This window comes from Megascapheus bottae, chromosome 32 (assembly GCF_031878675.1).
Source record: "Megascapheus bottae isolate mThoBot1 chromosome 32, mThoBot2.hap1, whole genome shotgun sequence".
Classification (NCBI taxonomy): domain Eukaryota; kingdom Metazoa; phylum Chordata; class Mammalia; order Rodentia; family Geomyidae; genus Megascapheus; species Megascapheus bottae.
The window spans coordinates 10432238-10576416 of record NC_143540.1 but is presented as its reverse complement, the minus strand read 5'-3'; the positions used below and the strand labels follow the sequence as shown (position 1 = coordinate 10576416).

At 43.2% G+C, this 144179-nt stretch overlaps 1 protein-coding gene, 1 long non-coding RNA gene and 1 other non-coding gene across 3 annotated transcripts; 2 read left to right on the top strand and 1 right to left on the bottom strand.

Annotated features, from left to right (window-relative positions):
• Positions 1-60148: 60148 nt before the first annotated feature.
• Positions 60149-130095, bottom strand: Setd2 (SET domain containing 2, histone lysine methyltransferase). Its single transcript, XM_090323449.1, has 21 exons — positions 129749-130095; positions 116851-116866; positions 108357-112672; positions 104390-104521; positions 102369-102497; positions 100606-100729; positions 97482-97559; positions 94470-94567; positions 93116-93242; positions 91018-91152; positions 89539-89658; positions 86953-87594; positions 72047-72095; positions 69088-69271; positions 67116-67779; positions 64831-64965; positions 63787-63926; positions 62894-63008; positions 61584-61664; positions 61045-61146; positions 60149-60940 (listed from the first exon to the last, which is right to left on the bottom strand). Exons 1-21 carry the CDS (start codon positions 129817-129819, stop codon positions 60779-60781), a joined length of 7620 nt encoding a protein of 2539 aa, XP_090179575.1. The 5' UTR covers positions 129820-130095; the 3' UTR covers positions 60149-60778.
• Positions 124789-124895, top strand: LOC150043327 (U6 spliceosomal RNA). The gene has a single exon (XR_016533512.1). It is a non-coding gene; the product is annotated as a U6 spliceosomal RNA (small nuclear RNA).
• Positions 130096-130437: 342 nt separating the features above from the next.
• On the top strand, positions 130438-135263 carry LOC150043325 (uncharacterized). Its single transcript, XR_016533452.1, has 3 exons — positions 130438-130514; positions 130952-131069; positions 134691-135263. It is a non-coding gene; the product is annotated as an uncharacterized LOC150043325 (long non-coding RNA).
• The last annotated feature ends 8916 nt before the right edge of the window (positions 135264-144179 follow it).

Sequence of the window (144179 nt, the reverse complement as noted above, 5' to 3'; positions counted from 1 at the left end):
CAAATCAAAACAAGTCTAAGATTCCACCTCACTCCAGCTAGAATGGCCAGGATCAGGAAAATGAATGACAACAGATGCTGGAGGGGATGTGGCCAGGAGGGATCACTACTACACTGTTGGTGGGAGTGCAAACTCATTCAACCACTATGGAAAGCAGTGTGGCAGTGCCTCAAAAGGCTAAACATAGAACTCCCCTATGACCCAGCAATTCCACTACTTGGCATTTACCCAACCACCAAGAAACAAGGACATACTAAACCCACTAGCACAACAGTGTTCATTGCAGCACTATTTATCATAGCAAAGCTATGGAACCAACCTAGATGTCCCTCAGTTGATGAGTGGATCAACAAGTTGTGGTATTTGTACACAATGGAATTCTATGCTGCTGTCAGAAAGAATGACATCACCCCATTTGTTAGGAAATGGAAAGACTTAAAAAAATCATATTAAGTGAAGTAAGCCAGACTCAAAGGAACTTAGGCTCAATGGTTTCCCTCATTTGTCATAATCAGTAGAAACCTTGGGCTCTACTAGCAGAGATTTGCAATGGAGCAAAACCTTGATACATAAGGACATATAATGTGAAGCTAATTGAAAGGACCTCCAGGATAGTGAACCAAAGCCATATAATGAATGATTGTTGTCCTTAATGTAGTATGTTGTCTCTCATCTCCTTTGCTGTCCCTTGGTTATCTCATATTGGTATAGTATCTCACTTTGTTATCTGATATATTGAATTTATATGTATTTGGATATTTGAAATTTGATAGGGAAGGGGGGAAAACCAAGACGGGTGGGGGGGGAGGGAAACGGGTACCAAGATATGTGAAAGGGTCTCAATGTATGTGAATTAATGCACCTTCTATCTGGCAAATATCATGTAACCCTTTTACTAATTACAATAAAAAAATTATATAATAACAAAAAAAAGAATGTAAAGGACCTTTTTGACGAAAACTTTAAAACCCTCAAAAAGGAAATTAAAGCAGAACTAAGGAAATGGAAAAACCTCCCATGCTCCTGGATTGGAAGAATCAACATTGTGAAAATGACAATCTTGCCAAGAGCTATCTACAAATTCAATGCAATACCCATCAATATCCCAATGGCATTCTTTAAAGAAATAGAAGTGGCAATTCAAAATTTCATATGGAATAATAAAAGACCCCGTATAGCAAAAACACTTCTTAGCAGAAAGAACAGCGCTGGAGGAATTTCAATTCCAAACTTTAGGCTCTATTACAGAGCTATAATTCTCAAAACAGCTTAGTACTGGCACAGGAACAGGCCTGAAGACCAATGGAATAGAACTGAGGACCCAGATATTAAACCACAGACCTATGGCCACCTAATCTTTGACAAGGGAGCCGAAAAAATAGAATGGAAGAAAGACAGCCTCTTCAACAAGTTGTGCTGGCAGAACTGGTTAAGCACCTGCAGAAAACTAAAGGTGGATCCTTCTTTGTCACCTTGTACTAGAATTAACTCCAAATGGATCAAAGACCTGGAGGTAAAAGCTGACACACTGAAAACTTTACAGGAAGGAATAGGAGATACACTAGGCCTCCTTGGCACAGGTCGCAACTTTCTTAATAAGGACCAAGAATCACAACAAATCAGAGAAAGGCTGGATAAGTGGGACTGCATTAAACTGCAGAGCTTTTGTATGGCAAAGGACATAGCTAGTAAACTAATCAGGAAGCCTACAGAGTGGGAGAAGATCTTCACCAACCAAACAACGGACAAAGGCCTCATATCTAAAATATATCAACAACTCAAAAAATTGAATCACTGCAAAACTAACCTCCAAAGTAACAACCATCCCATTAAAAAATGAGCCAAAGACTTAAAGAGAGTCTTCTCTGAGAAGAAACAAAAATGGCCTATAGACACATGAAGAAATGCTCAACATCTCTGGCCATAAAAGAAATGCAAATCAAAACAACTCTAAGATTCCACCTCACTCCCGTTAGAATGGCCAGGATCAGGAAAACGAATGACAACAGATGCTGGAGGGGATGTGGCCAGGAGGGATCACTACTATACTGTTGGTGGGAGTGCACACTCGTTCAACCACTATGGAAAGCAGTGTGGCAGTGCCTCAAAAGGCTAAACATAGAACTCCCCTATGACCCAGCAATTCCACTACTTGGCATTTACCCAACCACCAGAAACAAGGGCATACTAAACCCACTAGCACAACAATGTTCATTGCAGCACTATTCACCATAGCAAAGATATGGAACCAACCTAGATGTCCCTCAGTTGATGAGTGGATCAACAAGTTGTGGTATTTGTACACAATGGAATTCTATGCTGCTGTCAGAAAGAATGACATCGCCCCATTTGTTAGGAAATGGAAAGACTTAAAAAAATCATATTAAGTGAAGTAAGCCAGACTCAAAGGAACTTAGGCTCAATGGTTTCCCTCATTCGTCATAATCAGTAGAAACCTTGGGCTCTACTAGCAGAAATTTGCAATAGAGCAAACTCTTGATGCATAAGGACACATAATGTGAAGCTAATTGAAAGGACCTCCAGGATAGTGAATCAAAAGCTATATAATGAATGATTGTTGTCCTTAATGTACTATGTTGTCTCTCATCTCCTTTGCTGTCCCTTGGTTATCTCATATTGGTATAGTATCTCACTTTGTTATCTGATATATTGAACTTATTCGTATTTGGATATTTGAAATTTGATAGGGAAGGGGGGAAAACCAAGACGGGTGGGGGTGTGTGGGGGGGAGGGAAATGGGTACCAAGACATGTGAAAGGATATCTATGTATGTGAATTAATGCACCTTCTATATGTCAAATATCATGTAACCCTTTTACTAATTACAATGAAAAAAGAAAGTTTTGACCTGTGCCAAGGGGGCCTAGTCTATCTCCTATTCCTTCTTGTAAAGTTTTCAGTGTTTCGGCTTTTACCTCGAGGTCTTTGATCCATTTGAGTTAATTCAAGTGCAGGGTGAAAAATACAGATCCAACTTTAGTTTTCTGCAGGTGCTTAACCAGTTCTACCAGCACCATTTGTTGAACAGGCCGTCTTTCTTCCATTCTAGAAAAAAATAGGAATAGTAGGTACTTCTTTAAAACAAAGCCATATATGACAAACTTACAGCCAATATCATACGAAATGGAGAAAGACTAGAACCATTTACCTTAAAATCAGGAACTAGACAGGGATGCCCACTCTCCCCACTTAACTTCAACATAGTACTGGGAGTCTTAGCAAGAGTAATAAGGCAAGAGAAGGATATCAAACGGATCCACATAGGGAAAGAGGAAATGAAACTACCCCTAGTCCCAGATGATATGTTCCTATACCTGAACGACCAAATAAACTCCACTCGAAAACTCCTAAATCTAATAAACCACTTTAGCAAAGTGGCAGGATACAAAATTAACCTGCATAAGTCAGTGACTTTTCTGTACACCAACAATATGCAAATAGAAGGCAAAATCAAGAAAATGGTCCCATTAGCCATAGCCCCCAAAAGAAAAAATATTTAAGAAGTTACTTAATCAAAGATGTGAAGAAATTATTTAATGAAAACTATAAAAGCCTAACAAAAGAAATTAAAGAGGACACCAGGAAATGGAAAGGCATCCCATGCTCATGGGTAGGGAGAACCAATATAGTAAAAATGGCCATCCTGCCAAAATTGATATACAAATTGAGTGCGATCCCCATCAGTAAAGACATTCTTTACTGAAATAGAAGGTGTAATCCAAAGATTCATATGGAACAAGAAAAGACCTAGAATAGCCAAAATAATTCTAGGCAAAAAGAGCAATGCAAGTGGTATTACAATATCAGACTTCAAACTCTACTAGAGAGCCAAAATAACAAAAGCATCATGGTATTGGCACAAAAAGAGACCAGAAGATCAGTGGAACAGAATACAAGATCCAGAAATAGAACCACATACCTATAGTCAACTTGTATTTGACAAAGGAGCCAAAGATATACAGTGGAACAAACAGCCTATTCAATTATTGTTGCTTGCAAAACTGGCCAGCCACATGCAGAAAACTAAAAATTGACTGTAGCCTTTCGCCATGCACAAGCATTAACTCAAAATGGATCAAAGACCTCAACGTCAGACCGGAAACCTTGGAAACTGCCACATGATAGTGTAGGAGAGACACTGGCACTCATAGGCACAGACAAAAGATTCCTGAACAGAATCCCAGGGTCACAACAGATTGGAGAGAGACTTGATAAATGGGACTACCTAAAAATAAAAAGTTTCTGCACACATAAAAGCATAGCTACTAAAGTAGAAAGACAGCCAAGCAACTGGGAAAAGATATTTACCAATAATACATATGACAAACGCTTAATATCCAGTATCTACCGGGAACTCAAGAAACTGATCCCCCCCCCAAAACCCAACAAACTATTCACTAAATAGGAAACGGAACTAAAGAGAGAGTTATCAGAAGAAGAGATTAAAATGGCAGAAAAGCATATGAGAAAATGTTCATCATCCATGGTCATAAAGGAAATGCAAATAAAAACAACCTTAAGATACCACCTTACCCCAACAAGAATGGCCAAGATTTTGAACTCAGACAATGACAGATGCTGGCAGGGTTGTGGAGAAAAAGGAACCCTACTGCACTGCTGGTGGGATTGTAAACTAGTTCAGCCACTCTGGAAAACAGTATGGAGGTATCTTAAAGAACTGAAAATAGATCTTCCCTACAATCCCACCATACCACTTCTGGGCATCTACCCTGAACATCATAACCCAAGATATGATAAGGACACCTGCTCAGCTGTGTTTATCTCTGCACAATTCACAATGGCCAGGCGATGGAAGTCTCTGTCTAGTTCCTGATTTTAAGGTAAATGGTTCCAGCCTTTCACCATTTAGTATAATACTGGCTGTAGGTTTTTCATATATGGCTCTAATTATTTTAAGGAAAGTAGCTCTTATTCCTATTTTTTCTAGTGCTTTCAACATGAATGGATGTATTATTTTGTCAAATTCCTTCTCCGTGTCCAGAGAAATTATCATATAATTCTTATTCTTATCTCTATTGATGTGATGTATTACATGGATTTGAGAATGTTAAACCAGCCTTGCATGTGTGGGATGAAGTCTACTTGATTGCAGTGTATAATTTTTTAAATTTATTTCTGGATTCTGTTGGCTAATATTTTACTGAGGAGTTTTGCATCTGTGTTCATTAGAGAGGTCTGTAGTTTTCTTTTTTTGTTGGGTCTTTCCCTGGTTTGGGGATGAGAGTAATATTAGCTTCATAAAATAAGTTTGGTATTGCTCCTTCTGCTTCTACTTCTTGGAAGAGTTTCAAGAGTATAGGTGTTACTTCATATTTAAACGTCTTGTAGAATTCTGCAGTGAAACCATTTGGACATGGGCTCTTTTTGGTTGGCATTTCCCTGATTGCTTCGACAATTTCATTGTAAGACATTGGTTTGTTCAATTTGTTTATCTCTTCGTTGTTCAGTGTGGGTAGCCTATATTTATTTAAGAAATCATCCATTTCTACTAGATTTTCTTCTTTCTTTGAATATAGGCCCTGGTAGTACTTATTCCATATGGACTGAATTTCTTGGATATCAGTTGTGATTGTTCCCGTGTTGTCTGTAATCTTGTTTATTTGAGTCTCCCCTCTCCTTGTTTTGGTTAATCTTGCCAGGGGTCTGTCTATTTTGTTGACTCCTTCAAAGAATCAACTTTTTGATTTATTAATTTTGTGTATAGTAGATCTTATTTCAGTCTATGATAGTTCTGATTTTATTTTTGTTATTTCTGTCCTTCTAGTTGTTTTAGAATTAACTTTTTCTTGCTCCTCTAGGTGCTTCAATTTCTTCTTTAGGTTATTTACATGCTCTTCTTCTGTCTTTTTAATATGAGCTCCTAGTATGATAAATTTGCCCCTTAGAACTGCCTTTGTTGTGTCCTGTAAGTTCCTTTGTGATGTCTCTTGGTTGTCAACACATTCGAGGAAGTTTTGAAATTCTTTTCTGATCTGTTCTGTAACCCAGGAGTTATTCAGAAGTGTGTTGTTCAGCTTCCAAGTGTTTGAATGTTTTTTGACTGCATTGTTCAGAATTAATCTGCCTCTACTGTGGTCAGATAGAATGCATGGGATTATATCAGTCCTCTTGTATCGGCTTAAGTTTTCTGCATGAATTATTATACGATCTATTTTCCATGTGCTGCTGAGAAAAATGTAAAAAGTTTTGCCACTGAATGGAACACCCTGTGTATATCTGTTAAGCCCAGCTGGGCTATGGTGTTTAAGTCGATGGTGTCTTTGCTTAATTTTTGTTGAGTTGACCTGTCATTTGTTGAGAGTGGTGTAATGAGGTCTCTCACTATGATTTTGTTTGATTCTATCTTGGTCTGTAATTCTAAGAGAGTTTGTTTGATGAATTTGGGTGCTCCCGTGTTGGGGAAGTAAATGTTTATAACGGTAATATTGCGGGTATGGATTGAACCCTTTACTAATATGTAGTGGCCATCTGTATCTTTATGTACTGGTTTTACTGAGAAGTTAATTTTGTTGGAGATTAAGATTGCTACTCCTGCTTTTTTGCACTGTGGGTTGGAGTGGAAAATTCGTCTCCATCCCTTCAGTTGAAGTTTGTTTCTGTCTTTGGCAGTGAGGTGGGTCTTTTGGAGGCAACATATGGATGGGTGGTGTTTCTTAATCCAGTCTGCTCCTCTGTGTCTTTTGATTGGATTGCTCAGCCCGTTCCAATTTAGGGAAATGAGGGAGAAGTGGTTAGTGTCCATTGTCATTATTTAGTTTTACTTCTAAGTTTTTTCTCTTTTTTCCCCTTTTGTGTTTAGTGAATTATAGGTAATTGCTTCTTGATGGGGGTTCTTAATGTTCTACAGTTTGTTCTCAATTAATTAATATTTTTTGTAATGCCGGTTTAGTGTGCACGTATTCATATAGCTTCTCTTTGGAGTGAAATATCCTTGTTTCTCCCTCAAATGTAAATGCTAGTTTTGCTGGATATATCAGTCTGGGTTGGCAGTTGTTGGTCTTCAGGATATGAATGATGTCTTTCCAAGCTTTTCTTGCATTTAGGGTTTGAGTGGAGAAGTCTGTTGTAATTCTTAGTTTTTCCCATTGTAGCATAGCTCTTTCTTTGTTTTTGTAGCATTTAAGATCAATTCCTTGGTATTCGGGTCTAGTGTCTTTACTATGATGTGTGTAGACAAGTTCCTTCTAGGATCTTGCCTGTCTGGAGTCCTGAAACCTTCAATAATGTGAATAGTTTCCCTTTTGAGGTTGGGGCAGTTCTCTGTTATGATTTTGGTGAATAAGGGTTGCATTCCTTTGTCCTGGAACTCGACCCCCTTATCAATCCCTATTATACAAAGATTAGATTTCTTGGCTGCATCTTCCAGGTCCTGGAGTTCTCTCTGGTGGATTCTGACTGATCTTTCCAGGCTGATGATTCTCTGTTCCAGCTCTTGTGTTTTATCTTCCATTTCTGATGTCCTGTTCTCCATCTCAGTCAATCTGCTGCTTAATGCCTCCATTTTTGCTTGAATTGTGGACACTGAGCTGATCATGTCTGCTGAGAGGGTATTAAACTTTTCTTCCACTTCTTTTTTTTAAAATTTTTATTTATTTTTTTGCCAGTCCTGGGCCTGAGCACTGTTCTTGGACTTTCTCAAGGCTAGAGCTCTACCACTTGAGCCTCAGCACCACTTCCAGCTTTTTTCTATGTATGTGGCACCAAGGAATTGAACCCTGGTCTTCATGCGTGCTAGGCAATCACTCTACCACTAGGCCAAACTCCCAGCCCCATCCACTTCTCCTTTGAATTCGAAGAGCTCCTTGGTAATTTCCTGCTTTTGTTTTTGGAATTCTGCTTTAATTTCATTGGTCATTTCCCAAAACATCTCCTTGAATACAGTCATATTTCGTGTCTCTTCAGGTGTCATTTCTTGGGATGGTGACAGCTCTCTCGTCCCTTCACTCTTATTTCCTTTTGGGCTTTGTGTGGGACTTTGATTATTTAGATCATATAGGCCATCACCTAGTAATAGCTGCTCAATATTTCTAAGTATTTGCAGAAAACAAATTCTTTTTCCCTAATTTATTTTATTTTATTTTTTTAATTTTTATTGCCAGTCCTGGGGCTTGAATTCAGGGCCTGGGTACTGTACTTGTGCTTCTTCTGCTCAAGACTAACAATCTACCACTTGACACACAACACCACTTCTGGCATTTTCTGTGTATGTGGTACTGAGAAATGGAACCCAGAGCTTCATGCATGCTAGGCAAGCAGTCTTACCACTATGCACATTCCCTTTCCTCCAGGCTGTGGATTTCCTGCTTTTGTTTCAGGAAGTTTGCATCTATATTTTCAGCTTTCTGTTGGCACTCACCTGCACTTCAGACAGAATCTAGGCTTGGATCACAGACCATGTGCATGCATGATTGTCAGGTCCCCTTATCTTGTTATGTATTTACCGGATATATGTTCACAATCACATATTAAAGCAGTGATAAAAGTATGAAGAATGACTGGGCACAGTGGCTTATACCTGTAATCCTGACTTCTCAGGTGGCAGAAATTGGAGGACTTGGTTTGAAGCCAACACAAGCCCAAACTTAGCAAGACCCCATGTCAGTAAGCCAGTCACTGCAGAGCAGGCCTGTGATTTCAGCTTCTCAAGAGGTCTTAGGTAGGAGGATTATAATTTGAGACCAGCCTATACAAAACCATGAGCCCCTATCTGAATAAAGGGAAACAAGGACTAAAAGAGTGGCTCAAGAGGGAGAGCAGAGCTTCCTTAGGGTTTAAAAAATAGTAGGCTGTGCCTGGAGTGTAGCCTAGTGGTAGAGTGCTCCCCTAGCATGCATGAAGATGCCGATTTGATTCCTAGGTGCCACATACATAGAAAAAAGCCACAAGTGTTGCTGTGGCTTGAGTGGCAGAGCACTGGCCTTGAGCAAAATGTGTCCAAGGCCCTGTCAGTGCCTGTGCCCCGAGTTCACACCCAGGACTGGCAATAAATAAATAAATCAATAAAATACATGGATGGAAAGTAGTTCAGGGGTGGAAATTGTGCTTGGCATACACAGGGGTCCTGGGGTCCATCCACCAAGATGGATGGATGGATGAATGAACAAACAAGCCTTTTCTCTCTTTGCAGTTCCTTCCTCCTTTCTCCTTTAGGGAACTTTTAGTCATGTATATTATCTTCAAAGCTTTATTTCATCTCTGACTTTCAGAGATCTCCCTTTGGCCAGGTACAGGCTTTCTAAACCCTAGCTTCTTTATTTATGGTTTAGATGTTTTAGGGTCTTCGACCAGATGTAGTTTATGTTTCTTTTATTCTAGAAAGCTTCATGAAATGATATTATTTCATCAATTTATTTTATTTTGTTTTATTTTGCCAGGCCTCATTGCTGTCCCTCATCCTTGTTGTGCTCAAGGTCTGTAATCTATCCCTTGAGCCACAGAACAGCTTTCAACCTTTCCAGATGAATTTGTTTATTGGGGATAAATATCTCCTTTCCTGAATGGGCTGACTCTGTACCATGATCCTCAGATCTCACCCTCCTAAGTAGCAGCTAGGATTATAATGTTGCCGCACTCCGTTTTTTTTTTTTCAACCCCAGATTGGACCTTCATGTGTAGCCTAGGCTGGTCTTTAAAATTCTCTACCGTGGGCATGGAAGGATTACAGGCATTTCATGTTCTCTTACGTCTGGCTTCCTATTTTTTTTCAGAGGGTTCTTTTTATTTGACCTCGACATTTGACGTTCTAGTCATACATTCCCTACTTTTCTTTTCCTATTCTCTTGATCCTCCTTGCTTCTGTTTGTGTGTTCTTTCCTCTGTGATAATGGAACATTTGCTCCATCTTTCCCAATATTACTGTTACTTGGGGAAATATTTGGAAATGTGATGAAAAATAATTTTTTGACATACAACATTTGATAGATGTTATCTTGGTTTTGTCGGATATAGCTGTGATGACAGAACAGGTGGTCCAGAGACCTAGTGGTAAAGTACTCACCTAGCATGCATGAAGCCCTGGGATTGAATCCTTGGTATCACATACACAGAAAAGGCTGCAAGTGGCTCTGTGGCTCAAGTGGTAGAGCACTAGCCTTCAGCAAAAAGTGTCCAAGGGATGTAGTTGTCTGGGTCTCCAAGTTTGTCTGGAAAAAATAATACTAAAGTTAGAAATAGTATGAGTAATAGTACTACTCCTAGAACATTTTTGGTTGTGTAGTAGGGGTGAAGTGGGATTTTTGCAGCAGTCTGAGGTTGTTTGATCCTGTTTCATGTAAGACTAGAGCTGCAATGATGAATGGAAAAAATGAAGTGAAATGAAAAAGATCGTGTTAGGGTTGCTTTATCTACTAAAAACCCACCCCAAATTCATTTGACTAAGTCTTGTCCAACATATGGGATAGCTGATAGTAAATTGGCAATAACGGGTGGCTCCCCAAAATGATCCTTGACCTCATGGTAGAACGTACCCTATGGATGAAGTTGCTATGGTTATAAGTAGGAGTAGAATTCCAGTGTTTCAGGTTTCTATGTATAGATAGGATCCATAGTAGGTTCCTCGTCCGAAGTGGATATAAAGACCAATAAAGAATAATGAGGCTCCGTTAGCATTTATATATTGAATCAGTCAGCCATAATTGACATCGCGGCAAATGTGTGCTACTGATGAAAAAGCAGTTAGAGTAGCTGATGTGTGGTGTATTGCTAGGAACCGGTCTGGTTGAGATCTGGAGGATTTAAGCACAGGCCTAATCGAGAGCCAAAGTTTCATCAGCCTGAAATATTAGGTGATGCGGGTAGATCAATGAAGGCGTAGGATTGTCATTTGTTTCTATAGTTGAAGAAACGATGGTGATTTTTTTCATGTCATTAGTCATGGGTAAAGTCCATGTAGAAATTATGATGTATTTAAATTGTTTACTTCTAATAGCCATGGTTTTAGGTTTTATTGGGGTGGAGGCTAAGCCATCTCCCATTTATGCTGGGTTTGGGTTGATTATGAATGAGTGTTGGGTGTGGAATTATGTTGTATTATGGGTGTTCTTATATAGGATTCATGGAATTTTTAATTTGTTTAGGTGGAATGCGTGTAGTGTTTGGTTATACCACTGTGTGAACTACTGAAGAGTATCCTGAGGGTTCGGTTCTAATGTTTGGTTATGGTTTTTCTTATGGCCGGGCATTATTTTGGAGATTATTTTGATTGTTTTATTTATGGATCATTGTGGGTTGGAGTGGTTATCTGCTTCTTATGTTGCTGTTATTTGATGGGTCATGGTAGTGAGGAAACATTATTGGCTCATGAGGTTTCTATTGGAGTGGGTAGCGTATATAGTTATGGCAGTCGGCTTATGATTATTTCTGGTTGATTATTGTTTTCATCCATCGTGATTATGTTAGTGAACCGTGGTGCTAGAAAAAAACAAAGTAAATTATTCATGTACTGTAGGCTGCTGTTATGGATGTTGCGATTAGTGTCATAATGAAGGCTCAGGAATTACTGATTTGATGATTAGGTCTTTGGAATAAAATCCTGATAAGAAGGGTATTCCAATTAGGGCTAGGTTACTGGTTATCATGGCAGAGGTAGTAATAGGTATGTTTTTTTCCAATTCCTTCTATTTTACGAATATCTTGTATGAACAAGATATTGCTGTCTAGCCCCTGAGGCTCCAGGTTTTCCCTAAGGCGTGTGAGTGTGCCAGCAGAGACTGCTCATGTTCCCTCCCCCCACCAAGAGCCTCGACAGCACGTGCTGCAGCGACAGACATCCATCACACAGACCATTCGCAGGTATCATAGCCCTGGCTACTCCACCGCCAGGGGGGTGGGGTTCACGGGGACAGAGGTGCAGGGTGGGCACCCCTTGGGTATTGGGGCTAGGAATGACTCCGGAGCCCTTGCCTCAGTTTTCTCTTCCATCTTGGTCCTCACATTTCGCTCTCCTTTTCCAGTTCTTGGGACTTAACTACCCTGCCATCCTTTCCCTGCCTCGAACTCACTCCGTCTCCTCACAGCTGATAGGTACGCTTTGGGCGTGTCCACACACTGCCCCTCTTGAGCCCCAGGGCTGCCCACAGGGTCCCCCCACAGCATCGTCTCTCTTAGTCCCTGCTCAGGGGATGTGCTTAGGCAGATCACCAGTGTGTTGGTACTTTATTTACTGGCATGGGCATGTAATGCAACATGAATGGTTGGCATTTTCTGGGGTTCCTAATGGCAGATGAGGTCAATATTTTTGCTTGCATGTCCAAAGACTGTGGGCAGCTTACCTGACCCTGCTACTCCTGTGGTCTGTGCTCTGTGGTGTCCTTGGTTATGGCTGCTGTCAGGCTGACTTCTCTCTCTCTCTGGTCTCAGGGAGGGATGGGAGCCTGTGTGAAACACCACTGGGCAAGACCTTCGGATGATCTGGTAGGGCTGGACTTTGTAATTATGCCCTCTCTGTAGACTCTGGTCCTACACTGAATGGAGACCTGGAGACAGAAATGCTGAAGTGGGGCAATCTAACAGCCCCTTGCTAAGTTCCTCCCTTGTCAGGGGGACAGCTGAGTGGTTTGGAGTGAGCAAGGACAGTGACAGTACCCAGAAGTGGCAGCACAAGAGCATCTGTCACTGTAGCCAGCAGTATGGGAAGCTTAAGCCCCAGGTCATCCAGGAACTGGATCGACCTAGTCAAGACAATATGTAGCTGAAGAGCACAGAGACACCCCCCCACTGTATGTCGGCCCATGCCAGCTGGGCATGCAGAAGATGTGCTTGCTCCCGTTGCTCCCGAAAGCTCTGCATCACACTCCCTGGGGTGGGGGCCCTGCCAGCCTGAGCGGAAATTGGCTTTGTGGAGTGGGGATTGTTGGGAAGGAAGGTAACTAGACTCCTAGGAGAGGAGCCTGAGAGGAGAAAACGGATCTGGGTCTGTACCAGGGTGAACTGGAAGGAGAATGAACATCTCACATATGTAGCTCAGCAGTGAAAAAGGAGAGGGAGAGGAATCCTTCTCAGTGTCCTGGGTAAGAGGAACCCCCACGTAGCTGTCCAAGGCCTGTGAGGAGTAAGAGAGCCACTCAGAGACACTTGGCACTGACCCATTCACCAGATCATCGACCCTTTGGCCCGAGGCTGGGTCTTCCGCATGACAGATGACACTGTGGATGGCCTGAGTGACCACACACTCCCATCACACCTGGAGCTGTTGCCTCCCACTGTTCCTTCTCCAGTTCCTGCTCAGGTTACAATCATTTCCCCCACCTGTACAAGCATGAGTCTGTGGCCAAGATGACCTTCTGGGCAGCTGCAGCACTGGTGAAGGTTGGTGTGGGAGGGTTCAAAGAATGAAGCTGGGGGTGGATACAGCGTCTAGGTCTTATGGTGACCTCCTCTGCCCTCAGGGCCACTCGCTTAGAGATGTCACACTGTGCCAGGCACAGCATTGCAGCTTTACTCCAGCCAGATTCCTGGAGGAGGACACAGCGGATTTTCCTGATGAGCTGGACACATCTTTCTTTGCCCAGGTAAGAATTGCTGGTGGCATTTATCACTCACCTCCTGTTGCCTCTGGCTCTATCCTGGGTTTGCTCAGGAAGGGGTCCTTCATGAAGAGCTGTCCACATACCCTGATGAGGTGTTTGAGTCACCTTCAGAGGCAGCACTTAAGGACTGGGAAGTGCAAGTAGACCTCACCCGAGGCCATACTGAGCTTGAGCAAAGCTATTTGATGCTGTGAGTGCCACAGGTGGGTCATGTGATGGGTATAGAAGGTGACTCCTTTTTTGGGGGGCGGGGGTGAGGTGGTCATGGGATACTTTGATACTGAGTGCTGTCCCTGAGCTCTTCAATTCAAGGCTACTGCCCTCCCCCTAGAGCCACAGCACCACCTCTGATTTTCTAGTGGTTACCTGGAGAGACGAGTCTCATCACAGGCTGGCTTTGAACCTTGATCCTCAGCTCTCAGCCTCCTGAGTAGCTAAGATTACAGGTGTGAGCCACTATGCCCAGCGTTTTCTTTTCTTTTATTCAATATGTCTATCTTGAGGCTTGAATTCTGGGACTGGGTGCTCTCCCTGAGCTCTTTTTGCTCAAGGCTAGTACTTGGAGCCATGGAGCCGCTTCTGGTTACTGGTGGTTAATTGGAGATAAGATTGTCACACTTTCCTGACTTTTCCTGAACCCTGGCCTTGTGGTATTGGTGAGCAGTATGAGAGGAGGAATTTCCAGCACTATATGAGCTATAACTGCAGTGTCAGCAGGAACTAGCACTGACTCCCAGGGTTTCCTCTCAGGTGTAATGATGATTAGAATAAAGTCAGACATTTTTTTTACTCCTATTGACCTTTTGTCTTAAGCTATCATATTAACTCACTCAATAGTTGGCTTTGAACTCCATCATTGAAGATACAATTTCTTTGATTTTTCTACTTCATCAGGAATGCCCGTACTGGGGCCTCAGATGAATAAACCACTGGAATTTTATTTTCTCTTCTATTGGGGGAGTTTATATTCTATTCGCTAAGCAAAATTACGGGGTTTCTTGAGAAAAAAACGCACTGATTTTGTTTACTGATCCCTCCCTAGTTATAAAACAGGATGGATTAAATACTATTCAATGAGCTAACTAGTTTAAATGTGGAAAAAATAAGAGCAAAAGGACTAATAAAATGACACGTTCATAAAAACTACCATGTAGCTTAAATAGTCTGTGTAAATGGTGTTTCCCTGAGCTGCCCAGGGCACTTTCATTGTATGTGATCCCTCATTTTGATTCCATGGCCTTCTTATTTTAGGCACCACTGGTATGACCAAAGCCACAACTGTCACCCCTGGAATTGCCAGCACAGGTAGGTTAGCCAGCTGGGAAGTGAGTGCCTAGTCTAGGTAAGATCATAAAGACAACTTCCACATTGCTCTCCTCATGTAAAAGCACATTTAATTATTCCTTCCATGTCTTTATCCTTTAATCCCCTGTTGCTGCTTCTCTCTCCATCTCAGAAGCCACAACTTCCACAACAGTCAGAACAACTATAGCAAGAAAGGAAACTGGTGAGGATTTGCAAGAGAGACAGACCGACTGAGTGAGTTTCGGGTGATGCTAAATTACAATTCCACATTGACTCTCAGTAGGACAGTTTCATGGAGAGTTTCTTAGAACTCTCATCTAAGATCAACCTCATTTTCTTGAGTCACTTGATTCTGAGTCCATTCAGGTAAATAAAAATCCTTCCAGAAATGGCCCAACCTCTCATGTGTTGATCTCTGCAAATGAGAGAAAGGAGAACTGGATTCTCCTTTTTCCAGTCCCCATTGATGGTGTCAATACAATATCAGCTGGGGGAAGATGGGCTCAGATTATTTCATGTAAGTGAAAGGTAAAAAAGAACTTTCCTGTTCTTCTCATACTTCTATGACATACATTTCTTCCCTGAGCAGAGAAATGATTGCAATATGGAATAGTTGGCCCAGTGGAGCCCATCTCTCGACCTCAAAGTTTTCCTACATTCTGCTTTTCAGGTGATACTCTTGGGGCATCAGCAAACCCAGAATCTGGAAGCACAATAGGTAAATATTGCCAGAAAGGAGGAGGGGTACTTTTCTTACTTACATTGAATTCCAGAAAGGAGAGTGATCCTCATTCTCATTTTTGTTTTGTGAGAACAGTACCCATCACTTTTCTTCTTGTGGCAGATACAACTAGGATAGATTTAAGCAGTGCACTTGAACCTGGGAGGACAAACACAGGTGAGCCAATCAACTGCTGACCTCTAGCCACCTTAGGAGCTTTCAAGGGATGTACTTCTTTAACTTGGCCTGAGTGTTGTATTTCCTGGGCGTATCACATTTTTTGACCTTTCTTCTCAGAAGCCACATCATCCTCTGATGGCAGCAGGACCACTGGAAACAGGATGAACACGGGTGAGCACTCATGTTTCCCAACCCTGCCACTTCCTACTCACAAAAACAGTGATTCACAATAACACTTTTTAGCACAGTGTGTATAGCCATCACCTTCTGCTTTTTTACATATATTTTCATTGTGATTGATAGAAGAGTTACATTATATTCGCCATTATATTGTACATTACTTCACAAACATTGATACCCTTTCTCATGTCTTGGTCCCCATTTCCCTCCTCCACCCACCCATCTTGTTTTTCCCCCCTTTTGTATCCTATTTCAAATAACCAAATAAGCATATATACAATATATCAGATAACCAGGTGAAATACTGTAACAATATGAGATCTAACAATATGTATCTAAGTTTTGCTCTATTGTAAACCTCTGCTAACACAGCCCAAGGTTTCTACCGATTATGACAAATGAGGGAAACCATTGAGCCTATGTTCCTTTCAGTCTGGCTTACTTCACTTAATATGATTTTTTCTAAGTACTTCCATTTCCTTACCACCTTTTGAAGTCTATCCAAACTGTAAAAAAAATTGTTTTGTCCCATTTTATAGGCGAGCAAACCTCTGGCTCCAGAGGTACAAAGTAAATTGTCCAAGCTCACACAGCAAGTGAATAGCAAATTTCAACTCCGAATCCCAGAGCTATATATATTGCTAGATTCATGTCACATGTCTAAACTTTTCTAGGACAGTGATTTTTTCTATTATATCGATGTAGTTGGGCATCTGTGGCTGAGACTGAGACCTGAGGATTAAGGTTCAAAGCCAGCACAAACTTTCATGAATCACTAAAAAGCTGAAAGTGAGGCTGCAATTTGAGTGGTAGAGTATTATTAGCCTTGAATGCAGAAAAAGCTCAGGGACAGTGCTCAGGCCCTGAATTTAAGCCCTGACATGTATACGTGCACACATGCACACTCACATGCTAACAGGTAACCAATCTTTTGTTTCTTTTCAGCCATCTGGTAACTAAATCAACCACATAAATAAAAACATTCCTCTTCCCAAGCATTGAGCTCAGGGAAGGGGACATTGTCAACAGAGCCACCACCATTCTCTCCTGTGTGCAAACCCACAGAACCAACTCTGAGACAAAATATTACATACCCTGGACGTGATATTGTCCTATAATAAACATCTCTCTGGAGGCCATCTTCCATTATTGGACAGATTCTGCTTATAGGAATAAAATTAACCTAACAGCATCCTTCTGTTTTACCTTCAGCTAAAGTTGGTATTATTTCTGGCAGCAGTAGCTCTCCTGGAAGTCTCCACACAGATGAGTCCAACAGGACCAGATGCCATGGTTTCTTTTGTGAGGCTACCATGGAGGAGAATATTACTTTTTACCACTTTTAGTTTTCACTGCTTTACTCTGAAGCTGTAACGGACAGAAGGAAGCATTACCAATGAAAGCTAAGGTGTGTGTGCGTGTGTGTGTGTGTGTGTGTGTGTGTGTGTGTGTGTGTGTGTGTGTGTGTGTGTGTTGTGCCAGTTCTGGGAGTTGAACTCAGGGCCTCACACAGTTGCTTGGTTTTTCTGCCCAATGCTGGCTCTTTACCACTTGAGGTACAGCGCCATTTCCTGCTTTTTGCTGGTTCATTGGAGATAAGAATCTCAGACTTTGCTTCCCAAGCTTGGCTTCAAACCATGATCTCCTAAGTAGCTAAGAATTACAGGCATGTAATTCTAACTCCAAGTGCCTGGCTTGAAGTTAGCAAGTTCTGGGTTCCTGCTGACTGACATTTCATCTTGGCCCTTGCATAGAGACATTTGTTATATAGAGCACATACTTATAAAGACATGACATCCTTTGGGGGAGCAAATCTTATACTGTTTTTCTTAAGAGGCTCAGGATCCAATTTTTTTTCTTTTGCCATTGAAGCTGTTACCCTAGTATGATAAATATCCATTTAATTCTACTTTGAAGAACAGAGAAAATAGAATTGACTCCAGAGGTTGAACTCTATCACATGTTGGGATGCAGATGTTGGGATCTATTGCATGTCATCAATTTATTCCATGAATACAGTTGTCATTAGGAGCCACCACTGGCACGGCTGAGAGGCCAAGCTCTGGAAGAGAAACAGGTAAACATGAGAAAATCACCCAAGATCTCTGGCATCTAACACCAGAGAAGTAAAATGTTGAGGCTGGACCATGTGCTAGTATATATAATGTGCCTTTGAATTAAAAATGGAGAATGTGTGTCATGACAGGCTATCCCAAGAATGGCTCTCTGCTGCTTTCTAGCCACAAATGTTGTTGGCCCTTCTCCTAGAATACACCCTCTCCCTTCTTCAGGTAACACTGGCTCAGTCTTTAGCACAACAATTTCACATGAGAGGTCCAGCACAGGTAAATTCAAGACCTAAGAGGGAAGAGAAGTATCAGCAATGAGCCCTTATTCCCTGCTACATTCTCTCCTCATATATGTATTTCTAGTAGGTGATATCAAACTTTCCTCAGGAAGAGCTTTGAATTTAATTACTACTCCTTTCATTTGGAAGCCATAACTTCTGTAGGAGGCAGGAGGACCATGGAGACTGAAGTTAAAACAGAGGAGCATTGGGCCGGGAGTTTTGCCTAGAGGTAGAGTGCTTGCCTACCATGCACGAAGACCCGGGTTCAATTCCTTGGTACCACATACATAGAAAAAAAACCTGGAAGTGGTGCTGAGGCTCAAGTGGTAGAGATCTAGCTTTGAGAAAGTCCAAGGACAGTGCTCAGGCCCTGAGCTCAAGCCCAGGACTGGCAACCCCCCCCCAGCATCATTAAAAGTCATTTTACTGTCTACATCCTAAGTTATAGCCAAATGCTGGGGGCTCATACCTGTCTAATCCTATCTACTCAGAAAGCTGAGATCTGAGGATCACAGTTTGAAGCCAGCTTTGGGCAGACACATCCTTAACACTCTCTCCAACTGACCACCACAAAGTCAGAAATGGAGCTGTGGCTCAAGAGGAGTAGCACAAGCCTTGAGCAAGAAAAAAAAGCCAGGCAAAAAAGCTGAAGGTCCTGAGGTTATGCTGCAGTTCCAATATCACAAATAAATAAGTAAAATAAAAATAAATATTAGCCACAGTGGACTTAGCAGAAATGTTACTCAATTGCTCTTTGAATATATGACCGAATGTCAACACATGCCTCCAGGTACTTGTCCTTTCTGTCTTCAAAAGAGCATCCTATTTTATTGGAAACCCAGTGCTAGTTCAAGGTACATGAAAATTTACAAATTAACTCTATGCTATTGTAATTTCAGCAACCAGGATTACCAGTGCCACCACCGTTGTCCCTGGGCACTCCAGCACAGGTGAGCAGTGGAATGGACGGATCTTCCTGTGACCCTCCATAGTTCAGTACTGACAGCAGCACTGTTCTGCACTGTGTCCAAGTGTACTCATTCCATCTCATTTTCTCATTTCTTTTCAGAGGCTGCAACTCTTGCAGATGTCAGGGTGATTATTGCTACAGCTAATGAGTGACTTGTTTATGTCCTCAGCCATGTCCTTGGGTCATGGTGGGTGATGAATGAAAGAAGAGGGTTTAAATAGGTTTGCATATTTCATTTGAAGGGATAAAATGTCAAGTAGGTTGAGGCCTTGATTTTAACATTGGTTTTCTATATACCAAACTTTTACATGCGATTTGATGGAGGTAGGAATGATCTGTGACTGTTAATACTTTAACCATCGTGTGTGTGTTTGTGTGTGTGTGTGTGTGTGTGTGTGTGTGTGTGTGTGTGTGTGTGCTGGTTTGGGAGCTTGAACCCAGGGCCTGGGCACTGTTTTTTGAGTTTTCTGGCTCACAACTAGTGCTCTATTATTTAAGCCACAAATCAACTTCTGGCCTTTTGGGGTGGTAATTAGAAATCAGATCTCATGGACTTTGGTGCCTAATCTGGCTTTGAACTGCCATCTTCTGCTCTCAGTTTCCTCAGTAACTAGGATTACAGGTGTGAGCTACCAGTACCATCTTAGTTTTGTTGGTACTATTTCAGGTTTAACTGAATGTCCAGGCATCCAGGACATACCAGTCCTGATGAGTGGAGATAGTTCACCCATTTAGATTTCTGGAATATAAAAATCCATTGTCTTAATTCTTATGAATAAAGGTCAGGAAGTAAATCAGGTGACCCAGAACAAAGCACTTCCTCCCATAAATGTTCTATCCTAGCTCAGTCTGCCAATAAGAGCCTCACTAAATATTGATAGTAGTATTCAAGGAGCAATTTCTTTAAAGCTCTAATAAACATGTATTTTCTGTGTGCCAGTGGTTTATGCCTGTACTCCTAGCTACTCAGGAGGCTGAGATCCAAGGATCTTGGTTCAAAGCCAGCCTGGGCAGGAAAGTTTGAGATTCTCATTGCCAATTAAACACCACAGGCTCAAAAGGGTAGAGCAATACCTGTTAACAAAAGAGCTAGGGATAGAACTCAGGCCTGAGTTCAAGCGCCACAACCAACAGCAAAAAAGAGTAGATTTGTTCAAATTTATTCTTTGAGGAAAATCATTTTTGTCACTTCTCAATTTCTGGATCCCTATCCTTCTTTCCATTTTAAATTTACCCTTGAGCGTAATTTCTATTACACCAATTTGTAGAATTCTAATGGCTATTGAAGAAAGCTCTTTATTAATATGTCAAACTCTATCTTAAGAATTAAAAATATTGTCTAGATTTCACACCTATTTTTTTGTGGGTCATGGGGCTTCAACTCTGAGCCTGGGTGCTATCCCTGAGCTCCTCAGCTCAAGGCTACCATTCTACTCCTGAAACCATAGACCCACTTCCTGTTTTCTAGTGATTAATTGAAGATAAGAGTTTTATGGTCTTTTGTGACCCGGATGGCTTTGAACCATGATCCTTAGATCTCAGGCTCTTGAGTAGCTGGGATTACAGGCGTGAGCCACTGCATACATCTTAGATTTCACACCTATTTACAATTATTTTGTTTTTCTTGTATATTTCAGGTGTTTCCACTTCAGTGCCAAGCAGGAATCCCACTGGAAGCAGAGTACACATAGGTCAGTGATTGCTTTGATATTTGGGGAGTTTCACTGATTACTAGTGTGACTTTATTTCTGATGGGAAATAATAAAACTTTGGGCAGTCAATTGGAAAAATTGGAAGCCAATTGAGGTTGGTTGTATTAATGTTTTAGAATTTCCTGGACTGAAGATTTAATTAGCTGCATCTTTATTTTTTTTGCCAGTCCTGGGCTTGGGCTCAGGGCTTGAGCACTGTCCTTGGACTTTTCTCAAGGCTAGAACTCTACCACTTGAGCCTCAGCACCACTTCCAGCTTTTTGCTATGTATGTGGGGTACCGAGGAATTGAACCCGGGTTTTCATGCATGCTAGGCAAGCACTCTACCACTAGGCCAAACTCCCGGCCCTAGCTGCATCTTTAGACATAGCTTACTAAACATAAATATCTCTATAGAGAAAGTAACTACTTACTAGGTTCTCCCTTGACTTTTTCACTCAAGGTTAGCACTGTACCTGTAGATCCAAACTTCCAGTCCCAGAATGTTTTTAGATTTCCATACTTGCCTGGACAGATACTACACTTATTTCAACTGAAGTCACCAGTCACCAAGAAGTTTCTAAACCAAGTAATTTTTAAGATTAATGTAAGATTCCCCTTCCACAAATACTCAAAGGTTTAATCAAGGATTCTTTAATTACTCAATGAAAATGATCAAGGAAAAGCTTATTTTCATTATTGTATTGAAAATATTGGGGCCGGACACTAGTAGCTTATGTTTGCTATCCTAGCTACTCAGAAGGCTGAGATCTGAGGATCTCAGTGAGAAGTCAGCCCAGGCAGACAGATCTGCAAGAATCTTCACTCCAATTAAATAGCAAAAGAGCCAGGAAGTGGAGGCATGACTCACATGTATGAGCAGCAGCCTTGAGCAATGAGAACGCAAGGCCTTGAGTTTAGCCCTGGTACCAATACAGAAGACAAAGAAGAAGCATTATTTAGAGAACCTAGTTTCATAGCTATGAAACACTGAAAGTAAAAGGGGTAATGGTAACTACCTTTAATGAATTGCAATGTTCTTTGTATTATTTAAATATCACAAGTCACCAGCATGACTATAAACGAGACAGTAGAGTTCAACTAGGTTAGCACAGGGAACTGAAGATGAAACTGGGAAAGACCTGCTTGTCATAACACTTGAACATGGGTTGGAGGTGTGGCTCAGTTGGTTTAGCATCAGCCAACAAGCAAAAGCAACAGGTACTGAGTTTGCATCCTGATCTTACATATATATATATATATATATATATTTACAGAAAGGAATAGAACAGAAAAGAAAAATTTCAAGAAAGCAAGTACCATTCCCACTGCTGCACACTTTCTTCATTCTCCCGCTCTAGATTCCCCTGGGACAAGCCCTGGGACTACAGCCTCACCCACAACTATCCAAACAGGCAAGTTAAGTAAGAAACTCAACTTTCTTTCAAATGCCTCTGACAACATTATCACTCTATCATATCATTTTCATGTGGAAAAACCTCTATTCTTTGCTGGGTATTAGGGGCTCACACTTAATAAACCTATTCAAGAGGACTGAATGACGTCTGATGACCAAGTTAGCCTAAGCAAGAAAGTCTCTGATACTTCAGAGGCCAGCAAAAGGCTGGATGTGGAACTGTAGCTGAAGTGATAGAGTGCTAGCCTTGATTATTAATGCTAAAGGATAGCATGGAGCCCTAAATTCAAGCTCCGATAGAAGAAGGTATATTGAAAGAAGAAAAACAGCTGGGCTCAGGCCTGTAATTCTAGCTATTCAGGAGGCTATGATCGGAGGATCGCAGTTCAAAGCCAGACTGGGCACAGAAATAACTTGAGACTATTACATTCAAATGAACCAGATGGGCTCATATGACTGAGTGCCAGGCTCATGTGAAAAAATCAAGGGAAAGTGTGTGGGGGCCCAAGTTCAGACTCCAGCAGGGATACACACCCAAATACACACTTACAGAAATGACAAACCTTTCTCTTTTCTCAATTTGTCACCTATTGCTCTCACAGAGACCCCAACTATTGAAATTATTGGAAGCACAAGAGCGGTTATTTCATCAGGTTAGTCTTGTCAGATTTTAGATTATCAGTAGGATTGACTAGTAGAAGGGATGGGGAAAAACACACCCCAATGAGTCCAAGCCACAAGAGAAAAGGGCCCACTGTCCTCCCGCACTCAGCCTTCTTTCTCTGGAGCACGAACAGAAATGCCACGCAGATTCATCAAGGCAGGAAAATCTCTCTCTCCAATAACCCCCCCTCTCTAAAATCCCTCCTCCTGAGGAAGTCCCTCCAGCTAATACACCCTCACTGTAGGTCCCAGCAGAGAGTGATAAACAATAACACATTTGTAACCAATGGTAATCAAGTCTTGCGTCCTGCCTCTTGCACCTCGCCTTGTTTCAGCAGAAAGTTATTAGACATGGCGTTACTCAACCCCCAACAACTATGTATAGAAAATGAATGCAAATATATGTGGAGGAGAGGTAACTATTTGAGTACTGGTCATAATCTCCAAATTGACTAATATGTTCCTCAGCTAATTAGTTAACTTCCAAGAGGACACATAATAGATATAATTTTCTAGATTCACTCTGACTTGCCTTCTTTGACCAGCCATTTCTCCAGAACCAGTGTCCATAATAAAATGCAAGCCATTTTACAAACAAAGTCTTTAAGATACCTAACTCTGTTCAAGACACTGAGATCAAAGGATGGCAGTTAAAGTCAGCCTGGAACATGAACACTTGAAACTCTTATCTCAAAGTAAAAAGCCAGAACCAGAGGAATGGCTCAAGTGATAGAACATCAGCCTTGAGCAAAAGAGCCAAGCAAGAGCACAAGGTGCTGAGTTCAAGTTCCAGAGTACTGGCACACACGTACACACAAAAGGGCCTAACCTTATATCATACGTTTAGACACAGTCTGTCCTCTGAGCTGGAGTAGCAAGTGAAGTTCTTGAGAGTAATGTATATACATCTAAGGCAAAGTCATTTAGTAATCAGATTTTGTAAGATTCTGGTTCTGGAGAAATGAGAACTCTGTGGCTGTTAGGGGACTTCTCCCTCACTTCCTGTTTCCTTTGATCCCACCTTCCTGAGGCAGACCATTGGAAAATACCCCAGGTTTCATGAACACCTCATGTGAGGACAATTTTTGCTTTCACATTGCTATGAACTGGACCCCATTTTAGGCTGAGAAAGACTGTGAGACTCACTGTCTTATTACAGGCACCTCTGAGGCACCCTCTGGCACAAAAATTATTTTGCAAGTTCTAACATAGGTAATTAAATAATTTATAAGTAACCCTAAGTATCTCAGCTGAGAAAAGAACTTCTCTGGAACTAAGTACATAGTATTAACATGGTAGTATCTAACTCATACTACATTTTGCCAGTGGTGTAAGTCTGTTGGCTTCTCCTTAATGACTTCTAGACTTCGCTTGAACATAGGAGGAATATTGAAGATAAAGGCTCAGAAACCAGAGTGGAATCTAATTGGGATATTTTTTCAGCAACCTAATATTCTCTTACTATGCATTTCTGGAGCTCAGACTAATATCCCAGGAAGGTAGTGAAGGTTTGCAGGTACATTGAAATAATAGTAGAGAACAGAAGTTGCCATCTGAATGCCATTGCCAAAGATAGAAATCTCTGAGGCTCCATCTTCTCAGAAATGAATTCTTAGGTTCTATTTCAGTGGACTAACTGAAACAATGGCTCAAATTTGATGTCTGACTTCTATAATATGTGTATGTTCTGGTACTGAGGCTTGGATCCATCATAACCTTATCCACTTCCTTAGCTTTTGTACTCAAGATGGTTTCTCTACCACTTGAGCCACATCTCTAGTTCTGGCTTTTTGGTGGTTAATTACATATAAGGATCTCAGCTATTTTTCTCCTTAATCAAGCCTCAAATGGTGATCCTCAGATCTCAGCCTCATGAGTAGCTAGGATTACAGGCATGAGCACTATCAAGCTTACTACTCCTTTTGACCTTTTCCTCTGAAGCGAAGCCAGTGTCTGTGCAGGAACTACAGTGTTATCACACAGAATAACTGGAATCTCAGCTAATTCTAATCCAGGTGATAGAAACGACAAAGTTGTCAGGCTCAAGCTGCTTCCCTGAAAAGGGAGGCCAGCCAGGGAGGATCCTGTATCAAGCTGAACTCAGTAGCTCTTTTCTCATTGCCTCAGTTGTAACTTGTTTATTTGCCCAATTAGTATAGGAGAACCATAAAAAGCAAAGGTGAAAAGCTTACTGCTTGAAAGAGGCAATTTAGAAGTGAAAAACTCACCAGAGTCATTAACGCACATTGTATGTACTCCAGGATCCTCCTCTGCTCATTTTAGGTACCTCCAAGGATGCCCACCAAACCACCATGGCAACCGGAAGTCCCACAACAGGTAGGTCACACAAAGAGCAGGCTGATGGGCCAGGAAGAAGGATGTTCCATCATTTGTAGAGAAATGGATGGTCCTAGAAAAATTTAACCGAAGTGAAGTCCAGAGAGACAAACACATATGATTTCTCTCATATTAGAGTTACGACTAATTTATAAATATATGTGTGTATACACATATGCAGGTCGTATGCTTATACATATATTCAAATAATAGAGTATATTCAGGCGGAGCGTGCCAATGGTGTAAGTCCTTTGAATTACTTACAAAATAAACACCAGGGAACTAGAATGTATGTGAGGTGATGGGGTGGTAAGTGGTGAGACCAAGGGAAGGGAAGCAGATGAATGGAGAAAAGACGGGTGGAGAGGTGAATAAAACTACGATAGTCAATGTACAGATACGATCATGGAAGTGGGAAAATTGAGGGGATGAGTGGAGTTGGGAGAGATGGGGAGAAGGATGTAAGAAGTACAACCATTGATCAAGAAGCATTGTAGGGATGAGGGGAGCGAGGGGGGAAGAGGGAGAGAAAGAGGAGAGGTTAACAATGGTAGGCAAGAAATGTACTTTTTACTTATGCATACATTCCCTTGCAATTGAATTATTTTTTAAGATTGTACTCCTGAGTTGAAATCTCTTTGTACAACTTAATGATAAGCCATTCTATTTTTTTGCCAGTCCTGTGGCTTGAACTCAGGGCCTGACCATTATCTTGGGCTTTCTCAAAGCTAGAGCTCTACCAGTTGAGCCACAGCATGACTTCCAGCTTTTTCTACGGAAGGGTCTTCGTGCATGCTAGGCAAGCACTGTACTTTTAAGCTACATTTCCAGCCCACTCTCCTATCTTAATAGCTGAAGTTTCCCTATTTTTCCAGTCCTCTACACTCACCATGTTTATTCCACAAGGGTAGAAGAAACCTCAGGAATTCAAGTATAAACAGGTGAATGCTGCCAACGCAAACCTCTTCAGTGCTCCCAGTGGCATGGTTGTAATCAGATGAGTGTTAGGAGGAAGGGTGGTTAGAAAGAGGAAAGAAAGAGGCAGGAAGCCTGGATAAAGCTCCCTTTGAAACAACTTGCAAAACAGCTTTTGCCAGGGCCTCCTCTGCTGTGGACTGAACTCTTGTAGTTTGGGATTTTCCAGGAGGTCAGGGAGGATGCTACTCCTGAAATCTTTATGTATTCCCTTTGGCAGGTTCTACTTCAGGGACAGCCCCTGACATCACGACAGGCCCCCAAGAATCCCAGCCAGGTAAAAGGAAGAGACCCAAATAAAGTAGAATGAATTATGCGTTCCATATGAGGGACTCCACTGTACTATTTAGCCCAGTATACATAGACTATGTATTTATTTTTATTGTTGTGTGTGTTAGACCTTTGGCTTAAATTCTGCTTCAGGCATTTTGTGGTTCATTGGAGGCCACATTCTCATGGACTTTCCTGCACAGGCCAGCTTAGAACCATGATGTTCAAGTCTCAGCCTTCTTAGTAGCTAAGGTGACAGGCATGAGCCACTGGCACCTGGTTCAATATGCACTCTTGTTATTTTGATTTAAAAATCCCAGGCTGGCTGGGCACTGGTGGCTCACACCTGTAACTACTCAAAAGGCTGAGCTCTGAAGATTTCCATTCAAAGAAAACCCAGGCAGAAATGTCCCTGTGACTTATTTTCCATTAAGCTGAAAAGGCTGGAAAATGAGAAGTGGCTCAAGTGATAGAGCAGGAAAAAGTAAAAATCAGTACAAGGCCCTGAGTTTAAGCCCTAGTCCTCAGTCCTCTCTCTCTCTCTCTCTCTCTCTCTCTCTCTCTCTCTCTCTCTCTCTCTCACACACACACACACACACACACACACACACACACACACAAACACACAATCACAATGGTTTCATGTTACTATGCCCTCAAAATCCACTGTAGTATCCACAAGGAATACAGAAGCTGAAAATGTAACAGGTTAGTATGGGCAAAACTCTTAAACTGTCTCATTACCAATTCAATGAGAATTTTAAATATTAATGCTGTAGAGTATTACTCTACAGCATATATTAAAAGCAAAACCATTAGGAAGATACAACTCTTAGATTTAATAATTATGAAAATGGTGCTACTGCTAAGCAGAGTGGGGTGTCATTTCTGTTTTAGTTGGTAGTTTTCTGTGAAAGGAGCAGAACATAACTGGGTTTAATACTGACTGAGGAGAGTAAACATTTGTACTAAATAGCCCATAGAAATATGAGACATGTAGTGTGCCCACGGCGAGGTCTGGAAATCATCTGATGTTAGTTGGCCATGACTATATGAAGTTTCAGGAGGAAAGGAAATTGTCAAGAGAGTTTTATGGAGGATTTTAGTTCCAAACTTAAGGCTTTATCCCAATAGGAATGAGCTCTCATCTGCTAACAGTTATAGTTAAAAGCTACCTTGCTGTCTGTCTCAAGTGATAATGTATGAAGAAGCCCTGAGTTCCAATCTCAGTATTGCCCTAAAAAATTACTTCAGCATATCATAACTAAATCATATTTAGTCCTGTGCAAATTCTAAGGTAATTGTTAAGTATTCTATTACTGCTAGCCATCTTTTTTGTAGTTTTAATTGAATTTATTTTTTCCTGTGATAATTTAATATATTTTATTGTAATTAATAGAAGGGTTACATTATATTCGCCAGATAGAAGGTGCATTACTTCACAAACATTGCTACCCTTTTTCAAGTGTTTGTCCCCATTTCCCTCCTCTCACCCCCGCCCCTCTTTTTTTAAGCAAGCAGAATCACAATAGTAATTTGATTTTTTAAGCATCTATTAAATAGAAAAAAATGGTACTAGTTCTGGGCTTGACCTCAGCATCTGGGTGCTGTGCCTGAGCTCTTTTCACTTAGGCTAGTACTCTACCACATGAGAAAGATACAGCTACATTTCCAGCTTTTTTGATGGTTAACTAGGGTAAGAGTCTCATGGGCTTTCTTGCCCTAACTGGCTTCAAACCAAGATTTTCAGATCTCAACCTTGTGATGGAGGTCTTAATTCACTTCTTTTTTTTAAGTGGTCTGAAGATGATTGAATAATCCTCCCTGCCTCCATCTTTCAAGTAGCAAGAATTATAGCCATGTACCACCACACACACACCCTGAATGAGATTTATGAGTGGACTATTAGATTGATCCAGATCTGTCATGAGTGGATTGTCAAAGGATACATTTTTGTGAGAAGTTTGAAAGGCATTTGAATGATAGAGAACAAGAAGACAATAGGCCAAATGGAGTGATGTGCACCTGTAATATCAGCACTCAGGTAGTAGAACAGAAAAGAGAATCGAGGTGAGCAAAGTTAGAGCCAACCTTTTCAGCAGTAGTAGAATGAATGAGGTCATTCATTATACCTTCCCCAACCCTGTCACACTAGTTCAGTAGTGTTTGAGACTAACACCTTTTCTATGTCACACAGGGTGTCCGGCCACTCTTCCACCAGTTCCAAGTAAGAAAACCTCCATTCTAGAATCACTCTGTCCTAATGCTTCTTCTCATGAGTGACATTTCAGAGGTTACTCCCACAAGAGTCACATGGCCAGAAAAAAATGTTAGTCATAACCTTTGAACTTCATCTATCAACCTTTCTTTCACCAAATCTTTTTCTTTTTACAATGAATAAAGTCAATTAATCATACTTTAATGTAGTCAAATAAACCATACAAGGAATATAGTCAATTAACCATACTTTAATGTAGTCAAACCATATTTAGGTTTTTGTTTTTTCCCCTGGGGAAAAAAAACAATCTGCTAGTTCTTTTGTATCTTTAGGTATGTGTGTGCACTCATTGGTCTGGGTTGTCCCTGAGGTTTTGTTTTTTGGGTGTTTTTTTTTCTTTTTTTTTGAGGAAGGGCTGTCAAGTGGCACTCTACAACTTGAGCCACAGCTCCACAACTGGTTTTTCAATTGGACATTCCTGTCAGGGCCTGCTTCAGGCCTAGATACTCAGATTTCAGTCTCCTGAGTACCTAGTATTAAAGATATGAGCCCCTCCACCTAACTGATCAAATGCTAAGAATTAAGTTATTGGGAACATTGTTTTACCTATGATACAGAGAATTGCTAGGGTTACAAGTAATCTGTCAGGTGAATTGCTCTATCAGAGCTAATCAGTGGTAGAGTATGCAGCAAACAGCGCAAGGAAAACAGGGTTTAAAGTGAGAAACAGAGATTGGAAACTGCTTTGTGGGTCAAGATGAGACAGACTATAGATTCTGCATGCTGGAGTTCTTGTGACTCTGTGTAGTGCTCTCACTTGCGAACAAACCAAATTGTAGCTCAGGACAGTGGTCTGAACTAGAAGACAGAAAACCTTTTACTTCATATTCCAGTGGCCGTCGATGGAGGAGGCTAAGGACTACGAGAAGACTAGACCCAAACTGACAGGAAACAGGAAGAGATGACAGGTTCTTTTGTAAAGACTTTTTCTCAGTGTTAAACTTGAGGATCATATTTAAGAAGAGGTGTATTAAGTTCCTTACCATAGCTGACATTACTAATGCTGAGAAGCTGGGCACCAGTAGCTCACACTTGAAATCCTAGCTATTCAGGAGGCTGAAAGCTGAGGATCATGATTCAAAGCCAGTGTAAGAAGGAAAGCTTGTGAGACTCTCATCTCCAGTTAATCACTAAAAAAAAATGACAGAAGTGGAGCTGTGGTTCACGTGTTAGGGCACTATCCTTACTAAGAAAGGGCTTTTGAGTGTTAAAATTTTACTGCCTTACTGATTCTTAGGGTTTTATAAACTGATTTATGCCTCTATGATGCTGTCAGTCAGCTAAAGGATTGTATTGACTACTTTCAAGAGAAATTAAGAATCATCTTTTTCCTGGTGATTATAAAAAATAACATAAGCTTCTTAAGGACTGTTTGCTTAAAGTAGGTAGATACAATTTATTCACCTTAAGGCACCATAAAATCCTCCATAATTCTGTAACTCTAGAATCCCCATGACAATTACAATATTGGCCATCTGCCTGTTATCTATAAATAACAGATGGCTGTAGTTTGCCAAATTTAATTAGCATTTATCATTTCTTGGAAACAGTTTGTCTACTGGAAGAAGAGAAATAAATAAGTACACAGTTCTATCCCACTTGAATCCAAATTGTTTTCGGTTGCTGTGTGTGAAGAAAAGTCTAAACATGCTTTGTACCTGTAGCCTGGAGACACCTGGATGGCTAATTACCACCAATGCACTTGCATGGAAGCGCAGGCCATAGACTGCAAACGGAAAGCGTGTCCTTCCCCACCCACCTGTGGGACTGGAGAGAAACTTATTCTGCTAAATCCAATGATTCCTGCTGTGAACTTGGACACTGTTTTATGGACTCACAATGTGCTCTTCAAATTGAAGCGATCCATTATGTATTCACATTCAAGAAAGGTTTCTGAGTTGCTGTGTGTCATATGGGATGATACATTCTCACATAAATCCAGAATATGTATTTACTTCTTAAAATTTACCAGCTGTGGGAGGAGGGAACCACAGAATGAACCATTAGGAATAGAATCTATAGTTTAAAAGAAACCTGTGGTATTAGAAACATGATTGTTTCATAGTTTTGTTAAAAATATACATGATTTTAAATTAAAGTTGTGCATTTATTTTTCAGAATCAAGGACATGTTTATTTAACAATACTGACTATGAGATAAGATTTTTTTCTCAAGTACTGATATAATTATGTAAAGAAATGCAATACTAAATAATGTACCAAGGAAGAAATGCAATACTAAACTATGTACCAGAGGTCTTCCAGCCTATAAAATATGGAAAAACACCACTGATAATGGAGTATAATAAGTTTAACATTCAGTTCTAAAGAAATATCAATTGCAGCCCTCACCATAGTTTCAAAGGAGGAGAATGTGTGATCGCCAGCAGGGGAGACTCTGAACAGGATTTCCTAGGGTCTTGCCGACAAAGCATCTTTAAGATTCAAGTCAATGAGCAGAGTAAACTGTAATTATAATCCAAAGTATCAGATCCAATAAGGAAACTTCAAAGGTCAGGTACTTGGCTTATGCCTATAACCCTAGCTACTCAGGAAGCTGACGTTGTAGGATCGTGGGTTGAAGCTGGCTGGGGCAGGAAAGTCTGTGAGACCCCTGTCTCCAGTGAAACTCAAAAAGCTGGAAGTGGAGCTGTGGCTCAAGTGGCAGAGCACCTGCCTTGAGAACAAAAAAATAACCTCAGGGACAGTGTCCAGGCCCTTAGTTCAAGCCCCAGAATTCGGGGGGAGGGAACCCAAAGGACTGAAATTCCATCTCTAAATTTAAATATAATATATACAAGGCTGATCCAAATGTGAAGTTAACCTCTAAGGTGCTGTAAAACCCACATAAGTCAAGTTAACAATATGCAAAATATGCTTTATTAGTCTGGCAATTAAATATACTACTATGTCCTATACATTTAAAATAAAGACGTAAAAAACCACTCAGGAGAATTTTTGTTTTCATAAGCCCCATTCAGCTTTCCATGTGGGGCTTCCAAATTTTTAGTAAGATCCTATAATAGGTTTCAAATACAAAGCAGGGTGATGTTTAAAGAGCAGCACAAAAATGTCACAACTAGTGCATGTTACATACGGAGGACTGCAGTGTTGGAATGCCTTTCAACCAATTTCAGTTTGACAAAGTGAAGGCCAAGAAGCTAGAATTAGAAGTGTGGGGTAGGGGAGCTCACAGGGAGGTGGGTAGAAAAATGAAGGGAGGCAGGGTGGAAGGGTGTGGTTTCAGTGTTCAGTGGAAAATAATTGTGAAAATGGAACAAGGCAACTTGAGAGGAAGCTTGGGGTTAGGTGAAATGGGGGAGAATGGTGAAAGGAGTAACAGTCATTAGGATGCAGTGGACTCATTGAATTGAAATCCCTTTGCACACCCACTTAATAAAATTAGAAAAATATGTAAAAATACAAAAGGAGCAAGTTTTCCAGTAATAAGCCAGGTGCTGGTGGCTCATGTCTATAATCCTAGCTACTCAAAAGGCTGAGATCTGAGGATCCTGGTTTAAAGCCAACCCCAGAAAGAAAGTCCTTGAGACTGTTATCTTCAATAAACCACCAAAAAACTGGAAGCGGTAGAGCCTTGTGAAAAGAGCTCAGGGACAATGCCCAGGCCCCAAGTTCTAGAGCCACAACCAACCACGAAAAGACAAAGATGAAATGGAATTAGAGATAAGAGGCCACAGGGAGGAGATCGGGAGAGGATGGCGGCAGTTCAGAGTGTGTCTTTCTGAGCTCTCGCCAAGATACCAGTTCTGGCATCATAGGGGAAAGTTCATACCCAAAGATCGATCCTAAATAAGCTTTAGCACCACAGAGATCTCAGCGAGGAAAAAGGCAGAAAACCGGTGAAAGAAGACAGCGTGGAGCAGCGCAAGCTGCTCGGTGAGGCCGGAGACCTGAGTAGACAATGCTTCATGGGAGCTCAGACCCACTGGTTCCAGACAGAGCCAGACAGAGCCTGCGCAAGCCCAGAGCTGTCACCCAGCCTGTGGAGCAGACCTGCCAGCTTCAAGGAACTGGAGAATCCAGCAATTTGTGAGTACCTCTGAAGAGACGTTTCTACCTCTGCTCACAGAACAGCATTGGGAAGAAATGCCCTCCCCCACCAGCTGAGAGCAGCGCCATGTTGACTGCTGGCAAAGGCCCGGCCAAACCAACTGGAACCTGAGAAGTTGTGCTGGTAGCGCCATCATTCAAAAGGGCAAAGGTTTTCCCAGAGGGAGCCGAGCTGGAAGTCTGCCCCCGATGCTAGCTGAAGTCCCTACCCTGTGCTGGGCCACAGTCTTGGTAAACAAAGCTGCTTGTGACTCTTCCAGTTTCTTTTTTTTTCTGCCCAATCAAACAAACTGATCCAAAAAACTGCAAAGCCAAATCACAAGAGAAAAAGACTTTTTGAAGTGTTTGGATCCCGAATTTAGTGGAGACACAAATTCCCTATCCTGCCTTCCTCCAAAAAACCTGAAGACTACCCCTTTTTTTCTACCCTTTTTCATTTGCATTTTTATGTGTTCTTTTTTTCTTTGCCATTTTACCTGCACCCTTTTTTTTGCCAGTCCTGGGCTTGAGCTCAGGGCCTGAGCACTGTCCTTGGACTTTCTCAAGGCTAGACTTCTACCACTGAGCCTCAGCACCACTTCCAGCTTTTTGCTATATATGTGGTACCGAAGAATCAAACCCGGGTCTTTGTGCATGCTGGGCAAGCACTCTACCTACCACTAGGCCAAACTCCCGGCCCAACCTACACCTTTTTTTTAATGTTATGATTCTTTCTTTCTTTCTTTCTTTCTTTCTTATCCTGGATTGCTTCTGTCATTGTGGTCATTCCTAGAAACTGGTTACAGTCTGATAAAAATGATATTTTATTGATCTAGTCACCTGCTTTTTAATCTGTTGGTTCTTAACCCTAGTATTTCTTGTCTAAGAACTCACAATAGTGTGGGATCTCCCCCCACCTTTTTTCTTTTTCTTTGTTTTTTTTTGCTCTGTTTTTATTTTTATTTTTAAAATCTTGTCATTGAACTCTCCTACATATACCTCCCTCTTTTCTCTATATAATCTTATTACTCTTATTTTCATAAGTTTTATCTTAATTTTTCTAAACATTGTACTATTTTACCTTAGGTCAGTTATCCTTATGCTATCCCTTTTCTTCATTACTATATTAATCTTACACTCCTACATTACTCTTTTCTTACCTCCCCTGTTGTCTTTCATACTATTTTTCTATCTCTGGTCTTCTGTTCATCCTTCAACTCTTATAATGCATGGATCTACAGTTGATGGTTGTTGAGCAATAATGCATATCTATGTGTTCAATTATACTCTAGGTCCAGAGGGACTTAAACAGTAGAGATTGGATTGAAGGGTTTTGTGTTTTGGTCATAAAACAGTGATTAGTGGTGGTATTAGATTTGTAAGTGCACAAAAAGAAAGAGAGAGTGATAATACCAATCTAAAATTGTGAACATCTATTGTCTGGCCAGCTAAAAATTGTAATCTTGTTTAGTATGAATCTTGCTCCCGTTTTCAAATGGGCAGAACAAGAAACTCAAGAAAAATGTTAAATCAAGGAATAGCATCTCCCACCCAATATAAACAGGCAATGGAGCAGTCAATGGCAAAATTAGAGGAGAGTCCTCTAAATGCTATACAAATGCAATTGGTAAACATGATTAATGAAAAGTTTGAAAACATACAGAAAAAGATACAGAGGGAAGCCATATCTAAATGAGATGAAACCATAAACAAGGTGATACGTGAGAAAGAGGAAGCCATAAAGGAGGCCATAATATTGGTTTTTCAAAGAAAACTGGACGAATTCATAGAATCCACAAATAAAAATGTGACCAAACTCCAACAAATGTCCAATGAGAATAAAGCTGCTGAGTTAACCACTCAAATGGAAATCAAGGAGTTAAAGAAATCCATACATGATCTAAAATAAGAGATGCAAGGCATCAAAAATGAGCAATTGGAAGGGAGATGAAGAATAAAGTAGAAAGCTTTGATAGCAGGTTAGACAATGCAGAAGAGAGAATTTCTGGGGTTGAAGATAATTTCGTTGTTATAGAGAAAGAGCAGAAATGAGTCAATCAAAATCCAGGAAATATGAGAGAATGCTTCAGGAGGTCCAAGATACAATTAGGAAGCCTAATTTAAGGCTAATTGGTATTGAGGAGGGTCTGGAGAAAGAGGTAAAAGGTATTGGAAATATACTTTGGGGAATCATCTCAGAGAACTTCCCAAATATCCAGAAGGGCAGGCCCATCCAGATACAGGAAGCTTTTAGAACCCAAACAGACCTGACCAGAAAAGGACATCCACTGCCACATTATAATCCATACAGGATCAATAGAGACCAAAGAAAGGATCCTAAAAGCAGCCAGGGAGAAGAGAACAATCACCTGCAAAGGAAAACTAATCAGAATAACCCCAGATTTCTAAGCAGAGACCATGCAAGCAAGAAGAGATTGGAAGGATATATGTTAGGCCCTTAAGACAAATAACTACCAACCAAAAATACTGTACCCAGCTAAGCTCTCATTCATAACTGAAGGCACAATAAAAACCTTCCATTCCATGGAAAATTTGCAACAGTATGTAACAACCAAACCAGCATTGCAAAAAAATCTCAAATTGTTCTACACATTGAACACCAACACAATGAAATGACACCTAAAACTGATAAGATCTAAGTACCACAAGAACTGTCAAGCAACAGGCCCTAATCAAAGCTTTTAAAAATGGCAGGAACTAGTAGACATTTTTCAATCTTAACTCTCAATATCAATGGACTTAACTCTCCAATTAAATGGCATAGACTGTCTAGTTGGATCAAAAAGCAAGAGCCATCATTCTGCTGTCTTCAAGAGACACATCTTGCCCCCCAAAACAAACGTTTTTTGAAAGTGAGAGGTTGGAATAAAGTTTATCAAGCTAAAGCCCCCCATAAACAGGCTGGAGTTGTCATCCTCATATCAGATAAAATAGACTTCAAACTAAACAGTGAGAAAAGACAAAGAAGGCTACTACATACTAATAAAGGGCTCTCTTCTCCAGGACGAGATAACCATCCTAAATATCTACACACCTAATCCTGGAGCAACGAACTTCATCAATCAAATTTACTTTCACTGAAACCATACATACATTGAAACACAGTGATGGTTGGTGACTCTTAACACACCACTTTCACCTATGGACAGATCAATCAGGCAAAAACTCAACAGAGAAATCTCAGAATTGAACAACTGTATAGACCAACTAGATCTAACAGACATCTGCAGATTATTTCACCCAGCAACAACAAAATGTATCTTTTTTTTTCAGCAGCACATGGAACATTTCCCAAAATAGACCACATCTTAGGGCATAAAACAAACCTGTGCAAATTCAGAAACACTGAAATTGTTCCCTGCATCTTTTTGGACCACAATGGCATCAAATTGGAACTGAACACCAATCTCCACCAATGAAAACCCTGTAACTCATGGAGATTGAACAGCACGTTGTTGAATCACCAATGGGTCATCAAAGAGATCAGAACAGAAATCCAACAGTTTATGAAAGTAAACAAAAAGGAGCACACAAAATACCAGCTCCTTTGGGACATAGTAAAGGCAGTACTCAGAGGAAAATTTATAGCTCTGAGTGCCTACAATAACAAACTGGAAAAATCACAAATGAACAAATTAATGTGTCACCTTAAGCTCCTGGAAGAAGAGAAACAAACCAACCCTAACCCCAGTAGAAGAAAGCAAATTATGAAAATCAAAGCAGAATTAAATGATTTGGAATCCAAAAAACTATAGAAAGAATCAACAAAACAAGGAGTTGGTTCTTTGAAAGAATTAACAAAATTGACAAACCCTTAGCAAATCGTACCAAAAAAAAGAAGAGAGCATATCGAAATAAACAAAATCACAGACGAATATGGTAATATCACGACAGAAATTACCAAGATCCAGAATATCATGAGGGAATACTTCTCAAACCTTTATGCCAACAAATTTGAGAATCTAGAAGAAATGGATGAATTCCTAGCCAATATTAACATACGCACACTGAACCAAGAAGAGCTAACCCAACTCAGCAGGCCTATTTCAAGCTCTGAAATAGAAATGGCAATTAGAGAACTTCCACCTAAGAAAAGCCCAGGGCCAGATGGATTCACAGCTGAATTCTATAAGGTCTTCAAAGCAGAGCTCACACCAATACTCCTCAAGCTCTTCAATGAAATTGAAAATGAAGGTTCTTTACCAAACTCATTCTATGAAGCCAGTATAACCCTCATCCCCAAACCAGACAGAGATTCATCAAAGAAAGAGAACTATAGACCTATTTCTTTGATGAACATCGATGCAAAACTTCTCAACAAAATACTGGCCAACCATCTACAACAACTCATCAAAAAAATTATACACTATGATCAAACTGGATTCATCACGGGGAGGCAAAGCTGGTTCAACATACGCAAATCAATTAATATAATTCAACACATCAACAGGAGCAAGGAGAAAAATCACATGATTGTCTCAATAGACATGGAAATGGCATTTGACAAGATCCAACACCCCTTTATGTTACAAGCTCTGGAGAAACTAGGAATCCATGGAACATTCCTCAATGTAATAAAGGCTGTGTATGAGAAACCTACTGCTAGTATTACACTTAATGGTGAAAATCTAAAGCCATTCCCTCTAAAATCAGAAATGAGACAAGGATGCCCACTCTCTCCACTCCTCTTTAACATAGTACTAGAATTCCTAGCCAGTGCAATAAGGCAAGAAGCAAGCATAAAGGGAATCCAAGTAGGGAAAGAGGAAATAAAACTATCCCTCTTTGCAGATGACATGATTCTGTATTTAAAGAATCCTATAGACTCTACTCCCAGGCTTCTTGAGCTGATTCAAATCTTTGGAAGAGTAGCAGGCTAAAAAATCAACCCTCAAAAATCAACTGCCTTCCTTTAGGCCAACAGTGAGAGGAACGAGGCAATAATCAGGAAAGCAACTCCTTTCACAATAGCCTCAAAGAAAATAAAGTACCTAGGAATTAGCTTAACTAAGAATGTAAAGGACCTTTTTGATGAAAACTTTAAAACCCTAAAAAAGGAAATTAAAGCAGAACTAAGGAAATGGAAAAACCTCCCATGCTCCTGGATTGGAAGAATCAACATTGTGAAAATGACAATCTTGCCAAGGGCTATCTACAAATTCAACGCAATACCCATCAATATCCCAATGGCATTCTTTAAAGAAATAGAAGAGGCAATTCAAAATTTCATATGGAATAATAAAAGACCCCGTATAGCAAAAACACTTCTTAGCAGAAAGAACAGCGCTAGAGGAATTTCAATTCCAAACTTTAGACTCTATTACAGAGCTATAATTCTCAAAACAGCTTGGTACTGGCACAAGAACAGGCCTGAAGACCAATGGAATAGAACTGAGAACCCAGATATTAAACCACAGACCTATGGCCATCTAATCTTTGACAAGGGAGCCAAAAAAATAGAATGGAAGAAAGACAGCCTCTTCAACAAGTTGTGCTGGCAGAACTGGTTAAGCACCTGCAGAAAACTAAAGTTGGATCCTTCTTTGTCACCTTGCACTAGAATTAACTCCAAATGGATCAAAGACCTGGAGGTAAAAGCTGACACACTGAAAACTTTACAGGAAGGAATAGGAGATACACTAGGCCTCCTTGGCACAGGTTGAAACTTTCTTAATAAGGACCAAGAATCACAACAAATCAGAGAAAGGCTGGATAAGTGGGACTGCATTAGACTGCAGAGCTTTTGTATGGCAAAGGACCTAGCTAGTAAACTAATCAGGAAGCCTACAGAGTGGGAGAAGATCTTCACCAACCAAACAACAGACAAAGGCCTCATATCTAAAATATATCAACAACTCAAAAAATTGAATCACTCCCAAACTATTCTCCAAAGTAACAACCATCCCATTAAAAAAATGGGCCAGACTTAAAGAGAGTCTTCTCTGAAGAAGAAACAAAAATGGCCTATAGACGGGCCGGGAGTTTGGCCTAGTGGTTAAAGTGCTTGCCTAGCATGCACGAAGACCCAGGTTCGATTCCTTGGTACCACATACATACAAAAAAGCCGGAAGTGGTGCTGAGGCTCAAGTGGCAGAGCTCTAGCCTTGAGAAAGTCCAAGGACAGTGCTCAGGCCCTGATCTCAAGCCCAGGACTGGCAAAAAATATGGCCTATAGACACATGAAGAAATGCTCAACATCTCTGGTCATAAAAGAAATGCAAATCAAAACAACTCTAAGATTCCACCTCACTCCAGTTAGAATGGCCAGGATCAGGAAAACGAATAATAACAGATGCTGGAGGGGATGTGGCCAGGAGGGATCACTACTACACTGTTGGTGGGAGTGCAAACTCGTTCAATCACTATGGAAAGCAGTGTGGCAGTGCCTCAAAAGGCTAAACATAGAGCTCCCCTATGACCCAGCAATTCCACTACTTGGCATTTACCGAACCATCCAGAAACAAGGACATACTAAATCCACTAGCACAACAATGTTCATTGCAGCACTATTCACCATAGCAAAAATATGGAACCAACCTAGATGTCCCTCAGTTGATGAGTGGATCAACAAGTTGTGGTATTTGTACACAATGGAATTCTATGCTGCTGTCAGAAAGAATGACATTGCCCCATTTGTTAGGAAATGGAAAGACTTAGAAAAAATCATATTAAGTGAAGTAAGCCAGACTCAAAGGAACTTAGGCTCAATGGTTTCCCTCATTTGTCATAATCAGTAGAAACCTTGGGCTCTACTAGCAGAGATCTGCAATAGAGCAAAATCTTGATACATAAGGCCATATAGTAGGACGCTAAATGAAAGGATCACTAGGATATAGAAACATAAGCCATATAATGAGTGATTGTTGTCCTTAATGTACTATGTTGTCTCTCACCTCCTTTGCTGTCCCTTGGCTATCTCATATTGTTACAGTATCTCACTTTGTTATCTCATATATTGAATTTATTTGTACTTGGTTATTTGAAATTTGATAGGGAAGGGGGGAAAACCAAGACGGGTGGGGGGTGTGGGGGGGAGGGTAATGGGTACCAAGACATGTGAAAGGGTATCAATGTATGTGAATTAATGCACCTTCTATCTGGCAAATATCATGTAACCCTTTTATTAATTACAATAAAAAATTAAAAAAAGAAAAATATAACTGCATAGAAAAATTACAAACTAAAAAAAAGAATCAACAAAAAAATTAACAAAATTCACAGACCCTTAGCAAATCTTACCAAAAAAAGAAGGGAGCATACCCAAATAAACAAAATCACAGACAAGAATGGTAATATTACAACAGAAATTACCAAGATCCAGAGCATCATGAGGGAATACTTTTCAAACCTTTATGCCAACAAATCTGAGAATCTAGAAGAAATGGATGAATTCCTAGCCAATATTAACATACCCACACTGAATGAAGAAGACCTAATGCAACTAAACAGACCTGTTTCAAGCACTGAAATAGAAATGGCAATAAGAGACCTTCCATCGAAGAAAAGTTCAGGGCCAGATGGATTCACAGCTGAATTCTGTAAGGTCTTCAAGCAGAGCTCATACCAATACTCCTCAAGCTCTTCAATGAAACTGAAAATGAAAGATCTTTGCCAAATTCATTCTATGAAGCCAGTATAACCCTCATCCCCAAACCAGACAGAGATTCATCAAAGAAAGAGAACTGTAGACCCATTTCTTTGATGAACATTGATGCAAAACTTCTCAACAAATTACTGGCCAACCGTCTTCAGCAATTCATCAAAAAAAATCATACACTATGATCAAACAGGATTCAAGACAGGGATGCAAAGCTGGTTCAACACATCAACAGAACAAGGACAAGAATCACATGATTGTCTCTATAGATGCAAAAAAGCCATTTGACAAGATCCAACACCCCTTTATGCTAAAAGCTCTGGAAAAACTAGGAATCCATGGAACATTTCTCAGTATAATAAAGCTGTATATGACAAACCCACAGCTAGCATTATACTTAATGGAGAATAGCTAAAGCCATTCCCTTTAAATTCAGGAATGAGAAAAGGATGCTGACTCTCTCCACTCCTCTTTGGCATAGTATTAGAATTCCTAGCCAGAGCAACAAAGGAAGAAGCAAGCATAAAGGGGATCCAAATACGGAAAGAGGAAGTGAAACTTTCCCTCTTTGCAGATGATATGATTCTGTATTTAGAGAACCCTATAGACTCCACTCCCAAGCTCCTTGAGCTGATTTACAACTTTGGAAAGGTAGCAGGGTGTAAAAATTAACCCCACAAAATCAACTGCCTTTCTATAATGCCAACAGTGAGAGGAACAAGGCAACAATCAGGAAAGCAACTCCTTCTGCAATAGCCTCAAAAAAATAAATTACATAGGAATTAACTAAGAATGTAAAGGACCTTTTTATTTTTTTATTTTTTTTAATTATTTTTAGAGGACCTTTTTAATGAAAACTTTAAAACCCTGAAAAAGGAAATCAAAGCAGAACTGAGGAAATGGAAAAAACCTCCCATGCTCCTGGATTGGAAGAATCAACATTCTGAAAATGGCAATCTTGCCAAGGGCTATCTACAAATTCAACGCAATACGCATCAACATCCCAATGTCATTCTTCAAAGAAATAGAAGAGGCAATCCAAAATTTCATATGGAATATTGAAAGACCCCATATAGCAAAAACACTTCTTAGCAGAAAGAACAGTGCAGGAGGAATTTCAATACCAAACTTTAAACTCGATTGTAGAGCTCTAGTGACCAAAACAGCTTGGTACTGGCACAAGAGCAGGCCTGAAAACCAATGGAATAGAACTGAGGACCCAGATATTAAACCACAGATCTATGGCCACCTAATCTTTTATAAGGGAGAAAAAACAAATAGAATGGAAGAAAGCCTCTTCAACAAGTTGTGCTGGCAGAATTGGTTAAGCACCTGCAGAAAACTAAAGTTGGATCCTTCTTTGTCACCATGCACTAGAATTAACTCCAAATGGATTAAAGACCTTGGGGTAAAAGCCGATACACTAAAAACTTTACAAGAAGGAATAGGAGATACACTAGGCATCCTTGACACAGGTCGAAACTTTCTTAATGAGGACCAAGAATGCCTGTCAGATTTGCCTGGTATACCACAGGTAGCAAGGTCTATTTACCTTGTCAATGCAAAATGTAGGAGTCAATTATGGCCAGAACTCCTTGCTGGAGTGGAGAATACAGCTTTAATTTCAGCTGCTGTAGAAGTAGGCTAAAAAGCTTTTAATAGTTATTTATTTCGTATTATTTTTATAGGTCGTGGGGCTTGAGCTCAGCCTGGGCACTGTCCCTAAGCTCTTCAGCTCAAAGCTACCACTCTACCCTTGAGCCAAGCCCCACTTTCTTTTTATTAGAGGTTATTATGGACCCCTGCCAACCACTTCCCTCCCCTGCTTTTCTAAGTGTTAGGGACCCCTGAGAACCACTCCAACTCCCCCGCCCCTGCATGCCTTTCTACGTCCTTAGGGACCTTGTTGACCTCTCCCCCACAGTTCTTTGTCCTTAGGGACCCCTACCAACCACTTTCCCCACCAATCTTTGTTCTTATGGACCACTGCTGCCCTCTACCCCCTGTCTTTCTACGTCTTTAGGGACCCCTGCAGACCCCTCCCCCTCCCCCCTGCCATTCTTTGTCCTTAGGGGCATCTGCCAAACACTCCCCCCCACCCAGCCTTTCTAAGTCCTTAGAGGTGTTTGCAGACCACTCCCCATGTCGATCTAGGTCCTTATGGATCCCTGTCGACCACTAACTCCGCAGTTCAACGCTCCTTAGGGACACCTACCTACCACTCCCCTGCCGGTCTACATACTTAAAGACCCCTGCGGACCACTGCCACCCCCCCCACCTTTCTCTGTCCTTAGGGACCCCCCGTCATTCTCCGCCTTTTAGGGACCCCTGTCAATGAGTCCCCAGCCATACTGTGTCCTTAAGAACCTCTGTGACCACTTCACCTGCCATTCTACGTCCTTAGGGACCCCTGCCTACCACTCCCCTCACCTTTCTACATCCTTAGGGACCAGTGCTGGACATTCTTCCAGGAGTTTGGCCTAGTGGTAAAGTGCTCACCTAGCCCTGGGTTCAATAACTCGGTAACACATACACAAACAAAGCCAGAAGTGGCACTGTGGCTCAAGTGGCAGGGCACTAGCCTTGAGAAAAAAAGTATCCAAGGGCAGTATACAGGCCCTGAGATCAAACCCCAGAACTGGCGACAAAAAAAATTTTTAAAAATTAAAAAAAATTCATGCAGGCTTACTGTAAACCCATAGAAGCTTTGAGCACATACTACCATCAGCACACCTGGTTGAGAACCAAGCACCTGCCCTCCTGAACCTTACAGGAGACATTTGGAGTTTACATAACATTAACCCCTATAGAAGTACATGCATGCTCTATGGGGTAGAAAGAAAGAACGGCAAATTAAATTGTCTAGGTGGGGTCTAGTGCAGTTCAAAGTCAGCCAGGAAACCAAAGTCTGCGAGACTCATCTCCAAATAACAATCAGGAAACCAGAAGTGGTGCTGTGGGTCAAATAGTAGAGTGTTTGTCATAAGGAAAAGTAGCACAAGCACAGTACCCAGGCCCTGAATTCAAGACTCACAAATGGCAAAAAGGGGGGAGGAATTTGTTTTCCATAAATACTTAGAAATATTGAGCAACTATCACTAGGTGATGGCCTATATGGCCTAATCTGGAATGTGATCTGCTAGCAGTCTCAAAAAGGACTCATTTAGCTGGGTCTACTGGTACTTGCCTGTAATTTCAGCTACTGAAACTCTGGATAGAGGTACTAGGGTTTGAACGATGGGCCTCTTATTGGAAAAGAGTTACACTACTACCTGAACCAGTCTGCCAGCCCCACTCCAGGCATTCATTCAAAACAATAGGAAGATCACAGGCCAGTCACACCAAAAAAAAAAAAAAAAAAACTAGCAAGGTCGTACTTCAAAAGAGCAAGCAGGTTATAGTGGTACATGCTCTTGTTCCTAAGCTACACAGGAGAAGGGTAGGAAGAACACAGTCTGGAGATAGCTTTGAGCAAAAACATAAGGCCTTGTATGAAAAACACTAAAACCAATGACACCGGGGGCACTGTTGGAGGAAGAGGGCCCACCTAGCCAAGGCAAGGCCCCAAGTATAAGCCTCAGAGCCACCAGAGAAAGGTTACTTTTTTGAAGCCTATTGACAAAACAACAGACCCTTTCCTAAGGCATCACAGGCAAGCTGGTAAATATATAGAAACAGGATCAAAGTGAAAATATGAAATAATTCATAAATCTTCTGAGGGCTGGAACTATAATTCAGTGGCCAAATACTTGCCTAGCACAGTACAAAGTTCTGGGTTCAACTATAAAGAGAAAAGAAATCGGGCCGGGAGTTGGGCCTAGTGGGAGAGTGCTTGCCTGGCATGCACCAAGACCCAGGTCCATTCCTCGGTACCACATATATAGAAAAGCCAGAACTGGTGCTGTGGCTCAAGGGGTAAAGCACTAACCCCGGTGAAGGCCCAAGGACAGTGCTCTGGCCCTGAGTTCAGTCCCTAGCACTGGTAAAGAAAAAAAAGAAATCTTTTTGGGCTTCACACCCATTAAAAGGGACTACTACATTGTTCTGCCACACCTCACTCAAGAGAAAATCCTTTCTTTTTTTACATAGGAAAGAAAACATTGACTTAAGACTGTCCTTGAGCTAAATAATACATACAAAAATAATAAACTGGATTGTCTTCTTTTCGGGTCAGTCCTGGGGCTTGAACTCAGGGCCCAAGCACTGACCTTGGACACTTTTTGCTGAAGGCTAGTGCTCTACCACTTGAGCCACAGAGCCACTTGCAGCCTTTTCTGTGTATGTGATACCAAGGATTCAATTCCAGGGCTTCATGCATGCTAGGTGAGTACTTTACCACTAGGTCTCTGGACCACCTGTTCTGTCATCACAGCTATATCCGACAAAACCAAGATAACATCTATCAAATGTTGTATGTCAAAAAATTATTTTTCATCACATTTCCAAATATTTCCCCAAGTAACAGTAATATTGGGAAAGATGGAGCAAACGTTCCATTATCACAGAGGAAAGAACACACAAACAGAAGCAAGGAGGATCAAGAGAATAGGAAAAGAAAAGCAGGGAATGTGTGACTAGAACGTCAAATGTCAAGGTCAAATAAAAAGAATCCTCTGAAAAAAAATAGGAAGCCAGACGTAATAGAACATGAAATGCCTGTAATCCTTCCATGCCCACGGTAGAGAATTTTAAAGACCAGCCTAGGCTACACATGAAGGTCCAGTCTGGGGTTAAAAAAAAAAAAACAATGGGCCGGGAGTTTGGCCTAGTGGTTAAAGTGCTTGCCTAGCATGCATGAAGACCCGGGTTCGATTCCTCAGTACCACATACATAGAAAAGCCGGAAGTGGTGCTGAGGCTCAAGTGGTAGAGCTCTAGCCTTGAGAAAGTCCAAGGACAGGGCTCAGGCCCTGAGCTCAAGCCCAGGACTGGCAAGAAAAAAAAAACGGAGTGGGGCAACACTATAATCCTAGCTGCTACTCAGGAGGGTGAGATCTGAGGATCATGGTACAGAGTCAGCCCATTCAGGAAAGGAGATATTTATCCCCAATAAACAAATTCATCTGGAAAGGTTGAAAGCTGTTCTGTGGCTCAAGGGATAGATTACAGACCTTGAGCACAACAAGGATGAGGGACAGCAATGAGGCCTGGCAAAATAAAACAAAATAAAATAAATTGATGAAATAATATCATTTCATGAAGCTTTCTAGAATAAAAGAAACATAAACTACATCTGGTCGAAGACCCTAAGACATCTAAACCATAAATAAAGAAGCTATGGTTTAGAAAGCCTGTACCTGGCCAAAGGGAGATCTCTGAAAGTCAGAGATGAAATAAAGCTTTGAAGATAATATACATGACTAAAAGTTCCCTAAAGGAGAAAGGAGGAAGGAACTGCAAAGAGAGAGAAGGCTTGTTTGTTCATTCATCCATCCATCCATCTTGGTGGATGGACCCCAGGACCCCTGTGTATGCCAAGCACAATTTCCACCCCTGAACTACTTTCCATCCATGTATTTTATTGATTTATTTATTTATTGCCAGTCCTGGGTGTGAACTCGGGGCACAGGCACTGACAGGGCCTTGGACACATTTTGCTCAAGGCCAGTGCTTTGCCACTCAAGCCACAGCAACACTTCTGGCTTTTTTCTATGTATGTGGCACCTAGGAATCAAATCGGCATCTTCATGCATGCTAGGGGAGCACTCTACCACTAGGCTACACACCAGGCACAGCCTACTATTTTTTTAAACCCTAAGGAAGCTCTGCTCTCCCTCTTGAGCCACTCTTTTAGTCCTTGTTTCCCTTTATTCAGATAGGGGCTCATGGTTTTGTATAGGCTGGTCTCAAATTATAATCCTCCTACCTAAGACCTCTTGAGAAGCTGAAATCACAGGCCTGCTCTGCAGTGACTGGCTTACTGACATGGGGTCTTGCTAAGTTTGGGCTTGTGTTGGCTTCAAACCAAGTCCTCCAATTTCTGCCACCTGAGAAGTCAGGATTACTGGCCACTGTGCCCAGTCATTCTTCATACTTTTATCACTGCTTTAATATGTGATTGTGAACATATATCCGGTAAATACATAACAAGATAAGGGGATCTGACAATCATGCATGCACATGGTCTGTAATCCAAGCCTAGATTCTGTCTGAAGTGCAGGTGAGTGCCAACAGAAAGCTGAAAATATAGATGCAAACTTCATGAAACAGACCAAAGCAGGAAATCCACAGCCTGGAGGAAAGGGAATGTGCATAGTGGTAAGACTGCTTGCCTAGCATGCATGAAGCTCTGGGTTCCATTTCTCAGTACCACATACACAGAAAATGCCAGAAGTGGTGTTGTGTGTCAAGTGGTAAATTGTTAGTCTTGAGCAGAAGAAGCACAAGTACAGTACCCAGGCCCTGAATTCAAGCCCCAGGACTGGCAAGAAAATTAAAAAAATAAAATAAAATAAATTAGGGAAAAAGAATTTGTTTTCTGCAAATACTTAGAAATATTGAGCAGCTATTACTAGGTGATGGCCTATATGACCTAAATAATCAAAGTCCCACACAAAGCCCAAAAGGAAATAAGAGTGAAGGGACGAGAGAGCTGTCACCATCCCAAGAAATGACACCTGAAGAGACACGAAATATGACTCTATTCAAGGAGATGTTTTGGGAAATGAACAATGAAATTAAAGCAGAATTCCAAAAACAAAAGCAGGAAATTACCAAGGAGCTCTTCAAATTCAAAGGAGAAGTGGATGGGGCCAGGAGTTTGGCCTAGTGGTAGAGTGATTGCCTAGCACGCATGAAGACCCGGGTTCAATTCCTTGGTGCCACATACATAGAAAAAAGCTGGAAGTGGGGCTGAGGCTCAAGTGGTAGAGCTCTAGCCTTGAGAAAGTCCAAGAACAGTGCTCAGGCCCAGGACTGGCAAAAAAAATAAAAATTTAAATTTAAAAAAAAAGAAGTGGAAGAAAAGTTTAATACCCTCTCAGCAGACATGATCAGCTCAGTGTCCACAATTCAAGCAAAAATGGAGGCATTAAGCAGCAGATTGACTGAGATGGAGAACAGGACATCAGAAATGGAAGATAAAACAAAAGAGCTGGACAGAGAATCATCAGCCTGGAAAGATCAGTCAGAATCCACCAGAGAGAACTCCAGGACCTGGAAGATGCAGCCAAGAAATCTAATCTTCGTATAATAGGGATTGATAAGGGGGTCGAGTTCCAGGACAAAGGAATGCAACCCTTATTCACCAAAATCATAGCAGAGAACTGCCCCAACTTCAAAAGGGAAACTATTCACATTATTGAAGGTTTCAGGACTTCAATCAGGCAAGATCCTAGAAGGAACTTGTCTACACACATCATAGTAAAGACACTAGACAAGGAATTGATCTTAAATGCTGCAAAAACAAAGAAAGAGCTATGCTACAATGGGAAAAACTAAGAATTACAACAGACTTCTCCACTCAAACCCTAAATGCAAGAAAAGCTTGGAAAGACATCATTCACGTCCTGAAGACCAACAACTGCCAACCCAGACTGATATATCCAGCAAAACTAGCATTTACATTTGAGGGAGAAACAAGGATATTTCACTCCAAAGAGAAGCTATATGAATACGTGCACACTAAACCGGCATTACAAAAAATATTAATTAATTGAGAACAAACTGTAGAACATTAAGAACCCCCATCAAGAAGCAATTACCTATAATTCACTAAACACAAAAGGGGGAAAAAGAGAAAAAACTTAGAAGTAAAACTAAATAATGACAATGGACACTGACCACTTCTCCATCATTCCCTAAATTGGAACGGGCTGAGCAATCCAATCAAAAGACACAGAGGAGCAGACTGGATTAAGAAACACCACCCATCCATATGTTGCCTCCAAGAGACCCACCTCACTGCCAAAGACAGAAACAAACTTCAACTGAAGGGATGGAGATGAATTTTCCACTCCAACGCACAGTGAAAAAGAGCAGGAGTAGCAATCTTAATCTCCGACAAAATTAACTTCTCAGTAAAACCAGTACATAAAGATACAGATGGCCACTACATATTAGTAAAGGGTACAATCCATACCCGCAATATTACAGTTATAAACATTTACTTCCCCAACACGGGAGCACCCAAATTCATCAAACAAACTCTCTTAGAATTACAGAACAAGATAGAATCAAACAAAATCATAGTTAGAGACCTCATTACACCACTCTCAACAAATGACAGGTCAACTCAACAAAAATTAAGCAAAGACACCATTGACTTAAACACCATAGCCCAGCTGGGCTTAACAGATATACACAGAGTCTTCCACTCAATGGCGAAACTTTTTACATTTTTCTCAGCAGCACATGGAAAATAGGTCATATAATAATTCATACAGAAAACTTAAGCCGATACAAGAGGACTGATATAATCCCATGCATTCTATCTGACCACAGTAGAGGCAGATTAATTCTGAACAATGCAGTCAAAAAACATTCAAACACTTGGAAGCTGAACAACACACTTCTGAATAACTCCTGGGTTACAGAACAGATCAGAAAAGAATTTCAAAACTTCCTCGAATGTGTTGACAACCAAGAGACATCACAAAGGAACTTACAGGACACAACAAAGGCAGTTCTAAGGGGCACATTTATCATACTAGGAGCTCATATTAAAAAGACAGAAGAAGAGCATGTAAATAACCTAAAGAAGAAATTGAAGCACCTAGAGGAGCAAGAAAAAGTTAATTCTAAAACAACTAGAAGGACAGAAATAACAAAAATAAAATCAGAACTATCATAGACTGAAATAAGATCTACTATACACAAAATTAATAAATCAAAAAGTTGGTTCTTTGAAAGAGTCAACAAAATAGACAGACCCCTGGCAAGATTAACCAAAACAAGGAAAGGGGAGACTCAAATAAACAAGATTACAGACAACACGGGAACAATCACAACTGATATCCAAGAAATTCAGTCCATATGGAATAAGTACTACCAGGGCCTATATTCAAAGAAAGAAGAAAATCTAGTAGAAATGGATGATTTCTTAAATAAATATAGGCTACCCACACTGAACAACGAAGAGATAAACAAATTGAACAAACCAATGTCTTACAATGAAATTGTCGAAGCAATCAGGGAAATGCCAACCAAAAAGAGCCCATGTCCAAATGGTTTCACTGCAGAATTCTACAAGACGTTTAAATATGAAGTAACACCTATACTCTTGAAACTCTTCCAAGAAATAGAAGCAGAAGGAGCAATACCAAACTTATTTTATGAAGCTAATATTACTCTCATCCCCAAACCAGGGAAAGACCCAACAAAAAAAGAAAACTACAGACCTCTTTAATGAACACAGATGCAAAACTCCTCAGTAAAATATTAGCCAACAGAATCTAGAAATAAATTTAAAAAATTATACACTACAATCAAGTAGACTTCATCCCACACATGCAAGGCTGGTTTAACATTCTCAAATCCATGTAATACATCACATCAATAGAGATAAGAATAAGAATTATATGATAATTTCTCTGGACACGGAGAAGGAATTTGACAAAATAATACATCCATTCATGTTGAAAGCACTAGAAAAAATAGGAATAAGAGCTACTTTCCTTAAAATAATTAGAGCCATATATGAAAAACCTACAGCCAGTATTATACTAAATGGTGAAAGGCTGGAACCATTTACCTTAAAATCAGGAACTAGACAGAGACTTCCATCGCCTGGCCATTGTGAATTGTGCAGAGATAAACACAGCTGAGCAGGTGTCCTTATCATATCTTGGGTTATGATGTTCAGGGTAGATGCCCAGAAGTGGTATGGTGGGATTGTAGGGAAGATCTATTTTCAGTTCTTTAAGATACCTCCATACTGCTTTCCAGAGTGGCTGAACTAGTCTACATTCCCACCAGCAGTGCAGTAGGGTTCCTTTTTCTCCACAACCCTGCCAGCATCTGTCATTGTCTGAGTTCAAAATCTTGGCCATTCTTGTTGGGGTAAGGTGGTATCTTAAGGTTGTTTTTATTTGCATTTCCTTTATGACCATGGATGATGAACATTTTCTCATATGCTTTTCTGCCATTTTAATCTCTTCTTCTGATAACTCTCTCTTTAGTTCCGTTTCCCATTTAGTGAATAGTTTGTTGGGTTTTGGGGGGGGGATCAGTTTCTTGAGTTCCCGGTAGATACTGGATATTAAGCGTTTGTCATATGTATTATTGGTAAATATCTTTTCCCAGTTGCTTGGCTGTCTTTCTACTTTAGTAGCTATGCTTTTATCTGTGCAGAAACTTTTTATTTTTAGGTAGTCCCATTTATCAAGTCTCTCTCCAATCTGTTGTGACCCTGGGATTCTGTTCAGGAATCTTTTGCCTGTGCCTATGAGTGCCAGTGTCTCTCCTACACTATCATGTGGCAGTTTCCAAGGTTTCCGGTCTGACGTTGAGGTCTTTGATCCATTTTGAGTTAATGCTTGTGCATGGCGAAAGGCTACAGTCAATTTTTAGTTTTCTGCATGTGGCTGGCCAGTTTTGCAAGCAACAATAATTGAATAGGCTGTTTGTTCCACTGTATATCTTTGGCTCCTTTGTCAAATACAAGTTGACTATAGGTATGTGGCTCTATTTCTGGATCTTGTATTCTGTTCCACTGATCTTCTGGTCTCTTTTTGTGCCAATACCATGATGCTTTTGTTATTTTGGCTCTCTAGTAGAGTTTGAAGTCTGATATTGTAATACCACTTGCATTGCTCTTTTTGCCTAGAATTATTTTGGCTACTCTAGGTCTTTTCTTGTTTCATATGAACCTTTGGATTACACCTTCTATTTCAGTAAAGAATGTCTTTAGGATTTTGATGGGGATTGCACTCAATTTGTATATCAATTTTGGCAGGATGGCCATTTTTACTATATTGGTTCTCCCTACCCATGAGCATGGGATGTCTTTCCATTTCCTGGTGTCCTCTTTAATTTCTTTTGTTAGGCTTTTATAGTTTTCATTAAATAATTTCTTCACATCTTTGATTAAGTAACTTCTTAAATATTTTTTCTTTTGGGGGCTATGGCTAATGGGACCATTTTCTTGATTTTGCCTTCTATTTGCATATTGTTGGTGTACAGAAAAGTCACTGACTTATGCAGGTTAATTTTGTATCCTGCCACTTTGCTAAAGTGGTTTATTAGTTTTAGGAGTTTTCGAGTGGAGTTTATTTGGTCGTTCAGGTATAGGAACATATCATCTGGGAATAGGGGTAGTTTCATTTCCCCTTTCCCTATGTGGATCCCTTTGATATCCTTCTCTTGCCTTATTGCTCTTTGTAAGACTCCCAGTACCATCTTGAAGATAAGTGGGGAGAGTGGGCATCCCTGTCTAGTTCCTGATTTTAAGATAAATGTTTCTAGTCTTTCTCCATTTAGTATGATATTGGCTGTAAGTTTGTCATATATGGCTTTATTTTAAAGAAGTACCTACTATTCCTATTTTTTTCTAGAATGGAAGAAAGACAGCCTGTTCAACAAATGGTGCTGGTAGAACTGGTTAAGCACCTGCAGAAAACTAAAGTTGGATCTGTATTTGTCACCCTGCACTTGAATTAACTCCAAATAGATCAAAGACCTCGAGGTAAAAGCCGACACACTGAAAACTTTACAGGAAGGAATAGGAGATACACTAGGCCTCCTTGGCGCAGGTCAAAACTTTCTTAATAAGGACCAAGAATCACAACAAATCAGAGAAAAGCTGGATAAGTGGGACTGCATTAAACTGCAGAGCTTTTGCATGGCAAAGGATACAGCTAGTAAATTAATTAAGAAGCCTACAGAATGGGAGAAGATCTTCACCAACCAAACAACGGACAAAGGCCTCATATCTAAAATATATCAACAACTCAAAAAATTGAATCACTCCAAAACTAACCTCCAAAGTAACAACCATCCCATTAAAAAATGGGCCAAAGACCTAAAGAGAGTCTTCTCTGAAGAAGAAACAAAAATGGCCTATAGACACAGGAAGAAATGCTCAACATCTCTGGTCATAAAAGAAATGCAAATCAAAACAACTCTAAGATTCCACCTCACTCCAGTTACAATGGCCAGGATTAAGAAAACTAATAACAACAGATGCTGGAGGGGATGTGGCCAGGAGGGTCACTACTATACTGTTGGTGGGAGTGCAAACTCGTTCAACCACTATGGAAAGCGGTGTGGCAGTGCCTCAAAAGACTAAACATAGAGCTCCCCTATGACCCAGCAATTCCAGTACTAGGCATTTACCCAATTGTCCAGAAACAAGGACATACTAAACCCACTAGCACAACGATGTTCATTGCAGCACTATTTACCATAGCAAAGATATGGAACCAACCCAGATGTCCCTCAGTTGATGAGTGGATCAACAAGTTGAGGTATTTGTACACAATGGAATTCTATGCTGCTGTCAGAAAGAATGACATCGCCCCATTTGTTAGGAAATGGAAAGACTTAGAAAAAATCATATTAAGTGAAGCCAGACTCAAAGGAACATAGGTCTCCCTCATTCGTCATAATCAGTAGAAACCTTGTGCTCTCCTGGCAGAGATTTGCAATAGAGCAAAACCTAGATACATAAGGCCATATAGTATGATGTTAAATGAAAGGACCTCTAGGATATAGAAACAAAAGCCGTATAATGAGTGATTGTTGTGCTTAATGCACTATGTTATCTCTCATCTCTTTTGCTGTGCCTTGGTTATCTCATATTGTTACAGTATCTCACTTGGTTATCTGATATATTGGGTATGTTTGTATTTGGTTATTTGTAATTGGATAGGAAAGGGGGGAAAACAAGATGAGGGGTGGGGGTGGGAGGGAGGGAAATAGGGACTAAGACATGAGAAAGGGTATCAATGTATGTGAATTAATGCACCTTCTATCTGGCTAATATAATGTAACCCTTCTATTAGTTACAATTAAAAAAGTCAAAAAAAAGAGTTCCAGTACTATGTTGAAGAGAAGTGGAGAGAGTGGGCATCCTTGTCTAGTTCCTGATTTTAAGGCAAATGTTTCTAGTCTTTCTCCATTTAGTTTGATATTGGCTGTAAGTTTGTCATATATGGCTTTATTTTAAGGAAGTACCTACTATTCCTATTTTTTCTAATGCTTTCAACATGAATGGATGTTGTATTTTGTCAAATGCCTTCTCCACGTCCAGAGAAATTATCATATGATTCTTATCCTTAGCTCTATTTATATGATATATTACATTGATTGATTTGCGAATGTTAAACCAGCCTTGTATCTGTGGGATGAAGCCTACTTGATCATAGTGTATAATTTTGTAATTTGTTTCTGGATTCTGTTGGCTAGTATTTTATTGAGGAGTTTTGTGTCTGTGTTCATTAGAGAGACAGGTATGTACTTCTTTTGGGGATGAGTGTAGTAATATTAGCTTCATAAAATGAGTTTTGTATGGCTCTTTATGCTTCCACTTCCCAGAAGAGTTTCAAGAGTATAGATATTAATTCATCTTTAAACATCTTGTAAAATACCGCAGTGAAAACGTCTGACCTGGGCACTTTTTGGCTGGCATTTTTCTGATTGCTTCCACTCTTTCATTGTAGGATATTAGTTTGTTCTGTTTGCTTATCTGTTCTTGGTTCCATTTGGGTACCCTATATTTATTTAAGAAATCATCCATTTCTACTAAATTTTCCTGCTTCTTTTAATATTGGCCCTAGAAGTACTTATTCATAATGGACTGAATTTCTTGAATATCAGTCATGATTGTTCCCATAAGATCTCTTACCTTTTTTATTTGAGTCTCTCCTATCCTTTTTTTTTTATTAATCTTACCAAGGCTCTGTCAATTTTGTTGTCTCTTTCAAGGTCCATCTTTTTAATTTATTAATTTTATGTATATTACATCTTATTTCAATCTCTGATATTTCTGATTTTTTGTTATTTCTGTCCGTCTAGTTGTTTTAGAATTAACGTTTTCTTGCTCTTCTAGGTGCTCCAATTTCTTCTTTAGGTTATTTACATGAGCTTCTTCTGACTTTTTAATATGGGCTCATAGTGTGATAAATTTGCCCCTTCAAACTACTTTTCCTGTCTCCCTTAAGTTCATGGTGATGTATCTTGATTGCCATTATATTCAAAAAAAATTTGAATTCCTTCTTTGATTTGTTCTGTAATGCAGGAGTTATTCAGAAGTGTGTTGTTCAGCTTCAAAGTGTTTGAATGTTTTTTTATCCTTTACTATGTTGTTTAGAACTAGCCTGATTCCACTGTGATCAGACAGAATGCATGGGATTATATCAATCCTCTTGTATCTGCTTAAGTTTTCTGTATGAATTATTATATGATCTATTTTGGAGTATGTTCCATATGCTGCTGAGAAAAATGTATAAAGTTTTGCCGTTGGATGGAAGACTTTATATCTGTTAAGCCCAGGTGGGCTACATTGTCATTTAAGTCAGAGGTGTCTTTGCTTATCTTTTGTTGAGTTGATCTTTTGGTGAGAGTGGCGTATTGAAGTCTCCCACTATGACCATGTTTGACTCTGTCTTGTTCTGTAATTCTGAGTTTGCTTGACGAACTTAGGTGCTTCCATGTTGGGGGAGTAAATGTTTATAACTGTTCTGCAATTTGTTCTTGATTATTTAATATTCTTTGTAATGCTGGTTTAGTGTGCATATATTCATATAGCTTCTCCTTGGAATGAAATATTCTTGTTTCTTCCTCAAATGCAAATGCTAATATCACTGGACATATCAGTCTGAGTTGGCAGTTGTTGGTCTTCAGGCCATGCATGATATATTTCCAAGCTTTTCTTACATTTAGGGTTTGCGTGGAGCGATCGGCAGTGATTCTAATTTTCTTTTCCATTGTAGTATTGCTCTTTCTTTGTTTTTTTGTGGCATTTAAGAACACCTCCTTACTATTCAGATCTAATGTTTTGGCTGTGATATGTATGGAGTAGTTCCTTCTGAGATCTTGCTTGCTTGGAGTCCCGCAAGCTTGAGTAATGTGAGTGAGACTTTCCCTTTTGAGATTGGGGAAGTTCTCTGCTATAATCTTGGTGAATAAATGTTGCATTCCCTTTGCCTGAAACTCCTCCCCTTCATCAATTGCTATCATAAAAAGATTAGATTTCTTGGCTGCTTCTGCCAATTCTTGGACTTCTCTATGGTGGATTCTGACTGATTTCTCCAGACTGATGACTCTCTGTTCCAGCTCTTTTGTTTTATCTTCCATTCTTGATGTCCTATTCTCCATCTCAGTCAGTATGTTGCTTAGTGCTTCCATTTTACTTTGTATTGTGGACATTGAGCCCATCATGCGTGTTCTGAGGGTATTCATTTTTCCATCTAGGGAACTATAAGCTTTGTCTATTTTTGTTTCCACAACTCTTTTGAAATCTAGGAACTCCGTAGTGATTTCCTACTTATATTCCTGGAATTGTTTTTGGAGTTATGCTTTGTTTATTCAAGTCCACAATCATCTCCTTGAATGGAGTCATGTCTCAAGTCTCTTCAGGTGTCATTTCTTTGGATGGTGACTTCTCTCTCTTCTCTTCACTCTTGTTTCCTTTGGGGGTTTGTGTGGGACTTTGATGACTTATATATTCCGTGATTTGCCACTGTGATTTCCTCCGCATTGTAGGAGTTTGCTCTGTGGTCGGTTTTGCTCTGTGGTCGGTAGGGGACAGTTTTTACTTGGTTTGGGACTGGTGGTTCTAAGAATCTGTGTATATGTGTGGTTCTCGCCAAGTTAATTCCGTTGCTGACTGGGTCTGAGATTACAGCTTTTGCTGGTGTGTCCACAAGTTCCTAAAGTCTGTGTGCAGCTGTGCACCTAGGTCTCAGGTAGCCCAACTGCTGCCTTGCCAGCCTGATCCCAGGGGCGGGGCCCAGCTGAGGACATGGGCTCTGAGGGCAGAACCGCGCCTTTCTGGTTCTCAGAACAGGAGCTCGGCCCTTGCTGGTTTGCCCTCCAGTTTCCTGCTGTATTTCCCTGCTCTTTCTGTTTTCCATACTAGGGAAGAACGCACCCCTAATGTCCGCCAGAAGTACAGGCCTGTTTTGGGCTTTGAATCTTTCTGTGACTCGGTTGGGAAGCCCCCTGGTGCTGGCTTGCCAGAGGCTCCCAGCAGGAGGATGCCCCACTGAGTTTTGGCTCACTCAGGTGCAGACATGCATGCACATGCACACATGCACACACATCCCCAACCCACTGTTAGAAGGCAGGGTTTCAGCACCCCTCAGTCTCCAGTTTCAGTGGCCTGGGAGGCTGTTGGGCAGGTGGGAGCAGAGTCACCTCCACACCCTTTGGTGGGGTGCTGGGTCTTAGTGCCTGCCGGCCTGTCAGTCTCCAGTCAATGGCCTGGGGGAGAGGGCTGTTGGGGGAAGGGACAGGATTCTGAATTCCTTGCCCCCCTCTGCACTTGCCAGTCTTTCTTGGGCAGGGTGGAGAGGTCTAGGTTAAGTTCTGTATCTCGCCACCGGCTCTGCTTTCCCGATGGGTTTGGGGGAACCCGCTGGACTACTTACTCGTCGGGGTTTGGCTGTGAGCTGCTCCGCAGTGTTGGAGGGTCGTATGCTTCCTGTCTGGTCTCCGCCGCTGTCTGTGCTGTCCACGGCTGGTCTGTGTGGGATTCCTGTGTGAGATCCCGGGAGACTCTTCCATGACAAGGCCAGAAGTGAAGGAAGGTCTGCCAACAGACCAGTTTGGAGCAAAAAAGACAAGCAGAAGCACATCGCACCGAGATCGAGCCCTCCTACTGGCATATATGAAAACGGGCCCGAACCTGGCCTCGGAGCTGGGTGTGCCCAGCAGAGCTTCCACGCTCACAGACCCAGGCCCAGAACGGGAGTGTCTCAGATCGGCGTGGAACCATTGTTGGTGTCACTAGTGGGCAACAGTTCTACTCCCTCCCATCCTCCCCTCCCTTCTCCTCTGCTGAGGGTCTCCCACTCCAGGGCCTTCTGAAACCACAGATGGCATAACTTGCTGCTGCTGCTTCTCCTCTCCCTCCTCCTCCTCCTCCCCCTCTTCCTCCCCCTCTTCCTCCTTTTATGCCAGTCCTGGGGTTTGAACTCAGGGCCTGGTGCACTGTCACTGAATACTTTCGCTCAAGGCTAGCACCCTACCACTCAAACCAAAGCACCACTTCCGGCTTTTTCTGTGTATGTGGTACTGAGGAATTGAACCCAGGGTTTTGTGAATGCAGGATGTGATCTCTACTGCTAGTCCACATTCCCTGAATGCCTGACTTCTATATGGACCCCTGCCATAAAAGAATGCTTTCCTCGTGCAATGGTCTCTAGGCCTTTGCAGCTCTGGGGGTATGCCAGGCATGTGGGGGGGCAGGCAGTGCCAGTATAGTCTGGATGAAGAAAGCCTATTCCTTCAGCCTGCCCCAGGTTCTGGGCATAAATGTTGGTGTCACTGAGGCACAGGGTGAGAAAGTAGGGCATGGCTTATTGTGATGACTTAACGGGGTGGGGATAAAAAAGGAAGAGAAATTGTGTGTGGGAAGGAAAATGCAGGGACTAGTGAGGAAAAAACAATGGGTCTTCTCTCTGCTCAACCCCGTGAGAGTTCACAGTGAGAGTGGCCCGGATGGAAGAGCGACGGGGAAAGCTGATGATGAGTTTGCTACCCATGAAGCTGTGGCAGTGATGCCAAAAGACGGCCAACGTGAAGCACAGATACATAGAACTCTTTCTGAATTCAGTAACAGGGACCCGCCGTGGAGTTTATAGCAGTCAGGTGATGTGGGAAATGGGGGTGTCTGCTGCCCAGGCCACCTACAATGACCTAGAGAGCCAGTCAGCAAGCAGCTGCGATGGGTCCAGCTGTAGCAGTCAGGATGACACGGGAGGGTATGACCGGTTTTGTAGGAGCATTTGAGTTAATCGAATTTTCACAGGAAGCCAGTGAAAAGCAGTTTAGACTAGAGGAAGCCACTGGGCCTATTTTACACCATGAGTTTGTGAAATATAGATTTAAAAATTACATAGTATGGGGCCGGGAGTTTGGCCTAGTGGTAGAGTGCTTGCCTAACATGCACAACAACTCAGGTTCGATTCCTTGGTACCACATACATAGAAAAAAAAATCTGGAAGTGGTGCTGAGGCTCAATCGGTAGAGCTCTAGCCTTGAGAAAGTCCAAGGACAGTGCTCAGGCCTTGAGCTCAAGCCCAGGACTGGCAAGAAAAAAAAAAAAATTACAGTGTTTTCTCATGCAAACTTTTCTTCTAGCAGGTGACTATGGAATCAACTGAAACTTTTTTCATCCATTTTTCTTAACATTTTTTGCTAGTGTACTGCAGAGTGCTGTCATCCGAGTTCTAGTAGATGAAGTGTGTTCAGGTGGTTCTTCAACACCCCATGAACACACTGGAGACGTGTGCTTTTTGGAGATCTCGAAGGTGCTAGATCCCTAATCAAAGAGAAGCAGTGCCCATGTTTGTTCATTCTAGTTTATATTGCATTTTACTACCTTTTAGGTTAAGTTTTAAGTTTTTTTTAAAGTTAGTTTTGCAAATTGAGATACAATACTAATACTGTAGGAATTGGTGAGTGTTGGGGCCTGACCTCCATCTCTGAGGCCTGATTCTGGCTCAGCGGCCACTAAAGGGCTTTGACCAGGCATTCGGTCCTTTGCATACCTCTTTAAGCATCTCTGTGTACTGACTCGATTGAACCCCCCCCCCCCCCCGCAGCTTCACGGGTCTCGCAGCAGCTCAGGTCTCTCGCGCTTTCCTGCACTTGTCCTGCCCAGTACCTGAAAGCCCCACCCAGACCCTTAGTGGTAGCACAGAGGCCCTCTTCCTATTGGCTAGCTTCCCAGTTCCCACCTTCTCTTAACCCAACAGTATATAACTAATTGCCTGATGCAATAAAGAGAAGAGAGAACAGCAGATCAGATCAGCAGAGAGATGTGATGCGTTTTCATGGTTAACACTGCTTCTGACTCAGCGTGGTTTTTTCTTCCCTGGTAATTGGGGGAGGGCTGGGTCATTGATACCATCTCGCTGGGCTCCCGGGGGACTACAGGCTGGCCCTGTGTGTCCCTCCCCGTCCCCATGTTGCTGCCCCAGAGAGAAGCAACAGGTGAGGCCTTGATTTAAGGCTTTCTTTGTACTATGATTTCCTTTTGGGTGTGTTTGGCTAAATGAAACTTGTTCAATGTTTTGTTAACTGTTTTTTCTTAAAATAAAAAATCGTCCACGAAAACGAAAATAAAACAAAAAACGAGTAGGAGGGAGGAGAGCAAGAGGCAAGCTATGGGCAGGGAGTGTGGTCTAGCAGTAGAGTGCTCACCTACCATACACAAAGCCCTGGGTTGGACTCCTTGGTACCATGTGTACAGAAGCTGAAAGTGGGGCTGTGGCTTGAGCGTGAGAGTGCTAGCCTCGAGCAAAAAGAATCTCAGAGGCAATGCCCAGGACCTGAGTTCAAGCCCCAGGACTAGCATAAAACCAAAACCAAAACCCCTCATTCTGTTCAGGAGCGTGGCAGCACACGTCCTCTCCCTGTTCCTCCATACACAAGTACAGAAGGGCTTCGTGAACTCTCAGGGAACACACAGACCAAGTTCTTGAATTGATTTTATTTTTTACATAAAAAGTTCAGTAAAAATTGGATAAAGTAAAGTGATTTGAAGCAAGTAAATCAATCTTATCAACATAGCACAAGGCTGGCCAAAACCACAAGGCAGCCTGCTTTGGAATATTTACATGATAACAAATTAAACCTTGCAGGAGAACTGAAAACCGTCCTTACAAAGTTTTCCTGTGATCCTAGCACATAGAGGCTAAAAGCAACACACACACAAAAAAAAGAAAACCAAACAAAAACTAGGGGCGGAGGGGAGGGAGAAAACAAATTATGTTCAATATATTCACATATACATTAAAATATAATACAGACGGTCAGGGTCAGGGGCGTTGGGTGGGGACACGCACAAGTTTGTGCGCCGACAGCACCGCCGAGGAGACCCGGGTCCTGGGCCAGGGGTCGGGTCAGGCCAGGGCGTCCCCTAAAGGGGGGTCATCTCCAGTGGCCTCTGACTGCTCCTCTCCTTGTCACGTCCCACTCACGACTGGGGGGCGATCTGGATCTGGAGCTCAGGTGTTGTGGGTTCAGGCCACCGGAGCAAGGCAGAGGCAAAAGCATGTTCTCCACCCTGGAATCCGGGCCTCCAGCCCGGGCTTCTGCGATCACTCGAACTCCGTGTCCTCTTTGGGTTTGTAAACGGCCCCAAACTTCTGCATGTACTTCTTGATGTACTCCTTGGTTTTGTGTTTCACGTTCTCGTTGCACTCCAGGTCCTCGGGGTTCTTACAATACTTCAGCTCCTTGTTCATCACACCATGAGTCAGCTGCGCAGAAGACACAGAAGAGGGATTAGGAGGTGTGCGGGGGATCCCCTGGCCCCTCTCAGCCACACCGGGCTTGGTGTCCCCCGCCCCGTTCCTCGAGGTACCTTGCGAGCCAGGTGCTTGAAGTCCTCGGTGGTGGTGATCCTGCCCGCTTTGCAGTCGGGCTTCCGGTAGGGGTTCAGGCACTGGACGATGAACTGAGACATCTGTGGGCAGAGGCAAGAGTGGGCGCCGCTCAACCTGAATCTGGAGCAGGGAGCCCGGAGCCACCCGGCCTCACCCCCCCCCAACCCCCCGTGCTGCTGCCGGTGAGATGGCGGAGACAAGGATCCCGCCTCAGTCCCAAGAGGGAATCGGGGCTGAGGGTGGTGAGGGCAGAGTGGGGGGCAGAGAGGGGCAGAGGAGACGCTGCCGCTTCAGGAACCTGAGCTAGCCATGCAGCCTGCAGAAATGATTTCCTCCTGGCCGGGTACCGGCGGCTCACACCTGTCATCCTAGCAACTCAGGAGGCTGAGATCTGAGGATCACGGTTCAAAGCCAGCCCAGGAAAGAAAGACTCCTCACTCCAAGGGACTGCCCGAAAACCAGAAGCCGGAGAGCTCAGAGACGGCGCCCGGCCCGGAGTTCAAGCCCCACAACCCACCTCTTTGCGGAACACTTCTTTGCTCTTCTTAGCTAGCTCGCTGGAGGTGTCCGCTTCTGCTGTCTTGGGCTTTTTCGATGTCTACGAAAGGAAAGAACATGGATGCTCACGGAAAAGTCAGGTTAGCCACGTCCACCTGTCCCATGCCTTTTTTCCCCTGCTGGCCAAGTTCTGGGTCTTTAAAAACAAAACAACAAAAGATAACGAGAATCCACTAGGAAGCCCTGACTCAAAGAACAGGGCCTGGAACGGAGCTGATGCTCCAGAACCCACTTCCGTGCTCCGTACTGCACATTCCCAGTACTGGATCCCCTTTCCCTCCCAGCCCGAGCCACGCGGACTGGAGAAGACGGTGCGCGCACACCCGAGACACGCCCACCCGAGAGGGTGACCTCTAGTTCAGGAAGGAGGGCTGAGGGCCCTGGAGGGGAGGGAGAAGTCGACCGGAGGCACAGAAGATGGAAAGATGACAGCCAGACGCCTGAGAAAACGGCTTCCTTGGTTGGATAAGGAAGAGGGAGACTCCACCTGACTGCCTTTCCTCGCTCGCCTTCCATCCTCTCAGCCACCTCCACCCACATCCCATGTCAGATGGAGCAAGAATTGTCTCAGGTGGATGACGGGCGCCACTTACCGGACATTGCGGGAATAGCAGCATCGGAGAAGATACATGCCTGCTTGTACCAAAACCATATAGGCTGGCTAGGGTGAGCTTAGGAGGTGGGTCAAGCCTGCCACCTCGTGGATGGTGACAGAATAGCAGCGCTCGAGCATTTCAAAATGCTCCTAAGGCTTTTTGGGTTTTGGTTTTTTTTTTTGGCACTCTTGGTGAGGCCAGTGGCTCTCGACTATAAATTCAGCTACACGGGAGGATGTGTCCAGGGGATCCTCCTTCAAAAGAAGGCCAGCCCGGGGAATAAAAGTCTATGAGATGTCATCTCCAAAAGAGTCAGCCAAAAACTGGGTTGGAAGTATGGATCAAGTAGTAGAGTTGCAGCCAAGTGTCAGCCTGAGTTCAAGTCTCAATCATGGCAAACTCCCCCAAATTTCCAAACTTTTCCTCAAACTCATAGTCCAAATATGACTTTCATTCGAGTTTCTCGGTGTAGATGTGCCCGGCATCCTTCGTGAAAACTATAAAACAGGGCCGGGAGTGTGGCCCAGTGGTCGAGTGCGCCTGTCTAGAGAAAGCTCAAGCCGGGTAAAAAAAAAAAAAAACAGAAAAAGAAAAGAATCCCAAGACTGTCATGACTGCCAATCTTACAAAATGGCAGTCTTTGGGGCGACCGTGAAGGGTGAGTCACACTCACCTTCGTGGGGTTTTCATCGTACGTGGGGGTTCCCAGGTCCATCTCAGCCTCGTGTTCAAGGCTGGCATCATCGCCGGGGCTTTCCCAGGAAGGAGGAGGATCCCACTGAGTCTGCCTAGAAGAAGGTGAGAGATGGCAAGCTGTCACGGGGAGGAAAGAGCCCCAGCCCACCTGGGTCCAAGAGTACAGCACGCAAGGGGCAGAAAATGGGTTGACGCTGTGAGGTGAAGACGCACCGCCGTGACTGACCCCTGACCCTTGGTTTTCTTGCTGTCATGGGGCTTGAACTCTGGGCCTGGACACTGTATCTGAGCTCTTCAGCTAGGGGCTACCGCTTTACCCCTTGAGCCACAGCCCCACTTCGCATTTTCTAGTGATGAACCGGAGATAAGAGTGTCACAGACTTTAGTGCCAGGGCTGGCTTTGAACCATGGTCTCAGATCTCAGCCTTCCGAGTAGCTGTGTTTCTGTGAGCGGTGACAGCGGTCACATTGGCCAGGTAGGGAAAACGGCAAGAAAGCCAAACAGCCCACCAGGCACGGGGTGGTTCATGCCTGTAGTCCCAGCTGCTCAGGAGGCTGAGATCTGAGGACCTCGGTTCAAAACCACCCCGAGCAGGAAAGGCTGTCAGACTCATCTAATAAACTACTCAGAAAAAGTAGGAAGCGGCACTGTGGCTCAAGTGGCAGAGTGCCAGCCTTGAGTAGAAGCTCAGAGACGGCGGCTGGGTCCCGAGTTCGAGCCCGAGACGGAACGAAAACAACACAAAACAAAAACATCTTTGTCTGCCCATTGCTGATGCAACGTCCCAGACACAGGATGGAGCAAAGAAGGACAGAGTCGCCTCTGTGGGTGCAGGGAGGGGGGGGGACATGGCCACACGGCCCTCTTACCTCGTGATCACATGGTAGTAGTAAATCTTCCCTTCGGGATCTCGAGCCGTCTTCCAGTTGGGAGGTAACACAATCGTTTTCGGTTTGGGAGGAGAGGGAGGTGGCAGATCCAGGAGGTTATTCGTCACAACTGTTTCGGGCTAAAACACACACGCACACACAGAGAAAACCCGCGTGCCTTGTAAATCGGCACTCAAGTAAATGTGAAATACTTCAGTGGTCTTAAAGTCGTAAGTCCATCTGGTTATTTTTAAAAAGGTAAAGTATCACCTGAGCATAGCTGACAGGACAGAACATGTAGAGAGGCCTCGGGAATGATTAGAAAACAGACAGCTGTCGGGACGGAGGCATGGCCCAGCGGTAGAACACACTCGCCTATCACACACAAGGCCCCCGGTCAGATTCTTCACGTTGCACACACACAAAAAAGGCTGGAAGTGCTGTCGTGGCTTAAGCGGTAGAACTCTTCTAGCCTTGCAAAAAAGTGCTCAAGGGCAATGCCCAGGCCCTGAGGTCAAACCCCAGGCCTGGCAATGAAGTAAAATAAAAGCCACCCCCATTGTGTAAGACACTCAGTCTATAGTAGACACAGCCTATTAGATCCAAACAGTACAAGAGCAAGGACTCAATTGTTGCGTACCCAATACTATGGACATGGTATTAGATATACGAACTCAACTACATAGACATAAAAATCTAGGACTCTATAGATCTATGATATACAAACCCTCAGCTTAATTTCAATTATGCTCTAAAATCTAAGTGCCAGTGATTGTATATAGATTCCCTTCTTGAATACATGTTTGTTAAACATGTCATTCGAAATATGATGTAAAAATCAATGTAAATAAATTCTTTAATTAAAAAAAAAAAAACAACTCGATTCCCGTTGCTTCTGATCGGAGCCACGTCTCCGAGTCTAGTGACCATGGCTGTGAGAACCCACGGAACAGGACGGGGCGTGAAAACGGAAGAAGAGAAAATCTTCCAAAGATCACACAAACAGCCGACCCGAGTGTGTGTGTCCCCAGAAATGCTACTTACTGGCCGTAAGGCCTGAGGCTGCCCTGGTGCGACAATGGTGGCGACAGCGGTGGTGGGCTGAACTACCGCTCCTTGCGGGTGTGCCGTGAATATCTGCTGTCCCTGGAGGTACTGAAGACTCGTCTGGGCGTAACTCTATAGAAAGAAAGCCACGCGTGATGTACAGGCAGTCACTGCCTTGATGCAATCTTACCGAGGAAGCACCGTTAGTCTCTACTAAACTTCTTATGACTGTATTTGGATAGGAGGCGTTGGGAAAAAACAAATTACTTAAAAAAAAAAAAATCCCTGCCAGGTGCTGGTGGCTCACACCTAGAATTCTAGCTACTCTGTGGGCTGAGATCTGAGTACTGTAGTTCAAACTCAGCCCAAGCAGAAAGTCCACGAGACTCTTAGCTCCAAGTAACTACCGAGAAGCCAGAAATGGCACCGTGGAGCAAAGCGGTAGAATGCTAGCCTCAAGCGCAAAGGCGCAAGGACAGTGCCCAGGTCCTAAGTTCAAGTCCCGAGATGCCCTCCTCCCGCTAATAAGACTGGTAATGATACTGATAATAACAAGTAGTATGAGAAGACCAGCCCCATCTGAGTTAATCCTTTTTTTCTTTTTGCCAGTCCCGGGGCTTGAACTCAGGGCCTGGGCACTGTCCTCCAGCTTTCTTGAGGTGAGCACTCTACCATTTGAGCCACAGTGCCACTTCCGGCTTTTTCTGCATATGCAGTGCCAAAGGATGGGACAGAGGGCTCTGTGTGTGCCAGGTGAGTGCTCTCCCACCAGGCCATGCTCCCCACCCCTCGAGGAATAATTCATTCATCAAGTGCTCTGGAACCCAGGGCCTCAGTCCGTCTGTCATGAAGCTTTCTTCCCAAACTAGAGATGAGTCATTTTTGAAAGGACACAGAAAACAGAGGGGAAAAGAATGAGTAATTCATTTACTGTTCTAGAACACCTTACGCTACACATAACATTTATCAATATAATAGATCCTAAACACATTTATTGAAATCGCTTTACATTCTAGGTGTTTAGGCACAGATATCTAGAAATAAATTCATTTATTTATTTTTGTGGGTCATGGGCCTTGAGCTGGCCTGGGCGCTGGCCCTGAGCTCTTCAACTCAAGGCTGCCGCCCTACCCTCAAGCCAAGCCACACTTCCCGTTTTCTAGAGGTTAAGTGGAAATAAAAAAATAAAAATCTCAGGTCCTTTTTTGCCTGAGTTGGCTTTGAACCTTGATTCTCAGATCTCAGCCTCCTGAGTAGCTAGGATTATAAGCATAGAAATAATTATTTCCCATTTACTTCTAGTCTGACTGCGAAGAAATTGCTGTCACACTCTATACTTTTTTTTGAGACAGGGTGACGCAATATGGCCCAGGCTGGCACTGAACTGGTCGGTCATCCTCCTGCTTCGAGCTTGGATAGAGCAGGAACTAGGATATGCTCCACCACAAAATTGCTTTTTAGGAGAAGGGAGGTTCTGACTGAGGGGCGGAGCTTCCTCCTCCCACTCCAGCCACGTTCCTGCTCCTTCTTCACATCTGTCCCTTCTCCACGGAACACCTCCCCCCAGCCAGCCTGGATCCTCCTCTTCCTCCTCACTCTTTCCTGTAGCGCCGGGACTGTGCTCCGGATTGCTAGAAGAAGTGTGTGTCCCGATTTTGAGAAGAACCACAACCAGGATGACATGTTATTTCTAAATTAAGTCAGGAGGCCAAGCATTCAAATTTACAAGGGAGAAAAAGAAGAAGAAGAAAAAAAAAAGCTACTACTCTGAAACCTCAAATTCTTCCCATGACAGACGCTGGGTTGTGACAAACTATTTGTGGGATGAGATCTTGCATTTGAGCGGAAAGCCGTCACATAGCTCTGGATAACTGCTTGACTGTCATTTCCCTGAAGACCCTGAGCCAACCAGCGAGCCATGGAAACTGTGACACCACAACCCTTCCTGGCTTTAACTGCTAGGTTTGGGGGGAGGGAAGTATCTTAAATAAAATATATGTGGGGGGGGTGGCCTAGCGATAGGACACTTGCCTAGCATGCACAAAAGCCTGGGTTCGATTCCTTGGGATTACATTGACAGAAAAAGCTGGATGTGGTGCAGTGGTGGTATGACTCAAGTGGTAGAGTCATAGCTTTGAGAAGGCTCAAGGACAGTGCTTAAGGCCTGAGTTCAAACCAAGGACTGGGGAAACACACACACACACACACACACACACACACACACACACACACACACTCAGGCACAGACTTGAAGGCTGAAAAGAGGTGGCGGGATTGGTTACCTGGACAATTGGTGGGGTCGTCTGGGAGTAGGGTGATGTCACACCATAGACAGGGGGACAGGTCTGTCCTTGGTAATATATGGCGGCTTGAGACTGTGCAGGAGAGTACTGCTGCTGTACAGTGACGGACTGTTGGTTTGAGTCCCAAACACTATAATTCTGTCCCTGGACTGGACCTGGGGTCGCCACTGGCATAACAGCCACGCCTGAGTCCTGGTGTACCACACCATCCGTGGGGGCCACGTATTGTGAACTGGACACTTCCACGGGGGCCGCCACATGTGGCACCACTGGCGGAGGGGCGGCAAGAGGCTCTGTGGAATGTCCTACCAAGGGCTGGGTGTGGTCATAGGGGGCGGGGGAGCACACGGGGTCCATGCTGGGCGTGGGCAGGAGCACCTTCCCGGCATTGGGGTTGCTGGGGTCCACGTAGGCCTGCATGGGGTAACCCGGCGGGTAGCCAGCGAAGGGGTGATGGGAGGCGTTATAGCCCAGAGAGTCATAGGGCAGAGGGGACGCGATCCCCAAGGTCTGCATCTGCTGCTGCTGTTTCTGAGCCTCCCGCTGGGCCACTTCTTGTTCGAATAACTTCCGGCGCTCTTCCGTGGAGAGTTTATTGCGGTCTTTGATTCGAACTTTCTTTTTAGAAGTCGGGGTGTCGTACCTAGAAAGAGAGCAGTTCGGACCCACACGGCAGAGCACGGATCAACGTGAGGTCGCTGAAATACGTTAACACCACGTCCACAAACCTCTCTGTCACAGTGGGTCTGATCAGGCATCAGTTAAAAATCATACTCAAGCTGGGTGCCAGTGGCTCACACCTGTAATCTTAGCCACCCGGGAGGCTGAGATCTCAGGATCCCAGTTCGAAGCCAGACAGGATATCTGTGAGACCCATCTCCAAGGAAACACCAAAAAAGCCAGAAGTAGAACTGTAGCTCAAGTGTTACAGCGCTAGCCTTGAGCCAAAAAAGCTTAGGGACAGATGGTACATGGTCCATGAGTTCAAATCCCAGGACCGGCACAATGTAAAAAACAAACAAAATCATACCAAAAAGTAGTGAACGATGTGCCAAGGCTCTGTTCTCTCACTGGCACCACATACACCCACAATGTGAATTCTACAGATACTAAAGATATATAATAGCATCGTATTGTTCCTTATCGTTAAAGATGCTTCACAAACTATAAATTCTGAAATGTAAAAGGAAACCAAGCCAAATGCCAGTGGGTGCCAATGGCTCACACCTGTAATCCTAGTGTGAGAATCCAGCCTGAACAAGAAAGTCCACGAGACTCTTATCTCCAATTTATCTCCAATTAACAACCAGAAAACTGGCAAGTGGGATGGCTCAAAGTGGTATAATACTATCCTTGCACGAAAAAGCTCAGGGACAGCACCCAGGCCCCACATTCAAGATGTCTGACAAAGGAAGGACTAAGGACGACAGGTGGCAGAAAGAAATAAAACTGAAAATAAAGTGTCGCGGGACCAGAAATAACCCACTAGTAATCTAATTCAGTGTTTCTAAGGCCTGGGGTATGGTTTTTGGGAGATGTGCTCTGAAGAGTTAGCCGTCTGGAGCCAGGCACCGGTGGCTCACATTTGTCATCCCAGCTACTCCAGAGCTGAAATCTGAGGATCGCAGTTCAAAGCCAGCCAGGACACCAAAGTCTCCGAGACTCTTATCTCCAATTAATAATCAGGAAACCAGAAGTGGGGCTGTGGCTCAAGTGGTAGAGAACTAGCCTTGAACTGAAGAGTTCAGGGAAAGCACCCAGACCCAGAGTTCAAGAACACCCCCGCTGCCACCACCAAGAAAAATCAAGTCATTTGGAAGACAGAGTTGAAATTCAAAAAGATCAAAAGCCATTCAGGTATGCAGAGAGCCAGAAGCAGGCCAGGAGGGCCAAATGCACCTTAACTTAGGTACTCTCTCATGTCCCCAGAAAAGAAAAACTCATTTCTTACCTGTCATCTGACCTTTTAGTTCCCCGCTCATAGGCGGAAGCCGGTGGTGAAAGAGAACCCCTTCGTTTCCTTTTCTCTTTATTTTGAGTTTGTTTGTCTGGGTCTCTTTCTCTTGACCTGTTGGGAGTCTTCGGGGCAGTCGTTTGATCTCTGAAGGCAACAACATCCCTTCCTCGATCAGTTCCTAGGGGGAAAAGAGGTTTTAAAGCTTATTTGGTAGATGTTTTTCCTGCATTGTAATAGTGTATAGGCAATTACAGCAATTGTCACCTAAAACTTTATTCAAGAAATAGACCTTTGGGGGCCGGGAAGGTGGCTTAGTGGTCGAGTGCTCGCCTAGCATTAGTTTGATTCCTCAGAAAAAGCCAAAAGTGGTGCTATGGTTTAAGAGGTAGAGTGCTAGTCTTGAGTGAAAGACTCTCAGGGACAGTGCTCTGGCCCTGAGTTCAAGCCCCAGGACTGATACAAAGAAAAAAAAGGAAAAAATGAAATAGACCTGTACACTCTTCCTTCATCCACCTCGCTGAGCTGGGATGACCCAGGCTCCCATGTGTGTTCGCTTTACTTATTCTCTTCCACAAATGCTCTTTTGTTCTCCCAAGTCTCAGTGAAAAGTCTTTTCATGGGGCCAGAGCATAGCCTAAAGGTAGAGTGCTCGCCTAGCATGCACGAAGCCCTCGGTTCGATTCCCTGGTACTACACATTCAGAAAAAAACAAAAGTGGCGCTGTGGCTCAAATGGCAGAGCACTAGCCTCGAGCGAGTGTCCAAGAATGGTGCCCAGGCCCTGAGTTCAAGTCCCAGGACTGGCAAACAATAAAGTCTTTTAAGACATTTCCAACAAGTTCTATGAGCAAATGCATGTCAGATTTGCCTGGTATACGGTAGGTAGCAAGGTCTATTTACCTTGTCAATGCAAAAATGTAGGAGTCAGTTATGGCCATAACTCCTTGCTGGAGTGGAGAATACAGCTTTAATTCCAGCTACTATAGAGGCAGAAGCAGGAGGAAAAGCCTTTATTTATTTATTTTTTTTTTTTATGGGCCATGGGGCTTGAGCTCAGCCTGGGAGCTGTCCCTGAGCTCTTCAGCTCAAGGCTACCACCCTACCCTTGAGCCAAGCTCCATTTCCTATTTTCTAGAGGTTAACTGGAGATAGAGTCTCAGGTCCTTTGGTGCCCAGGCTGGCTTTGAACAGTAATCCTCAGATCTCAGCCTCCTGAGTAGCTAGGATTGCAAGTTTGAGTTACCTAACCTGGCTTGATTGATTGATTGATTGATTGATTGATTGATAGTCCTGGGGCTTGAGCTCAGGCCCTGAGCACTGTCCTTGGACTTTCTCAAGGCTAGAGCTCTACCACTTCAGCCACAGCACCACTTCTGGCTTTTTCTGTGTATGTGGTACCGAGGAATTGAACCTGGGTCTTTGTGCATGCAAGGTAAACACTATACTGGGCCAAACTCCCGGCCCCAGGAGGAAAAGCTAAAAAAAAAAGTATGTGTGGGGGGTTGGGGGTGGGGGACTGGGGACTAGGAGTTTGTTCTAGGGTTAGAGTGGCCTAGTTTAGAAAACCAAAGTAGTACTATGGCTCAAAGTGGTAGAAATTTATTCTTGAGATGAAAACTTAGGGACCAGAGTTCAAGCCCCACGACTGGCCCCCTGCAGCTCCCCCACAAAAGGACACTATTTTACAAGCAATGAGACTACAAAAGGAAAAACATTATCATTGTTTAAAACATGTATTTACTGTGGTACTGGGGACTGAGCTCAGGGAATTTAGTATGCTAGACAAGTACTTTTCTACTAAACCGTGTCTACCTCTAGCTAAAAGGAAAAATAGGTGTTAACTTAGAAAGTTATCAAAGCCAAAGATGAAGCTGGGTTCACACCTGAGGATCTCATGGATGAAAAACAAAAGTCCATGAAACTCTTACCTCCAATTAACCACAAAAAAGCCACTAGTGCGACTCAAATGGTAGCATGCTAGTCTTGACAGAAATAGCTCAGTGAAGCAGGGCCTGTGGCTCTCGCCTGTTATCCTAGCTACTCTGGAGGTTGAGATCTGAAGATCATGGTTCTAAGCCAGCCCGGGCACAAAAGGACCTGAGACTCTTATCTCCTATTAACCTCTAGAAAAAGGGGAAGTAGGGTGTGGCTCAAGGGTATGGTGGTAGCCTTGAGCTGAAGAGCTCAGGGACAATGCCCAGGCCAAGTTCAAGCCCATAACCCACAAAAAAAGAAAAAAAAAAGTGAGACTCTTATCTCCAATTGATCACTAGAAAACAGGAAGTGGCCCTGTGGCTGAGGGGTAGGGTGTCAGCCTTGAGTTTTCTCAAGGCTAGCTAGCACTCTACCACTTGAGCCACAGTTCCACATGTAGCCTTTTCTATGCATGTGGTACCGAGGAAATGAACCCAGGGCTTCATGCATGCTAAGGCAAGCACTCTACCATTAGGCCACACCCCCGGCCCTATACTAGTCTTTATTTGCAGTATCTTTAACATAAAACGACTGTCTTCACTCACCTAATTTCATTGCTATGCTTTCCTAACACTGACCGGAGTACTACTCTACGTTTTACTAATCAATTATTACTTCTCTAATCCTAAATCAATCTCATCATTTAGCATTGCTGCCAATATTAAACACTTCAGCTAACTGCAATGACACTGCTGTGTTGTACACATTAGTATTGTCCCCTGATTGATAAATTCTTATCATTTTTTTTTGGCTAGTCGTGTGGCTTGAGCTCAGGGCCTGGGCACTGCCCTTGGACTTTTCGCAAAGCTAGAGCTCTACCACTTGAGCCTCGACACCACTTCCACCTTTTTTCTACATATGTGGTACTGAGGAATCAAACCCAGGTTTTCGTGCATGCTAGGCAAGCACTCTACTGCTAGGCCAAACTCCCCGGCCCCTCAGTTGCCTTTTATAACAAAAGAATATATCTGAATGCCTACCTGTGCTCTCCTTTTCAGTCTGACTTTTCTTTGGAATTCGATATACCTCCTGCAAAAAAGAACCAAAAGACAAGGTTAATAGGTGAGGTAGAATGACGAGTTTTGAAACTTTTTCATATAACAATCACAATAAAAATGGAAGGGAGATGAGGAAAGGACAGACAGAACGGATAAACATTTAATCCCTTCTTCAAATACAGTATCTTGGGATTTAAATGAAATGGCCCTGTGAAAACAAAACTATACAGCACAACTGTAATTCTACCAGACAGGACTAGTACATAAATGGGACATTGTCCCCTTTTTGTCGGTCATGTGACTTGAACTCTGGGTCTGGGCAGTATCCCTGAGCTCTTCAGTTCAAGGCTACCACTCTGCCCTTTGACCCACAGCACCACTTTCGGTTTTCTGGTGGTTAATTGGAGATACCAATTTTAGTGTCCGGACTGGCTTTGAACCAAGATCCTCAGATCTGAGCCTCCTGAGTAGCGATGAGACGACAGATATGAGCCACTGTGACTGGCAAAACGGGACATTTTTCTAGGAAGAATTCACTTCTTTAGAATTCTGCACGCCTCATCTGTAGATGCATTCAAATTAACTGAGCCAGGAGTGTGGCCTAGTGGTAGAATGCCTGCACAAAGCCCTGGGTTCGATTCCCCAGTACCACATCCACAGAAAAAGCTGAAGTGGTGCTGTGGCTCAAGTGGTAGAATGCTAGTTTTAGAAAGCCCAAGAACAGTGCTTAGGCCCTGAGTTTCAGCCCCAGATTGGGAAAAGAAAAAAAAGAAGAAAAAGAGGGGGGGGCATGAACAAATGCTGTACTATTACTTATTGGACACTGCAGAAAAATGAACTACACAACTTGTGGATGGGACGGGCGGGAAAAGCTGGGAAAGAGCAAGGAGGGGGACGCTTTCCAAAAGGAAACGTACTTTTTCTGCCTTATATAAGTGTAACCTCTCTGTATGTAAACCTATTTATAATAGCAATACATTTTTTTTCCAGTCCCGGGGCTTGAACTCAGGGCCTGGGCACTGACCTTAGACATTTTTTTCCCCTCAAGGTTAGTGTTCTGCCACTTGAGTCATAACAACCACTTCTGGCTTTTTCTGAGTATGTGGTACTGAGGAATCGAACCCAGGGCTTCCAGCGTTCTAGGCCAGCACTCTACCACTAGGCTACGCTCCTAACCACCACTACCACCCCCCAATTTTTTTTTAAAGGGCTGTTGTACCTAGCAAATGCAAAGCCCCAGGCTCAAACCCAGGATCAAAAGTCTTTGCCCATACCTGGCACATTCAGTCTATTTTTCTATAAATACAAAAACTGATTTCATTGATAGGCAAATATATTACCAACCTTTAAAACAGTCGCAAATAAAATAGAAAAGCACGATTAGATTATGTTGCTCCCAAGATGTCATCTAATACTATACCAGAATTAATATTAAAACATGTAAGCTGGCCAGGCGCTGATTGTTCACAACTAGCTACCCAGGGGGCTGAGATCTGAGGATCACAGTTCAAATCCAACCCAGGCACTAAAATCCGTGAGACTTTTATCTCCAATGAACCACTAGAAAACCACAAGTGGGGCTGTGGCTCAAGAGGTAGGGTGGTAGCCTTGAGCTGAAGGAAGGAAGGAAGGAAGGAAGGAAGGAAGGAAGGAAGGAAGGAAGGAAGGAAGGAAGGAAGGAAGGAAGGAAGGAAGGAAGGAAGGAAGGAAGGAAGGAAGGAAGGAAGGAAGGGCTGTTTTTCAAGCCTTGCCCCCCTTTCTTGCAGTATAATTTCTAAGGCTTCAGAGGCATATTCTATTGCTGTAAGAATTTCATACAATTCTAGCCCATTGAGGGTGTGCTTGGCAAAACTTCTTCTACAATCACCATGTTAAGGGGGAGTCAGTGACAAATACCCATACTCTCCATTTAGAAAACTTTAACCTCATAATGTCGATTTTCAAATGTGCTCCCAAACTGAAAAAACAAACTTTTGTTTCTACATGGTTGTCGGTTCTAGCAATGTTTTTGAAAATGGGAACAGCTCACAAGCTCTGCAGCTGAGAAAGAGTCAAGAAAACATTTAGTCAGCACGGAAACAGATACACAAGAAAATCTATCTGGATGCAGTCTTTTTGTTTGTTTTGGTGCCAGTCCCAGAGCTTAAACTCAGGGTTTGGGTACTGTCCCAGAATTTTGTGCTGTAAGCCTAGCTAGGATAACAGGTGTCAATCACCAATTCTTGGCTCGTAGATTTCAAAAAAAAATCTACAATATATATGTGTGCCACAATAGATGAGTATTAAGTTTTATTTGTGCATTTATTCCGTGTTCCATGTGTCATTCTAAACACTTCAAGTAGATTACCTTGTTTGAGTTTCAGAATAGGCAAATTTACTTTAAGATAACTCATTAGCTTATGATAATGCTACCATAAAATCTACTTCTTTTTTTTTTTTTTTTTTTGCCAGTCCTGGGCTTGAGCTCAGGGCCTGAGCACTGTCCTTGGATTTTCTCAAGGCTAGAGCTCTACCACTTGAGCCTCAACACCACTTCTGGCTTTTTTCTATCTATGTGGTACCGAGGAATCGAACCCGGGTCTTCATGCATGCTAGGCAAGCACTTTAACCACTAGGCCAAACTCCCGGCCCCATAAAATCTACTTCTATAGTACCTTCAACTGTTTCATTAGATGACACAAAATATGGCTAGCAAGATTACTTTTGGATGGAATACTGTCTTAAATCTTAAGATTTATACACGGGTATTTTCTGCATTCCCCCAGCCCCCTCTTCCCATGTGCAGAGATTTTCATTAAAACTGATTCTTGCCGGGTGCTGATGGCTCACACCTGTAATCCCGAGGCTGGGACCTGAGGATCAGGGTTCAAAGCCAGGCCGGGAGTAAGTCTGTCAGACTCGATGCAATGGAGCTCTAGCCTCGAGCTAAGAGCTAAGGGACAGCACCCAGGCCAAGTTCGAGCCCCGTGACAAACAGAAAACGAACAGAAGAAAAAACTGATCCTCTGCCTACCTGGACAACTAGACCACTCTAGGAAGCACATATAGAAATACCACTCCAGACTAACTGCATCTATGTCAATCATTCTTCTTTGTCCAAAAGCTCAGCTAATACTGACACAGGGGAGGTTGACAGCTTCTGAAAAAATGGCTTTTCTTCAAAGCTTTCAAACTTCCCGACTGCCTCTGGGAGAAAGAATAGGACACTGCTCAAAGGCTAGCAAAGCTCTCCTCTTCTGCTCTGGGAGGGCCTCATAGGGGTTGCCTCCTTGTCGGTGCCTAGCTGTGAGGAATACTGAAGCAGAGAGAAGGCTGTAGATGTCAAGGCTACACTCTGGACTGTGGCTCCTCTGTATGTATGCCTCTGAGAAATGACCAAATTTGGAGAAAAATAAGAAAACCACTTACCAGCAACTACTCCTACAAGGGCAAAGAAAAAAGGATCCCGTCAGGATGAAGAAGCCTGGAAATAATGGGTGAATGAAGCAACCATAAACCCAGGCACTCTAGCAGGTTTATTCACAAAGGGTGCTTAGAATGGGAGACACTTAGGGTGGTCCAGACAATACAATTTCACTCTAACTTGTTTCTTTTTCTTTTTCACCAGTCCTGGGGCATGAACTCAGACCCTGGGCCACTGTCCTTGGGCTTTCTTCAAGGATTAATGCTCTACCACTTGAGCCACAGCACCTCTCCTGGCTTTTTCTGTGAATCTAGTACTGAGGAATCGAACCCAGGGCTTCGTGTAGGGTAAGCGAGCACTCTACCACTAGGCCACATTCCAGCCTTCTATCTCGTTTCTTTCCCACAAACCCCTGACACATGACAAGCATTTTTTTTTAAATAAACAACTCAAGGAAAGTACTAATACAGCTGCTCTCCAGCTGGAAACCGATTCCATAGGCAGGAGGTAAGATATAGGAAAGGCCAAATGCTGGTGGTTCACACCTGTTATCCTATGTGATGAGATGTAAGGATCATGTTTGGAAGCTAGCTGGGGCAGGAAAGATAGTAAGACTCTTATCACCAGAGAGCCACCAGAAAGCTGGAAGTGGCATTGTGGCTCAAAGCGGTAGAGCCCTAGCCTTCAGCTGAAGAGTCCAGACCCCAAGCTCAAGCCCTAGGACTGATAGGATATCACAGGAAATGCTTCTGTTTTGGGGGTTGGGGGGTCATAAGGCTTGAACTCTGGCCTGGGCACTGGCCCTGAGCTCTTCAGCTCAAGGTTACTGCCCTATCCTTGAGCTACAGCCTCCCTTCCCATTTTCTAGTGATTAATTGGAGATAAGAGTCTCTAGGCTTTGTAGTGCTGTGCTGGCTTTGAACTGTAATAGTCAGATCTCAGCCTCCCAAATAGGATGCCAGGCATGAGCCACGTGCCCAGCAGGCAAAGCTTCTTAAAGATAACCCCTTACCTCCATTCCATAGTTTAGATCAACTGCTAAACTGAAAATATAATTTTGATGCTTACACCAAGAGATAATTGCTATCAATATGTAAATGAGCTCTCTGTGCCTAACCTGATCATTATTAGATCAAAGCTCCATAAAAATTTAAGGAGAAAACTGAAGAAAACAGACTTGTAAAGACTGGATGACTGATTACCATGATAATTCTGATCAATATATCGGGTGAACAATCTTTTTTTTTTTTTTTGCAGTCCTGGGGCTTGAACTCAGGACCTGGGCACTGTCCCTGAGCTTCTTTTGCTTAAGGCACTACTCTACCACTTGAGCCACAGTGTCACTTCTGGCGATTTTTTGCTTATGTGGTACTCAGAAATCGAACCCAGGGAGGGCTTTATATATGCTAGATAAGCACCCTACCACTAAGCCACATTTCCAGCCCATTCTGTCTTTCCAGGACTTAAACTCAATACCCAGGACTTTCTCTCACTGGCTGGTGCTAAGTTCAAGCCCCACAAGTGATTCCCTCCCTCTCCCCCCCAAAAAATGAGTACAAAAGTGAGCAGAGCCAATGTCCTTACAGCCAATGTTTACCTAGGGTGGCTTCATTCCTATGAGCCTTGGACATAAAATCAGATTTTCTTTTTCATTCAAGAGACTAAAAATATTGAACAGAGATAAAATACCACCACTGAGTTCTCATTCCCTTACAAAACACCCAAGGGTCTAAAAGGATCTTAGTACCCCATGCTGTCTAATATTCTTCCCATCTCACCCTGTACCACACTGACACCGTATCATCATGCCATTTTTCTTTCCAACAGACTCTCATCACATTAAGGCTATAGTTGTTAGGAGCCAAGACTGCCTTGTTATTTCTAGCACCAAAATACTGTATGACACATAATCAATACTCACGATGACATGGTGGGCTGGGGGGGGGTTCCAATTTGACTTTTAAATTCTAGAAATGAGCTGCCCATAGTGAGCCACTACATAAACCCCAAAGCATACACATAAGCCATGCTATTTTTATACCATCCATCTCTTCATTCTGTATCATCACTTTCATCCCTGAAAAACCCACGAGTCTCACCTATAAGAAAAACATTCATGGGGCCGGGAGTTTGGCCTAGTGGTTAAAGTGCTTGCCTAGCATGCATGAAGACCTGGGTTCGATTCCTTGGTACCACATACATAGAAAAAAGCCAGAAGTGGTGCTGAGGCTCAAGTGGTAGAGCTCTAGCCTTGAGAAAGTCCAAGGACAGTGCTCAGGCCCTGAGCTCAAGCCCAGGACCGGCAAAAAAAAAAAAAAAAAAAAAAAAAAAAAAGAAAAACATTTGTGGTCAGAGTAATAAGTGTGCCCCTGCGAATTTTTTCTTTAATACTCTTTAAAATATCTCTTTTTCAATACTTAGAAGAGTCTGATATTGACCGTTCCTTCCCTTACTCAAAGGCTCAAAATCAGTCTTCCGATCAAACGAGTCCCAGACAAAGCTCATAAAGCATCAACACAGCCGACATCCTCTATGAAAATATTTAAGCACCAGGTATTGATACCACGTGCCTGTAATCCAAGCATTCAACACGCTAAAGCAGGAACACCACGAGTTTAGACTATATAGCAGAACCATCTCTGAAAAAAGTGGATAAATAAATGTGTAAATGTGAGAGGCTGTTTTTCAATGTGTTGATTAAAAAAAAAAGCACAAATGCCTATCATCCCAGCTACTTAGGAAGCTGAGAATCAGAGAATCAAAGCCAACTGAGGCAGCAAGTCCGTGAAGACTCTTATCTTCGACGAACCACCAGAAAACCAGAAGTAGCAAAGTGCTAGTCTCCAGCAGAAGAGCATATGGACAGTGCCTAGGACCAGAGTTCAAACCCCACCCACGAAAAATATCCTCAGCTACTCAGAAGGCTGAGATCTGAGGACCACAGTTCAAAGCCAGCCAGGCAGACAGACTGTGAGACTCTCATACGGGGCAATTAACCACCAGAAAATCCAAAGTGGAGTTGTGGCTCAAAACTGGTAGTAGAGTACTAGCTTTGAGTGAAAGAGCTCCGGGATAGCACCTAGGCCCCGAGTTCAAGCCTCCAATAAAATAAAAGATCTTGAGTTCTATGATTGCTGTTTGTGGAAATTTAGTTTGTATATCCATTTAGATTGCAGTATCGACTACTAGCTAAAAGCATGTATGAGTCTTGCCTATGTTTCGGAGGATCGAGATAAATAATACCTCTCATCCAAGCGCTCAGGCTAGTGAGAGTTAAAAGATTGTGCTAGGTTCTATACTCTTTTATAGTGGTACTGGAGTTAAACTTAGGGCCTCATTTGCTACTCTGCCACTTGAGCCACTCCTTTAGTCCTTGTTTCCATTTATTCAGATAGGGGCTCATGGTTTTGTACAGGCTGTTCTCAAATTATAATCCTCCTATACCTAAGGCCTCTCAAGCAGCTGAAATCCAAGCCTGCCCTGCAGTGACTGGCTTACTGACATGGGGTCTTGCTAAGTTTTGGCTCCTGTTGGCCTCAAACCAAGTCCTCCCGTTTTCTGCCACCTGAAAAGTTGGGATTACAGGTATAAGCAACACTTTCCAGTCATTCTTCATACTTTTATCACTGCTTTAAGATGTGATTGTGAACATATATACAGTAAACACATAAGAAAAGGGGACCTGACAAGCACGCATGCACATGGTCTGTGATCCGAGCCTAGATTCTGTCTGAAGTGCAGATGAGTGCCAACAGAAAGCTGAAAAAATATAGATGCAAACTCCCTGAAACAGACCAAAGCAAGAAATCCACAGCCTGGAGGAAAGGGAATGTGCATAGTGGTAAGACTGCTTGCCTAGAATGCATGAAGCTTTGGGTTCCATTTCTCAGTACCACATACACAGAAAATGCCAGAAGTAGTGGGTCAAATGGTCGAGTGTTAGTCTTGAGCAGAAGAAGCAAAAGTACAGTACCCAGGCCCTCAATTCAAGCCCCAGGACTGGCAAGAAAAAAAAAAAAGAAAAGAAAGAAAGAAAGAAAAAGGCATTTGTTTTCTGTAAATACTTAGAAATATTGAGCAGCTATCAGATTAGGCCTATATGGCCTAATCTGCTAGCAGTCTCAATAAGGACTCATTTAGCTGGGCCTACTGGTACTTGCCTGTAATTCCAGCTACTTGAACTCTGGGTAGAGGTACTAGGGTTTGAACGATGGGCCTCTTGTTGGTAAACAATCACACTACCACTTGAATTAGTCTGCCAACCCTACTCCAGACACTCGTCCATGACAATAGGAAAATCACAGGCCAGTCACACCAAAAAAAAAAAAAAACCTAGCAAGGTCGTACTTCAAAAGAGCAAGCAGGTTATAGTGGTACATGCTCTTGTTCCTAAGCCACACAGGAGGAAGGGTAGGAAAAACAGTCTGGAGCTAGCTCTGAGCAAAAGGATGAGGCCGTTGTATGAAAAGCACTAAAACCAATGAGGCTGGGGGCACGGTTGGAGGAACAGGGCCCACCTAGCCAGGGCAAGGCCCCAAGTTTAAGCCTCAGAGCCACCAGAGAAAGCTTGCTTTTATGAAGCCTGCTGACTAAACCATGGACCCTTTCCTAAGGAATCACAAGCAAGCTGGTAAATATATAGAAATAGGATCAAAGTGAAAATATGAAATAATTCATAAATCTTCTTAGGGCTAGAACTATAATTCAATGGCCAAATACTTGCCTAGCACAGTACAAAGTTCTGGATTCAACTACAAAGAGAAAAGAAATCGGGCCGGGAGTTGGGCCTAGTGGGAGAGTGCTTGCCTGGCATGCACCAAGACCCAGGTCCATTCCTCGGTACCACATATATAGAAAAGCCAGAACTGGTGCTGTGGCTCAAGGGGTAAAGCACTAACCCCGGTTAAGGCCCAAGGACAGTGTTCTGGCCCTGAGTTCAGTCCCTAGCACTGGCAAAGAAAAAAAAGAAATCTTTTTGGGCTTCACACCCATTAAAAGGGACTACTACCATTGTTCTGCCACACCTCACTCAAGAGAAAATCCTTTCTCTTTTTTACAAAAGAAAGAAAACACTGACTTAGACTGTCCTTGAGCTAAATAATACATACAAAAATAATAAACTGGACTGTCTTTTTGGGGGGCCAGTCCTGGGGCTTAAACTCATGGCCTGGGCACTGACCTTGGGCACTTTTTGCTGAAGGCTAGTGCTCTACCACTTGGGCCACAGCGCCACTTGCAGCCTTTTCTGTGTATGTGGTACCAAGAAATTGAACCCAGGGCTCCAAGAATAGGAAAAGAAAAGTAGGGAATGTGTGACTAGAATATCAAATGCCAAGTTCAAATAAAAAAAAAATCCTCTGAAAGAAAAAAAAAATAGGAAGCCAAACGTAAGAGGTCATGAAATGTCTGTAATCCTGGCATGCCCACAGTAGAGAACTTTAAAGACCAGCCTAGGCTACACATAAAGGTCCAATCTGGGGGTGGGGGGGGAAAGGGTGGGGCAACACTATTATCCTAGCTGCTACTCAGGAGGCTGAGATCTGAGGATCATGGTTCTTAGCCCATTCAGGAAAGGCCTTGAGTTATTTATCTCTAATAAACAAATGACTCAGGAAAGGTTGAAAGCGGTTCTGTGGCTCAAGTGGTAGAGCACTCACCTTAAGCACAGAAAGGATTAGGAACAGAGCTGAGGCCTGGCAAAATAAAATAAAATAAAATACATGGAAGAAATAATAACACTTCATGAAGCTTTCTAGGATCAAAGAAATATACACTACATCTAGACAAAAACAGCCAAACCAGAAATAAAGAAGCTAGGATTTAGAAAGCCTGTACCTGGCCAAAGGGAGATCTCTGAAAGTCAGAGATGAAAAAAAAGGGGGGGGTTAGAAGATAATATACATGACTAAAAGTTTCCTAAAAGGAGAAAGGAGGAAGTAACTGCAAAGAGAGAGAAGGCTTGTTTGTTCATTCATCCATCCATCCATCTTAGTGGATGGACCCCAGTACTACTGTATATGCCAGGCACAAAGTCTACCACTGAACTACTCTCAGCCCATTTACTTTATTGACTTATTTATTGCCAGTCCTGGGTGTGAACTCAGGGTCTAGGCACTGTCCTTGGACATTTTTGCTCAAGGCTAGCACTTTGCCACTCAAGCCACAGCACCACTTCTGTTTCTTTTTTCTATGTACGTGGCACCTAGGAATTGAACCTGGGTCTTCATGCATGCTAGGCAAGCACTCTACCACTAGGCTACATTCCAGGTCCAGCCTACTATTTTTTAAACCCTAAGGAAGCACCCCTCTCTCTCTCCCGACAGTTCTAGGGCCTAAGCACTATTCTTGGGCTTCCACAAGGCTAGAACTCTATCACTTGAGCCACAACACCACTTCCGGGTTTTTTCTATGTATGTGATACCAAGGAATCGAACCCAGGTCTTCATGCATGCTAGGCAAGCACTCGACCACTGGACCAAACTCCCAGCCCCAAGGAAACACTTTTATCTCTTCATTTTAGATGGGTGGGCTCCCAAGCAATGAAAAATACCAGTATCAGTTTTCATTCACTAAGAAAAAGGGGCGAGGAAGGGGAAACCATTAAAATAACACAATAGGAAGGTGAGAAATGTAGATGAAAACCAGGATAGCAAATTATTTTCATCCATCCGTTTGACCAAGACAACCGACAATCACTGCATCAGCCAGGCTGGGGCAAACCAGACACAGTGACGGGTACCTTTTCCCACTGTGGATGACGGTTACAAGACTGAGATCTGGAAGATGACGATTTCAACCTAGCCCAGCCAGAAAATCTACAAGACTCAATCTCCAAAATAAATGCAAGAGCTGAGCTGGAGGTGTGGCTCACGTGGCACTGTGCCAGCCAAGAAAGCAAGCTGAACAAGCATGAATTCTTGAGTTCAAATCCCAGCATTTCCCAAAGCAATAAATGCCTCCAAGGAATAGGATAGGAGCAAGTGGTAGACGGTTCACATTTCATTGGGTAAGATTTTTTTTGGGGGGGAGACACTGTCTGTGTAATCCAGTGTGGCCTTAGAATTTAATCCAGCTGTCTCTGCCTCTCTGAGAGTTATCATTACAGCAAAGCCCCTCCGCTGGGAGTGTGCATGAAGCCCTGGGTTCGATTCCTCAGTACCACATACATAGAAAAAAACAGAAGTGGTGGATGGCTCAAGTGGTAGAGTACTAGCCTTGAGAAAGTCCAAGAAATGAAAGAATTAGAACGGCGACCAAGTGGACACAAATGCAACTCCCCAGGGTCCATGATGAGGAGAGACAGACGGCCTGTAATTTTACACGTTGATAAAGAAAGGCTCTTGCGTCCCTATCTACCATGGCCAAGTCCATGGGAACCTTACCTCCTTTTCTCATGATCCGAACGCATGAAGATTTTCCAACCAAACTACCATTGGTGATTACCTGTATTGCCCTGTGACACCTATGCTACAGGTTTCAGCACAAGGGATGATGTACACACAATTCCTTTTGCAAACAGAAATATATGCACATGTCCCACTTAAAAAAAAAAAAAACTGTAGTCCAGTGAATTGACATATACACACATGTTTGAGTAGTCAGGTACTAGGTGATGTTACTGGTTGAGGTCTACTTTTGGAGTTCAAAGTGTTTCTCATAAGCCTTGTGACTCAAGGCTGTGATCCTGTGTATATAGGTATAGAAAAAGTAGCTCACTTAATCCTTTCTCGCCAGAAGTAGGGATTTTCCCGGAACGACATCCATTGTCGGCAATGGACACACCAAAATAACGCCGGCGCCAGTGAGTTAACCACCTCTGTCCTCTTTTCACCTATTATATTTTTCATGCATTCTCCAACTTCCCAACCATCTTCCTGCTTCTTCACAGAATGCACACGCTAGGTTCTGGTGTTTTCTTCAGCACGAAGTTGGAAATGGAGTTGAGAAAAGGAGACACATGGTCAGCTGGTGTGGTGTTAACAAGCTCCTCGCTGCCCTGAGAAGCTAGATGGAAATGGTTCAAGTTACAAGAGGGTCATCATCAGATCTGGGAGGACAAAGAGTCATTCACGAAGCTTCCTTCCCTTCCCTCCCACCCGTGCTCACGGACGGGAAGATCCTTACGACTGGCTTTCATGCTAAAACCACGACAAAGGAAGGGGAAGCAATCTTTTTCTGTGCTTCCTCCGTCCAGTATAGTGAGGCTGGCTACAAACACCCATGCAGCATCAGAGCAGTATGAGGGACTAGAACACAGTGCCTAACAACGTGTGCTTTTCTGAGGTTGGCTGAATCAAGCGTTTTTGTTTTAGTCTACTTGAACACATAGGCGAAAGCCAAACAGAAGTAGTTAACTCAATGTTGGGAGGTTACGAATGAATATACGATCAACACGTCAGGTCATTGTGGGGTTTTTTTCTAACATGTTCAAATGATGGGTCCTTAGATTTCATATGTTAAATGCTACCTACCTAAAGTATCTTTAAACACACAAACAACAACAACATTTATAATCAGACTTGGGGGGGGGGGGGAAATGATGTTAATCAGAATGAGAGAAGAATTGAGAATGCCAGTTCACAGTCAAGAAAAGATATTTCTTACTAATAATTTCAGAGCAGACTACAGAGTCAAGGATTTTATTTAATGGCTCCCTTGATGGTAAGATTTGAGATAAATCCAAAGTGCAAAGGCTAAGAAGGATGTATTTAAGGTACAAGTAAGATGTGGACCTCAAGTCAAAAGGATTATCAATCTACGTTTCCTTACGAAACTGCTTTAATCTTTTCTAATTTTGTAGACTTAAAAAAAAAAATCTATGTCCACAGCATGTGTTTAAGTGACTCCAAACCAGGCACGTGGTAGCTCTCGCCTGTAATCGTAGCTACTCAAGAGGCTGAGATCTGAGGATCGGCCCAGGCACAAAAGAACCTGAGACTCTTATCTCCAACTAACCTCTGAAAAACAGGAAGTGTGGCCTGGCTCAAGGGTAAGGCAGTAGCCTTGAGCTGAAGAGCTCAGGGATAGCGCCCAGGCTGAGTTCAACCCCCAAGATCCAACCTTCTCCCCAACAAACAACAAGGAAACAAACTCAAGTGACAACTGATCATGCCAACTATGCCCTAGAGAATAATCTATACCACTGCAATTACATAAACTTAAACAAAACGTTGCCTTTTTATAAACTTTAACACAGATTCATGGCACCCTAGTGATTTAAAATATGCCAACCAGGGACTACTCAGGTAAACTACCAAATCTACAACACTTCTCCTATAAAACTATGGGTTGTAAAGGCTTTGTCTACTAGAGTGGTCTTTTCCATCTCTACTTTCATGACTGAGCTTTCTATGGTGATTGTATAGGCTCTCAACCTACAACCTCCAAACACAAAGTCTTCTTTTAGGCACAGTTGTGCTACCACACAGCAAGCTTTAAAAAAAAAAAAAAAGTAAATCAAGTGACTGGTCTAGTATCTTTCAATTCTGACTCCTGCAGTTCACACACTGTAGGATAAAATAGTTCCTGTGCACACTTCCTTTTATACTGATCTAAAAGGCACATTTTATAATAATACAGCTGAGTTATGCTGATTTTAAGGCATGGAAAGAGTTAAAATGAATCAAAGACCAGAAGTCAGTAAGTGAAATCACACCATACTTAAGGGGTCTCAAGGCAGCCAATAGGAAGCACAGTATACAACCAAACTACTACTCATTGTGTTCAAGGCCAGTTCCATTGGTCAAATCACAGGATCTAACGGGGTATGTTTGGTAGTTTTTAATCTTGCAGAAAATAAATCACTGGTTTGTTTCACCTCTGACAGAAGAAAGGACAACAAAAAAACTGAAGATAGGAAATAGAACCAAATCCCAGGGCTCTGCCGCTTACAAACCATAAGGCACCATTCCTCTCATTGTTACATCTTACATTTTTCAAAGACCCAGACTAGGTTTTCTACAAGGCCAACTCTCTATATAATCTTACTACATTCTTTATGTAAAGATTCTACTTTTTTTTAAGCCAGTTCTGGGGCCAGAATACTGGGCCTGGGCATTGTCCTTGAGCTTTCTCGAGGCTAATAGTCTAGCACAGTGGAGCCACAGTACCACTTCTTGGCTTTTTCTGTGTATGTGGTACCAAGGAATTGAACTCAGGGCTTCGTGCATGCTAGGCAAGCACCATACTGCTAGGTCACACTCCTGGTCCTGTAAAGATTATTCTTATGAAAGAAAGTATTAACCAGGCATCAGTGGCTCTCATCTGTCATCCTAGCTACTTAGGTGGCTGAGATCTGAGGATTATGATTCAAAGCCGACCCTGGCATAAAAGTCTGTGAGACTCTTATCCCAAGTAACCACTAGAAACCACAAGTGGCACTGTGGCTCAAGTGGTATGATAACCTTGAGCTGAAGAGTTCAAGGACAACACCCAGACCCAGAATTCAAGCCCCAGGACTAACCAAAAAAAGAAAGAAAAAAAATGTGTCAGTCATAAGAGTTCCAAGACTTTCTAGTTTTTCCCTTTAGCAACTTTGGTCCAGAGAAATAGGAACTTCAAAGCAGGCATATTTCAGAAAGTAATTAAGGAACTAAACACCACTAGATTCCCCCCCCGTTTTCTAGCAGTTAACTGGAATTAAAGAGTCTCACGAATTTTCGTGCCTGGACTGGTTTTGACCTGGGATCCTCAGATCTCAGCCTCCTGAGTAGCTAGGATTACAGGAATGAGCTACTGGCACCAGGTATCTAATTCTATAAAATAGTGTGTCTAGGCTAAAAATTTATGTTAAAAAAAAATTTTTTTTTTCAGTAATGAGATCTGAACTCAGGGCTTCATGCTCCTCTCTAGGCAGGCGCTCTACTAGCCACAACCTCAGCCTAATTCTACCATTTCTGCTTTGTCCTGGACTTGGATTTCCAATTCATTGTTTAAATTTTCTAATAGTCCAATACATTTATTTCTATTAAAAAAAAATTTTTTTTCTGAGGCCAGGAGTTTGGCCTAACACGCATGAAGACTGGGTTCAGATTCCTCAGTACCACATACACAGAAAAAGCCACAAGTGGTGCTGTGGCTCAAGCAGTAGAGCTCTAGCCTTGAGAAAGCCCAAGGACAGTGCCCAGGCCCTGGGCTCAAGCCCCAGGACTGCCAAAAAAATATTTTTCTCATTATAAACAGAATGAACTTGTTCCTCAAGGCATTTTCTTTTTCACTTTTCCTCAGATGATTAAGCATTCAAATACTCTTCAATGTAAAGCAAACATGCTTTTCTAAATAAAGCCAAGGGAGACGCTGGGATAGTGGTTTAGAATGACTTGCCAAGTCAGACAATGATGGAGAAACATTTCTCATCAGCTAACACTTGAGAGATCAGATTCCATTTTCCAAAATACCCACGGCTGGAAAAGTAGCTTAAGGTACTCTAAACCTGAACAATTCAGGTTCAGGCAAACCAACCACCAAAATCATGTTGTTCTCTTACCTTTAAGTCTTTCCAACTGTCTAGGAGCTTGGTAGCCAAGTCGCTTATCTCCACAGTCTTATCTGGTTGTTCTTGACTCCTCTCACTTTCCACATCAGACACGCCCTCCTCCTCATCTTGGGACGGAGTCTCTTCAGCCATGGTTTCTTCCAGTTTTGTGCCACTGCTCTCTTTGGGCTCCATCTCCATGTCAGCCTCTGGCTCTGTGAGTGGCTTGCTGGGCTCTGCTGCGGCTTCGCTCTCAACTTTGAGCTCTGGTGGCTGTGGCAGAAGGAGTTGTGACTGTGGCTCTTCTTCTTCCTCAACGGTAACTGTCTCTAATCGATCCAGGTCTTCTTTGTTATCCTTGCCCTCTAGCTCGCTGGTGGCGTCGGAGATCGCGCTGTCCATGCTATTTTCACTGATAATTTTAAGTCTGCGGAACATGAGTTTCTTGGGGGTGTCTGTGTCCGCCTCTGTGCTCGGCTTGGTGGAAGGATCGGGTGTATTGAGTGGGGTGTGGGCGCGAGACGTGTTCTCACTGGAATACCCATCTCCTTCGCTCAACTTCGTCTGGGACCAACGTTGAATAATCGGAAGTACTTTGCTTTCCTCCAACATATTTTTAGTAGGAATAGGCAAGTGTTCCAACGTTTTTATAATCTAATTAATGTCAATTAAAAACAAAACAAAACAAACACAATTTATCATCACTTTGCACAGCTGACCATTCAAACCTCTGGGTGTGATTCATTATTTCTACAGCAACAATGTATGTTGGTACCATTTTAGTACATTGGGACATAATCTTAAAAAAAAAAAGACTATGGCCGGGAGTATAGACTAGTCGTAGAGTGCTCCCCTGGCATGCATGAAATCCTCAGTTTAATTCCTCAGTACCACATACACAGAAAGTCAAAAGTGGTGCCGTGGTTCAAGCGGTAGAGCGCTAGCCTGGAGAAAGCTCAAAGACAATGCCAGGCCCTTAGTTCAAACCCCAGGACTGGCAAAGGAAAAAAAGACCTATTTGCCAGATGCTGGTGGAGCATGCCTGCAATCCGACTCAGGAGACTGAGATCTGATGAATACAGTTGATGAATACAGCCCAGGCAGGAATGACTATGAGACTCCTATCTTCAATAATCTGCCAAAAACAAAAAACACAAAAAAAAACCCGTGGCTCTCATAGGTAGCTTGAACAAAGCTTCTTGGGGACACTGTCCAGGGACCGGAATTCAAGCCCCAGAATCAACAACAGAAAATAATCAAAAAGACCTATTTAAAGGCTGTAACTATATTTTGGAAAAGCAAAAAAATGTTTTATGAAGTCTAATCCCCAAGAATAAAATGTGGAGTGATTCATCACAAATTAAGAGGAAACTATATAACTTAAAAAAAATTATAATGTACAAGCCAGTGGCTCATACCTATAATCCTAGATACTTGAGGAGGCTGGGATCAGAGAAGTGCAGGTTCAAGTCCCTGTGAGATTTTTATCTCCTATTAACCACTAAAAACTGCAAGTGGCACTGTGGTTCAAGGGTAAGAGCCACTGGCCTTGAGAAGCTCAGGGACAGCATCTAGGCCCTGAGTTCAAGTACCATAACTGACCAAAATTTTTTTATACACACACACACAGCTGTACCTCATCCTGACAATGCCACCCTCTCTCCCCTGAAATTCACCAATAGACTATAATAAAGGCATGGGAACAATGCATCTATCCACAATTAAATGATCTCTCACACACAAAACATGCAGATATTACCTTCTTAGCTTTTGATAAATAACATGCTAACGAGAGAATCTTCCTTCACCCTTCCTCACACTAGAGCCTAAGAATTTCTTATAAAATATATCCAAGTGCAAGTTCCACAGAATCTCCAAGGATTCTTTACCTTAATACAAAGTCTTGTAGAAGAGAGGAGGCATAAACAATCCCTTCTTTGCCCACTCTAATTCTTAAAGAGTATATTATTAAATAAATGACTGAGATACCAGAAATCATGGTTTTCAAAAACTACCTGTCACATTAGAAAATATACTATTTTGCCAGGCACCAATGGCTCACACCCGTCATCCCAGCTACTCGGGAGGCTGAGATCCGAGGATCACAGTTCAAAGCCAGCCTGGACAATAAAGGCCACATGAGACTTATCTCCAATTAGCCATTCCAAAATGGAAGTGGTGCTGTGGCTCAAATGGTAGTGCACTGACCTTAAGCACAAAGAGGCTCAGGGACAGGGTCCAGGCCTGTATCAAATTTCATGGGAACATATAAGCAATACAACAACGCTGGCAATAAATTTTCATGTACAAATCAAGTTTTCTTTGTTTCCCCACTATGATCTTCAGAACTAACTGAATCATTTATTGAACTATGCTATTCTATCCCAGGTATAACAAGATAGGGGCAAAAACCAAAAGGCGAAAATTCAGTGCTAACAAGGTATATGTATGAGATGATGACAGAGTAATCAATCTGATTACTTCATGTCAACGGTAAATGTAGTATTGAATTCATCATCACTCATAACCACATATCCCCTCCAACTAAGCAATCAATATAGTCACACTAAGAAATAAGTGTGAAAACTGTGAACTGACCTCTTCCTGAAGCTTCTGGTTACTTTCCCGGCCGTCACCAAGTTCAGCCATCCAGATCCACAACAAAGATAGTCCATGGCGTTCCAAAAAGGACTTCAGGCAGGACTGGGAGTGTGTGTTCTTTTATAGGGAGAAGAGAGGAGAGATATCAAGTATTGGGGAGACAAAACCACACAAAATGTTAAGGCTTACAAAAGGACCAAAGGGCCTATTAATAGTCACATACAGCTCCTCTCTGCCCCCCTCCCCCAAAAAAAACCAACACCCACAAAACTATTAACTCAATTAGAATCATATAGCTAAGTGGTATACATAGATTATATCTTTTTTTTTTGGGGGGGGGGGGACCACTCTGGGGCTTGTACTCTGGGCCTGGGCACTGTCCCTGAGCTTTTCAGGTCAAGGCTAATGCCCTACCCATTGAGCCACTTCCTGTTTTCTAGTGGTTAATTGGAAATAAGAGTCTCTCTTGGACTTTAGGGCCCAGGCTGGCTTTGAACAGCGATCCTCAGATCACAGCCTCCTGAGTAGCTAGGATTACAGATGCCTAGCTTACATCCTTTATTGAACTTCATTTGTTCTTATAAAGGTGATGTAAAGAGGGATTATAGGATGACGTCAGGTGAGGAAGCCTTTTCCTTTTGTACAGTGTCTTCTGTTCCTCACTATTTCCCCAACCCAATCTGCACTCCCTACAGTCTTTTCTATTTTCTTACAGTAAACCTAGACTTTAACAAAGCAGCACATTATATTTTTTAAAAAATACTACGAGATCATTTACTGTGAATTTCAATACTGAATGACTAAGTACAAACTTATATCAGTCCTTTTTTTTTTTTTCTGGTCAATTGTGGGAATTGAACTCTGGGCCTGGGCATTGTCCCTGAACTCTTCAGCTCAAGACTACCACCCTACCCCTTGAGCTACCGCACCACTTCCACCCATTTTCTGGTGGTTAACTAGAGATAAGAGTTTTTGTGCATGCTAGGCAAGCAAGCACTCTATCACCAAGCCAAACTCCCGGGCTAGGTTTTTCCTTTTCTATAAGATCTTTTTCTTCTCTTTTCTATAATCCTAAAGAACAAAACTACCACTATAGTATACCCACTAGCCCTCAAATATTAAAAACTGCTAATATCTACTCCTAGGAAATATTTCATAGAATGAAATTATTTTAATATCTTGATATTGTGTAGTAACATAGTTTGCCACACTTACTACTGGTGTGGGAGGTGAATCTATGCCGGCGCAATGAATTGTTACACCAAAAACAAAACAAAAAAAAATTGACTACATTCTTTTAACTCCGGAAAGCAAACCAAGTTCATTGCTAGTAACACTGAACTTTTCCATTACATTTTTAGAGATACAAACTTTCTAAGTCCTACAGAACTCATCTATACATTAAAAAAGATTAACTCATCATTTAGACTGTCTCAGCCCAAATTAAAAATACAACACATCAGTACGGTTGTTTACCTGAATGAGCTCAAGGCAGGTAAGTTTCTGCTCCAAAGTTTCAATTCTGACCATTAGCCGGGATAAACTGAGCACCTGGTTTTTGTCAGAGAGACCCTCTCCATTTTCCATCAGTGCTTCTAGCTCTCCATCTACCTACCACAGCAAAGAAAAATGTCTGGTTATTTCAAATAGACAAAAACCTACTAATTGAAGGAAGCAATCTGAAAAGATGGCTCAGCCTCATAAGTAATTGGAAAGATGAAATGCACAGTAAGAAACTATGTTATTAGGGGCCGGGAGTTTGGCCTAGTGGTTAAAGTGCTTGCCTAGCATGCATGAAGACCCAGGTTCAATTCCTCGGTACCACATACATAGAAAAAAGCCGGAAGTGGTGCTGAGGCTCAAGTGGTAGAGCTCTAGCCTTGAGAAAGTCCAAGGACAGTGCTCAGGCCCTGAGCTCAAGCCCAGGACTGGCAAAAAAAAAAAAAAAGAAACTATGTTATTAATCCAGGGAGGGGAAAATGTATATTATACCCACATGGTAAAATGCAAGACTAAGAAAATATGAAATGTTGCTTATGACATGGAAGATAACCAATAGCCATTTTTGCTTCGAAAGGAAAACATATATAAAGCCCCTTTTTACAATTGTCATCAGTCTTAGGTCTTAAACTCAGGACCTGAGTGCAATCCCTGAGCTCTTTGCTCTGTCACTTTGAGTCATGGCTCCATTTCCAGTTTCCTGACAGTTAAGTGCAGGTAAGTGTCTCATGCACTTTTATGCTTCGGCTGACTCAATCATGCTCCTCAGATCTCAGCCCCCTGAGTAGCTAGGATTATAGCAATGTTTTCATTTCCAATATTATAAGCTTAGGAATATATTAAATACACAGACAAAAAGACAACTTTGTTTTTTCTTGCATTATCCTAAATAGAACTTCTTTATTTCCAATTTTAAGAGAGAACAGTAGAAAAAAAAATCAAGAACTTAAAATTCTACTGTTTTCCTGAAGTGTAACATTTAGAATCTTGCAACTCACTGGGTTAAAAGATAAATTTTCTTTTTAGTTCTCTGAAAAATGAGACAAAACTGAGTTCTAATACTGCTCTATTTCAATCACTAACTTTTAAAAATAGATACTATTATATGTTAGGGCATACTGGGAAATAAAAATACTTGTTTACAGAAAACTGATGTTTTACAGAAAACAGCAAGAATGCCAAAATTGCAAAAGTGTACAAACAAAATACAAAAGAACAATATTTTCTTTTTAAAGGTAGTAGTACTAGGATTGAAATTTAGTTCTTCGTATTTGCTAGTATAGCCTGCTAGCACACCACTGGAGCTGTACCAGTAGCCCTTGAGATGGAGTGTTTAGGACTTTTAAAAATTTTTCTTTTGGGAGTGAGGGGTGGGGGGAAGAGGCAGGGGGTGCAGGACTGGGGCTTGAACTCAGGCCCTGGGCACTGTCCCCGGGGTTGTGCTCTACCACAGGAGCTACAACACCACTTCTGGCTTTTTCTGCGTGTATGGGAACCAAATCCAAGGCTCAAGTCTAGCAAAGAGTAAAAAGGTTCACGAAGGAGAAGAAATATATACTTTCAACAGTTAAAACCAATCACTTAGTATTCAAATATATATGTATATATATGCATATACACCATTATATATTTACACACAATATACTAAATTAAAATACAAACACTAAGGAAAAACGGACCCCTTTCCAGAAACAGCTGATTAATCCAAATAGTCAACAAAATATGAAATGACTGATCTCATAGAAAAAGAGGAATAGTAATGAATATAACTATTAAATACACATATTTGTCTGGCACTAGTGGCTCATATTGTAATCCTAGCTGTTCAGGAGGCTGAGATCTGATGATCATGAGCCGAAGTCAGCTTGGCAGGAAAAGTCTGTCAGATTCTTCTAATAAACTACTAAAAACACAAAAGTGGAGTTGTGGTTCAAGTGATAGAGCACTAGCCTTAAGCAGAAGATTGTGGAAATGATGAAAGGTATGACTTCTGTTTTAATACTTCCATCAAAAAAGCTATCTTCCATCATCAAATTTGTAATGTGTTAAGTTGAAAGCCAAATGGATCACTTACTGAATCCTTCTTTCGAGAGCGCTCTTTCTTCATTTTCCCTCCTGCCGCTCGAATGCTAACTCGGTTTTCTCCTCCGAGGTAACCCCGGCAGTTGGCTGACCCGCAGAAACATTTCTGAGCTTCTTTTCTGTTCAATGAGCATAGGAAAGAAGTCAACTATGTCCAAGGAAACAATTTTAAAAAATAAAAGTCAGGAATATATCAATTATTCAGAGTAATACTCTGGACTGGGAGTGTCACCTAGTGGTAGAGTGCTTGCCTCGCATACATGAAGCCCTGGGTTGATTCCTCCATATCACAAACACAGAAAATGCTGGAAGAAGTGGTATTGGGGCTCGAGTGGCAGAATACTAGCCTTGAGAAAGCTCAAGGACATTGCCCAGGCCCTAAGTTCAAGCCCCCAGACTGGGGGTGGGAGGGAACCTCACATTAAAATGTGAGACTGCAATGTTCTTTTTTATTTTACTTTTAACATCAGTTGTGGGGCTTGAACTCAGGGCTTGGGCAAGGTCCCTTTGTGCCAAAGATTGCTGCTCTACTACTCTGAGCCACAGTGCCACTTCCAGATTTCTGGTGGTTCACTGGAGATTAAAAAAAAAAAAAAAATCCATCAATTTTCCTGGTTTAGCTGGCTTCAAATTGGTATTCTTAAGATCTCAGTCTCCTGAGTAGCTAGGACTGATTACAGGCATATACCACTGGCACCCAGCTTAATAATTTATTCTTTCTTCATTCTTATTTTATTAAACAAAATTAGCCAATATGAAACAAGTTCTCCTTTTTTATGAAATATACCAACATAAGAAAATAAAGCTGAGTGCTTGTTGGCTTACACCTGCAATCCTAGCTTCTTAGGAGGCTGAGATCTGAAGATCACTGTTCAAAGCCAGCCCCTGGCACAAGTCTTTGAGATGTGTGTGTGTGTTTGCCCGTCCTGGGGCTTGAACTCAGGGCCTGACCACTGTCTTTGGGTTTTCTCAAGGTTCGAGCTCTACCACTTCAATCATAGAACCACTTCCAGCTTTTTTCAATATATGTGGTACTGAGGAATTGAACCCGGGTTTTCATGTATGCTAGGCAAGTACTCTCCCAGGCCAAACTCCCGGCCCAAGTTGTGTAACTCTTATCTCCAATTAAGCACTGGAAAATGTGAAGTGGCACTGTGGCTCAAATGGTAGGGTGCTAGCCTTGAGCTGAAGAGCTCAGGGACACGGCCCAAGTCCAGAGTCCAACCCCCAACCGACCAAAAAAAAAGAAAATAGACTGTATGAACAAATAGTATAGATAAGAACAAATAAATTCTAGCCTATTTCCAGAATCACCAGAAAGGGAGGTGGGAAGGATCCATACTTACCCATATCTTTGAAACTGATAGTCAAATGTTAATTCTGAGCCTGATGGAACCAGTTTGGTTGTAAAAAACCCAACCCTTAGTTGTCCATTCACAGTCCACTGAAATGTTTTGAAAAGAGAAAAAATAAGCGATTACACACACACACACCAACCATCATCAGTTGGAATTTAAGCCACAGTGCCACAAAAAAAAATAAAAAAATAATCTAAAATACACATGTAGTTCCTTAGATAATAAAAGTTCTCCCAATGACAAATAAGGATTTTATTGCTGTTGTTAAAACATTTAAATGTTACTGTTATTTAATGAACCACCAGATGAGATATATGTGCAATTCCTCTGATTACTAAAAATAATTCCTACAAAGCTAAGGATGGAGCTTAACAGACGAGAACTAGCTTAGTACATTAATATAACTACCTTAACACAACATAAACAATGCATACACACACACACACACACACACACACACACACACACTTTTTTTTAAGGCAAAATGGGGAGAGGATGCTTGGTGTCATGTAGTACTATAAGATTATATGTAAAGTTTACATTGAAAGTTCTGGAAGTGGCCAGGCATATTGGCTCACACCTGTAATCCTAGCTACTCAGGTGGCTGAGATCTGAGGATCAAGGTTCAAAGCCAGCCTGGTACAAAAGGACCTGAGATTCTTTATCTCCAATTAACCTCTAGGAAAGGGAAGTGGGACTTGGCTCAAGGATAGGGTAACAGCCTCAAACTGAAGGGACACCACCCAAGCTGAGTTCAAGCCCCATGACTCACAAAATAAAATCAAAGTTCTGGAAATGGGCTGGGAGTCTGGCCCAGTGGTAGAATGCTTGCCTAGCATGCACGAAGACCCAGGTTTGATTCTTTGGTACCACATACATAGAAAAAGCCCTAAATGGGTCTGTGGCTCAAGTGGTAGAGCTCTAGCCTTGAGAAAGCTCAAGGACAGTGCTCAGGCCCTGAGTTCAAGCCCCAGGACCGGAAAAAAAAAGTGCTGGGAGTGGAGCCATGGCTCAAGTGGTAAAGTGCTAGCCTATACACAAAAGAGGCTCAGGGAAAGCATACAGATTGAGTTCAAGCCCCAGAGGAGGGAGAAGCAAACAAAAAAACCCTCACTCAGGGGTTGGGAATGTGGCTTAGTGGTAGAGTGCTTGCCTAGTATGTATACCGAAAGCTCTGGGTACCATCCCTCAGTACCACATTTACCAAAGATGTGGTGGAGTGCTACCCTTGAGCAAAAGAAGCTCAGGGACAATGCTCAGGCACTGAGTTCAAGCGCTGGAAGGGGGGGGGGAGGAAACCTTCTAAAATTGGTGCTATAGCATGTGAAACCCTGATGAAAACCATTTTCTTTTCTTCGTCAGTTGTGGGGCTTGAATTCAGGTCCTGGGTGCTGTCCCTGGCCTTTCTTAGAACCACAATCCTCAGATCTCAGCCTCCTGAGTATCTCGGATTATAGGCGTGAACCATCATTATCCACTGACCAGGTGAAATAGATTTTTCTGAGTAGCATCTGGTATCTGAGGTAAGAAATAGTTCAGTTTCATGAAGCAGAAGTCACATGGTTGTGAGCATAGTAAAAGAGAGAAATATATATATATGTGTGTGTACACACACACATATATAAGCAAGAAAATGGAGGCAGATACATCTTGTAGTTCTAGAACCCATAAACAAGTCAAGCGCTACATACACAGCTCTATTCCAAAGGATATACATGATGTTGACAAAAAAAATTCAAATTGGGGCCAGGAATCTGGCCTAGTGGTAGAGTGCTTGCCTAGCATGCACGAAGACCCAGGTTCCATTCCTCCATACCACATACATAAAAAAGTCTGAAGTGGTGCTGTGGCTCAACTGGTAGAACTCTAACCTTGAGAAAGTCCAAGGACAGTGCTCAGGCCCTGAGTTCAAGCCCAAGGACTGGCACACGCACACACGCACACACGCACGCAGGCACGCACGCACACGCACACGCACACGCACGCACACGCACGCACGCACGCACGCACACACACACACACACACACACACACATCAGATATACTTAAACAAACAAGATACAAAGGAGTCTCATTCTTAACAATATGACTAAAGGCCAGTCATCAGTTGCTCATGATCATCATCCTAGCTACTGAGGCTAAGATCTGAGGATCACAGTTCAAAGTCAGCCCCAGCCCGAGCACCGGCACTAAAGAACTTCAGACTCTTCATCTCCAATTAACCACTAGAAAACCAGGAGTGGTGCTATGGCTCAAGGGGTGGCTCAAGAGGTAGAATGGTAGTCTTGAGCAGAAGAGCTCAGGGAAAACATACAGGCCCAGGAGTAGGGCAGTATCCTTGAGCTGAAGACTTCGGAGACAGTGCCCAGGCCCAGCATTCAAGCCTCATAACAGACCCCCCCAAACAACAACAACAACAACAAAAGGCAGGGGAGTGTGGCCTAGTGGTAGTGTTCACCTAGCATGTATAAAGCTCTGGGGTTTGATTCCTTGCTACCACATACACAGAAAAGGCCAGAAGTGGTGCTGTGGCTCAAGTGGTAGAATGCTACCCTTGAGAAAGCCCATGAATAGTATCTAGGCCCTGAGTTCAAGCCCCAGGACTGGACAAACAACAACGAATCCCAAACCCTGAATATATCACTACCCAATGGACACCGTTAAAATTTAGTCTTATTTTGGCATCTCTGAAATAATATAAAATAAGTATATATAAAGGAATAATCAGTTGTGATGTGAAAGCCAAGGGTGAACCAGAAAAATTGCATCTGTCGAAATTTAAGATTAATCAATAGTATTCCAGATACAGTCACTACATTACCATTCCAAATGATGTTACCGTTGGGAAAATGTAGGTAAAGGGTGGTATATAGGAATACTTACTATATTCTATAAATCTTATTTTAAAATGAAACACAATAAATAGGAAAATATAACAGAAATTAAATTCATCACTGCGTTTAATATACTAATTCAAACTCTAAATCTACCACAACTTACTTTTTGGGTTTCACAGTTTGGTTCACAGCTGTGATTCATGAAACGAGAACAATTTCCTTTCTGAGTAGCATCTATTATCTGGAAAGAAGAGTTCTGAAATGAGATCTTCAAAACTTCATCCACTTTGCAAAGGTAAAAATACTAAGGCCCCTAGCTTGATTTACACAACTTTTCACATACTACTTCCCACATCAAAGTGACAAACATCCACCTGTTTGGTTTTTTGTTTTGTTTTTTTTTTTGGCCAGTCCTGGGTTTGAGCTCAGGGCCTGAGCATTGTCCTTGGACTTTCTCAAGGCTAGAGCTCTACCACTTGAGCCTCATCGTGCATGTTAGATAAGCACTCTACCACTAGGCCAAACTCACAGCCCCCCAATTTTTTTTTTTCTGGCTAACTAAAAATGTTTTGGAGCCAGGTACGGTAGCTCACACCTGTAACCTTAGCTACCTAGGAAGATGAGATCTGAGGACTGCAGTTCAAAGCCAGCCCGGGCACTAAAGACCAGGAGACTCTTATCTCCAATTAACCACTAGAAAATTGGAAGTGAGGTTGTGGCTCAAGGGGCAGGGTGGTAGCCTTGAGCTGAAGATCTCAGGTCAGCACCCAGGCCCACAGTTCAAGCCCTGTGGCTGACACACCCTCCCCCCCAATAAATTTCAGAGTACCAGGCAAAGTAGGTCACACTTTTAATTCTAGCTGCTCAGGAGGCATCTGGGACAAAATGTTATTAAGTTCCCATCAACCAACCAACTGGACATAGAGATCCATGCCTGTGGGAAACTGGATAGATAACAAGATTACGTTCAGAGTCTGGCCCAGCAAAAAAAAAAAAAAAAAAAAAGACAAGAGCTTAACAGAAAAATAATTAAACAAAACAAAACAAAAAAAATGGGGCAGGGAAGGTGCTAGAGTTCAATGGGTAGTATATGCATGGCAAGTCTAGACCCTGAGTTCAATTCCAGTAATCCCACCATAACCAAAAAATTATGGCAAAATAGTAATTACATTTGTCAATGTGTTCCTTGTTTACTTTTCGCAGGGGCTTATATACCACGGGGTTCCAATATTATTTTATGTATATGTAATACTTCATTTGAAGAATAATCTCTGGGAAACTTTTGAGCGTGTATCCAAATTACTTGGGGAATATGAAAACTTGGTTACAACAAGCAATCTAGCTGATCCCTACTAAGCCATACAGAAAAGGATTTAAAAAAATGACCAGATGGCAGTGGCTCATGTGAACCTTTCTACTCGGGAGGCTGTGATCTGACCATAATGGTTCAAAGCCAGCCCAGGCACAAAAGTCTGTGAGACTCTTATCTCCAATTAACCACAGAAAACAAGAAATACTGCTGTGGCTCAAAGTGCTACAGCAAAAACCTTGACTTGAAGAGCTCAGGGACAGCATCAGGCGTATAGTTCAAGCCACATGACTGACTAAAAAAAAAAAAAGTATGGGGCCAGAAGCGTAGGTAGCCTAGTGGTAGTGCTCGCCTGGCATGCACAAAGCCCTAGGTTCGAGTCCTCAGTACCACATATATAGAAAGAGCTAGAAGTGGCTCTGTGGCTCAAGTGGCAGAGTGCTTATCTTGAGCAAAAAAGGATCCAAGGGACAGTGATCAGGTCCCAAGTTCAAGCCCCACAACTCCCCAAAACAAAAAAACAAAAAAGAAACAATACACTTTAGCTGGCCTGGTGGCTCACATCTGTCATCCTAGCTACTCAGGAGGCTGAGATCTGAGGATCAAGGTTCAAGCCAGCCTGGGCACAAAAGGACCTAACACTCTTATCTCCAATTAATCTCTAGAAAATGGAAGTGTGGCTTAGCTTAAGGGTAGGGCAGTAGCTTTGAACTGAAGGGCTCAGGGACAGCGCCTAGGCCAAGTTCAAGCCCCATGACCCCCGCCTCCCCCACTCCATAAAAACGTATGTATGAGCCAGGAGTGTAGCCTAGTTTTCAAGTACTCTCCTAATATGCATGAAGCCTTGGGTTCGATTCCTTGGTACCTAAGCTCCAGGACTGGTGCCAAAAAAAAAAGTATGCGATTAATATGTCACTTTCTTACTAAAAAAATTCTCTTGAAACATGTTTTCCCCTAAGGCCTAGTGGTAGAGTGCTAGCATGCACCAAGCCCTGGGGGTTCAGTTCCTCGGTACCACATACACAGAAAAGGCTGGATGGTGCTATGGTTCAAGTAGTAGAGTGACAGTATCTGACTTGGTTACCTGGTATATTGTATATATGTTTATTTATTTGAAATAGGAAAGGGAAGGGGGAAAACAAGGTGATTGGGAGGGGCTAGGGGAGGGAAATGAGGACAAAAATAGAAGGGGTATCAACGTGTGAGAAGTAATGCACTTACTACCTGGTGAATGTAACTGTATATTATCCCAATAATAAAAAATAAATAAATGAAAGCCCAAGGACAGAGCCCAGGCCCCAAATTCAAGCTTTCACCTAACACTACTATTTCTAAATTTATTTCTATTCTTGTTATTTTGGGTACTGATGGATACAACCTAGAAATGTACTTTGGAGGTCATCAGTTATTTTTCTTTTCCTTTTGCTCAAGGCTACCACTTGAGTCACGGTGCTACTTCAGAACTTTTCTATTTATGTGGTACTGAGGAAATCGAACCCTAGGCCACATTCCCAGCCTGTTAGAAGTAATTGAGTTGTGACATGAAACATACATGTTTATGTTGACATATAAACCTAATTACTTCCCTCTTCCCTCTTCTTTTTTGGCAATCCTGGGGCTTGACTCAGTCTAGGCACTGTCCCAGAGCTTTCTTTTCTCAAGAGCTAGTGCTCTACCACTTGAGCCAACAACTGCACTTGTAGCTTCTTTGGTAGTTTAGTGGAGATGAGAGTTTCATAGATTTCCCTGCCCAAGCTGGCTTCCAATCACAATCATTAGATCTCAGCCTCCTGAGTAGTTAGGATTACAGGCATGAGCCACCAGTGCTGGCTTACCATCTTTTTGGTAATAAATAAGAGACTGTTTAAAACTGTATACATCTCTAGCTCCTGCCTCATTTCAGAAATCAGTTATAAAACCCCTTCAGATCCCCAAAATTTGAAACTGATTGCAAAGCAAACATGGCTATGCCCCTTACCTCATCATTCTTCAGGGCCATGAAATAGTAGTGGATGTTTTTGTTTCGAGCGTATTCCTTTACTCGAGCTTTAAACTCCTTGTGGTCAAGTACTTCTCCACAGTATTCTAGGACAAAAGTATTCCTGCAAACCAAAAAAAGGCATTCTCACCCATGACTGCAACTACTGGTAGGCCCTACGTAAACAAAGGCTTCATTATGCTCAAAGTCCAAAGTTCTGACCTCTGTCAAAGATATTTTTTTAAATGTAAAGTATTAGGTAAAATTTAATAATATGGTTAAAAAAGAAAATGTACCTAAACTGACCAGGAGTTTGCCTAGTAGTAGAGTGCTTGCCTAGTATGCACAAAGACCCGGGTTCGATTCCTTTGTACCACCTACATAGAAAAAAGCTGGAAGCAGTGCTGAGACTCAAGTGGTAGAGCTCTAGCCTTGAGAAAGTCTTGAGCCCTGAGCTCAAGCCCAGGACTGGCCAAAAAACCAAGACAACAGGGTTAACGAGGCCAAATGACAACAAAAAATCCTCTTTTATAAAAAATAAAGCAACTTTCAAATAATTAAACATGCCATAAATAAGAAATTCAGGTCAGGTAATAGCAGTCCACACCATGTAGTGCTAGCTACTTCACGAGGGGGATATCAAGACTGGGGTTTGAGGACAATATGGGTATAATAATTCCAAAAACCTCATCTAAAAAGAAACAGCTACATCAGAAGCACACAAGAGGCTGAGATGACGAGGATCATGGTTTTAGGCCAGGCAGGCAAAAGAGGTCATGAGATCCCCACATCTCAACAGAAAGACTGGGACACGGTAGTACACGCTTGTCAACCTACCGACAGAAAAAAGTACCAAATAGGAAGACTGCAGTCCAGGACAATATGGACAAAGCAACATCCTATCCTAAAAATCACCGCAGTGAAAAGGGCTGGGATTGGGGATGGTTCAAGCGGTAGAGCACCTGCCTAGCAAACATGAAATCCTGAGTTCAAAGTCTAGTACTCCACAAGTAAAAACACAAAGACATCTGGTATTTCAAGGAAGTACGACAGAAACAACAAGCCTTTCAATGTCATGCATTAAGTTATGTATTAGATGGGGGTCATGCTGCATCATTAAACAAATGCTTAGTGATTTATCATGTATACCTTAAATTTCTTCTCTGACTATCTTAGATACTCATCTATCCTTACCCAGTTGAACCTTAATGTAACCTGATATGTACTAATAACATTTTGACCCACCTTTTTTTCTTTGAGTAGGGGGACTGCTTTTTGGGTTTTGTTCTTAGTGGTATTGGGGGATAAACCCATACAAGGTGAGCACTCTACCATCTCGAGCTACATTCTTTTAAATACTTTTGTTTCTTTGACAAGGTCTTGCTAACTTTGCCAGAGTTAGCCTTGAATTCAAAATTCTCCTGCCACCACTTCCCCAATAAATGAGATTACAGGTATGCCCCTATACCTGTAACTTTGGCTCCAGAGACTGAGGATCAACAGGGAAAATTGTAACAATTTCAAATTAAAGAGAACAAAACTACCTGAGAAAGCATGTGCACCTGTCCCGAATAACAAACTTCTCTTCTTGTAGACAATTTTTCTTTATTCTCTCACTCAATACTTCTTTAAACAAACAAGCTACTATGTAGTCAATCTGAACAGTAATTATGAATAAGCTCAGAACAGAAAATTCATCTTCTATGAAACATCTAACCTCATTCGATGAAACAAAATGAAAAGGTGATTACAACAGAACTTACGAAGGGAGATCTCTGGCAGCTCGTAAGCCCCAACCTTTCTTTTCTGTAAGTATGACTTCTACATCTGCATGCTGTTTTCTCTGAAACCGTCTGTTGGAACAATAATCCCCATTTGGGCATCGGGAAGAACTGAAATGAGAGGGTGGTAAAAGTTAATTCTTTTGTTTTTGTCTTAAGTTGGTAAAAGTGCATTCCTTTTTTTTTTTTTTTTTTGGCTAGCACTCTACCACTCTGAGCCACATTGTCACTTCTGTGGCTCAAGTGCAAGAGCGTTAGCCTTGCGCACAAAATGACTCACAGACAGTGGCTAGGCCCTGAGTTCAAGCCTCATAAATGACAAAAAAAATTTTTTTAAAAAAGATGAGAGGGCTGGGAGTTTGGCCTAGTGGTTAAAGTGCTTGCCTAGCATGCACGAAGACCTCGGTTCGATTCCTTGGTACCACATATATAGAAAAAAGCCGGAAGTGGTGCTGAGGCTCAAGTGGTAGAGCTCTAGTCTTGAGAAAGTCCAAGGACAGTGCTCAGGCCCTGAGCTCAAGCCCAGGACTGGCCAAAAAAAAAAAAAATATGAGAGAAGGGGCCAGAAGTTTGGCCTGGTGGTAGCGTGCTTGCCTAGCATGTATGAAGACCTGGGTTCAAGTCCTTGGTACCACATACATAGGAAAAAAAAAAAAAAGCCGAAAATGGTGCTGAGGCTCAAGTGGTAGAGCTCCAAGGACAGTGCTCTGGCCCTGAGCTTAGGCCCAGAACTGGAAAAAAGTGAGAGAATAAGAGCACACTAAAGACATACAGTACAGCACTCTCATCAGTACAAAGCTAAATATGACCATAATCCTGAGGAAATAGTGAACAGAAAATGAAGAAATGCTGTATTTGGGGGCTAGGCTGGGATGTGGTTCAAATGCAGAGCATCTACCTAGTAAGTACAACAAGTTGTGGTTTGGGGCGGGGACTGTAGATAGCATGCATGAAACCCTGGGTTGGATTCCTTGGTACCACACACACAGAAAAAGTAGGAAGTGGTGCTGTGGTTCAAGCGGTAGAGCACTAGCCTTGAGAAAGCTCAAGGACAGTGGTCAGGCCCTGAGCTCAAGTTCCAGGACTAGCAAAAAATAAAGAAGAAGAAAAAAGAAGTTCAGGTTTAGAGGTTTAGAAGAGGAAGACCTTTCACTTGAAGCATATTTTTTTTTTTTCTTGGCCAGTCCCAGGCTTGAGCTCAGGGCCTGGGATCTGTCCTTGGGCTTTCTTAAGGCTAGAGATCTACCATTTGAGCCATAGCACCACTTCTGGCTTTTTTCTTTGTATGTAGTACTGAGCAATCGAACCCAGGTCTTCATGCATGCTAGGCAAGCACTCTTACCACTAGGCCAGAACTTACAGCCCAACTTGGAGCATTTTTGAGATTTAGGGTTTTACCTAATTTTACAGTGAAAGCTAATACATACCATCTTTTAGACACCAATGTACTAAAGAAAAAGGGGAACTAAAGCTGGGTGCAGGCTCAGGCCTATAATCCTAGCTACTCAGGAAGCTGAGATCTGAGGATCAAGGTTCAAAGACACCCTGGGCACAAAAGGACTTGAGACTTATCCCCAATTAACCTCTACAAAACAGGAAGTGGGGCTTGGCTCCAGGGTAGGGCGATAGCCTTGAGATGAAAAGCTCAGGGACAATGTCCAGGACCAGGGGTAGGGTGGTAGCCTTGAGCTGAAGCGCTCAGGGGATAGTGCCCAGGCCAAGCTCAAGCCACATGACACCTTCCCCCCACTCCACCCCTACCCCCCCCCCCAAAAAAAGGTCTCATGGATTTTCCTGCCTGAGTTGACTTCGAAGAGCAAGCCTCAGATCTGAGCCTCCTGAGTAGACAGGACTACAGGCTTGAGTCACCAGGACCCAGTAAGATACCTTTTTAATATATTCATCCACAGGTAGGAAAAAAAAAAAACATTAACTTTGAATTATTTGGGGAATTTACATAAATTTAGGAGTTGAATGAAAGCACAGTACTTTAGTCTACTTGCCATTCAATCATGAGGAGACGGTTAAGACAATCTTCCCCACATGCTATTTCACCTTGAGCTCTTTCTTCTTTGGAAAGAGGTACACATTCACACTGCATTCGTTTAATATCCCGATGGGATTTATTCTTCTTCCTGTTGGGTAAAATTTCATAAAAATTGGTTAACCCTTTGGCAGACGACATAATACATATAAGCAAGGATGTGTTAAATCTCATTTTTACTTTATATAATTGCTTAGGGGCCGGGAGTTTGGCCTAGTGGTTAAAGTGCTTGTCTAGCATGCATGAAGACCCGGGTTCGATTCCTCGGTACCACATACATAGAAAAAAAGCCAGAAGTGGTGCTGAGGCTCAAGTGGTAGAGCTCTAGCCTTGAGAAAGTCCAAGGACAGTGCTCAGGCCCTGAGCTCAAGCCCAGGACTGGCCAAAAAAAAAAAAAAAAATACTTTATATAATCGCTATATATTAGTCATTTGAAATAAGTCTATTGGAGAAGTAAAACGCATTGTATTCTAGTTTTGTGTTTCTTTGGCAGGGTATATACTGCTTGTGTTACACCTCTGGACAACATGAAGAACTCTGGTTTTTTTTGTTGTTTTCTTTTATTAAAGAATTTATTAACATGGATTTTTATATCATATTTCAAATGACATTTAACAAACATTCAAGAAGGGAATCTCTATATACAATCACTGGCACTTAAGATTTTAGAACATAGTTAAAATTAGGCTGAGAGTTTCTATGTCATAGATACATGTTAATCTATGTAATAAAACATTGTATCTATAGGGTTATAGACTTTTATGTCTATGTAGTTGTGTTTATATTTCCAGTACCATGTCCATAGCACTGGGTGTGCAAGTATTGAGTCCTCGCTCTTGTACCGTTTAGATCTAATAGACACATTTTAAGGATACCATGCGCCTTTTGTTCCATTGGTCTTGACTTGGTTTGTTTTTTTTTTTTTTGCTAGTCCTGGCTTGAACTCAGGACCTGAGTGCTATTCTTGGACTTTCTCAAGGCTAGAGCTCTACCACTTGAGCCACAGCACCATTTCCGGCTTTTTTCTATGTATGTGATACCGAGGAATCGAACCCAGGTCTTCATGCATGCTAGGCAAGCACTTTAACCACTAGGCCAAACTCCTGGCCCCATGAAGAACTCTTAAGAGCTGTGTTATAATAAAGAAGTCAGGGGCTGAGAGTATGGCCTAGTGGTAAAGTGCTTCCCTAGTGTGTACAAAGTCCTTGAGTTGAAGAGCTCAGGAACAATGCCCAGCCCCAAGTTAAAATCCAGCGACTAACAAAATAAATAAATAAATAAATAATAAAAATAGTCTAGACCTGGTGACTCACACTTATAATCCCAGCTACACAGGAGGCTGAGATCTTAGGATCATAATTCAAAGCCAACCCATGCACAAAAGTCTGTGAGACTCTTATCTCCAATTAGTCACTAAAAAACTGCAAGTGGCACCGTGGCTCAAGTAGTAGGGCACTAGCCTTGAGTGGAGAGCTCAGAGACAGTGCTTAAGCCCAGAGTTCAAGTCCCAGGACCAATCAAAAACTAAAGAAAATAAAACTAAAAATAAAAAAGAAGTCAGATCTGGGCACCAGTGGCTCACACCAGTAATCTCAGCTACTGAAGAGGCTGAGATCTGAGGATCATGGTTCAAGGCCAGCCCAGCAAGGAAAATCTGTCAGACTTTTATCAATAAATTACTAGGGCAAAGGTCACAGACTAGTGACAGAGTGCTCACCTATCACAAACAAAGCCCAGGGTTGGATTTCTGGATATCACATACACAGAAAACTCCAGAAGCTAGCCAGGTGTGGTGACTCATGCCTGTACTCCTAGCTACTCAGGAGACTGAGATCTGAGAATCCCATTAACCACTAGAAAACTGGAAGTGGCACTGTGGATCAAGGGGTAGGGCGCTAGCCTTGAGCTGAAGAGCTCAGGGATAGCGTCCAGGCCAAGAGTTCAAGCCCCACGACCTGCAAAAAAAGAAAAGAAAATTCCACAAGTAGCTCTGTGGCTTAAGTGGCAGAACACTAGCCTTGAGCAAAGAAGCTCCTAGACAATGCTCAGGCCCAGAGTTCAAGCCCCAGGAACACACACAAAACAAATTCAGAGACATTCTTAACCTTGACAGATAAAAAGACTGAACTCAAAGGCTGGGAGCACAGCCTAGTGGTAGAACAACTTCCTAGCATACACAAAGCTCCGAGTTCAATTCTTCGGTACCACTTACACACTCAAAAAAAAAAAAAAAATGGAAGCAGCACTGTGGCTCAAGTGGTAGAGTACTAGCCTTGAGAAAAGTATCCAAGGACCTGAGTTCAAGCCCCAGGACTACCCTCACTCCTCCCAAAAAAAGACTGAACTCAAGACCACCATTTTGGAACTCACTCCATATTTCCTAGTTCAGATGAGCTAAACGTATCAGATTGTGAGCATTTTCAAGTGTCATGATCATATTCGAACTCAAGAGAAAAACAGGAATTCGTAAGTTTCAAATAATGACATAGCTGGCTGGTTAAACTCTAAGAATTGGACCTTATGAGGAAAAATAGTTGACAAAAGAGTTACTATAGGTTGGGTTTTGGTTTTTTTTTTTTTTTTTTTGGGGGGGGGGGTAGTTGTGGGGCTTGAACTGAGACCTGGGCTCTGGTCCTGAGCTCTTTGCTCAAAGGCTAGTGTTCTACCACTCTGAGCTACAGTGCCACTTCTGGTTTTCTGGGGGTTAATTGTAGATACAAATCTAATGGACTTTTCCAAGCCTGGGCTATCTTCGAACCTCAGATTTCAGCCTCCTGAGTAGCTAAGACTATAGGCGTGAGCCACTATTACCCAGTCTAAACACTTTCCTTGTGGCAGAAGTTTTATTTCCTTTTCTCGTCACTTCTTTTCTCCAGTTCTGGAGCTTGAACTCAGGGCCTCTGCACTGTCCTTGAGCTCTCTCAAGGCTACTGCTCCCCCACGTGAGCCACAGCACCACTTCTGGCTTTTTCTGTATATGTGATACCAGGAACCGAACCCAAGGCTTTGTACACGCTAGCCAAACACTCTACCACACTTCCTATGGCACTGTGCCTTTTTTTTTTTTTTTAAACCATTCCTGGGGCTTCAACTCAGGGGCTGAGCACTGTCCTTGGGCTTTCAAGACTAGAGCTCTACCACTTGAACCATAGTACCACGTCTGGCTTTTTCTGTGTATGTGGTACCGAGAAATCGAACCCAAGGCTTGATGCATGCTAGGCAAACACTCTACCACTAGGCCAAACTCCTGGCCCTTCTTAGTCCTTCTGTCACCTCTCCCACCCTCCTTTTTTTTTGGTCCTAGCCTGGGCACTGTCCTGAGCTCTTCAGCTAAAGGCTAGCACTCTACCACTTGAGCCACAGCATCATTTCAGGTTAAGTCTCGCAGACTTTTTTGCCCAGGCTGGCTTTGAACCATGATCCTCAGATCTCAGCTTCCCGAGTAACAAGGATTATAGATATGAGCAATCAATCCCTAGCTCCTTCTGTCACTTTCTCATGAAAAAGAACTGGAGGCCGGGAGTGGTGGCTCACTCCCGTAATCCAATACTCAGGAGGCTAAGATCTGAGGATCAAAGTTCAAAGCCAGCCCAGGCACTAAAGTCTCCAGAAAACCGAAATGGCGCTGTGGCTCAAGGAGTAGGGCAGTAGCCTCGAGCTAAAGAGCTCAGGGACAGAGTCCAGGTAGAGTTCAAGTGCCACCTCAGACCAAAAAAAGAATTCGAGAAAAACTTAAGTATTATACTTGTAGAATCAAAGACAAAATGAGAGAAAACAATTAGGCATATTATTGTTTTACAGAGGTGGAGCAAGGTAGGTGGAGTACGTATAATATATCCAAATAAGTAAAAACTTCATAGATTTTAACTTTATATCACTTAACAAGAATCTAAAACTGTGTCATGCAAAGCCTTGATTTGACTCACCTTTCTGTCAAATAAACATTTTCTTCAATAAGATCAAAGTAACAAGGCATCTTTCCCTGCTTGGCACATTCCTTCCACCGCTGTGGGTCCCTGAAGTCGTCCATCACGCAGGAAGGCCCGATCAGCTCTGACTGTGGAGACCCTGACGTCTCTTCCTGCTCTATCTCCACTCTGACTTTCTTTCTGTCTTGAAGCTCACCTTCACTTTCAGAATCACTCTCTAATTCCTGCCTCCGTTTTTTGGGAGGCCCTCTATCTTTGATGTCATTTTTTTCCAAGGTTTTGGAAAACTCTTTCCTTTCATTCACAGCTATGGAGTCTTTAATGGAATTGCTGCTTATTTCAGGCGCTTGCACAGATCCCACGTCCTTCTGAAGGGAGAGAAGAAATTTATTGGACTGGCTTGAACAGTGGGATCCACCTCTCTGATCCCAACTCTCTTCCTCTTCTCGATCATCTGTTAAGGAATCGGGAACCTGACCTTGACTTCGATCGTAAGTGATTCCAGCTCCAGGAGGCCTGCCCGCCGATCTAGGGTCCCAGTAGCCGTTGCCATGCCAGTAATTACGGGTCCCACCGTACTGTTCTGCAGTGTGGTGATATCTGTGTGCACCGTAAGACCCAAAGCTGCTGTCGGGTTGCTGGTAGGTGGTAGTAGGTCTTTCTTGTTGAGGAAAGTCCCATCCCAGGTTTCTAAACTCCTCTGAGGAAGGCAAACTGTCCAGGTGGGAGATATCACAAGAGGAAGAAAAACTGAGCTCCATTTTGCCCAGTCTACTATCTGGCCGGTTAGGAAAAACGATCTGTTGCCGGGACTTACTTGGGACCTCTTCAAAATCATCAGAAGAATACACTGGCAGCTCTTCTTGTTGTCTAGCTGTTTTGGCTTTTACTAGATCCTCTGAAGTTAGGTGAGCTAGAGAGTCTGATTTCCCATCAGCATGACTGGTACTGTCTACTCCATCGCTCTGAGGATGATGAGCCATTTCAGGCAGATACTGCTTGTCTACTTGTTTTCTGCTGAACTGTGTAAAAGAAATTTCGGGATTCTTCTCCACTCCTTTATGAAGGAAGAACTTTTCGGTTTGAGGACAGCTTTTACTTGTCATGGTCTCGAACTTTTCCTCATAGGAATGTCTCCTTGACTCTAATCTCTCATCTTCCCAATGATCAGAATGATGTCTATAACTGTGACTGCTCCGAGAAGAACAAGGACTTGTTTCATCCATGGGTAATGTGGCGTTCTTTGGCACCACCACAACAGACTGGAGGCGGTTTCTGGGAATACTGCTATCATCAGACTCTGTATCTTCTGACTCGCTGTCATCACTTGAACTTTCTGAAGAACCAGAATAATCTTCGTGGATGGTTGACACAATTTCGGGAGCAGGACCACTACTGTCACATTTTAAGGTGTAAGGGGCACTGTCATTGTCTTCCAGATCACAAGAAGAAAATACAACATCATCAGAAGTATGTGCGTGCCCTCTTTCTCCTTCATCCAAAGAGATGTCTGGTCTACCTCTTCGATCAGGCAATAGGGAATTCCCTTCATCTTGACCCTCCTGCAGACCATGTCCCAATAATCCATTGTTGTGCCTGTTTTCCCAGGAAGCAAATCCCTTTCTCGAATCAGGAAGGCCACTGTCTACTTCTACAGTTGTTTCTGCATGCTTTAAAAACTCTGTACCATTTTTATTTGGCAGCACTACATCCAGACCTGGAGATGTGTCCTCATCACACTGCAGGAGAGCTAAACTGTCTGCTTTGATTCCTGGAGATGAAGCAATGTCTGAACTCTCTATAGGTTCATACAAGTCATCAAAATGGTTAACGTAAGCTGAACTGGTACTACCAACGCTGTGCTGATATTCTTCACATGCAAATTTTGAGTGCTCATCTGGCAGATATCTATTATCGCATAGAACTCCTTTGGGTTCCAAGTGCACACTCAGAAAGCTATTGGATGAAATCTTCATAACCGAAGGCTCAGTATTTCCAACTTCAGAACAACATAAAGAAGGGTTCTTCTCGTCTGCAGTACAGTATCTGTCCGTATCTTTGGTTTTACAATAAGATTCTCTCTTCTCCACGGCTTCTTTAACTACTGTTTTGGAATAATCTATAGTTATGCCTGGCAAAGATGTGAGTTTATCAGGGTGTGGGAACACCAGAGAGTCTGTGTCTCTAACCGGACTTTTTGTTGTACGTTGCAAGCATACATCATCCACGTGTTTTTCTTTGCATTTGCCAATATTCTGATAGCCATTTGATGAAAGCACGCATATCGTGGCCAAGGGGGACATATCTAATCCACTCACGCGATCGTCACAAGTCATCAAAACACCGCCTGTTCTGGAAGTGCAAAATGTTGCCATGTCAGCCTCTGCCCCAGGAGATCCATTTACATTTAATTCAAGGGGACAAAAACTCTTCAGTTCATCCTTCGTCCCCTTGGAGAAAGAGTCCAGTTCTTTAATACTATTCTGGCAATCGTGTTCTATAAATTCAGACTTAAAAACAGGTGATCCATCTATCTTTTTGAAAGTAGGTGAATCATTTAATTGATTTGATGGAGACAAAGACCGAGTCTTTTCTCTTTCAGGGATTTTAGTCATTGTTCTTACTTCATTACTCTTTACACAAGGAGTCTGTGAGCCAAAAGAATGACACTGTTTGTTTTCCTCATTTGATTCTGTACAACAGAGAGAATTTTTTAATTTATCAGACTTGGATCTGGGTTTGGAAAGGGTAGATTTGTAACGGGAAGCACTGATGTCGTGCTTGGAATAAGATGACCCCCGTCGGCAGCCCGGTTCACCAGAGGGAGAACAGCATCTCTTGATTGCTTCATTTTCTGATATCCTCTTGGTGTCTCTGTCTAGTTTTGAATACTTTCCTCTTCTTTCCACCTCTAAGTAAGAGCTCTCGCTTTTGCACTCGCGGTCAGATTTGGAATAGGATGATGTCCTTAGGTCTCTGTAAGAGGAAGAATGGGATGAGGTACGCCTCAAGTATGTCTTCTTATGCTCATCGTCAGAGTCGGAACTCTCACGTGCCCTGTTGTCTGTGTACGGCCGAGAATAGCGGGTCCTCTCCCGATAGGGGGAACCCCCTCGGTGGTAACGCCGGTCACACTCGTAATAATGAGACCGTTCTGACCGAGAATAGGATAAAGCGGTTCTAGAGCCTCTGTCTGATCTAGAACGAGATCTGCTCCGCCTTCGCTCTCTCTCTGGCCTGCAGCGGGAAGACACATACCGAGGATCTCGCTCAAGTTTTGAGTAGCTAAAATATTTATCCTCCCTCTCCGTTTTCGATCGAGATTTTCCTACATCCTCATTATTTTTTAAAGGGGCTGAGTTCTTTCTCACATCTCTTTCCTTCTCCATGTTTGCCGAACACTTTATGTCATGGGATCGCTGACTTGATGAAGTCCGTACAGAATCTTCATCAGATTCTGAACCAAAAAAGGTGCCTTCAAATTGTGATTTCTTTTTTGAACCTGTTTTTTTAGAGCTTGGACTTATCTTAGAACTATCTGGAATTTCCTCTTCCTTCCCAATATGGGAATCTTCTTTCTGCGCGAGAAAACTGGCTTGTTCCTTCAAATTTTCAGTCACGTGCTCTTCTGAACTATTAGATGCAGTATCGTGTCTATTGTCCCCTTCAGAAGATTCTGCTGTGGTGGTAACTGGTGGTTCTTTCAGAGCTCGAACTGCAACGTCCTCTGGTGAGGGATCAGAGGCTGCCAGAACTAGTGAATGTGGCAAGGCCACTGGTTCTGCTCTTGGGGCTGGTGACGAGGGTGTCGCAGCTTGGGGAGGTGGTGGAGGTGGAGATGAAGGTGGCGAGTCTATAATTGATTCTGCTATGACTGCTGGTATCTGGACTGTGGGAGGAGATGGAGGTGTTACTGATGTGGTAGTAGCTAGCTGAGGCCGAGAGGTTACATGAAGTAGATGTTTCTTAAAATGAATTTTGCCCAGTTCTACTCTTGATTTAGGGGGAGAAGACTCCTCTGGAATAGATAAGGTATCTCCACTGTCCATTTTATTTTTAGGGGATAAGTCTCCTTGAAGAGGTATAGCTGGAGAGTTGGGATTATCATTTTGCTTTTCATTGCCAAGTGCAGTGAGGAACCTGTTCTGCAATGTTTTCTTGGTAAGGCTGAAGCTGAATGACACCTTCTGCCGTCCCTGCTCCTCCAAATTCACTTTTGTCTTCGTGCCTTTGGGCAAAAATCGACTAGAAGCAACACCTTTAAACATTGGTCCTTTGATAAAACTTGTTTTCTGCACATTTTCAATCTTTGTCTACAAAGGAATAAAACAAACGATTACTGATTTTCAAATGCCAGCATCACAGTTTAACATGTGTTGGCAGAGAAATTGTTTTAAACAGTGGTGTAAATCTCACTATATTACAGATTTTATAAGTTCTTTCTTATGGAAATTTCATACATTCAACTATATAGTTGAATAGTATAATATACCCCTAACCATCAACTCCCACCTATATTTTTCCATTGTGTTCTCTTACATAAAGAATTTCTTCCAATGTGACAATGACCATTGTTTTATTTATTATTTATTACCAGTCCTGGGGCTTGAACTTAGGGCCTGGCCACTGCCCTTGAGCTTTCTCAAGGCTACTACTCTACCACTTGAGCCACAGCACCACCTCTAGCTTTTTCTGTGTATGTGGTACCAAGGAATCAAACCCAGGGCTTCAGGCATGCAAACAAGCACTCTACCACTAGGCCATACTCCCAGCCCTGATATTTTCTAGGCAGTGTTTTTCTTATAAGCATACATTAATTGAACAAGGGAGATTATTGTGACATACAATGCATTCTGACTAAACTTACTCCCTATCCTCTTCTTAAAGTAATTTCAGTGCTCTTCTGTTTTTTAATTCATTCTTTTGGTGTGGTACAGGGGCTTCAACTCAGGACCTCATGTGTTTGTTTGCACAGTGAGTGCTCTACCCCATGAGCCCACCTGCTCTTTGTTGACTATTTTGGAAATAGAGTCAGGGAGTTATCTGCCACCAGATAGACCTCAACCTCCTAAATAGCAAAGATTACAGGCATGAGTTATGGTTACATAAATCATTGTTCTATTTTCTTTTTTTTGGTTGGTCATGGGGCTGGAACTCTGGGCCTGAGTGATGTGCCTGAGCTCTTCAGCTCAAGGCTACAGCCCTACCCCTTGAGCCACAACCCCACTTCTCATTTTCTAGTGATTAACTAGAGATAAGAAGCTCAAGTTCTTTAGTGCTGCTTGGCTTTGAACCATAATCCTCAAATCTCCGCCTCCTGAGCCACCCCACCTGGCTCATTGTTCTATTTTCATACATGCAAATAAATTACATCATAATGGCTACTCAGGATGCAGAGATCTGAGGATCGAAGTTCAATAGAAGTCCAGGTATGAAAGTCCCTTAAAGTCTTATCTCCAATGAACAACCAGAAAACTCTAAGTGGCACTGTGGCTCGAAGTGGTAGAGCACTAGCCTTGAACTGAAGAACTCAGGGACAGCACCGAGGCCTCTATGACCAAGAACAAAAATAAAGGATTCTAATGAATATTTTAGTATAGTTGGCTCTCAGTATACCACAGTCCACTTATTGTGGCTTCACTGTATTGCAGGTTTTTAAAAACAAATATGGGGGCCGGGAGTTTGGCCTAGTGGTTAAAGTGCTTGCCTAGCATGCATGAAGACCGTGGTTCGATTCCTCGGTACCACATACATAGAAAAAAGCTGGAAGTGGTGCTGAGGCTCAAGTGGTAGAGCTCTAGCCTTGAGAAAGTCCAAGGACAGTGCTCAGGCCCTGAGCTCAAGCCCAGGACTGGCAAAAAAAACAAAAAAAAAACAAATATGGGCTGAGAGTGTGGCTTGGTGGTAGAGTACTTGCCAAGCATGCCTGAAGCCTTGGGTTCAATTCCTCATTCCTTAGTACCACATAAACAGAAAAAAAACAGAAGTGGTACTGTGGCTCAAGTAATAGAGTGCTAGCCTTGAGCAAAGAAAGCTCAGGGACAGTGCCAAGATCCTGAGTTCAAGCCCCAGGACTGGCAAAAAAAAGAAAAAAAAAAAAGTAAATAGTGATCCCTTATCTACTATGGTAATTATATTCCAGAGACCCCCATGACAGGTGAAAATCCTCAAAGTAGCAATAAGTGACCCATAACATAGCGGGTATGACTATATAATGCTGCTGCTTCATGAATTTTCACCAATTACGGGGGTCTGTGGAACTAACTCAATAGGTGAAGATTAGTCAAAACTATAGGACTGGAGCCGGGAGTTTGGCCTAGTGGTAGAGTGCTTGCCTAGCATGCATGAAGACCCGGGTTCAATTCCTTGGTACCACATACTTAGAAAAAGCCAGAAGTGGTGCTGAGGCTCAAGTGGTAGAGTTCTAGCCTTGAGAAAAATCCAAGGACAGCCCTGAGCTTAAGCCTAAGACTGGCAAAAAAAACAAACAAACAAACAAACAAAAAAAAAAAAAAAAAAAACTATGGGACTGAGAATGTGGCTTAGTGGTAGATTACTTGCCTAGCATGTATGAAACTCTGGGTTCCATTCCTCAGTACCACATTTAAATAAATAAATAAATAGAGCTGTAGCTCAGGTAGTAAAGTACTAGTTTTGAGCAAAAGAAGTCCAGAGATAGTGTCCAGGCCCTGAGTCCAAGTTGCAGGACTGGCAAAAAACAAAACCCCCAAATCTAGGCCGGGAGTTTTGCCTAATGGTTAGAGTGTTTGCCTAGCATGTATGAGACCCAGGTTGGGTCCTCAGTACCACGTACATAGAAAAGTGGAAGTGGTGCTGTAGCACAAGTGGTGGAGCTCTAGCCCTGAGGAAAGCCCGAGGACAGGGCCTGACCCTGAGTTCAATCCCAGAACTGGCAAAAAAAAAAAAAAAAAAAAGAAAGAAAGAAAGAGGCCGGGAGTTTGGCCTAGTGGTTAAAGTGCTTGCCTAGCCTGCATGAAGACCCGGGTTCGATTCCTCGGTACCACATACGTAGTAAAAGCCGGAAGTGGTGCTGTGGCTCAAGTGGTAGAGCTCTAGCCTTGAGAAAGCCCAAGGACAGTGCTCAGGCCCTGTGCTCAAGCCCAGGACTGGCAAAAAAAAAAAAGAAAGAAAGAAAAAGGGCTAGGAGGTTAGCCTAGTGGTAGAGTGCTTCCCCAGCATACAAGAAGACCCGGTTCCACATACACAGAAAAAAGCCAGAAGTGGTGCTGAGGCTCAAGTGCTAGAGCTCTAGCCTTGAGAAAGTCCAAGGACAGTGCTCAGGCCCTGAGCTCAAGCCCAGACCGGCAAAAATAAAATAAAATAAAAATCTGTGTTCTGAGAAAAAAGTACAAGTGATCAATCACCAAACCAGTTGTATGGTGCCAGGAGTTTGGCCTAGTAGTAGAGTGTTTGCCTAGCATACACGAAGACCCAGTTCAATTCCTCGGTGCCACATACATAGAAAAAAGCCAGAAGTGGTGCTGAGGCTCAAGTGGTAGAGCTCCTAGCCTTGAGAAAAGCCAAAGGACAGTGCTTAGGCCCTGAGTTCAAGCCCCACAACTGGAAAAATAAAAATTAAAACCAACAAACAAAAAATAGTTGTATGTGTGGGAAATTAAAGCATAAATTAAAGGAGCTGGGAGTTTGTCCTAGTGGTAGAGTGCTTGCCTAGCATGTACAAAGACCCAGGTTCAATTCCTCAGTATCAATACATAGAAAAAAGCCGGAAGTGGTGCTGAGGCTCAAGTGGTAGAGCTCTAGCCTTGAGAAAGCCCAAGGATAGTGCTCAGGCCCTGAGTTCAAGGCCCAGGACTGTCAAAAAAATTTAAAACAAAAAAGTTATCTACAGAGCTGCCAGTTCCCTCTAGGTTTCCTAAAGTTCTTAAAGCTCTAGAGCTTTAAAAAAACAAACGAACAAAAAAAAAAAAAGAACTTTTAATGGCCAGGCACAGTGGCTCATGCCTGTAATCCTAGCTACTCAGGAGGCTGAAATCTGAGGATTGCAGTTCAAAGCCAACCCAGGCACTAAAGTCCATGAGTCTTATTTCCAATTAACCACCAGAAAACCAGAAGTGACCCAGTGCCTCAAGGGGTAGGGCGATAGCCTTGAGCAGAAAAGCTCAGGGACAGTGCCCAGGCCCAGAATTCAAGTCCCATGACCAATGAAGGAAAAAAAACACCTCTTTTCCTTGATTGAGGACATGGCCCTGGGTTCAAACCCCAATACTACCACCGAAGGGGGGGAAAAAAGAGAACACGGAGGAAGGAAGAACTGATTCATTCATTCAGTTATATTATTCAGTTATCATAAACTATCTCTCAATGGAATGTACTATTAAAACTAAAAATAAATAAGAAAAAATATTATTTCATTTGATATTTAAAATGACAGCTAAAACTTAAAATGCTTTTAGTTTTCCTTCAGTGTCTACAATGTACTTAAAGGTGAATTGAATGAGTTGTTACTTACCTCATTTTCTTCTTCTCTATTTCCATTCACACAAGAAAGCATGCAAAAAGAAAAAAAAAAAAGAAGTACTTAGAACAAATTGAAATGAAAACTTTTTTTTTTTTTGGCAAGTCCTGGAGACTGAGCTTGTGGCCTGAGCACTGCCCTTGGGCTTTCCTCAAGGTTAGTGCTCTACCTCTTGAGCCACAGCACCAGTCTGGCTTTTCTATATATGTGGTACCGAGGAATTGAACCTGGGTCTTCATGCATGCTAGGCAAGCACTCCACCACTAGGCCAAACTCCTGGCCCCTGAATTGAAAACTTTATGTTAAGACAGGGTATTTGGCTACTAAAGTAGAAAGACAACCAACCAATTGGGAAAAGATATATACATCAGACAAATGCTTAATATCCAATAGCTACAGGGAACTCAAGAAACTGATCCCCCCCCCCAGCAAACCCAACAAACCAATCACTAAATGGGCAAGGGAACTTGAGACTTATCAGAGAAGAGGTAAAAATAGCAAAAAAAACATGAGAAAATGCTCATCCTCCATGGTCATAAAAGAAAGGCAAATAGAAACAACCCCGAATGGCCAATATTCTGAACTCAGACAATGACAAATGCTGGGGGTGTTGTGGAGAAAGAGGAACCCTACTGCACTGCTGGTGGGAATGTAAACTAGTTCAGCCACTCTGGAAGGCAGTCTGAGGTTCCTCAAAAAACTAAAGATAGACCTTCCCTATGACCCAGCCATATCACTCCTGGGCATCTACCCTGAGCATCATAACCCAGGATATGATAAGGACACCAGCACAGCCATATTCATCGCTGCATTATTCACAATAGCCAGGCAATAGAAACAATCCAGATGCCCTACGACAGATGAATGGATACAGAAAATGTGATATATATTCTACATAGCCACCAGACAACATAAAATAATGGCATTTGCTGGGAAGTAGATGAAACTAGAGCGAATCAGGTTGAGTGAGGTAAGTCAAAACCAAAGGAACAAAAGGCACACAGTCTCCTTGATATGTGGATATTAGATCTGTGGATATTAGATGACTTGATACTCAGGTACTCAAGGTCACTGACATGAAGTTGAAGATATAACTATATAAACATATAAATCTATGATGGAATATATTCTATAGACACATTGATATGTATCTGACATACTAAGTCTCAGCTTAATTTTAATTGTTCTTAAATCTATATGCCAGTGATTGCAAATAGATTCCATTCTTGAACACTTGTTTGACATTTGAAATATGATGTAAAAAAATCAGTGCTTGGGGCTGGGAGTTTGGCCTAGTGGTAGAGAGCTTGCCTTGCATGCATAAAGACTCGGGTTCGATTCCTCAATACCACAGACAAAGAATAAAAAGCTAGAAGTGGTGCTGTGGCTCAAGTGGTAGAGCTCTAGCCTTGAGAAAGCCCAAGGACAGTGCCCAGGCCCTGAGTTCAAGGCCCCAGACTGCCAAAACAAAACAAAACAAAACAAAAACAGTATTTGGTTATACAAGTATATTCTACATGAACTTTCAGGTCTTTCATAGCCTGTATAATTTACAGATTCTTTTTTTCCCCCAATCCTGGGGTTGAACTCAAGGCCTAGGCACTGTCCCTGAGCTACTCTATGCTCAGGCCACAGCACCATTTCCAGCTTTTTCCGTGTATGTAGTACCCAGAAATTGAACCCAGGGCTTCGTGCATGCTAGGCAAGCACTCTACTACTGGGCCACATTCTTGGCCAGTTTACACATTTTTTTTTTTTTCTGTTGGCTGTGGGACTTGAACTCTGGGCCTGTCCCTGAGCTCTTTAGCTCAAGGCTACCACCCTACTCCTTGAGCCACACCACCATTTCTGGTTTTCTAGTGGTTAATTGGAGATAAGAGTCACATGATTTTTAGTGGATATTTAGTGCCCTAATGCTGGACTGGCTTTGGACTGGCTTTGAACTTTGATCCTCAGATCTCAGCCTCCTGAGTAGCTAGGATTATAGGCATGAACCACTGTACCCAGACAGTTTACACAATTCTTATTGAAGATAATGTAACACCCCTGTGCTAAGTGCTCGAGATGGAAGGTGAATAACAAATGCAGTTGTTGCTGCCTTCAAGAGTTTCCTGTAAATTATAAAATATAATTGTTTACAAAATATAATTCCAACACAAAGAAGGCTCATGCTTGTCATTCTGGCTACTCAGGAGGCTGAGATCTGAGGATCAAAGTTCAAAGCCAGCCCAGGGCAGAAAAGGCCACAAGAGGCTCCTATCGCCAATGAAACCACTCAAAACCTGAAGTTTCATTTTGGATCAAGTACTAGAGCTCTAGCCTTGAGCATAGAAGGGCACAGTGCTGAGGCCCTGAATTCAAGCCCCACATCTAACCAAAAACAAACAAACAAAAAAAAAAAAAGAGTTTGGTATAGTGTAACAGCAAGGAGGAAAACAAATAAATACCCCATTTAGTGGGAGGTTAGATTCAAAGTATCATTTCTAAAGAGAGGATTGTTTTGATGCAGAAGTTTATTGCAAACAGAAGTATGAAACTGCATGTGGAAATTAACAGGGGTGAGGGGGAAGAGCAGAAGTGATGATCTAGAAAGGTCAGTTTTTTGTTGTTGCTTCCAGGACCTGGGGACAGTCCCTGAGCTTTTTGGCAAAGGCTAGCCCCCTACAATTTGAGGCAAAGGTTCATTTCAGCTTTTTTGGTAGTTAACTGGAGATCAAGAGTCTCATGAGGGCTGGGAATGCGGCCTAGTGGTAGGAGAGTGCTTGCCTAGCATGCATCAAGCCCTGGATTCGATTGATTCCTCAGTACCACATTCATCTAAAAAGCCAGAAGTGGTGTTGTGACTCAAGTGACAGAACATTAGCCTTGAGACAGCCCAAGGACAGTGCCCAGGCACCAAGTCGAAACTCCAGGACTGGCAAAGAAAAAAAAAAAAAAGTCTCATAGACTTTCCTTCCTGGGTTGGCTTCAAAACACCATTCTCAGATCTCAACTTCCCAAGCAGCAGCTAAGATTACAGACTTGAGCCAAAAACACCCAGTAAGAATTGTTTGTTGAAGAACGTATCTGTGCCGGCCGGGAGTTTGGCCTAGTGGTTAAAGTGCTTGCCTAGCATGCATGAAGACCCGGGTTCGATTCCTTGGTACCACATACATAGAAAAGAAGCCGGAAGTGGTGCTGAGGCTCAAGTGGTAGAGCTCTAGCCTTGAGAAAGGCCAAGGACAGTGCTCAGGCCCTGAGCTCAAGCCCAGGACTGGCAAAAAAAAAAGAACGTATCTGTGGGAAGGTCCTATGCCAAGGGAGAATTTAAGTAATCAGAGATCAAAAGAACAAAATGTACAAGGAAAAAGAAAATTCCTTAATACCCTAGTGTTAAGATATGTCGGGGGAAAAAAAAAAAAAACAGCCAAAACTTAGGCGGAGTAAGGGGCAGTTACCATATTTCTCATTAAGAACTGGATTTTCATTCCTTTGTGTGCATGGTGGTAGTGGTGGTAGGATGTTAAACTGTTCGGTAGTCCCTTTGGTAAAAGCTTGAGCACAGATCGATTCAGTTGTATTTTTTTCTCTGTGTGTGCATGTGTGTTGATATTATTAGTTAAACTCAAGCCTAAGGTACAGTCTCTTAGCTCTTTCACTCACAGCTAATGTTACCACTTGAGCCACAACTCTACTTTCCATTTTTTGGTAGATAGTTGGGAATAACGAGTCTCAGATTTTCCGGCCCCAGATGGCTTTGAACTGGGACCCTCAGACCTCAGCCTCCTGAGTAGCTAGAATCACAGGCATGATGCATCAACACCTGGCTAGAACTCAGTTAAATTCTAACAAAAGGTAATCTCAACAGCATTCTAATGGTAAAGAATTGAATGTCAAGCTGGGTCTTAGTGGCTCATGCCTGTAATCCTAGCTATTCGGGAGACTGAGATCTAAAGACCACAGTTAAAAGCCAGCACAGGCACAAAAGTTTGTGGAACTGTTATCTCCAATGAACCACCAGAAAACTCCAAGTAGTGCTGTGACTCAAAGTGGTAGAGGACTAGCCTTCAGCTGAAAAGTTCAGGGACAGCACCCAGGCCCAGAGGTCAAGCCCCACAACCAGCCCAAACCAAACAACAAAACAAGAGGGTCTGGGAGTTTGGCCTAATGGTAGAGTGCTTGCCTAGCATGCATGAAGACCCAGGTTTGATTCCTTGTACCACACACATAGAATAAAGCCGGAAGGGTGCTGAAGGCTCAAATGATAGAGTTCTAACCTTGAGAAAAATCCAAGGACAGTGCTCAGGCCCTGAGCTCAAGCCCAGGACTGGCAAAAAACCACCACCACCACCAACAAAAAAAAAAAAACTGAAAACCAAAATGTTTTCCTTAATTAATGGCTCAGAAAGTAATCTTTAAAAATTTTCCCTTTTGTCTCAAACCTATCTCAATTCTCCTTTTTTATAAAAAGTGTACCTTCTTCAGTTTATTATTTTAGACTCCTAAATATTTGGGATGTCTGCCTCACAACAGGCTCCCCAACTATAAGACTAATGGATCAAGGATCAAAAATCTCCAAAGCACTGAACCAAAATAAACCTTTTCTCTAACCTGAGGGTCTCAATTATCTGTTACAGTCATGGAAAGTTGACTGTGACTAACACAGTGACCATGATTACACAGCTGACATCAGGTGTAAAGAATCTCTGGTAAATATATTTGTTGCTGCTTGTGAACTTTGTTCATCTTGGTTTTTTTCTTTTTTTTTTGGTGGGTCATAGGGCTTGAACTGGGCCTGGGCGGCTGTCCCTGAGCGGCTGTCCCTGAGCTCTTCAGCTCAAGGCTCCCGCCCTACCCTTGAGCCAAGCCCCACTTCCCATTTTCTAGGGGTTAATTGGAGATAAGTCTCAGGTCCTTTTGTGCCAGGGCTGGCTTTGAACCTTGATCCTCAGATCTCAGCCTCCTGAGTAGCTAGGATTCAGGCGTGAGCCACCGCACTACACACTGGCTTTGTTCATGTTTCTAAACCAAGAACTTAGTCTTAGAAGCACTTTTCAACTTTGGACTACCTCACCACCTGTACACAGCATATAATGATAACAAAACAAAAAGCAACTTATAAGCCAGGCAGGGTGGCTCACTCCTGTATTCCTCGCTACTCCAGAGGCTGATATCTCAGGATCAGGGATCTAAGCCAGCCCCCCATCTAAGCCAGAATAAAGTCCCAGGTGGGCACTACAGTTCATGAAATTCTTATCTCCAATTAACCACCAGGAAACTGGAGATGGCACTGTGGCCCAAGGGGTAAGGGCGGTAGCCCTGAGCTGAAGAGCTCAGGGACAGCACCAAGGCCCAGAGTTCAAGTCCCACCACCACCAAAAAAAAAAAAAAATGTACTGTTTGCATCATTCAGGCCATCAAATCCCCAGGCATACACATTTACTGGGTCAGAAAAAAGAACCAACTCAAGTAAGGAATCTCCTGAACCGTCCCAATTAAGCTAGTTACAGTTTGTCAAGGTTAATTTTGATGACCCCTAAGAAAACAAGCAACTCAAGGCAAAATAAAATAACCCACTTGTTTCTGAATGGCAGCTAAGGTTAAGTCTGGGCCGGGAGTTTGGCTTAGTGGTAGAGTGCTTGCCTAGCATGCACAAAGACCCAGGTTCAATTCCTCAGTACCACATATGTAGACAAAAAGCTGGAAGTGGTTCTATGACTCAAGCGGTAAAGCTCTAACCTTGAGAAAACCCAAAGACAGTGCTCAGGCCCTGAGTTCAAGCCAGGCCTGGGGGGGGGGGGGGGGAATGGTTACATCTTCCGCTGGGCACTAGTGGCTTATGCTCATTCAACATATCAGTGTATGAAAATAATGCATCTTGATCAATGTTACCCCTTTTCCATCATTCCCCCCCCATTACTCTCAACCCCACTCATCCTCTCAAGGTATTTTATATCACAAAATTCACCTCTTTACAATAATTACGTTTTCAGCACAAAGCAGTACCACCAAATTTGTGAATTCAAGCCCCACAAAGCACAAAATAAAAAAACTTCAGAGAGGGATATTACAGTAGCACAGGACAGTATTTTAAGAGAGCAGAGGCAGGACCATTGAGACTTCAAGGCTATATCAACCCACACAGTGAGATCTTCTCAATTCAAAAAAAAAAACCTAAAATGACTCAAAACACCAACATAAATAATCAGATTTTGCAAGACACATCCATACCAAATATTGCCAAGGCGCCTGTGACTCACACCTGGCCTCCTAGCAACTCAGCAGGCTTAGATCTGAGGACCACAGTTCAAAGCCAGCTCAGGCCAGGAAAGGTTATAAGAGTCTTATCTCCAATTAGCCACCAGAAAACCGAAGTGGACTGGTGGTTCAAAGAGTTGGAGTGCCAGTCTTGAGGGCAAACACTCAAGGACAGTGCCCAGCTCTGAGCTCAAGCCCCATGACCACCTTAAGACTATCTCAAAAATAACAAAGGTACATGGGCAATGGTGGCTTAGGCCTGTCAGCTACTCAGGAAGCTGTCATCGAGAATCACAGTTCAAGGTTAGGCAGTGTAGGAAAGTCTATGAGATTTATCACATCCAATAAAGCACCAGAAAACTGGTAGTGGCACTGTGACTCAAGTGGTAGAATGCCAGCTTTGAGCACAAAGGCTCAGGGACAGCCAGGGGTGGTGGCTTATGCCTGTAATCCTAGGTACTCAGGCTAGACTGAGTACCTCAGGCTGAGATCTGAGGATCACGGTTCGAAGCCAGCCTGGGCCTGAAAGTCCATGAGACTCTTATCTCCAATGAACCACCAGAAAACTGGAAGTGGTACTGTGGGTCAGTTGGTAGAGGGCCAGCCTTGAACTGAAGAGCTCAGGAATAGCGCCAGGCTCAGAGTTCAAGCCCCATGACTTCCAAAAAAGGAAAAAGAAAAGCAAAGGGTGGAATGACATAAATGGTAGAATACCTGCTTACCAAGCATGAGGCCCCTGAGTTAAAATCCCAGTCCCATGCATATAATTGAAAAGAATTCTTTTTTGACAGTTTAAGAGTCGTGGTACTCATCTGCAATCCCAGTACTTGAGAGGCTGAGGCAGGGGGACCTCAAGTTTGAAGTCAGCTGAGACAAATATAGTTAGTCCCTATTTCAAAAAAAGAAAAGAAAAAGAGAGTACTTAAATGTTTTAAAAGGAATCACTCGTATCCATTAGACCATTATGTACTAGAATGAAAAGTGGCAGAATAGATTTAGGAACACCAGTGATTAACTAAGGAAACTAGAATGAATTGTAGAAAGATAATTTTATTGTATATAAAATACGCCTGGCAGGGCCGGGAGTTTGGCCTAGTGGTAGAGTGCTTGCCTAGCATGCACAAAGATAGGGCTTCAATTCTTCCGTACCACATCTATAGAAAAAAGCCGGAAGTGGTGCTGTGGCTCAAGTGGTAATGCTCTAGCCTCGAGAAAGCCCAAGGACAGTGCTCAGGCCCTCAGCGCAAGCCCAGGACTGGGGAAAAAAAAAAAAAAAATACTTGGCAATTTCGTATAAAAACAACTGTATCAACAGTTGTTCAATGCTTTTCTAAAGATAAGTGTGTCAATAAAAAGGGCATTGGTGAGTTCCACCTCTAATCTTAGCCACTTAGGAGGTTGAGATCTGAGGATCAAAGTTCAAAACCTGGGCAAGAATGTCCGAAGACTCTCATCTCCAATTAACCTCCAGAAAAGCGGAAGTGGTGCTGTGATTCCAGGGGTAGGGCTGTAGACTTGAGCTGAAGAGTTCAGGGACAGCGCCCAGGTCCAGAGTTCAAGCCCCAAGACTGACCAAAAAAACAAAAACAAAAAAATGTGACAAGTGGAGCTGCAGTTCAAATGGTAGAGCACTAGGCTTGAGGTAGTGAGGGCAAAACTCAGGGAGAGCACCTAGGTACAAGAGTTCAAACTCCAGTGCTCGCTTTGGCAGCACATATACTAAAATTGGAACGATACAGAGAAGATTAGCATGGCCCCTGCGCAAGGATGACACGCAAATTCGTGAAGCGTTCCATATTTGAAAAAATAAAATTAAAAAAAAAAAAGTTCAAACTCCAGAATTGGCACCTAAGAACTCTTTTTTTTCCAGCAATCTAGGAGAAAGTGGAATATACTGGTAGGCCCAAAGACCCAGGGAGGCTATAGCTGGGTCACTTGAGACTAATGACCTTGTCACCAAAAGACCCTCTGCTGAGAGCTAGCATCTCAACACATAATTCTAACTACTCAGGAGGCTGAGATCTGAGAATCATGGTTCAAGGCCAGCCCAAGCAGGAAAGCCTATGAGACCTTTATCTCCAATTAACCACTAGAAAACCCAAGTAGAGCCGTGGCTCAAGTGCTATCCTTGAGCACAAAAGCTGAGAAACAGTGCCTTGGCTGAGTCCAAGCCCCACAATTGACATCCTTCCCCCTTTCTCCTTCCCGCCCCCCGCAAAAAAAAAATTAATTCCCATTTCTGAAACAGGAGCAGGAGAGTTTCTTTGGTGGTGGTTGTTTAGTTCTCCCTACTTTAACCCTGTTTATTAAAATACATCCTTGCTAAAACTTATAAAACAGCCAAGTTTTTAAAATAGTTCTGCAGGGTTCTACTCAGTCTATACCTCACCCCCACTGTGACCCGATTTACTGCTGTTCTTTCTTGTGCATCCCGTTCTGGCAATACTGCGAACTCACTAGTCTGTGAAGAACCATTCCCTCTGCTCAAACTATTTATCCTGGTGTTATCATGGTTCGCTTTCTCTTAAGTCTGCCTAAACTGTATTCTTCCCAAGGAGACTTACCCATCTCCCCCATCTTATAATGCAATCTCTTCCTGAACAATTCTGAATTACCCCTTACCACAACTACACCATAAGCCTTTTACTGTCAATTACTTGCTCATCTCCCTTGCAGATGGACTATTCAACTTGCAGTGTCCTGGGCACCTGCAAAGGACGCCTGAGGAACACTTAAGTGATTACAACTGTCTTCACCTGAAAGGCAATTTCCTCCATGCTGCAAGCCAAGAATCAGACCTGTGTCTGATTAAAAGTAAATGTGAGGGCCGGGAATGTAGATTAGTGGTAGAGCGCTTGTCTAGCATGTATGAAGCCCTGGGCTCGATTCCTCAGTACCACAGAAAAGGCGGGAAGGAGCGCTGTGGATCAAGTGTGCTAGCTTTGAGCAAAAAGCTCAAGGACAGTGCTCAACCCAGGCTCTGAATTCAATCACAAGGACTTGGGAACAACAGAAAGACTGAACATGAGACAAATATGGGATGAGACCCCAATACTGCAGCACCGGAGGGAATTTCTTTTTTTTTTTTGCCTCCAGTATTTTAATTATTTTAATATGCCTAAGAATCATTTCAAACTACCCGAAGTCTAAAATAAAATGCACACCTGCCTCCTCCCTTCCCCACTTAAGGGAACCTGACGGTTTTGTTTACGTAAATCCTAACGTTTTTTCGGCAGTCTTGCGGGCTAGAACTCTAGGCTTGGGTGCTGGCCACTGAGCTCTTCAGCTCAAGGCTACCGCCCTACCCCTTGAGCCACAGCCCCACTTCTGATTTTTTGATAGCTAATTGGAGATGAGTCTTTTGGTCTTTAGCACCCGGACTGGCTTTGAACTGCGGTCCTCAGATCTCAGCCTCCTGAGTAGCTAGGATTACAGGTGTGAGCCACCGCACTCAGCTTAAATCTTAACTTCTTAATAACCCCTAATGACCCCCTCCCCCACTTAAAGCACTTACAAGGGGGGGAAAGTGTTTTCATGTATTATCTCTTTCAATCCTTCAAACAGTTCTGGTAAGCTGCTGCTAATTAGGATAACTTTCCAAGACTGGGGAAAAAAAAAATATCCATACCTAAGAAAGATGATTTATAAATCAAGGTTTGTCTGACTCTAAAATTCCCAATTTTTAGTCATGTAGTGTGCCCCCTTCCCCTAACATGATACTTAGACATACTTCCTCACAGCATGTGTGCTGTCACTTCTCCTTTTCTTCAAATGAAAAGGGTGACATTGTCCAGGACAGCTAACAAGTCTTCCTTCGGTTCTTAGGAGTATTATGAAAAGACGTTTTATAATTCTTTAGACTCCATACAAGCTAACAAACAGCAGGAAATAATACACACACACACACACAGTACTACTAGAAACCAAAAACTGCTGGGTGTGGTGGTTCACACCTGTAATCCTAGCTACTTAGGAGACTGAGATCTGAAGACTGCTGTTCAAAGCCAGCCCGGGCAGGAAAGCCCATGATTCTTATCTCCAATGAACCACCAGAGAACTGGAAATGACACTGTGGCTCGAGTAGTAGAGCCTTGAGCCAAAGAGCTCAGAGACAGGGCCTAGGGCCCAAGTTTCAAGCCCCAGGACTGACAAAAAATAAATAAAAATTAAAAATAAAAACAAAAAATCCAAGGCCTGTATAAAGCAATCCACATTTTTGATTCCTCTCTCATTTGGGTCTACCAAGGATGCACTTCTGAGTCCATTCTCCTACATGTATGAAAAATTGTTTTTATTCTCCAGGAAGTGAAAGGACTTCACCAAACTGGTAAGAGGAACTGAGAACAAACACTTTCCCATTCAAGGGCCGGTGAGTTACTTTGCACTGGGTAAGCCCTCAATTGGCGTTTACTGAATCACAATACATAAGTTGCTTGAGGTTTTTCAAGTCAAGTCAAAACCCTGTAACAGGAGCTTATTTTACAATAAATCAATGTAGTAAAAATAATGTTAACCCACAGTGAAGAGCACACGAAAGGAAAACGCCATGTTGAGTTCACTTACTATGCCAAGAGATGGATTGTGTTTTCGAAAACCAACAATATTTCTCTTTTTGGTGAGCGATAAATGATCAACAGTCCAACAGAAAAATCCTTCTGCCTTGTCTTCAAACCTAACAGTTATCAAAAGCCAGAGGTGGTGAAAAGATTTAGCTAAGTGTTACCACAAAAAAAAAAAGGGGGGGGGAGGTGGAACGTGTCAAAAAGATCAATAACTCTTGGATCATTCTGGTCCTAAAAGCTTGACAGTGTTACTGGCACGTTGCCCCACCCCCATCCACATTAACTTTGGTTAAAACTTCCAAACACTAACAAGTGAGTTTCCCAACATGATTACGTGAAGGGCTTGAAAAGAACGACCAAGTTTTCTGAGGTTATCAGATGTAAAAGCAGATACTGCCTTCACATGTGAAAATGTCTGAAACTGAATACAACACTACCAAATAAAAAGTACGGGGCTAAAACCAACCAACCAAACAATACCCTTTTATTTCGTTTTTGTTTTTTTTGTTTTTTTTTTTTTTTGAGAACACTGTCTTCTTGAGAGAATTCCTCAAAAAGATTCTGGGGGGGAGGCCGGGGGGGGGGGGGGGGGGGGGTTGGAAGTCAAGTCTTCACAAAAGAGTGAAAGATTGAGAGCTTCCAGTTAACCCAGGGAAAGTGTCCCACGAGTGTGCAAAGACCTCCATCTGTGGAAAAGCCAACCTCCAGTGTCACCTCCACCCAGAGAGCCACACAAACCTCAACCACCATTTTTTTTTAACAAACAAACCACCACAACCCCAAGCGCCCAAAAAAAAAAAGCTGGGAAGGTCAGAAGCATGAACAAGGGACAAGCTAAAAAAAGAGTTCCTAAAAGGAAAAAATAAAAAAAAAATCATGTAACATCATTTTAATTAAAATCAATCAAGCTCCAGGGAGGGTAATGGGGAGGTGGGGGGGGGGGGGCCGGGGAAGGCCTTCATCGCGGCCTGCGACCAGACGACGCGCGTGGACCGGCGCCCGCGCCAGGGTGTGTGCGGGAGGGAGTGGGTCCGAGCGTGCGCTAGGCCCTTCCGGTGCCGACCTGGCCGTCGATCGAAGCCGGACGACGGGATTGAACTTCCACTCGAGCCCGGGGATCACGGCCTAGACTCGTCGGCGCCCTCTGGAGCCCTGGACTTGAGCACCGGCGTAGGGTGGAGGGGGTGGGGGTGGGATGGGGAGTGGGGAGGGTGAAAAGCTTTTTTTCTTTTTTTTGCAGCAAGATCAGTTCTCGGGAGAGGGGGGTGGGGGGGGACAGAAGCTCGCGCGGGAGAAGTCAGATCCTTCCCACCCCCCCTCCTCCTCCTCCTCCTCCCCTGTTCACCCCCGTGGGTGAGGGCGGGGTGGGTGGGTGGGGAGGACAAGTCGATCTACACACACACACACACACCCCCCACTTTCCTCGGGTGCAGACAAGCAAAGCAAGAAGTCTGGAGGCCCGGGGCCGCCCCTCCCCCACCGGGCCGCCCCAACCTCCGAGGCTGCGGCGGCGCCAAGGCTGCTGGGGGGGGGCGGGGAGGGGGTGTGAGTGAGTGAGGAGGGGGGGGCAGAGGGAACCCCCCCCCCAAAACTATCTCGAGAGGATGGCGATCGTGACTGAGGAAGAGAAAATAAAAGGCCACCAATCCGAGAGGAGGCGGCACACGGGCCTGCTTTTTTTCTTCTTCTTCTTCCACCCACTCCACTCACCCCCAACCCCCTCCACGCGCGCCCTCCCTCCCCACCACACACACACACACACGCCGCGAACCCCTGAACCCCGCCGTCACCGCCGCGCGAGGCCGCCCAGCTCAGGTTGGGGACCCGTTACTCCTCGCGCCGCCACCAGAGCTGCCATAGCGCCGGCCTCTCCCCCCCCCTCCCCACCACCACCACCACCTTCCTTCCCCAAAACCCGGTCCGGAGGAGGACGCGCCCGCCTTTCCGCCGAAGCGGAGGCCTGAGAGAGACCCGAGCGACAGGAGGAAACAAGAGACGGAGAGCGAGCGCCTCTCCCCCCCCCCCCACCCCCGCTCACCTCATCCCCGCCGCGCCCCCACCCCCTCCCCCGCCGTCCAGCCGGGGCGACTTACTCCGGAGTCGGGTGTTCGGGGTCGTAGAAATCCCCCATTTTCGGAGGCGGCTGAGGCCGCAGCTGCTTCATGGGGAGCGGCGGGAGGCGGCGACGCCGAGGGTGGCTTCTCCGCCCCCCCCTTCCCCGCGGCCCGGGGGGAGGGGACGGGAGGGGAGGAGGCCCGTGCGGGGCGCCCGCGGCGGCGGCGGTGGCAGGGGCGGCCCACGTCGCCGGCTGACGGACCGACTGACTGGCTCGCTCGCTCGCTGTCTGTCCTGCCCTCCCTCTTCTTTCCCTCCTTCCCCCCCCCTCCCTCCGGCGCCCGCCGGCCGCCCGCTCTCGCGCTCTCTTCCCGCACTCACACACACACACTCACCCCGGAGGGAGGGGCGGGAAGAGCCACGTACGGCCCCGCCCACCCCGGACTCACCACGGCTCTTAAAGAGACACGCACCGCGCCGCTCCACGGCGTCGTAGACTGCCGTGCAAGATCTCCCTCCCTCCCACCCCGCCCTTCCGGGTGTGGAGGAGGCGGGGCTTAGCTTGCCCCGCCCCGCCGCTCCGCTTGTCTGTCAAACCCCCGAAGCGCCGCCCCCTCCACGGCGGCTTCCCGGAACAATAAACTCCGGGGCCGGTGTGCGGCGGGGCGGACGAGGGACCTCGGGGTGGGGAGGGGACAGGGAAGGAGACGCGACACGCCACCTCGCCCTCAGTGACTTCCTGGGAGCCCGGGCCTCCGTTTCCCCTGAAGGCTTCCAGAACCTACGGGTGTGCTGGGCTCTGAGGTAAAACGGGGTGGGCCCTGCACCCCATTTTTAAAAACTTTCTCCTCATCCTCTCCCCCCCCTCCTTATCGCTCCTTCCATCTCCTCCCTCCCCCTTTCTCTCTCCCCCCCCGACCCCTTTTCATCTCGTCCCCCCCCACTCAACCCCCACATAGGAGGGAGACTCAGCACCCCCCCCCCAAAGTCGCTCCTCCTGCCTCTGCTGGGAGACTCTGTCCCCTGCTCAGCTCCTGTCCTCCACCTTCTCGTGGGTGTTCTGCCCACACCCCCAGAGTCTGCAAGGTCAGGGGTAGTTTATCTTCAGAGTGGGCGGGGAGGGGGTAAGACCCACCACTGAGAGGATAAGCATCACATTTTAGTTGTTTTGGGGGCGGGGAGGAGATTGCATGAAACTGTGGGTAAACCAGGCACTAACCGGTCATTTCTGTAAATCCCAGGGACTCAGGAGACTTGACATGTGGAGATTCAAAGCCAGCCCAGGCGGGGAAAGTCTTGGAGATGCTCCAGTTAACCAATAAGAAGCTATTAACCAGGAGAACTGCAGCTCACGACCAGGTAGAGTACTAGCCTAGAGGAAAAGAAGCTCAGGGACCATGGCCGGGGCCCTGATTTGAATGAAACCCTAGGACTTGGCAAAAAAAAAAAAAAAGGAAAAAGAGGGGCCAGGAGTTTGGCCTAGTGGTTAAAGTGCTTGCCTAGCATGCATGAAGAGCCGGGTTCGATTCCTTGGTACCACATATACAGAAAAAAAAAGCCAGAAAGTGGTGCTGAGGCTCAAGTGGTAGCCTTGAGAAAGTCCAAGGACAGTGCTCAGGCCCTGAGCTCAAGCCCAGGACTGGCAAAAAAAAAAAAATAGTGGTTGATAGCTGTTGTGGGTTTTTTTTTTTTTTTTGGTTGTGTGTGTTTTAGGGGGGGGATTAGTGGAGGTTCCCGCTAATTTTGAGCTCGAGTTTAATAATAAGCAATTGGGAGAAGGTACTGCAATGCATTCTAGAAAGTAGACATCATTCACTTTGCGTATATTCTTTTTGTGCAGGTAGGAGTGTTTATTGGGGGTTTTTTTCCACTGAGATTTCATTTTGCCTTTTTGTTTGGTACTGACAAGCCAAGCACCTCTGTAAGGCTTCCTGAGTTCCATCTTTCATAATTTCTTTACAAACGATGAATATTCGTAATTTCCCTCATTGTAAAATGATACTGGTGTGGACAGTTCCCTCTTCCACCTTCACAGGAATGAAAATTATAAAGCTCTAAGCTTTTTTTTTTGTTTTGTTTTTTTTGCCAGTCCTGGGCTTGAGTTCAGGGCCTGAGCACTGTCCTTGGACTTTCTCAAGGCTAGAACTCTACCACTTGAGCCTCAGCACCACTTCTGGCTTTTTGCTATGTATGTGGTACCAAGGAATCGAACCTGGGTCTTCATGCATGCTAGGCAAGCACTTTAACCACTAGGCCAAACTCCTGGCCCCAAGCTCTAAGCTTTTAATAAATGGTTGTAGTACTTTGTCTAAGGAGTAGGTCTGCCTGGCATTGTGTATTCCCACCATTTGCTAATATTGCCAGTGCTTCTCATTGTCCTCACCTGTAAAATGGGTGCATACCCATCACACTAAGTACCAGTGTTTTCTTCCAGACTTTTTTAGAAATACATTGAGACCCTGTCCTCTCAAGTGCCACGTAAGCCATCAGCAGCCATTTGACGTTGGAGTGACCAGAAAGGGCTAGTTTAGGTGGAGGTGACTGATTAGAAATAGAAGGGGAGAAGAGCCTTAAGCTGAGGTGAGTGAGAAAAAGCAGTCAGGTATAGATTTCCTGCTTCCTTAATAGCAAGTAGCTCTCTCACAGGAGTCGCAGCTGAGTTGTAATTGCTGCTCTGATGATAGCTTTCTTCAGGTCAGAACTCAGTGTAGTAAGCAGGTCAGTGGGAAATTCTAAGACCCAATCATAAGACTGATTTTACATTTTTTTTTTTTCTTGCCAGTCCTGGGCTTGAGCTCAGGGCCTGAGCACTGTCCTTGGACTTTCTCAAGGCTAGAGCTCTACCACTTGAGCCTCAACACCACTTCCGGCTTTTTTCTATGTATGTGGTACCGAGGAATCGAACCTGGGTCTTCGTGCATGCTAGGCAAGCACTTTAACCACTAGACCAAACTCCCGGCCCTGATTTTACATTTTTACAGGCAGTACCAACAATTATTGTACTGAGAGTTCTTTGAATTCATGTTTTTTTAGGAATCTTGCTGTGTAGCCCTGGATTTTAGTTTTGTTTGATTTTTGGCTATACTGGGGTTTGAACTGTAGGCCTTTTTCTTGCCCCACCACTTGAGCCACACCTCCTACTTGGCTAATTATTTAGACATGAAATACAGCAGACTCTGCTGCTTGGAATGTCTTCCACCCACCATCTTCTAGAACTGAAAAGCTGAAATGACAAATATTAGCCATTGGCACTCACTTTAGGTTCACTGTGTGTGTGTGTGTGTGTGTGTGTGTACGTGTACGTGTGTACATGTACGTGTGTACATGTACGTGTGTACGTGTACGTGTGTACGTGTGTACAAGCTAGTACTAAGGCCCCTCAAGGCCTGAATTTGCTCAATCACTCAAGCCACAGTTTTCCTACTAGCTTTTTACTGGTTCATTGGAAATAAAAGTCTCAGAGACTTTCCTGCCCAGACCAGCTTCAAACCACAATCCTCAGATATCAGCCTCCTGTGTAGCTATGATGACAGGTATGAGCCACTGTCACCCACCATGGGAACAAATGTTTAATTTTGAGACAAGGCGTCCTTGGAACCCACAGTTGGGTCTAGCCTCCTGACACAAATTCTGAAGTCATTTGGTTTTTATTATTATTAAATATTGACTATCAGCTATATTGCATAAAGCCTTCCAAATATGTATAAAGGCAAAATGTCCAAAAAGAAATCACATGAAATTAAGAGGCATTCCAGGGTGCTTAAACACCATTTAAAAAAAAAAAAATCCTTTGGAATAACTTCTGTTACTAGTGTGTCCCATGTGCTGCTAAAACTCCCTGCTTCAAAAGACACTACAGAGTGGCTTCTATTCATCCTGAAAGTCAATTTGAGCATCTCCTGCCTTATGGGAAAACAAGTAAAAACAGTTTTGTCAAAGGGTAGGGTAAAAAAGAAATCAGCTGAGCTGGGAGCATGGTAGTGTGCTTGCCTAGCATACACAAAGCCCTGGGTTTGATTTCTCAGGACCTCATACACGGAAAAACTGGAAGTGGTGCTGTTCCTTGAGTTGTAGAGTGTTAGCCTTGAGAAATCTCAAGGACAATGTCCAAAGCCCTGACTTCAATCAAACCCCAGTATTGGCCAAAAATAAGCCAGCCTGCCAGCGGTGGATCATGCCTGTAATCCTAGCTACTCAGGAGACTGAGATCTGAGGTTCAAGGTTCAAAGCCATCCAGGGCACAAAGGACCTGAGACTCTTCAATTAATCTCTAAAAAAATGGGAAGTAAGGCTTGACTCAAGAGTAGGGCAGTAGCCTTGAGCTAAGGAGCTTTGGGCCAATGCCCAGGAGGTGGGGTAGGGAGGTAGCCTTGAGCTGAAAGAGCTCAGGGACAGCACTCAGACCAAGATCAAGCCCCATGACTCCCCCCGCCCCAAAATAAGCAACAAAGCTGGGCGCAGTGGCTCACACCTGTCATTCTAGCTACTCAGGTGGCTGAGATCTGAGGATCAAGATTGAAAGCCAGCCCAGGCACAAAAGAACCTAAAACTCTTCAATTAACCTCTAGAAAATGGGAAGTACGGCCTATCAAAGGTAGTGAGGTAGCCTTCAGCTGAAGAGCTCGGGGACAGTGCCCAGGCCCAGTTCAAGCCCCATGACCCGTCAAAAAAATAAAAAAAAATCAACAGGACCAAGAGTTTGGTGAAGTGGCTAGTGGTAGAGCGCTTGCCTAGCATAGATAAAGACCCAGGTTCGATTCCTTGGTACCTCATACATAGAAAAAGCTGGAAGTGGTGCTGTGGCTCAAGTGATGGAGCGCTAGCCTTGAGAAAGCCCAAGGACAGTGCTCAGGCCTTGAGTTCAAGCCCCAGGACTGGGACAAAAAAAAAACAAAAACAATCAAGGTAGCTTGGGGTAACTGATCCCTGAGCACATTGCCAAAACTAGTCTAACAAAAAAAAATTGTTTTTCTTTTTCAGTGCTGAGGATGAAACATGGTACATGAAAAAAACCAAGCAAGAGTTAAAGGCCCAGAGTTCAAACATCATTACAGACCAGAAAACAACAAAAAGAAGTGAGTGAGCCAGGCATGTATGGTTTATACCTCTCATCCTAACTAGTCAGGAGACTGAGATCTGAGGATTGTGGTTCAAAGCCATCCCGGGCAAGGAAGGATTCTACAATTAAGCACACACACAAAAAAAGAGAAGATCCAGAAGTAGAGCTGCAGCTCAAGTGGTAGAGTGCTAGCCTTGAGCAAAGTAAGCTTAGGACAGCACCTAGCTTTTTTTTGCTTGCCAGTCCTGACTTGAACTCAGGGCCTGAGCACTGTCCTTGGGTTTTCTCAAGGCTAGAGCTCTACCACTTGAGCCACAGCACCACTTCCAGCTTTTTCTATGTATGTGGTACTGAGGAATCAAACCCAGGTCTTTCTACTTAGCAGGTAAGCACTCTACCACTAGGCCAGACTCCAGACCCAGCATCTAGGCTTTTGAGTTCAAGTCCCAGATCTGTCACCAAAAAAAAAAAAGGGAGGGGGGGAACAAACAAAAGAAAATAGAATGAAGAGAAATACCAATAAGGCAAAATATAAAGACAACAAAAAAACACAGGGAAAAAAATAAAATACAACCTATATATTATGTGTGACGTTAAAAAAAAAAATCTGGGAAGTGGCGCTGTGGCTCAAGGGATAGGGCGGTAGCCTTGAGCTGAAGGAAGAGCTCAGAGATAATACCCAGGCTGAGAGTTCAAATCCCACAACTGACTAAAAAGTCTGTATCTGTGGACACTTGCAAAAATGAAAAATCTTCCACCTCATGCCTGAATGTTTTCTTGTGAATCTCAGGGCTCCCAGGTTTAGCTCATTCCACTGGCTGTCATGGAATTTGCCTCTGGCATAATGGTGGCTCCAGGGCTTGTTCACAAGGGTTTTCTCAGGCAAAAGCCTCAGGACCTAAGTACAATGCCTAGGCTAGCAGAGGTTTTGAGGATCAACCAGTCTCTTCTGTGGCATCTGCTCTGCCTCTTGTGGAGATATGTACCTGTTGCTCTGACTTGGTCATAGGCAGAAGTTGAGGATTTGCAACTCTGTGCAAAAAGCAATTGCTTTTTGTTGGATTTTTTTGTGCTGATCCTGAGGCTTCAATTTAGGGCCCAAGTTGATTCTTTTCCTCAAATCTAGTTCTCTGCCACTGGAGCCACATCACCACTCCTAGCTTTTTCTGAGTAGTTTATTGGAGATGACAGTCTCATGGATTTTCCTGCCTGGTCTGGCTTCAAACTGTGATCTTCAGATCTCAACCTCCCCAGTAGCTAGGATCTTAGGTATGAGCCACCAGTGCCCAAATTCTTGCTTTTTTTTTTTTTTAATTAGTTTTTGGGGATTTCACAGTTTTATATACTTGAACCCCCTCTAGAGACAGCCTAATGAAAAAGTAAATCTTCATCTAGGAAGGCATTTGGCCGTTTAATTGGATTTGACCACTTGTGTACACCTGCACAAAAGCTTTTGAACGAAATGTACATTTTTGTTGCAAGAGCCTCATTTAAACTTGTCCCGAGGGGACATTTTCTACAATTGCTGGGAAATGTGCCATGTCGAGTTGAGAGTTACAGTGACTAAATTCAGCACCAACTAAAATCTTAATGCCAAAAAAAGAAACAAAAAAAAAAAATCACAAAACCTTAACATCAGAACACAGAAAAGGGAGTAGACCATGAACTCTGGTTAGTCTGTGTTAACCATCCTTGTAACACTTAATTGTGCTGAGGTAAATTAAATCTGTTGGGTTTCAGTCATTTAAGATACGGAGAAACACACAGCCACATAGATGTTGGCTTTTTGAGTAGCATAATGAAGTGGCCTTCCAGCCTGGCTTTCTAGTGATGTCAGAAAACAAGATTTGCAGGTTAACAGAAATGGCATTTTGCTAGATCCTAAGAGACAGAGGCCATATTCTTCCCGTTTTAGAACCTCATGTCTTCTATGTCAACCAAATGAGAAGAGGCAAAAGCTATTTATTCAGAGCCATCCGTCATGCAATACTGCAGAAACATAAAGGCAAACAAAGGAATAGACAAGCTTTACTTTTTTTTTTTTAAACTGGTCCTAGGGTTTAAACCTAAGGCCTTATACTTACTAGGCAGGTACTCTACCACTGGAGCCAGACCACCGCCCTGCAGCAAATGAGCTTTCTAGTAGAGGGAAGGAAGAGAAGACTTTAGTATTCCCCAATTGAAGGCCATTGGCATAAGTGAAGTTTCAGGCATGCGCTGGTGGCTCACACCTGCCATCCTAACTACTCAGGAGGCTGAGATCTGAGGATCAGAGTTCGAAACCAGCCCAGGCAGTAAAGTTCCCAGGGTCTCATCTTCAATGAACCAGTCAAAAACCAGAAGTGACATGGCTTGAGTGGTAGAGTGCTAGTATTGTACAAAAAGAGGCTTAGGGATAGTGCCCAGGCTAGGAGATCAAGACCCATGACCAGCTGGAAAAGGGGGAAAAAAAAAAAAAGAGAGAAGCGGAGGTTGAGGTATGAGGAGCTAACAGTGCAGACAAGTTTGGTAAGGCCCCTGATAATGATTGATCCTCAGCTCTGGTTTTACAATGTGTTGCAGGGAAATAATCACTGTTGCTAGCAGGTATTTCCATCCCTTCTAAAAAATGTGTATGGGGGCCAGGAGTTTGGCCTAGTGGTAGAGTGTTTGTCTAGCATGCAGGAAGACCGGGTTTGATTCCTCAGTACCACATACATAAAAAAAAAGGCAGAAATGGTGCTGTGGCTCAAGTGGTAGAGCTCTAGCCTTGAGAAAACCCAAGGACATTGCCCAAGCCCTGAGCTCAAGGCCCAGGACTGGCAAAAAAATAAGTTAAAACTAATAAAAAATGTGTATGGGTCAGTCAATCCTATTTTCTTCCAGAAGCCAAGGGATTGCAGGAAGGAAAGACTCTAGAGGAAAAGTTAAAGAAACCAAGTGGACTGACTCAAGGAAAAGAAAATGGATGAGGCCAGTGACCAGTGCCCTCCATTAAAATTGTGCTGGGGCAGGCGCAGTGGCTCAAGCCTGTAATCCTAGCTACTCAGGAGGCTTAGATCTGAGGATCAAGGTTCAAAGCCAGCCCAGCCACAAAAGGACCGGAGATTCTTCAGTTTACCTCTAGAAAACAGGAAGTGGAGCTTGGCTCAAGGGTAGGGTGGTAGTCTTGAGCTGAAGAGCTCAGGGACAGCACCCTGGCTCAGTTCAAGTTCCACCACTCTGGTGGCTGCGAAGGAATGATTCTGACTGAGTTCTAGGCTGATAGGTCTACTAAAGAAACATTTTTAAAAAGGTGCCAAAATTTACTTTTTTGTTTTGCCAGTTCTGGGACTTGAACTCAGGGCCTGAGTTCTCAAGGCTAGACCTCTATTACTTGAGCCATAGCACCACTCTTAAGCTTTTTCTATGTATGTGGTACCCAGTAATCAAACCCCGGTCTTCATGTATGCTAGGCAAGCACTCAACCACTAGGACAAACTCCCAGCCCTGTTCTTTGTTTTTTAGATCAGTCCTGGTGCTTGAACTCCTCCGGGGCTAGGCTCAAGGCTACAGCTTTGTTTTTCTGGTGGTTCTTGGAGATGAGTCCATGGACTTTCCTGGGTCCAGGGCTGGCTTTAAAGGGTAATCCTAAGATCTCAGCTTTCTGAGTAACTAGGATGATAGGCTTTAGCCACTGGCGCCTGGCTAGTTATTTTTACTTGTTTTTGCCCATTCTTTCAGACTTGTGAGCTCAGGTATACTTTATCTTTGAGGGTCTGTTCCACCACACTCTGCCTGGATGTTTAACTTTTCAGGCAGGGCGCAGTGGTGTTCACACCTGTAATCCTAGCTACTTAGAAGGCTGAGATCTAAGGAGCAAGGTTCAAAGCCAGCCCAGGCAATACAAAGCCAAACAAAGCTGTGAGACTCTTATCTCCAATTAATCATTAGAAAATGTAAGTAGGGCTGTGGCTCAAAGGTATGGTGGTAGCCTTGAGTTGAAGAGCTCAGGGACAGCACCCAAGCCAGAGCTCAAGCCTCATGACCACCCCCCCCCCCAAAAAAAAATGTTTAACTTTTCATCTTGGTCCCTTGTGGCTCATGTCTGTCATTCTAACTGCTCCAAAGACTATGGATGGTGATTTTAAGCCAAATGGGGCAGGATACTCTGTGAGACTCTTACCTCCAATTAGCAACAAAAAGTTGGAAATAGACCTGTGGCTCTAGTGATAGAACTCAGGGACAGCTCCTTGGCTGTGAGTTCAAGCCATATTTAACTATTCAATCTGATGTACCAAATTATTATTATTATTAATCATGGGGCTTGAACTCTTTTCAGCTCAAGGATACTGTCCTACCCCATGAGCTACAGCCTCGCTTCCCATTTTCTGGAGGTTAATTGGAAGTAAGAGTCTCATGGTCTTTAGTGCCCGGGCTGGCTTTGAACCTTGATCCCTCACATATTGGCCTCCTAAGCAGCTAGGATTACAGGTGCGAGCCACCATGTCCAGTGGTACCAAATTATTGAAGACTGAATCCAGAGCTCCATTAAAAAAATAAACATTTATTTTTAGCACTGAGGTTTTTGGGTCCTGGGGCTTGAACTCCGTGCCTGGGCACTGTTCTGAGCTCTTTTGCTCAGTGCTAGAGCTCTACCACTTTGAGCCACAGCTCCCCGTCCAGTTTCAGTTGGAGATAAGAATCTCTCTGACTTCTCTGGCTAGGCTGGCTTTAAATGGTAATCCTAAGATCTCAGCCTCCTGAATAGCTAGGATTTCATATGTAAGCCACCAGCACTGGGCTTAGCATTGAGTTTTGAACTCTGGGCTTTGTGAAGTAGATATTCTATAGCTGAGCCATGCCTCCTTCACCCCTCCCCACCCTACCCCCTCATCCCGGGTTATTTGAGATAGTCTCACTTTTGCTTAGGCGTTGTGCTTAGACCTCAGTCCTCCCACTGTAAGGAATACACACTTGGGTATTAGATGAAAATGGTCCTGAAATTCATTTACAAATGCAGGCCTGTAATACAGGCTTAAGATCTGAGGACTGTGGTTCAAAGCCAACCTGGCAGGAAAGTCCTTGAAATTCTTTCCTCACCCCTCCCCCCCAACCTGTTGTGGAATTTGAACTCTGGGCCTGGGCGTTGTCCCTGAGCTCTTCAGCTCAAGGCTACTGCCCTACCCCTTGAACCACAGCTGCCACTTCTGGTTTTCTGGTGGTTAATTGGAGGTAAGAGTCTGACTGATTTTTAGTGCCTGGGCCGGCTTTGAACCTTGATCCTCAGATCTCAGTCTCCTGAGTAGCTAGGATTACAGGTGTGAGCCACAGCGCCCAGTTTAAGTCCTTGAGATTCTTATTTCCAATTACCTACCCCCAAACCAGGAGTGGAGCTGTGACTCAAACTGGTAGAGCACTAGCCTTGAGCAAAAAGTAATTCAGGGATACTGCCTAGGCCCTGAGTTTTAAACCCAACCAACAAGAGGGCAGGGGTGGGGGTGTGCAGGCAGGGAAGATACCATCATCAATCTTTTTGGCCTACTTCAAAGTCTTTCACAATTTTACCTATACGTCAAACCAAAAAGTCAGCTATTTGTGAACATTGACCACACATATGATAATAGCCTCATTTTGCCCAGCAAAACTGAAAACCCAGAAAAACTTGTGATCCCATTCTTACTAGTTTAGCAGACTTACAAATATTTTAATTGGCATCATACCAACTTTTTTTTAAAGTTCAGAGCACACCCAGGATACGTTCTACATCTAACCAACATGCCAGTCCCAACAATGATTTTAATGAGGGATACATTTAAGTACATAGTATATTTTAAGAAAATGTTTTGAGTAGGCTGCATGAAGCTTGTTGAATCACTGTACTTTTTCTTTTTTTGAGCCTCAGCACCACTTCCAGCCTTTTTCTGTGTAGTTGGTACTGAGGAATTGACCCAGGTCTGTGTGCATGATAGGCAAGCACTCTACCACAAGGCCAAATTCCCAACCCCCACCCCCTTTTTTTTAACTCAAGGCAAGCTCTCTACTACTTAAGCCATAGGTCCACTTTGGCTTTTTATTTTGCAGTTAATTGGAGATAAACATTCTCATGAGCTTTCCTGCCTGTGCTAAATTCAAACTATAATCCTCAGATCTCAGCCTCCTGGGTTGAGCTACTGGTGCCCTGGCTCACTTCACAACTTTTAGTTTGGACTCAAATTGTACTTGCTAGGCAGCTCTCTATGGCTTAAAGGTCTCTGCCCTCACCCCTTGCCCTTTTTGCTTTTTTTTTCTATAAGATCTCTCAAACCTTCAGACTTTATTTTTGTGGGTCATGAGGCTTGGATTTGGCCTGGGTACTGTCCCTGAGTTCTTCAGCTCAAGGCTACCTCCCTTCCCTTGAGTCAAGCCCCACTTCCCATTTTCTAGAGGTTAATTGGAGATAAGAGTCTCAGGTCCTTTTGTGCCTGGCCTGGCTTTGAACCTTGATCCTCAGATCTCAGCCTCCTCAGTAGCTAGGATCACAGGTGTGAGCCACCTCGTCTGGCTCTTATTTTAATCAGCGCTAGGTATTGATCCAGGATGATACTTGTAACTGAGTAAGAAACATTCTCATTTGTGTGTGTGCTGGTCCTAGGCCTTGAACTCAAGGCCTGGGCACTGTACCTGAGCTTTTTTTCTCAAGTCGTTGCTCTATCACTTGAGACAACCTTTCCTGCCCATGCTGGCTTCACACTTGGATCCTCAGACCCCATCCTCCTGTATAGCGGGGATGAGAGGCATGAGCTACTGGCACCCAGCTCATACCCTTGTTTTTGAACATGTCGATATATAGATGTCTCTTAGACACTTTGGTAAAAAAAAAAAAATAAGTGGCTGGTTTGTGTAGGTTTGAACTTAAGGAGTGCAGTCCAGACTGGTTGTATAAATTGGAGAGTTGACATATAGCTGTATCACATGACCTCCCTGCTGGGATGTGTGAGTCAATACATCTCCCTCGTCCATACCTGAGAACTTTAATCTTTTTAATTGGTGATGGGGCTGGAACACAGGGCTGGACAGTCCCTGAGTGGTTAATTAGAGATAAGAGTCTCACAGACTTTCCTGCCCAGGCTGACTTCAAACCATGCTCTTCAGACCTAAGCCACAGGTACACAGGGCTTGAACTCAGGGCCTGAGCATTGTCATTGGGCTTTCTCAAGGCTAAAGCTCTAACACTTGAGCCACAGCACCACTTCCGGCTTTTTATCTGTACATGGTACTGTTGCATGTGGTGCTAAGGAAATGAGCCCAGATCTTTGTGCATGCTAGGCAAGCACTCTACCACTAGGCCAAAACTCCCAGTCCCTTCATTTATTTTTGTCTTTAATTATAACATGTATAAGCTGAGCGCATTGGCTCACGCCTGTAATCCTAGCTGTTCAGGAAGCTGAGATCTGAGGATCGTGGTTCAAAGCCAGCTTGGGCACTAAAGACCATGAGACTCATCAATTAACCACTAGAGAACCGGAAGTGGTGCTCTGGCTCAAGGGTAGTATGGTAGCCTTGAGCTGAAGAGCTCAGGGACAACACCCAGGCCCAGAGTCTAAGCCTCACAACTGATAAAGAAAAAATTGATGTATATATATTATTACATAATCAAGTCTGATTCTGCCTTCATTGTACTTCCATCCTGGTGGTTGTGTGTTTTATTTCTATGGTTAAATTTGTTTATTCTTTGAAACAGGGTGTTGGTAAGTAGTCCTACACTCGCTTTGGATTCTTCCTACCTTCACCTCCCAAGTGATAGAATTACAGGAGTGTACCACCACTCCTGTACATTCAGGTGTTGAGAACATTTATTTGATGGGCAGGTCTTGGGGCTTGAACTCCACCTGGGTACTTTCCCTGAGCTCTTCACCTCAAGGCTACTGCCCTATCCCTGGGCCTGGGTGTTGAACTTGAGCTCTTCAGCTCAAGTCTACTGCCCTATCCTGAAGCCAAGCCCCACTTCCCATTTCTAAAGTCTCAGGTCCTTTTGTGCCTGGGCTGGCTTGAACCTTGATCCTCTGATCTCAGCCTCCTGAGTAGCTAAAATTATAGCCCTGAGCTACCTATTATGCAAGTTTTTGTTGTTTTTTTTGGCCAGTCCTAGACTTAAGCTCAGGGCCTGAGCACAGTCCTTGGCCTTTCTCAAGGCTAGAGCTCTACCACTTGAGCCACAGCACCACTTCTGGCTTTATCTGTGTATGTGGTACCAAGGAATTGAACCTGGGTCTTCCAAGTATGTGAGGCAAGCACTCTTACCACTAGGCCAACTCCCAGTCCCTGGTTGAGCTTTTTTTTAATGTGAATTTTTTTAATTCTATTTTTTTTGTGTGCGGGAGGGGGTCCTGTCGTGAAACTGATAGTCTGGGCCTGGCCGCTCTCCCTGAGCTCTTCAGCTCTAGGCTACTGCCCTCCCCCTTGAGCCACAGCGCCCTTTCTGCTTTTATAGTGGTTAATTGGAGATGAGCCTATGGTCTTTAGTGCCCAGGCTGGCTTTGATCTGAGATCCATAGATCTCAGCCTCCTGAGTAGCTTGGATGACAGGTGTGAGCCACTGTGCCCAGCTATAAGGGGACTTTTTCATAGCCAAACCAAGAAGGAAGCCTTTATTGCCAGGCACTGGTAGTTCATGCCTATAAATCCTAGCTACTCAGGAGGCTGAGATATGAGGATCCCAGTGAAAAAAACAATGAACCACCAGAAAACTTCCACTCAAAGTGATAGAGTCCTAGCCTTGAGCTGAAGAACTTAGGAAAAACACCCTGGTCCTGAATTCAAGCCCCACAACCAACAAACAAAGGTTATACAGAAGCCAAGCACTGGTATTTCATGTCTGTAATCCTACCTACTCAGTCAGGAGAGAAAACTGAAGATTGTTTCAAAGCCAGTCCTGGCAGGAAAGTCTTTGGAACTCTTTTCTCCAATTAACCTAGCTAATCAGGAAGGCTGACTGAGAGCTTTGTGGTTTAAAGCTAGCCTGGGCAGGAAGAGACTCTTCTCTCCAAAGAATCACCATAAAACAGGAAGTGGTGCTGTGGCTTAAGTGGTAGAGCGCTAGCCTTTAGCTGAAGAGCTCAGGAGACGGTACCCAGGCCCAAAATTCAAGCCCCAGGACTGCCACCAACAACAAAAAATAAGTGCAAGTTCTGTCGTCTGTCCACTGGTGAACAGGAAATCCCTTCAGGAGTGATACAAACAAGTTACCTGTGTTCATCCAATTTGACTGGCCGCTCCTCTCTTGCAGTCATGTGGGAAGCATCGGCTTCTGTGTGGGGTTTGTATAGAGGGTGAACAATTGGCTTACCTCTGTGGCTCTTCTCTCCTGGTGATCACTCAATGCAGTTTGTATGGGAACCAGCCAGAGCAATGACATTGATCCTACAATGCTGTAGTTCCATTTGGCCTACCACTTGGCCAAACTCCTCCCC

What these genes read in the sequence shown, in the direction of transcription:
- Setd2 (XM_090323449.1), bottom strand. Translation starts at nt 129,819, where the DNA reads ATGAAGCAGCTGCGGCCTCAGCCGCCTCCGAAAATGGGGGATTTCTAC. An exon ending in AATGTTTATTTGACAGAAAG is followed by an intron (nt 104,522 to 108,356) that starts GTGAGTCAAATC and finishes TTTACCCAACAG; the next exon opens with GAAGAAGAATAAATCCCATC. An exon ending in GCTGCCAGAGATCTCCCTTC is followed by an intron (nt 100,730 to 102,368) that starts GTAAGTTCTGTT and finishes TTTGGTTTGCAG; the next exon opens with GAATACTTTTGTCCTAGAAT.